Genomic DNA, 142,718 nt, shown 5'->3' with positions numbered 1-142,718 from the left:
TCATTGCTTATACAACAATCCATTCTAGTTTGCAATCATTACACCAAATATTATTCCTCTTTAGCTACAAATCCTGCCTTCCCATGTCACATCGCCATGACATCCAGAAACGAAACCGGCTGGACCGCTACCGAATTAGAAATACCCTCAAGCGTTTCTTAAAGAAGCTTGGCAACTGCTCCGTAGATGAGTGCAGCCTGAAACTCAAGTACCTGATTGAGCTGTCTGGCATTGAGCCTTCTGTTGGAACGGAAACCTTCCAAGTGAATCATTCTTCCTCCCATCCAAAGTCAGACTTCTCTCTTGTGCGGGTCACAGGGGAAACAGGAATCCAAACCGCTGGAAGTATCAATAACAGCCAGGTAAGATGACTGAAGAAGATCGAGTTTAGTTTGTAGTTGGTTAACTGCTATCATTTTCCTGCTTTAATATCTCTACTACGCTACTAAACAGATCAAAATGCTATTTGGTTGATAGGTTTTGTCAAGAGTTGAGTGGCAGACCTTCTGTGATTTTCAAGAAATCATTGACATCAGTATACAGCGGGTATGCCATGAGCAGGTTCCCCAAGACAGCAGGATGGTGACTATAACACGAAAGGATGACAGCTGCTTGGTAAAAAAAACAACATATTTTACACTTAAACCATTGCAATATATATATGTGTGTATATATATATGTATATATATATATATATATATATATATATATATATATATATATATATATATATATATATATATATATATATAAACACCCAGCACGCCCCTGCGGGCGGTTTATCCTTCAAGCTCGGGTCCTCTACCAGAGGCCTGGGAGCTTGAGGGTCCTGCGCAGTATCTTAGCTGTTCCCAGGACTGCGCTCTTCTGGACAGAGATCTCCGATGTTATTCCCGGGATCTGCTGGAGCCACTCGCCTAGCTTGGGAGTCACCGCACCTAGTGCTCCGATTACCACGGGGACCACCATTACCTTCACCCTCCACATCCTTCTTCCTGATATTGCTGTCATTCGGAACCGCTACATCGATCACTACGGCCGTCTTCTTCTGTTTGTCTACCACCACTATGTCCGGTTGGTTAGCCACCACCATTTTGTCCGTCTGTATCTGGAAGTCCCACAGGATCTTAGCTCGGTCATTCTCCACCACCCTTGGGGGCATCTCCCATTTTGACCTCGGAACTTCCAGGTTATACTCGGCACAGATGTTCCTGTACACTATGCCGGCCACTTGGTTATGGCGTTCCATGTATGCCTTGCCTGCTAGCATCTTGCACCCTGCTGTTATGTGCTGGATTGTCTCTGGGGCATCTTTACACAGCCTGCACCTGGGGTCTTGCCTGGTGTGATAGACCCCAGCCTCTATGGATCCTGTACTCAGAGCTTGTTCTTGTGCTGCCATGATTAGTGCCTCTGTGCTGTCTTTCAGTCCAGCTTTGTCCAGCCACTGGTAGGATTTCTGGATATCAGCCACCTCCTCTATCTGCCGGTGGTACATACCGTGCAGGGGCCTGTCCTTCCATGATGGTTCCTCGTCTCCCTCCTCTTTCTTGGGTTTCTGCTGCCTGAGGTATTCACTGAGCACTCGGTCAGTTGGGGCCATCTTCCCAATGTATTCTTGGATGTTCCTTGTCTCATCCTGGACTGTGGTGCTGACACTCACCAGTCCCCGGCCCCCTTCCTTCCGCTTAGCGTACAGCCTCAAGGTGCTGGACTTGGGGTGAAACCCTCCATGCATGGTAAGGATCTTTCTTGTCTTTATGTCAGTGGCTTCTATCTCCTCCTTTGGCCAGCCTATTACCCCAGCAGGGTACCTGATCACGGGCAGGGCGTACGTGTTGATGGCCCGGATCTTGTTCTTACCATTCAGCTGACTCCTCAGGACTTGCCTGACCCTCTGCAGGTACTTGGTGGTTGCAGCCTTTCTAGCGGCCTCTTCATGGTTCCCATTTGCCTGTGGGATCCCCAGGTACTTGTAACTGTCCTCTATGTCTGCAATGTTGCCTTCTGGTAGTTCAATCCCCTCAGTTCTGACTACCTTCACTGTCTTTAATATATATATATATATATATATATATATATATATATATATATATATTTTTTTTTTTTTTAACTGTTTGGATGTAAATATGAACAATTTAAAAGCTATTCGCATCAAATTAGTGTCCTCGGGCAACTGTATCCCTTCTACTTTTGTATTGCTTCTCCAAAGCTCCCTGTTCTGGCTACGTGGATGACATTTGGCTTGCTGGGGTGGAAAAGTTGCAAATTTGTACCATCTGGCCAAAACTGGTCATGGCATAACACCAAACCTTTAATCGTAGATGGACCGATGTTGGTGATGTTTGTATGTTGAATAGAATTCTACCCAGACCATCTCTGGACCAGAAGTGAGAAATATTCATCAGATAATGTCATTTGTGGCGGGTGAAGTTAATGTGTTGGAGTCTTACAATTATCCCCATTCTTTCTGTGATGTGAGGAAAGCTGTTATATCCATAGGAAGTCAGTTAACGAGTTAGGACAAGTGGTGGACCCAAAAGTATGAGACATCAAGTTTCCATCACCACTGAAAAATGCTTTTTCCCCTCCTCATTCTTTTTTCAAGAAGGCTTTCAAATTTTGCTTAGTTGAAATTAATTAATACAGAGATAGTAGAGAGCAGTTTGTCTTTCTAGAAAGTCTAACAATGGTGTCCATTTCAGGAGTAACTTGACTGAGCATCATTGTAACACCCCAGACATTGGTTCAACTTTTAGTTTGGAAGTATTTTTGTACCATGACTAAGCAAACACTTGATGGTTATTCAGTGTTGTAATGCTTGCTGACGCTGTCAAACAATGGTCCTTTAACTTAAAGCTAAAACTAGAGAAGAGGACAAGAACACAGAGGGCCAAATGCAGCAAGCAGGGTGTGCAGTGAGTAATAAATGTCTGCCTACAAATGGTTCATAGCCAGAGGCCCAACTCCCGTGACTACTGATGGTCCTTAGGATAAATGTTGGCTAGGTTTGATCCATAATGTGATGTGGGAAGTCCATGGTAAGACTCCACGGTACACGTGGCATCGGTCAGAACGGGAGTTTGAAAACCTAACTTAGTCCCCTAAGTGGTCCAGTAATGCAACAGGAGACTAACAGGAGACTAACTTTTTTTGTGTGTGACTACTTTCATTACAGGAAGTCAAGTTCCAGAGTCTCAAAGAGGCACTTTCGTTTGTGTCACTTGTTGATGGTTACTTCAGACTGACCACGGACTCAAGCCACTTCTTCTGCCAAGACATTGCTCCGCCAAGTATTCTAGAGGGAATCAAAAACCATTGTCATGGCCCAATAACGTGCGTCAATTTAATCATTACTTAATCAGACGCCAGCTTTTACACACACACCCACCCACACACACACACACACACACACACACACACACACACACACACACACACACACAGATAGATAGATAGATAGATAGATAGATAGATAGATAGATAGATAGATAGATAGATAGATAGATAGATAGATAGATAGATAGATATATTCTGATTTGTTTTTATGCTGTTTGAGCAGATCAGAGTTTGCAGTCAACAAATTGAAAAAGTCAGGATACAAAGGTGGTACCTTCCTTCTGCGGCAGAGTCCGAAGAACTATGACAACTTTTTCCTCACTGTTTGTGTTCAGGTACAGATATAGACAAAAACCTTTGTTTAAATGTTTTTTGTCACCCACTTCATGTTAAAGAAGCATCTGCTCAATCCGATGTGCAAGAGTGTTTCCCATGGCTTACATTTTGACTCAAGTGTTTGGATTCTTGCTTCTGATCAAAAATCACCCTCTTATTTTTGCAGACTCCACTTGGACTTGATTATAAAGACTGTCTCATTAATAAAAATGAGCACTACAGCCTCTTTGGTGTCCAGAAATCATTTTCCAGCTTGAGAGAGCTTACCAGCCACTATCAACACAATAAGCTCCTGCTGGCTGAAGTACCTGTCAAGTTAACCTGCTGCTGTCCACCCCGACCCAAAGGTATGTTTCTTCAAGCTACAGATGACATTATCTGCCTTGATCGCCAAAAATACAAGGGCAAACACACAGAGAGATGTGACCCTGATACTTCATTTTGGCCATCTACTTCCTGAAATTCAGCACCATGACTAGACAAGAGGCTAAATTAATAAGCTAGCTTATCTAGTTAGCTAGGCGCAGTGAGTAAACACTGTGACAACTGGGATGCTTGTTTTCACTAGTGAAAAAGAAACATAAAAAGTACTTGCCAAAATAAGTTCAGAGCCAACTACCAAGAGTATCCTATAGTGCAACTTCTTTCACAGAGGAGCTGCCACCTGCTGGCCATTAGAAACAGTGCAGATTAATGGCACTGTAAGACTTTGCTGTTAAGAGCAGCAGGTTATGTCCATATTTTTTGACGGGTCTGTTACAGGAAAATCAAAGTGTGATTACATATTTGCATCAACTGCATGCCAATTTTTGCAATAGAGTACATACTGTTCTGATTTTTTTTTAAATATGAAATTGTCATATTACAGTTGTCTCATAATCTAAGTTTTATTGTTTCAATTAATCTGTGCAAGCTATCAATTGTAGCAGTAGAAACAAATGAACATCCACATGGTTACAATGTGTAACTGTCACATTCAGTATTCTGAACTACATCAAGGATATAGAAAAAAACATTACTAGGACACATGTACTGTCAAATCTACAGTTGCTCGACAATTTTCTGTGCACTCATCATCATTCAATTCTTGTTTGAGGTAATATATGTCTGAAAGATTGAAGATTTTATAAGAAATATTATGTTTTCTGCTGTTTTTAAAGAGCTCACAAATTTGATCATCATACGCAACTGCAGCTCTGTAGAAGCTCCAGGCTCTCCAACAACCGAAAGGAACAAATTCAGTCACATCCAGTTTCATATGATCAAATATGAGGACCTGAGCTGTGTAAGTTGATCTGTATGTTGTGCCAATCAGGCCAGTTGGTACTTCTGATGACTGTCAGTACAAAACTTCTTCTACTTGTTTTCTTCTTTTTCCATCTACTCCTTTTTTAGTGAAAGCAGAGCAGGAGCATTAATGAAAAATATACCTTTATCCTAACATAACAGGCATTTCTTGCTTGCTAGCTTTGGACGAGAAGTGGTGCATACCTATAGTGGTGAACTCATTTTTTAAACAGTAAACGGCAATTATTTATAAACTATCTGTATCATTAAATTTCTATTGAAAAATTAATGTTAACTCAGAGGTAGGCAACAGCAGCCCACTTCCCCCAGCTGCTATCCTTCATTTTGGATTTATTTTCCTGCATTGTTCTATTGGGGTAGCTCTTCAGCCCCATGTAGAGAGAGGGATTCTGGGAATCCAAACAATGCTATAGCTATGATGTCAACCACATCTCCAGTGGTTCCTCCTGCACCTTTCACAAACAACAGACTAGATGGATATGGAATAGTTGTTGGTTATTTTTCTTTGAATTGTAATTTTTAATTGTTTATTACCTTAACTTATTCCTTTCTGACATGAACAGTAGCACCCTGTATTACAGCTTCCGTGTGTTTATGATATTTCATAACTGCAACAAGATTTGCAAAGATTTGCACAGCACCTATGTACCCTGTGAAACTGTCCTGAATTTCAGATATCTATCTATAGAGAGAGAAAGCATGTGATAGGGTGCCAAAAGAGTAATTGTGATAGTGCACAAGGAAGTCAGAAATATGTAAGGATGGTGTATTAGGACTGTGAGACATTGGTGAAGTGTGCAGTTGGGGTGATAGATGGGTTCATGGTGAGGGTGAGATTATATAAGGGATCGGCTCAGACCCCCGTATTGTTTGCTATGGTGATATACAGCTTAACAGATGAGATCAGGCAGGAGTCTCTATAAATTATGATGTTTGCAGATGATATTGTGATCTGTAGTGAGAGTGGGGAGAGGTGGAAAAGAGTCTGGAGACATTGGGGTGTGCAATGGAGAGAAGAGGAATGAAAGTCCATAGAAGTAAGACAGAATACATGTGTGTGAATGAGAACAGGGCAGGTGTAACAGCGAAGCTCTGAGGAGCAGAGGTAGTGACGCTAGAAGAGTTTCAATACAGACAGTGGCACGGACATAAGACAGGACGTGGAGCTAAAGGTGCTTGAGTGTAAGATTTCTGCTTGGAGTGACCAAGATGGATAAGATTAGAAACTGGTATTTTAGAAGGACAACTTAGGTTTAGATGGTTTGGGCATCAGAGGAGAGATCGTTGCTATATTGGACAAATTATGTTGAAAATGGAGCTGCCAGGCAGGTGGAAAAGAGGAAGACCTCAGAGGAGGCTCATGGATGTAGTGAAGGAGGACATGAAGAGGGTTGGCGTGACAGAAGAGGATGCTGAGGATAGGGTGAAATAAAAGCAGATGATCTGCTGTAATGACCCTTAAGTAGCTGAATGAAGAACAAGAGCTGGCACCCTTTATCGTGATTTCTGGAAGACTGATTCAGAGTTGTGCTTTTTAACAACAGTATAATCATTAGCTGAATTTCATACGAAAATAGTTACACTATATGGGACAGTCCCAATATTCTGTCAGCTGACACAGTCACATCAAGGGGTTCTCAACAGGAACAGTCCTACACGAGTCTTCTTCAGCAGAGATTTGTTGCAAATCTATTATTCTAAGGAGACACAACTCGAGTATTGTGATTAAAATGTTTATTCTTTATCTCAACAATATGCAACGTATCTATTCACACTTTCTTGGTTTGAGCCGAGACCTGAAAGTGTAAATGTCTGCCCCTGCTTCTTCTACAACTGCTCATACCTCCATTACAGCTACAGTTGTGTCTTTTTAAATGAATAACGCTGTGGCACTAACAAATACTGCTAATGCTGCTACTGTGACGCTATAGCCACGGTAATCTAAAAAGAATCGCTGAGCTATAATGTTGTTTATGATGGATACTTTCCCAATCAGGACGAAAGCCTCGGTCAGGGCTCTTTCACTCGAATCTTTAAAGGCAAAAAAATCGACATTCATGACGGGGAGAAACGTGTGACCGAAGTTCTGCTGAAAGAGCTCGATGCGACTCACAAGAACTGCTGGGAGGTGACTTTATACATACCTAAGTATTTTTTTTTAAATGTATTTGTTTCTTATGACTAACACATGCTTTTTGACCATTTCAGTCATTCTTTGAAGCTGCCAGCCTGATGAGTCAGATTGCACACAGACACCTACTCCTTGTATACGGTGTTAGTGTTCACGGAGCAAAGAGTGAGTTAAAACTAAGTTCCATGATCGCATTGACTGTTTTTGTTGTTTTGTGTTTTGTTGTTTGCTAGTAAGCCCAGTAAAGCTGAATGTTGTGTTGCTGAATGTTGTACAATCAGTGTTTCGACTGACACAAGTAGTTGTAATTTCAAAGCTGACAGTTATTTGGTTAACTTTGTCTCATATCATGTGGCCCTAGCTCAGGCGCTGCTCTGCGAGTGAGCGCTCTGTGTTTTGGTTTGAAGTACAGCTGTTGAAACAAACCTTGTTGTGCCTTTCAGACATCATGGTGCAGGAGTATGTCAAGTACGGGGCCCTTGACCTTTACTTGAAAAGGGGGAGATCTGTATCAGTGAGCTGGAAACTTGACGTAGCCAAACAGCTCGCATCAGCCCTCAACTTCCTGGTAAGGAAGATTTACCGATGTGGAAATGAGAAGAAGGCAGCCTAGAGCAGGCCTGACTGTAGATTGCGTGATGTGCAAATAAATGTTCTTTAAAATGTCATGTTTTACCAGGTATTTTAAAATACATAACTGCTGTGAACAGTAGAATTAATGCAAAGGATGAAGTGTTTCCTAATAACACTAAACAAGCAAACAGGTATTTTTCTGTCTTGCTTACTTTGAAATGTAGTTGCTAAAATCACATGTAACCCTCGTACAGGAAGAGAAGAACATTGTTCATGGAAATATCTGTGCCAAAAATCTGCTGCTGGCCAGAGAAGGTGACCCCTCTCAGGGGAGCTCTCCTTTCATTAAGCTGAGTGATCCGGGCATCAGTATGGCCATGGTGGGCAAAGATGGTAAAGCCTTTTTTTTTTAATTTAAATTGACTCATTATTTACTGTAATGTATGTATCAGCATTTCTTTATGCAATGGTAACCAATTTTAGCTTTATTCGTTTTATTTTATACCCATTAACATGCCTTACAAAATAAAGGATACTTTTAGCTGCTTCCTTATAGCCAAACAAACAAATAGATGAAGAAACTTAATTAATAGAGTTGTCGTTTCTCCAGTCATTCTGGACAGGATCCCCTGGGTGGCCCCCGAGGTGTTGAGCGCTCCAGAAAAACTGACCCTCGAGTGTGATAAATGGAGCTTTGGCGCCACAGTGTGGGAAATCTTTAACAATGGAAACTCCCTGCTACGAGGCTGGAACCTAGATCAGGTAGATTATCGTATTCCCTGATCTGCAGTTTGTGGTTTTGGAAGGCTTTAAACACTCTAAACTTTTTAGCTGTCTGGGTCAGTGTTACATGATCCCTCAAAGCTCATTGCTGTTATGCAACAATTGCAGAAAATGCCTAAACTAGAGGACTCTGTGTGTGAGTTGTAGCTCTGGTTTTGGTTCATAAAGTTCAGCATGCAGAAAAACTGATGCAGTTCAGAATATTATATTAACTTTTCAAGTTGATGTAAATAAAATGCAACACTGTGAAAAGACTACTGAGAATACTGTGTAGATTAAATGAAAATTGCACTTCCTTTTCTGTGAATTTTCAGTCGTTAGAAAAATTGTTGTACAAACATTAAATGGTGCTATGTGGTGCTAAATGTGTTGTGTTTGTTTTTGTTTTTATTTGCAGAAGAAGCAGTTTTATGAGAGTTTCCAGCAGCTGCCTCCCTCTCAGTGGACAGAGCTAGCAGATCTGATCAGTCAGTGTATGGACTACCAGGCAGACTTCAGACCTTCATGTCGCAGTATTATCCGTCAACTCAACAGTCTCATCACTTCAGGTAAAGATGCGTACCATACTGTTCTGGTAATCAGCTGACACATGCATGTTAAAACTGTCCTTTAAAACATAAATTAATTAGATAAATAAAATTAATTCAGTTAATACCACAATACTTTGACTAACTTTTTGTATCAGATATAATCCTTAGAAAAGAAGACATAGATAACAAATTATGGTGTTTTATGAAATGTAAATAAAACAGAATCCATGATTTGCAAATCTTATAAACCCGTATGTTATTCAGAATAGAACATAGAAAACATAACTGATGTTTAAAGTGAGACATTGTATTACTTCATGAAAGATATGAGCTGATTTAGAGTTTGATGGCAGCCAAAAATCTCAAACAATTTGGAATGCAAGTGACAAAAGTCAGCGCTAATAAAGAACAGCATCCTAAAGAGGTAACATTTCTCTGAAGTGAAGACGGGTGGAGGTTCACCAGTTCTGCAAAAAAATACCTCTACAAATTATGGGTCAATTTCAGAATAATGTTCCTCAATATAGAATTGCAAAGACTTTGAATATGTCATCACATGATGCCATCAAAAGTTTCAGAGAATCTGGAGAAATCTCTGTGTGCAAGTGACAAGGCCTAAAATGAATATTGGATGCCAATGATCACGCGGCACTGCATAAGAACAGGCATGATTCTTTCATTGAAATAACTGCACGGGCTCAGGGACATCTCCAGAAATCGCTGTCTGTAAAACACAATTAACTCTGTCATGCAACTTTATAAAAAACAAAGTTATACGTGAACATGACCCCGGATCATCATCTTCCCTGGATCAGAGATCATTTAAAACAGACTTTGAAATTCTTTTCGCAAAAGTGACCCGAAATAGGCACTCTGGTGGAGTTACTTTGTGTGTGTGTGTTTATAAGTAGTTTTAAACCTTGTGATCCACAAAACAGCATAAGAGTAAAAGAGTAAAAGAAGAACTGACTGCGTTACAGCACCCGCTGCTTGTTGAGAGTAAAAGCGATACGCGCTTTCACGTCTTTTTTTAGCGACTTTTCTTTAGAAAAAAAGTCGCTAAGGGGTCTGAAAACTCGCTAAATATAGCGACAAAGTTGCTAAGTTGGCAACACTGCTTGGCACTTGTGCAGGTGAAGCCAAAGGGAAGATATGCTTCACCATATTTTCTAGTCTTTGGCTTAGAATGAAGTTGGTTTGGAAACATATTCAGCGATGCTTCATCTCCTGCCCTGTGTGGGCGCCCCGTCAAAAACCTGTCCATTATGCTAGCAGTGTCCAAGTGTTTTTTGTTTTGTTTTTTTCCTTTTCATAACCCCCCCCCCCCCCCCCCCCCCCCCCCCAGGGGACGGGCCCCACACTTTGGGAAGCTCTGAGATAACACAATATAAGTATGTGCATTTCAAAAAATGCTCTAATATACAGTAGTACAGTGAACCTTTTAAATGTAAATTATAGAATAGCAAAGAGAAATCTTTGTTTGTCCTTGTGTTTGTGTGTCTGTGTGATTCGTCCAGGGGTAGCTGTTAAACAGACTACTGTTGCTACCAATAGCTGTTTTCCAAATGGATGATGTTTTAGGTATTACGCTGAGATTCACTGAAGTGAAAATACTGCTGACTGCTAACGTTGCCTTGTTTTTTGCCAGACTATGTGATACTTCATGCTACCGAACCTGTCACACAGAGCCCCGTGTGCAGATCTTACAGCCACCCTCAGCACGACCAGACATTGTTTGAGGAGAGATACTTGCGCTACATCTCCCCTCTGGGAAAAGTAAGTGTGAGGTGACATATAATGGACAGAAGCTTTAAACTAAATAAATGTGTCAAGCTGATGTTATGCTACACAAGCAGGACCTACTATTTGTGCTCATTCTTTATCCGTCTCTTTCATGCATCTACTTTAACTTCAGTTTTTACCTGTGACTTAACACATTTGCAGGGGAACTTTGGCAGCGTGGAGCTTTGCCGTTATGACCCGCTGGGTGATAACACTGGTGAGCTGGTGGCTGTGAAGAAGCTGCAGTCCAACAAGCAGTCAAACCTGGAGGACTTCCAAAAGGAGGTCAACACCCTCCATGTCTTACACTGCGACTACATCGTCAAATACAAGGGAGTCTGCTACAGCATGGGTAAAAAAAAAACCTAAACAATAATAAAATGATCTGCCCCCTGCTTAGACTGTAAAACTCTTAGCTCTCCCTTTCCTGTTTTATAAATGAACTCATTAAGGATTGCTGTGCCACTTCAAAAACATGTTTAAGGTGACTTGTATGACTTTTTTGTAAAAGGTGTAAATGTAAGTGAACCAAGCAAAAGAGCTCGTTGCACTTACTCATTTCCTCTTAAAGCATGAAACTCACACATGTCTCTGTGTTTCAGTGACAAAGATTTGAAAGGACATTATCTGATGAACAACGTTATGGCTTGTCTGTTCACAGGTCGCCTCAGCATGAGTCTAGTGATGGAGTACCTGCCCTATGGCAGCCTTATTGGCTACTTAGAGAAGAACAAACACAACATCAACACCAGGCGGATGTTACTATTTGCTTCTCAAATTTGTAAGGTGCGTGAGCTTGCAAAATGTTAAAAATATGACCTCTGCTATATGGACAGGAATTAATTGTTTGCCCACACAATCATAAATGAGTATCGACTGCACATTCTATGACTTGAAAGTCTTTTGCTTTAACGTGTGCTTGACCTGCTGCTTTTGATAAAGATGATGAACATGTCTTCCCAAGCAAGTGTAAACCAGCAGGATTTAAAGCTGCCTGTGACGCAGCAGGATTACAGATCTGATTGGGCAGGATCTGAAAATTGACGTGACATATGTGAAGCCATTCCTGAACCAGTGCTCACGTTTTCCCTAAGGACCCCAAAGCGCTTTACACATCCAGTCATTCACCCATTCACACACTGGTGATGGCAAGCTACATTGTAGCCACAGCCACCCTGGGGTGCACTGACAGAGGCGAGGCTGCCGGACACTGGCGCCACCGGGCCCTCTGACCACCACCAGTAGGCAACGGGTGAAGTGTCTTGCCCAAGGACACAAACTGTCCAAGCCGTGTGTGTGTGTGTGTGTGTGTGTGTGTGTGTGTGTGTGTCTAATGCAGAATGTTTCTCTCTGCTGTGCGGACCGGTTCAGTTTTGGCAGTTTATTCTTATCTGCTGTGTAACGATGACGCACATTTTAGAGTTGTATTAGAAGGTGACAAGAAGAATTAATAGCTAAAAATATTTACCTTCTAATACCATATAGCTTATTATATTTCCCCCACAGACACACACAAATACATAGACTTTCCACAGTTCTACGTGTTGCAAATCTTTAAAAAAAAAAACTTAAAACACAGAGGGAGATTGACAGAGCTAAAAATAAAAGTGTCTTTCGTTTGTTTCTAATTCTGTCAGGGGATGGAGTACCTGCAGAGCCTGCGTTATGTGCACCGAGACCTTGCAGCCCGAAATATCCTTGTAGCCAGTGAGACGCTGGTAAAAATCGCTGATTTTGGGCTGACCAAGGTCATTCCACATAATAAGGACTACTACCGTGTCACCCAACCAGGAGAGAGCCCCATCTTCTGGTAGATTTCCACTAGTTTCACCAATAAAAATCTAATAACTGCTTTTCAATGAATCAGCTACTTTCTTGTGTCGATGGTGTGGTTACTAGCTGTTAATACTTCCTAATATGACTAAATGAAAGACACGAATAAAACCAAACATGAGACAGTGCTTATTTTTAAAAGAAATGCTTCTCAGAAAAGAATATGTAATGTTGAAAAGTGAAGCATAAGCTATGAGATAGATTTCCTCTGCTTGAAGATCACAGTTGCCCCATTACTCGGGATTATTCTGTGCTCTAATGGTCATGCATTTACTGCAGGTATGCCCCAGAGTCCATCACTGAGTCCAGATTCTCCCAAAAATCAGATGTCTGGAGTTTCGGGGTTGTTCTTCATGAAATCTTCTCTTACTGTGATATAAGTTTCAATCCGAAAAGAGTAAGAAAATGTACAATTGTTACAAATGTGTCTGGAAAATGCTTCAGCTTAAATATGGATTCCCATGGCTTACTGTTTTGTTTCAGCTTTATATGCAGGAGATTGGGCACAACGTGCTGGGTACATCCATTTCAGTGCATCTGGCAAATCTACTGAAGGGTAACTGGAGGTTACCACCACCTTTAAACTGCCCGCCCAAGGTACGTTTGCTCTGTGCGGTCGAAACTGTAGTTTTTTCGGAATACTTTTTGATCTTTGCTATTGTGAGTAAATCAGACCTTTGGACAAACGACTTTCTTATCTGTCTTACATAAGATAAGATAAGATAACTCTTTATTGTCATTGCACAGTCATACATAGTACAGTAGTACAATGAAATTGGAAAAACTGTCCTACGTCGGCACTACATATAACACAACACGACACGATATGACACATCACAACGTAACAAACAACACAACACAGTATATTAACTTAGTATAAAAAAGAAGAATAAGTGTATGTGTATTGCACACTGTTATTATTGCACATTAATTATTATTGCACCTTGTTATAAATATAAATATTATTGTTATCGTTTTAAACATTGTTACCTCCCCCTAAAAAGTCCAGGGAGGTATCCAGTCAGGTCAGCTATTTACATTGATCAGGGCTATTGCCCTGTTGTAAAAGCTGTCCTTGAGTCTATTTGTTCGGGACCTCAGCAGCCTGAACACCCGGTGTCCTGGGTGTGTGCATCAGCAATAAAGTAATTTCCCTTCTATCCTTTTATTACACAATGTTTATCCTTGCTCATATTACTTTCATTGTAATGCCAGGTGTACCTTATGATGAGGCAGTGCTGGGCACATGACTTTGATGAGCGTCCATTTTTCTCCAACCTTGGAAACGAAATTGAAACTATGATCCAGGATGAAAGAGAGAACTCTAAAGGCTGACGAGGATACAAGATACTTACTCTTTGTTCAAAAGGAAATCAAGTTTAAATGAGTACATGTTCACAAGTTCTCAGGAGTGAACATCCAATTATGGGAGTATGCGCAGGCTGACTTATTTATGATAGATCTCTGGGTACACTGGTTCTGATAAGCTCTGCTTAGGCTCTTTCAAGTTGATATCACAGCAAAGCCTAGGTTATTATATTTTTATATTTTTTATATTGTATATTTTTCCAGTTTTCACTCTGAACTTTTTGCAGAGATTTAATGGTTGCTAGAGATTGCTAGTTTTTTGTTTGTTTTTTTTGGGGGGGGGTTGTAAGTGTTCCGTAGCTCAGAACGTTCACAACGTTTTAAAAGTAGATGAAAAATATATGTTACCTGGATGTAACTTTAGTTCTCTGTGTTCATGCGTTGATCGCACTTACGAAAGATGCAGCAAAGCATAAATAAAGCTCTTTTCCTAAATCAAAATGTGTTTTTTGAGATGAGCGGGAGAAAGACAAGCTGGACAAGCTTATATAAAGCTAATAATAATAATAATAATAAGTTTATGTGGTAAAAAAATATATATATATATGTATGTATGTATTAGAGATGGACCGTGTTTGTAGCCTCGCTACCAATCCAGCATTTCATCTCCGAGGAAGTGATCCCAGAGAGAAGTAAAGCAAGTGTGTAACTTCATCTCTGAATGTTTATAAAGCATTCCAGCGTTAAGCTTAACAACGGATATATGGAGCGACTGCCTCTCTCTCTCCCTCTGCTCATAGCTGGACTGGCCATCGGCCCACCGGGCAATGGTGATTTTTCGTTTTTATGGGCCGATGATTTTTTATTTTTTTCTGTTAACGGTATAAATAATGAAAGGTGGTGGATTGGTCAGATGCTGGCCAGTGTGTAAAAATAACTCAGTTGTTTGGGGGTGGCTATCACAGAGCTTCCACAGATTCAGTAACATTAGCAAGTGGTGGAGGACAGCAGGTGGATGAGGGAAAGGGGAGGCAGGAGGAGAGATGTCAGTAGTACAATCATCCAGCGACGAGAGGATCTGTGTTCCAGCCTCAAATAGTGCTCCCGGTGATGACAGGTGATTGTTGTCAGGTGTGTGTGTGGGCCAAGGGCGGGAGCCCACAGTGAGCTCCGCCCAGGCAGAGAGGGAGAGAACAGAAACAGCAAATGTAGCCTTGTGGGGCCGACCGGGCAGGCACGGAGACCATGACAGCGCCAGAAAGAGGAAACCAGCGGATGTCGTGTTAAACAACAGCTGCAAGTTTAAGCTTTATCAGCTGTTGTTAGAGTTTATTTAATATTAATTTCAAGTATCAGCTGATGTTTGCTGGAGCCACAGCTGTAAAGCTGCTGGTCATGATATCGGTTTGTATATCTGGTGAGAGGGAAACATGAAGATGAAACCAGGAGATGTCCTTACTGAATCATCAGAGCTGAACAGGTGATGGAGAAACAGGTTTACCTTTTAGGTGACTTGAATGAGTTAAAAGGAAGTTATGAACTGTTTCTGAGAGACAAATAACACCAGGATCCTTTTTTACGCTGACATCTGGTAACTGTGCAGGGGCGGGTCTAGCAAAGTTTTGCCAGGGGGCCAGGTAGGGCATTAACAGGGAGAGGTGGCCACAAAGAAATACGTTCTTATTCTCGTTTAAAATGTCTAGCTTTTAATAAATAATTATCTGAATCTTACACCCAAAGTTTTAATCTGATGTAAAATGTATAGAAGTCCATTACTGTATATAGTAACTATTAAGTCTAATATACCCTAGTAAGCTGTAGTACTTTTTCCTTTGGGAAGATACCATCTGTGCAGTCTGCAATTCTGTTGAAGAAAGATGTTGAATCTATTTAATTACTCTTGAAAAATAATTGATTTCTGTGCATTTGTTTTCACACTGCATCAAATTAAAGTTGATTATTTTGATTAAGCATCATGAGGTGGGGGTGGTTCCCTATTTTTATTTTTTTTTGCTGGGAGTTTTAGAAGCCTATTAGTTAGGTTGCTTACTCTTTAAAATACCAGAATAGGAAGGATGGAGTAGGTTTAAGTTTTTTAGATTGATCAGTTTTGCTGAACTATTAAATATTTTGGGTGCAGTGTATTTTTTGCATACAGGTATAACAGAATAGCTTTAATGTTTGTTTGTTTGTTTTTTAACTTGAGTATGAACTTATACAAAAAGCAGCAAGATATTAAAAAAACAGTTATATTGATTAAAAAACTCACTATATCGGATTCATATCGGTATCGGCCGATATCCAAATTTATGATATCGGTATTGGACATAAAAAAGTGGTATCGTGCCATCTTTAATATGTATTAAGTATTATTTCAGAATAATTTGCACTTTTTGCTTTTGCCAGTGACTGAAGGAGAATGTAAGGCTGAAAAGCAGCTTGTTTAAGTTTTAGCTGTGTCTGAACGGGTTTGAAATATTACAGAAACTTAAGCTTAAAAATGTGCAGATTTTTTAATGCAATATTGTATTTTCTTCAGTGTACACTGTAATACACTGTGTTTTGCATTCCTGACTTGTATGAAATTCTTAAAGCTTATAGTCCAGTTACACACAGTGGTAGAAATAAAGTAAGTATATTTACATATAAGTATATTAATATAATTCAGAATTTCAAGACATGCTTGTTTTTTTTCAGTATTTTGATTTTATCTTAATTTCACCCCAATACATTTATGACTGACTGATACAATGATTAACCCAATACATTCAAACCAGTTTGACATGGGTCGACTTACACAGATGTCAGCTGTTAGACATTATTCTTAAAAGTGACTCTCTCTTACAAAACTTGTATTATTATATTCGTATTAGAAATAAACCACAACAAAGACTAGAGAGAAGTACCAAAAAGTACATACAAATTTGTTTTTCACAGTGTTCTCTCTATCTCTCATTACCTTTGACTCCATAGTTTTATCTTACCAAGCCTTTGACAGAATAATAGTGGGTAATAATTCTTCTGTGCTGTTACTCAACCATAATTGTGATAAAACTGCTTTTACTTATGTGTGAATGGGTAGTGTAAAGCGCTTTGGGGTCCTTCGGGACTAAGTAAAGCGCTATACAAATACAGGCCATTTACTTGCATCGAAATGCTACTTAAAATGTCTTTGAAGTTTTCACTTAAGCAAAGCACTACAGTTTTTCTGAGATGCTATAACAAACACAGTATTGACAAAAGTCAAAGAAAATATGAATCTTCAGCGATTGCTACTATCGCCACATTTTAGATTAGGATCGTGTATTTTATGCCACATAAAATACATCCTAGCCGGGAGAAATCTGTGTACTAGTAAAAAGTCTTTGTAATAACAGGGGTCATAAAGATCCACTTTATTTGATGGGATGTGCAATCCAGCAGTCTTGAAGCCCATGTGGGACACAGGACCAAGTCCTGCTTTGGCCAGACATATCCCCATGTAAACGTCATCAATGGGAAGAAGGTTAATGGATTTTGACATTTTGTATATGACCAAAGCTGTATAGTGAGACAGGAGGTAGCCTGCACCCCCACAGTAAGGAGGGTATGAGTCGGACTCATGCACCTGAACAGGAATATAGTACTTGCTGTTATTCCCTCTAATAGGCCCTTTTCCCTGGATAAGATGGCCAGTAAAGAGGTGCTGGCTTCCGTCATTGTCCTTGAGGCTTTGCAGATACTCGACCATGTTGTCTGTGTTGGCAAAGACGTCGTCATCACCATTCAACAGGAAGTGGGCATTGGGACAGTTCCTTTCCATCCATTCAAGAAAGAGTATCTGCTTCAATGTAAGGTTGTAAAATGTGTCACTGAAATCCCATTGGAGGATGTCGTTGTGCTCCTGTTGCTCCAGCTCCAGGAGTTTGTTCAGCCTTTCCTTCTCAAACCCGCTCTCTGTCGTTCCTGAGATGAAGATCCGTCGAATCCACACACCGTTGTGTAACCTCTCTTCACCCCACGTTTTGCGCAGCACCTCTCTGCGTTCATAGTTCCCCGGAGAGCTTTTAATGACCAGAAGAAGAAAGACTTCTCCAGATTTATCAGCTCCTCCACATTTGTCCGGAATGTCCAGTAGCATGGGGAAGTGGCGACAGTGGCGATAGTAGAGGAAATCTTTGATATGCTGAGGAAGTGTTTGGAATCCTGGGATGTTGGCGGTAGATGTGTTTTGTTGACATTTTGGCCACGAGGACATATGAGAGTTTTTCATGGGTGTCTTCTTTTGAACGCCTTTGCTTCTGGTAGTCACAGGTACAAAGTCAAACCCACGGTGGAAAAATCCAACCCTCCAAAGAAGGAAAATCAATAAAAAAAGAACTCCAGCTATCGGGAGATTTTTTGACTTTCTTATTCTCATCCTTTAAACTCTGCAAACCAAAACAAGGAAGAACTCTAACAACAATAACAGCAAAAAAGGTACGCATCAAAACCATTAGGACAAGTAATTACTAAGGCACAGCCGAGGAACAAATCAGTTACTGACTCACCGACCTCATTTCAGTTTTCTCTAACTGTCAGGTTGATGAAAATAGATTCATCTTTTGCTATAATATCAACAGGTGACACATATATTTATATTTTTAAAATAATAACCACATTAACTCATACAAACCTTAATGCAGTGAGATGTGGTGAAATGTGATAATTGTCTGATTAGCTTCATCAAAATCCAGATTTAATCCAAGTTTCAATTTCCCAGGACAGGCATAGTATGTTGATCACTTGAGAATCCAAAATTCACAGTTTAGTTTTGCAGTTTCTGTATAGTTTAAATGTAAGCTAGTCACTTCCTAAAAAAGATTTTATTCTGTCTGCTGCCACACCTTAAACCTCATAGCTGCAAGAACGGATGTTTGTTCTTGCGCTCAAAGATATGAGGGTTGCACCGAGCCGACTAGGCGGTGCTTGCATTAACGTAGACAGGATGATAAAGAAATATATCTGCTCTGACGTTTTCAAATATTTTAATGGGATAGACTGTGCACTCCCACATTTAATAATATATGTATTTAAAAAGGGCTAGATTTACAGGTTTTAAGGTTCTGATAAACAGACAGAAAAGCACACTCTCCATGCTATTCACTCTTTCTCTTCACCATGGCCTCAGTACTCTTCTCTCTAGTTTTTATTTTTCTTACCCAGGCCTCTTAATTCTCTCCACCCTCCGCACTTACAAACTGCACTTGGGTAAATGTGATTAGCTGACAACACACCAAAACAACCCTGTTTCACCTAATGACTGTTTGGGACTGACCTCATTTTTATTTAATTTTTGTACTAGACTGTTTTGTTGACGATTTTCAAGCTTAGCTGATTGTTTGATTTCTAAAAGATGAAAATCATAAAACGATTCCAATGCTACCTTCTGATGGCCTTCGAGTGTACTACTACTAAAAGATTAAATATTAATATTAAACTTGAAAGTTTACATATAAAGTACTTGGCTTTTAAAAAAAAACCCTAAACCTATAATGCCCTTTGTATCATATTTGATTCATGAGATTCTGAGACCTCTATCTCATTAACATGATCAATACTTGCCATAATTTTTTTTTGTCTAAAATGAACATTGTTGTTAACAAAAAGTTGCCAAAAATGACCAGTGTATCATATGCAATACAAAAAATATATAATAAATATAATAATAAAAATATATCAAACACAACACAATATAGCAAAAGAATTGTTATGGATTTTGTCATCAGGGTTAATAAACATCTCAGTTCCAAAAAATCTTAGTTTTTTGATATGCTGGGTCTTAGAGGGTTAATGACTGTTTGGGACTGCACTGATTTTTATTTATTTTTTTGTACTAATCTTCTGCTTGTTTTGCTGATGGTTTTCAAGTTTAGCTGATTGTTTGATTTGTAAAAGATGGAAATATTGAAATACTGAAATTAAACTTGAAAGTTTATGTATAAAGTATTTGGCTGTTTTTAAATAAGGAGAGCTCAAACAAGCTGAACCAGCACAGGCAGGTGCCCACTTAGATGCAGGAAAAAGCCACATTAAACTGAACTGTCAGTGCTGTAATTGTTAATAAAAATAAAAGTTGAGACATTTTGTATAAAAAAATTTGTATTTATTTGTTTGTTTTTTCATTCACATACTGTCCAAAGTGCTGTGGTTGTCACGGTTCTGGGCCAGTTTGACCCAGTATTTTGAGTTGTTTTGTTTTGGTGTGTTTTTGCATTATGGATTGTTTTCTTATTCTCTTGTAGTGTTTGTGGTGGTGATGATGATGATTATTATTAGAGTTTCATGTTTCTGTTTATCCGTGTTTAAGGATTTGTTGTTTCATGTTTTATTGTGAAGGTCTGTGTCTCATGTGAGTGTGTTCAGTTCTACTGCTCCCCTGTCTCGTTAGTCCCATTTCTCCCAGCTGTGTCTCCCTCCTGTTGTCCATTCCCTGATTACCACCCTGTCTATATTAGCCCTGTGTTTTCCTGTGCTCAGTGTTGCGTCGTACCCTCAGATCCTGCCTGTGTGTTCCTGTTTGGTTTCTGTTTTTGTTTCATGCCAGCAATAAAAGCTGTGGTTTTCAGTTACATTTTGTCTCGGAGTCCTGCATTTGGATCCACATTTCCACCTGCCCGCACACAGAGCCCTGGCAGTTAGTGATGGGCAGATGAAGCTTCATGAAGCACTGAAGCTTTTCATCCAATTGGTTCATCCCAGCGCAAAGCTTCTTGAAGCTTCATTTGCTCTAGTAGGACACCTACTGGACGTAAAAATATTAGTTGGCATGAATTTGAAGAGTGTGGCCTTTTGCACACAGCCTGTAAATGTCAACAACAAAAGGAGTGTGTAAAACATCTATATTGTAGTGATGGCAGTATACTGTGTATATTTATACTGGCAGTATGGAAAATGATTATTTGGAAATGCTTAAAATGGAAATGATCATTTACTGTGAGGTGAGGTGTGGTTGGGGTGTGGACAGTGGTTGTGCTTTTGTAACGTTGAGGTATGGACAGCAGTCCTGCCTGTTCACATTTTATTCTGTAAAAACTAAATTTTCACTGCTTTTATGACCTTTTTAGTGGGGAGAACATAGCTAGGATTTAATGATTTAACAAATCTTTTGAATCCTTTGTCCTCCACAATGCTAAATGGCTGTGAGTCCTCAATCACCATGCTGACCAGGTCTTCATCTATTTGAGATTGTTCTCCTGAGGAAAGACAATAAAGACAAAGGACAAATATAAATATCACACACGTAACTTATAACAGTTGTATAATATTGTTATATCATTTAGTAACATTACTGCATGCTATATTATCATTGCATTTGATGGCTCACCTGGTCTTGCTCCACAATCGGTGTTCCCTTATTCTCATGCAAAGCTCTGTAGTGCCTAAGCATGGATGAGGTGTTGTTGTTATATCCCAGCTCCCTGGCACATAGCAAACACTTCACCTTGTACAAAAGTCAAGACAGCTTAACATAAATTGTATTGCACCATCAGTATTATGAAAACACATCTTCTGTAGAAATTTACATACCTTGTTGGGAGGAATAAGATCAAAATGTTCCCACACAGGGGAGGACATCCTCCTCTTCTTAGCTGGCCCCATTCTCTCCTGACTTTCTCTCCTCACTCTCATAAACCTCCAAACTGTCTCCAAACTCTCACAAACCGCAACTCTCCATCAAACACCCACATTTTTGAATGAAGTCTGAGGGGTTTATATCGCTGTCATATCTCGCGAAAAAGTTGGAATCACTTCATGAACCAGTCATGTGGTACAGCCGGGCAGCGAGGCTTCGGACGTCATCATTTTCAGCTCCTCCCATAAATGAAGCAAGCCTCGATACGCGCATCGCGGAAACGCCCCCTCCATTACTCGACACAAGCTTCGAAGCCTCGATACAGAACGTCCCATCACTACTGACAGTGGTTTTTGGTTCAGATTAAAATGACTTTCAGAGCTTGTTTTGTTGCCATGTTTGTGTTTCCTTTATACCAATCTTCTTGCTCAACACTCTGAAATGGTTGAGTTGTAAAAATCGTGTGTGAAATTAGGACGCCAAACAAGACTGAATAGCAGAATAGCAGATTTCCTTACTTTTTGCGTTACGTTTATATGGACTGTTTTTCCACTGTAATAAAAAAATGTTTCTAATGTTTTCACATTTGTGTCATTTAAAGCTGTTTGTGGAGCCAGTATGCAGGACTCAGAGGCAGAACTGAACTCAAAAGCAGCTTTATTGCTTAAAGGAAAACTACAGACTAGGAGACAAGGAGGAAACTGGGAACGGAAGTAATAATCAACTTAATAATCAACTAGGAGACTGAAACACGAGGCAGACATTCAACATGATGGAGTTTGCGACAAATGACAAGAGGAGACAGAGAGCTAAAATATACCCTGGGTAATCAGGGAGATGGAAAACACACAAGTGAACTAAATCCACCAATGAACCGAGGAAGGCAAAGCATAGCATAACACACAGGGGATAAGGGACTATCAAATTAAAAGAAGGAAACAAAAGCAGGGAGGGAGACCCAGACACAGGGAACAGATAAAGAAATTAATGAACTGAGAAGCTCTAGGAAAGAGAATATAATTTCTTAAATCCAAGAAAAATAGAACACACTGAAAATACTGGTTCAGAGGCCGAGGACCATGACAGTTTGATTAATCCATTTCCACATTTTAGTTATTTCATGAGCATTAGAGGAGAATATATAGATCAAGATCCAGTATGGCAGAATAGGTGTAACATTGCTTGTGCAATCATAAGATAAAGAAACTACATTGTTTCTTTAATTTAAGGTTTTAAATATGATAATAAAACTCAGTACAACACAACTGGTTCCAACCAGATTCTCCTCCTCAAATGAACAACAGTGTAAGACATATTACACAAAGACTTCTGGAGCAGTGTCCTTTGGAGAGACGAGGCCAAAGTGGAAATGTTTGGACATAATGGACAACACCACTTTGGACAAAACCAGCACATCAACACAAACACCTCTTACCACCTGTCAGCACAGGGGTGGGGAGGTGATGATTAGGGCTTGCTTTCCAGCCACAGGACCTGGGCACCTTGCAGACACTGAGGTGAACATGAACTCCTTTATACCAAGGTATTTTAGAGTCAAATGTGAGGCCCTCTGTCTGATAACAAGAGCTTGATTGAAATTGTGTTGTGCAACATCACAGTGATCCTAAGCAAATCAATAACCACATGTCTGAAAAACAAAAATCAAGGCATTGCAATGATTCAGTCAAAGTCTAGCTGAACCATTGCAACACCATGCACTTCAAGTCGACTGAATTGTTGTGGCGGGAACTTAACAAATGCTGCAAATCTCAAGCTTTTGTAAAATCATATTATCTTGCAAAGAATAAAGAGGCCCTTTTATCTTTATTCTTTAAAGGTAAACGAGGAAGAAGATAATAGAAGGAAATAGAAAATGCAATCTAATTTTACTAGAGACCTCATTTATCCAATCACAAATATTTTCATGATGCACTTTATTCTATGCGTGGGTGACTTATCTGACTTTTACACGAGGCACTTAGTTATACACTGAACCAACAACCAGTCTACTAATCTACAGTTGCACAATATATACTATGTACTCAGGAGGATTGTGTTTCAGGAAGTAGACTGGTGTTATACTGATCAGACCAGCGTTTCCTGACTACATATCATTGTCTCAAAGAGCAAGATAATGAACTCCAACGTGCAAGTATAGTTGTACAAAGGAGTATGTGTGACGGGGCGTGGTCAGCTGCCAGGCCCCCCTCATGGGTTTAGTACCGATGATGAGTGAGGCTTCCTCCTGACATACAAACACTCCAATTCAAGGAGTTCAAATGGTTTATGTTCCAGTTGCCTTTTAATGTTTTGATTATGTTTTGATTATTGTACAGTGTGTCCTGGGCCCTGTTTCAGGAAGCCGGTTTAGAAAACTCAGAGTTAAAAATGATACGCAGGGTTGAGTAACCCCGAACTGTCCAACTCGGAATATTCGGTTTCAGAAAGGCTGATAACAATTAGTTCAATCAACGCGGAGTTGCTTTAACCCCAAGTGAAGCGCGCGGACGAGGATACATAAAGCCCTGATAAGCGGAGCACAGATTAAGCGAGTCACCATGGAGACGGAGGGAAAGAAGGCGCGGTCAATGTATTTCACAGCGCTTGAGGCCGAAATTCTGATGGCAGCATATGCCGATAACATGCAGATTTCTCAGAAAAAAAGTAACACAGCCTAAGCTGCAAAAGAAAGGGAGCATGCATGGCAAAACATAGCCGACAGAGTCAATACGTGAGTGTTAATATAAACATTGATCTAGGGATTTCCACCCATTTAACACGTTATTTTATCATATGTTATTTTATTTGTTATTTTATACATTTTATTTTGTGATGTGATGTGAGCGCAGGTGCAACCCAACAGGCCCCAAACGTGCCTGGCAGCAAGTAAGAATGAAATATAAAAATATAGTCCAAACAGGTAAGGTGTAATTGTATTATGAGCCATAGTACTTGGTCTGTTTGTCCCATGTAAATCAATTGCAGTTAGAGGCTACATTAATTTTCTTTCTGTAAGCACTTATTGAAATTATCTGAGCACATTACAAGTACATATTTGCTTACTCTGTATGCTCAAATGTGGCCCGTTATAGCCAACAGAAAAAAAGCGGAGGCCCGAAAAACAGGTGGGGGTCCTCCACCACCACCACTCACAGAGGCTGAGCAGTTGGCCCTCAGCCAAAACAGTGGGCGCCCTGTGGCCGAAGGCATCTCTGCGGGGACATCCTCTGAGTCAATAACCCCGCAAGACACAAGTGCCTACATAAGGGGTAAATTCAAAATAATACATGATGTGCATACATCCTTTCTTCACAGTCACCTTTGCAGTGCTACTCATTCATCTGATAAACTCTTTGCCATAATTAATTATTTTGTAGTGAAGTTATTTTCCTACTGATTTTGCCTTCCCTCAGTCTTGGTTGTCTTTGAGAGCATAATGACAATGAAGTGTAAGGTGATTGGTATGTTTGTTAATTGCCATTTGGTCCCTTGTAAGTTATAAGTGACCTGTATAAACCTCATATTCTATGAGTTGATGGTGGTGGTGTACTGCATCTGGTGCAGCCTCCTGTTGAGCCAGACCAACATGCAGTTGTGAGTAATACTCCACAGATTATATGAGTTTACAGTAGAACAGCAATGTTGTTTATTTCTTTACTACAGGAAAATAATGAAGAAACATTGACAGCTGTTACAGAGGAGGAAGCAACAGAGACACTTTATGAGGTTTACATCTTTTAATACTTTGTGTACAGGAAACACAGGCGACCAATAAAGCCAGTTGAACAAAAAATCTGTTTATTCTTCTTTCAACATGTTGAGGTGATGGGTCAAAGGAAATGATTGTGACATATGGTGTCTCTGACTGCGCTTCCATCTTGTATGTCCGTGGGAGGGTCAGGATGTTCATGGTTTGGATCACTGCTGATGTTTGGTTCAGAAGGACAGTGTTCTCCTCTAATTGTGGCAATGTTGTGAAGAATCACACATGCCACAATAATGTCACATGCCCTTTCTGGGGTGACCCTGAGTCTTTGCAGGCACTGTAACCGGGCCTTAAGCATTCCGATAGTCATTTCAATTCTGGCTCTTGTCCTGCAATTAGCCAGATTATATCGCTGCTGTGGGCCCGGTTCAGGGTCAGGGTAAGGGGTAAGCAAATAGGGTAAACATGGATACCCCCTATCACCAAGCAAGTAGCCAGTGAACTCTCCTAAGACAGAAGGGTACACTTCAGTTCAAATGTCCCTGAAGCAATTGGTCTTTATATATTTTAAAGTATTCTCAACTCACCATGTCCAAATTTTGTGCTCAGTGTACATTGACGGAATATTTGTGAGTCATGGACAGAGCCTGGCCGCTTGGCTTCCACATTTGTGATAATGTTGGCAGCATCACATATGATCTTCACAGTGCAGAGAACACAAATTAGCATCCATTACTATAATGAAATAATTTGTTAGTTTGAAATGCTACAGGGAACTATGTACCTGCACATTAATGCTGTGGAAAGACTTCCTGTTCACATAGTCTCCTTCATTTACTGAAGGAGCAATGATTGGAATGTGAGTGCCATCTGTACAGCCAATCACGCCTGGGAACCGTGAAAATAAATGTAAAATTTAAGTAGTAGTCCAAGTAGCACCACATCATAAATTAAGTTTTGGTCATCCTGATACCTGCAATTTTGTGGCATCCCTCTTTGATAAATCTTGTGGGTCTATGACCGGGGAACACAAACGAGTACAGGAGACGTTTCAGTGCAACTGTAACATTCCTGACTGCCCGACAGACGGTAGCCTTGGAAACGTGCTCAGCGTCACCAATATTATACAGAAAGCTCCCGTTTGCAAAAAACCGAAGTGCAATACAAATAATATGTACAGAACTGAGAGGATGTCCACGATGTGTCACATGCGTAATATATGGCCTGAGGATGTTATTCAAATAACTTATAGATTGTGCTGAGAAACGGTAACGTTCACACAGAAAATCATCAGGAAATGATAAAATGTAGTGATGGCCCGCTTGAAGCTGACGCTCCGGAGCGTGTGTCGAAAAAAACAACACACTGGTTCAGAAGCACTGTGTCGAGGCTTGCTTCGTTTGGCAAAAGTCACGTGACCAGTGACGTCCGAAGCTTCATTACGCACGTAACTGCTTCGGTACCTGATTCAAACAGATATAAGGAAGTGAATCATCCACGGGATTCGTGGAGTGTGTTGATGGTGACAGATAGCGACGAGGTGATCATTCCACTGACAGATATGGAGCCAGCGAGGAAGAGAGGACGTTCTGGCGTGTGGGAATATTTTGAGTTGATTTTGCTCAATTCATTTTATCTGCCGAAGTGAAAAACTTGAAATGTCCAAAATCATGTTTTCATAATGTAAATATCATTACAGCATATGACTTTAGGAACACTTCCATGTGAATTAAAGCTGATGAAGACTACAAAAATGTATTTGACACTATACGTACATTACATTGCTACACAGTTTAGAAAATCATTTTGTTTATTGTTTTTAGGTGATAGTCTGCAGGACCCAGGAATACCTGCATATCTACCAGCTTGCAGTGTAGTTCCTGCACTCCACAGCCTCTTCTGTTCCATGCAAGTGGATTTTCTCCAGGGCAGGAGAAACTATTTCTAAGAAAAGAAACAGACTCAGCCAGCGCACAGTAACACTAATCCTCTTGTTAACTGTAAATAACAAAAGGGCTACCTTACATTGATCATGTTTTTACTTTGCAAGTTCTTGATTAGGGGTGGGTTTTGATTATCGCCTTTCTGATTACAATCCATGCTAAATTGAATAAAGTGATATTGATTCATTAAAATCCCGTGTCGATTTGTAAATTAACGTTATTATGCCTGAAACGCCAGCATCTCAGGTTAAACCTCACAACATGTCGTCAAACACCATGCAGCTAAAACAGTAACTGGGAGCAGGTTTACGGATTCTGCATACAAACGTGAACACAGAGCGCGGACCCGACGCGTCAGAGTCAGATTTTGATGTGTCGTCGGGTCCGCGCTGTGTTTGCCTCTTTTTTTTCGCTGGCTTCTGCAGCTGCAGGTTTCATAACTCTCTGTTTACATCTCTAATTAAGTCTCACATGTGTCAGCTTTCTTTTAATAGATACGAAATTATGGATATATACTGTTAAATGATCAGACTTGTAATATTTCTGACTGAGGCAAAACTTTCCAGATTCCAATCAAATTGAATCGGATCCTGTATCGAATCAAAATGATTCTACAAATCAGTGACGATGCAGCCGTACTCAGCTTCCTAAGCATTTTCCCTTTCCAGTTCACAATCAATCCCACCCCTAGGTCAAAAATATGTATAGGACAATTGGCCTAATCTAATATTTTGTATGAACCTGTCCAGCTGTCCAGTGATTCAACGACAAGTAGATGGAGGCAGGACTTCACAGCAGGGGCATACTCCATAATGTGCTGTGCATTATCATATGTATATTATATATATTGCTCACTTATTGTATTTACCAACATCAAGGAGTTATGAGCAAAGAAAGGCCACACCATAGTGCATGTTTAAATAGGGAAAGTTTATTGATCAAAATGTATTACGCAAATACGCATTACATTTTTTTCAGCCCCCCAATCGAGAAAACAAAACCAATTACATGTTCAAAGCAACGGAACGGTGGCCCAATATCAGAGAGAACTCCACTCTTGAGTGAGCAGTGATAATTGAGCAGTCCGTTTTATTTTGCAGATTCAAGCTGCTCTTCAAAATTTTCACCACCAGATGTCACCGGAGAGGACTGTGTTGAAAAGCTTCGAGTAATGAACCGTTTTTCAATACAAGCTTCAGTGCTTCGGAAAGCTTCATTTGGCCATCACTAATAAAATGTCCAAACGCGCTCTGATCACTCTCTCCCGGCGGAGAGCTCTGCGGAGAATTTGGGCTTCACGATCTACTGGCTCTTCAAGGAAGGGGCACGCCATGTCCGACACTTCCTACTGTCAGGTTTCCGACAAAGGGGCGGAGACAGTCAGGGTTAGTTGTAGTAAACCTGCTAGGGGGCAGGTTAGCTTCACGGAGTGTGTCGTCATAGTGACTCACTGAGGCTTCATCTGAACTCGCTTTGTGAAACCGAAAACCCAGAGTTTTCGTTAACTCAGGGTATACTTACTCAGTTTTTCCACTAAACCGGCTTCCTGAAACAGGGCCCTGCACTCGAAGCCACAGATAACCTGGAATCAAATGAATTTTCAAAATGCTACCTCTCCATTTTCTCAGAGCAAACAAATTTATCTGATACAGTGACTTCAACACTGACTAATAAAGGAGCCACCCCAAAAGATGTCCTGGAGGTGGAGTCACCTAGCAAACCCTCATCAACACTGTGGCAAGTGAAGCTCTCGCTGTTGCACAGACAGCTGATGCATGTTTTACTTCTATGCATGAAACAGTTGGGAAATGCTGCTCATGTTCTTACTTTCTGCAGGAAGAAGTTCGAATGCACACATTCAGATCATAGCAGAACTGATAAAATACAAGTCTGAAAAGATGCTGATGGGACACAGCGTGTGACTGGAGTGCTGTGTGACAAATTGTGGTTTCTTCGTACCTCGCAAGTCAAATGTTAGATCTCGGAAGTGACGGAAGTTAAAAAATAATTTTAAAAAAGGGTTTGTTTTGCTTCTTAGCAAGTATGACTATTTGGGCATTCAAAAATGGCTGATGTGGTGCATTTTTGCCTTTGGAACATGCTAAAGAGTTCTTGTTAATGATACACACTTTAACACTTTTTCCAGACAATTGACTTTTATACAACTTGCTATTTTCTGGTACATGAGATTTGGAGGGGAAGCAAACAGGCAGGCAGTTACCCAACAAGGAAGTCCTTGTCCATGCTGTCATTTCCATAGAGTGTTTGAATCAGATTAGCAATACCAGCTATCCTCTTCAGTCTACCCGAGAAAATGCAAGTAACTATTTGAACAGTTATTAAAGTAACCTATTTGCCATTAAAGACATCCTTAAATACCAAACACTGATTGGGCAATGCAAAGCAGGTGCTGAGTTAAAGACCGAAAAAAGGGCACAGTAACCGCCGGCCCACCTCTTCCCCTGAGAGGGAAAAAAAACAAGCCTTGTAGGCGTTGCTTTCAGTTAGCGTTGCTTTGTCTGTTATGTTGGCTTTCATCCTCCCTTAATTTAATTCTTAACATCTTTTAAAAAACCTAACGAATTTAAAACGGACCCAAACAGTCTCCTCACATTCCTCCACCTGGTGTTAAGTAAGGTTAGAATTATATAACAATTTTTTTTACAGACATGAACAAAATCCAAGGCAGCTTATAAATATTTATCCCAATGTTTATTACAAAATAATCCTCCAAAATGTCTTGCGCAGGTACACCCAAACAAAAAAGGTCCAAGGACATTATGCGTACATCTTATTTAAAACGATTGTGTACTGCCAGTGTATGCAGTTCACAGTTACCATTTAAAGCTGTTTAACCATACAACATATAGCCCCTTACTTAGCAGCATTAAACCCAAACAGATTTGAACATTTGTGCATATATTCGATTCAGCATACTGAATCTGCAACAACAGATATTGATTCTTAATGAAACAGTGATCCTGCATTGGATTGCCTACTGGCAACTACTTGTAACGGCTTTTACCGACACCCAGTTGTTATGTTCTGCAACACTGATGTAAGGCACAAATCCCTTTGTGTAACAGAAATATTGAGGCTGAAACAAACAAAATAAAGAAGGCTTAACAGAACAAAGAGGATTAAGAATATAAAATATATATATATATATTACACCTTTTATTCTTAAGAAACCCTGAGAAATTATTTTGGATGATATCTGCGGCAACACAAGCGTCAGATCTAGAGCTGGGCATTGTTCAGAAGTTTACAGGTACAATTAAACTGCAGTGTAAAATTTACCAAATGTAGAACTTAAAATATCAAACCAACTCAAACATGAGTTCAATCGTTCTTTTTAGGTGATGAATTGCATTGTTATTTGTCCTGTTTTATTTAATGTATGTATTTATTTTTGGAGAAGTCTCAGTATATTTTAAGCACTTTGTAACTTTGTGCAGAAAAACAATACATAAATAAAATGTTTTCATATCATTGCTGTATTTTATTGTAAATAAATACCCAGCTCTTATAACCAATTTAACCCGCAAAATGTACTTTCCTCCATACAATCGTAGCATGAAAAGACCCATACAGATGAACCATAGTACTCTGCAATGCTTTACATTTGAATTGGTTGATTATATGTCATCTGTTCATGATTTTCACACTGGCTGGCACGCGACATACAGAAAAACTCCAACAGAAAGTATGAATTAAATATTACAATCAGCTCTTAAAATTCACATTTGATTTACAGGCAGCTAACATTAACTTGGTAACTCTCCTTACACCTGGCTCATTTTCTACGTGATGGAAATTCAGTAAATTATGCAATATAGAGCCAACTTTTCAATTCTTGGCCATTTTTCATGTCCTTAATCTCAGGACAAGGTAGCTAACACACGGCTGCACTCTAGCTGGCAGCTTTTGTCTACTAAAACATGGCCTTTATTAGTCTGTATCAGCTGTAGCTATGCTGAACTTTATGTGATACTAAAATATAGAAAATCAGACCCAATGACCTTAAATGTGGACTCATTTTCCAATGAGAATTCTCAAAATGAGGCGTAACTTTACACTTGATGGCTACTTAAAATTCACATTCATTCTTTCTGTGCAGTAAGTGGGCATTTCAAGCAAAAGAAAAATCTAGCAATCCAACCAGTATAGTACCTATTAAGTAATATTAGACAATCTGGTAAAGAAAGGTACAAGATTTGGTGAGACAAAGACAAAATATAATGCATTGTATTGTAACGCAACAGCCAGTCCTGCCTGTTCAAATGTTGTCAACTCATTTAAGGTATGTGCCAGTCCCTTCTGTCCAGCAAAAGTTTTTTCTCTTTACAGTATGTGAAACAAACACTTACATGTTCATTTGAGCTGGAAGCAGGAGGAACCGGAACATCACTAAGCTCTATTATTGCCTAGAAGTTAAAGTTTGGTGCTACAAATGTTTTTGGCTGGAGAGACCACATCTTAGATTTGGATCATGTACTCTGTGCCACATTAGATACATCTGAGCTGGAAGGAATCTGTGCACAAGTAAAACCTCTTTATAAAAGCAAGGATGGTATTGGTCTAAACTGTGGGATGGAACGTGTTGTCCTGCTGTCTTGACGCCCATGTGAGAAGTGGGGCCAAGTCCTGCCTTGGCCAGACACATCCCCATGTAAACATCATCAATGGGAAGAATGGTAATAGACTGGGACATATTGTAAATGACTGAAGCTGTATAGCCAGAGAGGAGGAAGCCCCCGCCACCACAATAAGGAGGGTATGAGTTTGACTCCTGCACCTGAACAGGAATATAGTACTTGCTGTTTGGTGATCTAATAGGGCCAACATTTTGGATCAGATGGCCAGTAAAGAGGTGCTGGCTTCCATCATTGTCCTTGAGGCTTTGCAGATACTCGACCATGTTGTCTGTGTTGGCAAAGACGTCGTCATCACCATTCAACAGGAAGTGAGCATTGGGACAGTTCCTTTCCATCCATTCAAGGAAGAGTATCTGTTTCAATGTAAGGTTGTAAAATGTGTCACTGAAATCCCATTGGAGGATGTCGTTGTGCTCCTGTTGCTCCAGCTCCAGGAGTTTGTTCAGCCTTTCCTTCTCAAACCCGCTCTCTGTCGTTCCTGAGATGAAGATCCGTCGAATCCACACACCGTTGTGTAACCTCTCTTCACCCCACGTTTTGCGCAGCACCTCTCTGCGTTCATAGTTCCCCGGAGAGCTTTTAATGACCAGAAGAAGAAAGACTTCTCCAGATTTATCAGCTCCTCCACATTTGTCCGGAATGTCCAGTAGCATGGGGAAGTGGCGACAGTGGCGATAGTAGAGGAAATCCTTGATAGAATTAGGCAAAGAGTTGAACTCAGTGATGTTGGCAGCAGATGTTTTTTGTTGACATTTTGGCCATGAGAATACATATGTGCTGTTTTTGGTGTTTTGCGTCAGTCGGCTGTGGTCCTCTCTAACATCTACGTGGAAACTTATAGTTTTATGGTCAACAAAATCTTTGCAAAGGTGAAGGAGCAAAAGCCCGAGTGCTACCACCATCAATACATTTCTTGCCCTGATGGTTTTCATCTTCAAAACTCTGTAGCGACAAGACAAAAGACAGAGATTAATTAAGATCAGAATGAAACTAGACTAACTTATTGAGGAAGTTATTGATTAGAAGCAAGTACAAGCATGCAGTGAACACAAAGATGTGAGCCAAAGCCTTATAGATTTACGTACTACTTGTGCAGTGCATAAGACCCTCGCATTCTTCTTGAAAGTTCCTTTAGGGTGATGTGGTTAAACCCGCAACTGTAGCATACATTGCACTGACAAGGGCATAACTTGCAGGGAACTTGCAATTTGTTTTGTCAGAGTATTGCTGAACATAAACCTATGTTCCCTTTATTAGCTAACAATACAGTGGTTTTTAAAACACTTGTTGACTTGTTTGTATGTTACAATTGCTCTCTATATCTGTGGCATAGGCATAAGGTGAAATTATTTTTCAGAATATGATCCTTTGCTCTGAATGTGGTTTTAAGAGTAAACTTGTGATTTCCTGAAACATGAGGACAGAGTGCACTTTAACTCTAGAATGATCACGTACCAGTGTTAGCTCAGTGATCGTTACAATGGGCCTTATTATAATGTTGCCTTTGTCTTGTCTTGTAATGTGATACTGTATCAGTAAGGGTTGTGTCACTTTGGTGTGGTCGTGTTTGCAGGCTGAGATCTACACTGAGGTTTCACCTGTTAAAATCAATCCTCAAACAGCTTAAAATGCAGCAATGGGTGTTATATTCCTTCCAACAGAGCTAATGCTGGTGCCTTAATGGTAGACCGTGTGGTGCACATGGGTTGACCATTCAAAGCATTCATCTTCCTGTTTTAAATTAAACAGAACGTGTTGTGTTGAAAATATTTGTGCATGCACACAAAATGCGACACGCATGTAACAGCATATGTTTTTCACACATCCTTTTTACAGTACAGTTGATGTTTGTTTTGCAAAAGACTGAAGCATCATTTTAATTATCAAATTCTTTGCTGTAGCCCTGACACCTCATGGGCTGTGGCTTAACACTTATGCAAAACTAACATTTTGGTTTTAATTTGAAATGAAGGCAACACCCTCCCACGAAAAAACATACAAAAACACTTGGGCAACAGGAATGCAAACTCACCTGCACCACGACATGACTCTCAGAGTGACAAGCCAGCAGGAGTGAGGAGACCGAGCTTCAGAGCAGACATGAAGCAGCTGGACATGTGCCTGAAAAATCCACACACAGGATGCTGTCACACAAAATAAAAATAAATCAAATGTTGTTTTGTGTCCTCAGAATGGATGGAATATGTTACATAGGCGGTTTCTGACATTGAGTAATAAAACCACACAGTCATTCTGAAAGAAGCATTAAGGGGGGGAAAAGAAAGAAAGAAAAGGAAGTTCCCGGTCCACACAGGCTTTTGTGTGTTTTTTAAATGCAAATCTGACAGCAATAAAACTCAAAATGTGCAGTGTAACAGTGTTCAGCAATCCTTAAGCATGTTAGTGCGGTAGGACAGCTGCGGCAGATTGCTTTATGTTGTTATTAACCTCCTAGGACCTGGTGTCCACATATGTGGACATCACATTTTGGGTTATTTAGACCAAAATACTCAATTTTGCTCAACATGGGCCTGATTTCTACTTACAAGGACATTATATTGCTACTGTTCTATCAAAATTTTAAACAAATATCCTCATATGTGGCTCTTATTTTTCTTTTAAAAAAAATCTGGTAATTCTTTGTTTTTACATTAATTGGGCCTCAACATGCCCAAATATCAAGGAGAAATTAAAAATGCATGTCGTGGAAGAGTTCGGGTCTTAGGAGGTTAAAGCAGAATTTTCAGTGTTGACCATTTTAACTGTTACTAGTTTTCTTCCTCTTTGTCATGTTTCGGCTGTGTGGCAGGCAGGAGAGGACCCAAACGCAAACTCACAGAGACAAAAGGTAAACTCAAAAAACACAGCTTTATTGCTGGCGTGAAGTGGGACACGAAAAACAATACAAAATAAACTAAACTGGGAAAACTAAAGCACAAAGAGCCACAGGGAAAAATCACACAGCTATGATGGAGACTACGACACTGACAAAGAGAAACACAGGGCTTAAATACACATTTGTGACAGCCACGACATCAAAAACAATTAAAAAGATGAATAACATATAGGCCTATTTTAAAATTATTTTTGCTGTGTGTGAAAGTGTTATTTACTAGGATCGCTGAATATTTCTATGCTTATTTCAATTTCCTGTTACAATACAAAGGACAATTGTTAACCAGTTACATACTGTGCAGACTCACGAATACAGAAGGCTAGTTTTGTAAAAAGCAAAATGATAAACAGCAGTCAAATTAGTCTTCTGGACAAGGTAGAGAATGATTGCACAGGTTTTAAGTACACTTGTCTGGTTAAGACTTTCACTTTTAATGTGGTTTTTACTTTGTGGTGTTTCTACTTTCAGACAATGAGAGCTCCTTTCAGTCTTGAACATGTCCAGGTACAACAGTCATTTGAAGAGATTTAGAAGATATGCCTATTTACTTTTTAATCTGCAAGTCCGATGGTTATTATATATATTTCTTATTAAATCCTTTCATAGTGTATTGTCATCAAAGCATCAGTAGCCACAGGCTGTAATCTTTTTGCCAAATATTATATTTTATTTTTGTTGTTTGGTCTTTGTTGTCTGTGTTCTCCAGTTTGTTTTAAGATGGTGCCATTTAGTATTTAGTTAATATCTGCCAGCTCCATCACACAGAAGGCGTATTAAACAAATGTAATTTTTATAAACCATCGGGAGATTAAAAGAAGCATTGGTGAACATTTAAGTCCATTTTTTGATTTTTGATTTTTTTTTTACATAGTGTCATATTGTTGAATGGACAATAGTCGAGCTTTAAGCGACGATTATTAGTTTGTAAAAGGAATTTTTAAATTCCTTTGGCTTCCACAAACCAGACAGAGTTTGTGGAAGCCAAAGTAAGCAGAGTAAGCAAAGTAACACGTCGCGCATGGCTGAAGCATCAGAAGACATTTATCTTTAGCTTTCGTCGAGTTCTCATATAGCGAGTCATGCCTAAACTATTGTAAACTAATCTAGGGGACAGTTAAGATTCATAAAATAAGAGATTTTAAAAAGCGACACTCCAAAAAAGATTTTTTTTAAACAGCATTTGTCGTCTATGCGTAATTTCTCAGGAAACTGTGTTATTATAGCCAGTAATATATCCCAATTACGCCGAGTACAAACTAAACATGTGATGCTCCCTATGCCAGATCCCGTTACTTTACGGAAACTTTATTCGAGGACGCGCACGGGCACAGAGACAGCACTTCGCGAAGCTGCTGTGTACAGTACTTACAAGTTTAAGAAGATCGCCCCTCTCCTGTGTCTGTAGTGAAGTCAGACTAATAGTGAATCCAGAATCCGGTGGCTGAAAAGCTCAGGTCCCTGCACTGCAGGGCGTTGTTCTGTCCGCCCCGTGCGTCATCTCCTCATCTATTGCCTGTCGGTAACGATCTGCGATCATCCCGCTATGACTATTTTCTTTCACAATTTCAATTACTTTGACTGTTGATTAATAACAAATATCTATAGAAATAATATTACTTGTGATTATTATAGGATATATGATATTATAATACTTTAAATGAAGTATAAGTATTACAATATCATTAAGACGCTGCTTAAATAAAATGTACTATGATTACCTAATAATAAAACCTTAAAAGTAAAGGTTATTCCCTATTAGGTTAGCTGTAGCTGTAGGAGGTGGAGCACGTCATCAACTAATCAGAAGGTTGGTGGTTTAATTCCTGGCTGCTCTGGTCTGCATGTTAAAGTATCCTTGGATAAGATACTGAATCCACTGGATTTTGAATGCGTGTGGATGTTTGATAGAAAGTACTTAGAAAAAGTGCTTGGGTGATTGAGGTATTCACCATTTATACATCCACTAGTAGCATTTTACACAACGCAGTCTAAGGAAATCCTTTAGCAGAATTTATGAAAGATCACATTATCCAGTTAAAGATTTGAGCTTCCTTTTCAACCAAATGGTCGGGCATTGCACAGCTACAAGCATTTCACCCCCCCCCCCCCCCCCCCCCCCCATGTCATACTGTGTATGGCTGTGTGTGTGTGTGACAAATAAAATTTGAATTTGATTTGAATTTGAATTTGAAATGGGACACTTAATATAGTTAAAACTCTACTTGCAGGGTTAGTCGTATCTGTAGAGACAGTACTTCGCTGTAGGACACAGCTAAATATCACCACAGTAAAACAAGAAGACCTTAACTCATGTGGATGGTAAAATGCTTTTAAGGGCTTGGCCTTGAGATTTAAATATTTCCCTGCACTTTGTCTTCAAAAGCTTTTTAATCCCTTTCGGATTTATCGTGAAAATATTTCTTCATCTTTCTGTTTTGGTTTTTTCTGTCTATACAACACTTTTCAGGCATGCTTCTGTGTAAACCAAAATAAAAGGAAGTTCTTTCTGAAAGCCTGTTCTTCCTCGTTGGAGTGCTGCCATGACCATTATTACTCTTCCAGTGACCTTCGTTGTTTAAGCGCTCATGGTCTTAAATTTCCTCTATTTTGCACACAGTTTTTTGACCGGGGCTAGAAGGACTCCAAACGCTTTCAAGGACCTTTTGTACATTTTAAAACTCATTTTCCACGCTGCCAAGCATCAACAATGATAAGTCAAACATCTTCAAGAGTTGAATACTAAAAGTGTTCGCACTCCCTGCTGATTCCTGACAGAAAACACCTGATCCCAAGTTCCCCTTCAAGTTTATGTTTAATCCCAGAGGCTGTCCTACTTTGCTATCCCCACACGTTGAATGATTTTTAATTGAATAATTTTGCAATTTTGAATTGATCGAGCATGTTTGCCTCGCGTGTTCAACCTTTAGCACTTGGGTGAAAAAATTACAAATATTTCAGTTCATATTTACACTGAAATGTACATGTTTACGTGAAGCTTAACAACTAAACATAGAACGTGAACCTCAAGGTTTAGTTGCCATCGGCCTTGGGATTTTTTTTTTAGTCAAGGGTTAAAAGTGCTGAGTTAAGCATAGCATAAAAATACTGCTGTAGTATATGGAAATATAAATGCGGTTATAGTTTCTGCTGTCATGACACTAAAGCAATTTGGAGAAATGAAAGAGAAAGACAGGGAAGGGGAAGAATCTAAAGCTTAATCTTACCAGACTAACTGCATTTCACTGTGAAATATGGATTAAAAAGTCACCAGTGCTAGGACTGAATGTATTATGCTCTGTGTGAGTTTGCAATACCTGATGTAATATGCTGTGTAATCTCTTTTAAAGACTGAAACCATGCACAGCTCAGTTGACTACGAATCTGGAAAAATATGTGGCTGTAAGGTGATATGCAGCTTTTTAGTCACCAGATGTCAACTCGGGTGAATACCTGCTGGAGAATTCGGACCTGTATAGTAAACAGCGCACTCCACCAAATGAAGTGATATCTTATGGAATAGTGGGGTCTACCCCTACAGCAGACTATCAAAGTCATTTAAATATAATGGGCAAGTATCAACTTTAAATCTCCCCAATTACATACAGACCAATTGTCTGTATCATCAACTCGGTCCCCTATAACATGTCAAAGTTTCTGGCTTCAATCCTCAATCCGTTAGCAGGCAGCTCTAAACACCATATCCAGAACACCTTGGATTTTTTTGAGAAGGTGTTGTGTTCTGTAAACACACATGGATCAGTGTAATCAGTCTGACTCTCATCATCCATTGGAGCATAAACTGGGTGTCATCAGGACACTACAACACAGAGCAAATTACATCCCCACAGACCGAGTGGCCAGGAAAGCAGAAGAACATCACATCAAGAAGGCCCTGAGTAGGCCCAGCTGAACATTTGTCAAAGCCTTCCCAGCTTTGGCAAAAAGAAAGCTCCAAGGTATCCAGGAGAGAAGGACAACTGCTGCCTAAGCACTTTAGTGATCCCTTGTGTGTCAGGAGTACGGGAACAGCTAGGACGCATTTGAAACTGATCTCACAGCCCATTGCTGTTATATCTTTTACTATTTTACTTGCTATGATTGAGCATGCATCAAGACTTTAAAAAAATGGAATTTCCACAGGACACACAAGGCAAAATAAAAGTGACATATAGAAATGTTTACAGTAAACACTGTTAAGAACTGGGAGCACCAGTCTAATGACAGGAACTGTTGTGAAGTCCTCCCCCCAGACATTAAATGTGAAAATGACCTTTTATTTTCCTGGTACAGAGCTCAGATAAGGCCATATAAACATTTTCTTTTATCAGGCATCAAGCAGTGACATGAGTGTAAAGAAACTGCACAGAAAATGCAACTCTCTTTCAATAAACATCTATTTTAAGGACAGTTTTTAAAAATTGTTGGTAATTTATTACTTAACCTTTGAGGCTAACATACTGCAACATAATAGATGCAAGTTTTGTTGTATTCATTTGTTTTTATTAATCCCAAGTCATTTGGGAACAGAGAGAATACATTTTCCTCTTGGCACATGTCAAAACCTGCTCACATTTTATCCAGAAACGTTTGATTTGACCTTCACCAAAACATCGTGTCAAGGTCGTTATTCCTTAGTACAATTTTGCTTTAGCGGGAAATCTACAGTATAACCTATATGGTAACCAGAAACCCCTTTTAGCCCTGTTTGGTATGTCGCAGTCGCATGTGACACATACTTAAAAAAGAAGGTGTCATTGGCAGGCATTCATTATTTATAACTCACTGGTGTCAGGTGGAAGATAAGCATCACGATGGATTCACCTGAGGTTAAAATACCTGGGTTGGACATCCAGGCTCCTTTTCAATCGCATGAATTACTTACATACAAGATACATACAAAATGAAAAAGAAACAGTGGTGCATGTGGTAGTTGTGAAACTACCAGGCCTGAAATTGCATCAGTACAAAGAAACTTTCCACTTCCTCTTCCTGCCCTCGTTCACATGTGCTAGGTTTAATTTTTTTGCACCACATTTTAACTTTTGAAGGCAGCTTGAGGCTGCAGCACGTTCACAGTACACAGTGGTCATGTATGAGATCCACTTAGCATGGGGATTGGGCTGTGGTGTCATCTTCTTCAAAGGGATGGAACCATGCATCCATTTTACGCTTGAGTCTCTTCTTAAGCTGAAAGCGGCGCTGGACTGAGGTAGAATTGTAAGCTTGGGTCTTTAGTTTGCTGTAGTAATCAGAGAACTTGTTAAACAGGAAAGAAATCGGCATGCCGTTGAGGATTATCCCAAAAGTAATGCATCCAAAGGCCACGATGCGGCCCAGGATAGTTACAGGAACCACATCCCCGTAGCCCACAGTGGAGATACTGACCTGAGAGAGAAAAGGGGAAACAAAATCCTATGTTCAGTTTCCAGGAATGTTTCCTTTAATCAGAGTTATTTTTGATTCTAAGAATGAATTAAAAGTTTACACTAACAAGTAGTACAGCTGGCCTTGAAAATGTCTGCTGAATCGACACTTACTTGTTTAATTTCACTTCAAAAGCAACACAAAGACATTATCTGAAGTCTGCAGTGCAAGTATAAACATTAAAATGTGTAACTTTATTGGACAGTTCTGTACAATCAGGCTGCTGCTTCCATCAAAACCTACACCCTAGCCTCTTTGTGGCTCTAGCAGGTGTCAAAATACTTAAGAAAAAGCACAGACAGCAGACCACTTCCGTTGACCAGTGTTAGGATTGCCATCTTCTAATTCTTTATGAGAAAACAGTTTGGGCAGGGTTTGCCTTTCATGAAATGACATTTAAGAAATTTATGCAAATAGACTAAAAAAATGCTGAGAAGAATTTAGTTTTTTAAGCCAAACATAAGTACAGATCACTGCATGTTACATTTGTGAAAATCAATTAATTTCTGTGTTTGACTAATAAGTAGTGGAATAATAACCTTTGATCTAGAGAGTATTTACATTTCTAGACAGGTGAAAGTCACACTTGTAGGTGTTAGAACGTTCAACTTATTGCTCAGGGGAAGAGTAGGTAGGTGAAAAAAGACTGCAAAAGGAAATAAGCGGCTGGTTTGGGTTAGGTGCTGTAGTACACATTTCTTTGACACTTAGAGCCCCCGAGAGCAGCCAGTTGGCTTTTCTACCTTTAAAACCTACCTTTAAAACCCGCCTACCAGTCAAATGGCTTTTAGCTAGGCTTTAGCTTCAGCCAAGTGGAAGCTAAATTGGCTAGTCATTCATATGTAAATTAGGTTGTTACCTGAGAATTCTGGAGGGGAGTGGGTGTGTGAGAATGATTGCTAATTTCTAACTGCCAACTGCCTCCTTGTTTGTCCGGGGGAGCTGCTAAAAGCTGTGAATTTCCTTTTGTGTTCGTCTTGATGCATTCTCAATCATCCAGGGAAATAAATCTCCAAAAGTCACCAACTTGGAGTGTTTCAGTTTGCCATCTTAGGGAGAAATCAACAGACATGGGTGTATGTCCTTTGTTGCTGAGATTTATTGATAAAAACAGTACAAAAAACCAACCATTTGTACACATATTTACAAATAATAATAAAAAGTGAGTAAGTACATTTCAACATTTTCAGCAATCACTCACAATCCTGGCACTGCCATGGTATCTCTGCATTTACCACATGTGTATCTGTAGCAGTGAACACATCGCACAGTGGCATGATTGTTCTTGCATTTGTGTTTGACCTGACACATGGCTCTCTTTCCAGGGCTAGGTGTGGAGGGTTGTGTCCAAAGCAACTGTTCTTTTCTTGCCTTCTTCCCAGCTACATGAGAGTGAGCCAACTCTCTTGCAAGCTCCACCAGGAAGTCCACCCGTCTTTCCTTCGTCCCGGTGCATGCTTGATACAGCACATGTGCATTCAGTGCTGCCATGTCAATCATGTTATAAAACACGGCAACTGGCCAGCGCCGTGTTCCTCTGCGGACAGTGTACTCCCGAACCATCTGGTCCATCACATCCACGCCACACTTTGTTTTGTTGTAAAGGGAGACAGTGTTTGGCTTCCTTTTGGTAGTGTTATCAGTCTGAACCACGCTGTGCATGCTGCTAAGAATATAGACTGTCTTCTTCCGTTTGGCCGCATACGCCGTCAGCGTGGCAGCAGAGGTTGAAAACACCTAAGAAATAAGATAAATTGTTATTTCCATAGCCCTTTTACACACAATGAAACACATAAACATAGAACCACAAAAGACCTGCAACATACCTGAGTGGTGAATTCATTGCGATCTGTCTGTCTAGTGGATTGAGGAATTTCCCTGCGAATCTTGTTGACTGTGCCGAGGATGGTGGTTTTCCGTCTAAGAAGTTTTTGCGCAAGTGAAAGCGATGTGAAAAAATTGTCCGTGGTAACATTTCTGCCCTTGTCTAGGAATGGTTCCATCAGCCTCATTACTACATTTTCAGAAAGTCTCTCCCCACTGGGACGATTGGGGTCCTTGCCAAGGTATGGGAAGACATTGCAAATGTACTTGGATTTTAGGTCGCAAGCCACCCAAAACTTGATCCCAAACTTGTCAGGTTTACTTGCAATATACTGCAGGAAACAACACCGAGTCTTTGATGGGAAAAGCTGTTCATCAACGGTGATATGTAGACCAGGGTTGTAGCACGTGATGCAGTTGGTGACAAATGATCCCCACACACTGGAAATGCAGACTACAGATACCATGGCAGTGCCAGGATTGTGAGTGATTGCTGAAAATGTTGAAATGTACTCACTCACTTTTTATTATTATTTGTAAATATGTGTACAACTGGTTGGTTTTTTGTACTGTTTTTATCAATAAATCTCAGCAACAAAGGACATACACCCATGTCTGTTGATTTCTCCCTAAGATGGCAAACTGAAACACTCCAAGTTGGTGACTTTTGGAGATTTATTTCCCTGGATGATTGAGAATGCATCAAGACGAACACAAAAGGAAGTTCACAGCTTTTAGCAGCTCCCCCACCCCCTCATTCACACACCCCCACTCCCCTCCAGAATTCCCAGATAACAACCTAATTTACATATGAATGACTAGCCAATTTAGCTTCCACTTGGCTGAAGCTAAAGCCTAGCTAAAAGCCATTTGGCTGGAAGGCGGGTTTTTAAAGGTAGAAAGGTAGAAGCCTGGCCGGCTGGTGTTGAACTTTCCTTTTATTAGTGCGCATAATAGGCAGATGTTTGCTTAGAAAGAAAAAGTCAAAGGCAGACGTGGAGATGTGGAGTTTATAGCTACAGACAGTGATACTTACTGCTGCCCACCACCAGGCGTACGGGATACTGCTGATGGGAGAGCCTTCGGTTTCCCTTTCTGCTGAATGCAGAAGAGCAGAGAATGTGAAGATTCCCAAGGCGATAAAGAGAAAAATGCAATAGGCCTCCTGGTAGCACCTCCGCAGAGTAAATGCAAAGGCCCTCATGCCGGTCGAGTGGCGGGCTAGCTTCAAAATCCGAAAGATCCGCAGCAACTTGACAATTTTGAGGACGTGGCTGAGCTTACTGACCCGGGCCATGGCCCTGAGGTCTTCTTGTGCACTCACATCCTCGGAGTCAGTAAAGGCTTCAAAGATGATCTGGACAAAATAAGGCATGACTGAAACCATGTCCACAAAGTTAAGTCCGCTCTTCAAAAATAATACAATGTCAGGAGTGGTGATGAGACGAATCAAATACTCAAAGGTGAAGAACACAATGGTGACGATCTCTCCCCACTCCATGTAGGTTTTGTCATCGATTCTGTACGACTGTAGTTCTTCCACAGTGTTGAGACACATTGAAGCGATGGACAAGAGCACGAAAAGGTTAGAGAGCAGAGTGAAAGTCTTCGCAAGAGTTGACGAGTACGGATTCTCCACAATGTTCCACATAGTCATCCGAACGTCCCCAAACATCATGTCCTTGAAATAATCATCATTGTACTTTACCTCGACCTCAGCCATTAGTTCTCTTTCCACCTCCAGGTTCTCCTTCAACTCATCTACCTTCTCCTGAAACCCCATCCAACAGCAGAGCTGTGTGTCCTTCAGGCTCAGGCCCCAGTATGCAATTTCTTCCTCAAAGCTGATGGGACACATTTCCACTATGATCCAAAGCACTCCGGTTGCATAGAAATGGCAGATGTGGTGAAAGAAGGCAGGATCCCGGTCAAAGAAGAACTCGTTGCTGCACACAGAGTAGTCATCACAGAGGGTGAGGAGTTTTGCCTGGTCCCGGCAGAGAGCTAAGGAACCTATTCGAGTGTTAGGATATCTAACTGCACACATTCTTGGAATGTAAAACACTTTCCCTCCTACATTTAAGTTCATGTTTTGCTGGGGTTTGGGTGTCTTCTCACCTTTAGGGCAGTCATCTTTAATCCCAGGATAGTCCAGATTCTTCAGTGAGCTCCACGCTTTGGCTGTTTTTTCCTGAGAAAATGGGAATGTTTTATTACCCTTTGTGCACTTTGAGAGAGAGCTGACACTATAGCAGGAGCTCTGCAAACATGTTTGCAGCTGAGCGTTCTCTGAGCAAGCCATATCAGCTGTGGTCCAAGACAGGAAATGCAACAGAACAGAAAGAGGAAAACAACCATTAAAAGAAAGACTCTGAGAAAGGGATGTAATCAACACATGGTAAATCCACGAATATCTGATCCTGCAGCCACTTCTGACATCCCAGGGAAAACGGGGTTTTCCTGTTTGATGGCTCAGCTGTGGCTGATATGGTGACTCCTGGAAGTTAGGGGACAGAAGGAATTTCCTCTGTTTGTTACAGCAAAGACAACACATTGGACTTTACGACCAGAAGATCAGGACAAGCAGCAGGGATTTTATCCATTTAATCTCATTGGGACCTTTCCAGGTGCCTTTAAGTAGTTGTATATTTAGGTGGGAGGGGCATGGAGGGCAGGATTAGTAAACAAAGTTGCTTTAAGGATTTTGAACCTACGCAGGTACGGGGAAAACAAGCAAACCTCACGCAGTAAGGCCTCAGCCAACCAGGAAGTGTAAAACCAGAACCTCCTTGACGTGTAGACAACAATACTAAACACTGCACCACTGTGCCACCCTCAGTGGTCATTTTTTTTTAAATTAATATTGAAATCACAGCATCTAAATTTTATACACATAAAATACAGGATAAAATTAAATGGAATGAATACTACAGAATGTACATAAGGTGCAGTTGCAGTCTGGCAGTGTGAGCAGTGTGACAGTTCAACTGTTTAAGAGGGAGATGGTGAGGGGAAAGAAACTGTTCCTATGTCGGGTGGTCCTGGTCTGCAGGCTTCTGTACTGTCTGCCAGAGGGCAGCAGGTAGAGAAAGTCTGTGTCCAGGGTGTGAGGGGTCTGTGATGATTTTCCCCGTTTCCTGGTTCTTGAGAGGTACAGATCCTGGATGGAGGGCAGGGGGGCGGCGATGATCCTTTCTGCTGCCCGTACAGTCCGCTACAGTCTGCTCCTGTCCTGTTTAGTGGCTGCTCCATACCAGACTGTGATGGAGCACAAGACAGACTCAATGACTGCAGTGTAGAACTGGATAAGCAGCTCCTGTGGAAGACTGTACTTCCCCAGTTGTATCAGGAAGTACATCCTCTGCTGGGTGTTTTTGAGGATGGAGGAGATGTTGGTCTCCCACTTCAGGTCCTGGGAGATGGTGGTACCCAAGAACTTGAAGATCGCCACAATTGACACCGGGCTGTCTGATATGGTTAGGGGGAGCAGTGTTGAAGGATGTCTCCTGAAGTCCACTGTCATCTCTACAGTCTTCAGCACAGATGGCAGAAATGTGGAGTTTTACATAAATAACTTAGAGTTAACCTGACATCAAAACTTCAGTATCTTTGTCTTGAACCCAACAAGGTTTATCAGCCTTAATAAAATGCAGTCCAATTCTTCAATTTCTGCAAAACAAGTAAGTAAAGTTGTATTTATATAGCACCCTTCAAGACAAAAATCACAAAGTGCTTCACAGAAGCTAAAACAAAAATAAAAATCAACCAAAAGCAAGTTTAAAAAGATGAGTTTTTGTAACTAATTAGGTTAATCAAAAACACATCAGTAACACGACTGGGTATAAAAGGAGCATCTTAGAGATGTAGAGTTTATCAGAAACAAATATCAGCAGAGGCTCACCAATCTGCAAAAAAGAACAACAACAAATCAGAGAGCAATTTCAGATTAAGAGAGACTTTGAATATCTCTTTTACAGTGCATACGTACTGTTGTCAATAAGTCCAGAGAATCTGGAGAAATCTCTGTCCACAAGGGACAAGGCTAATACTTGTGATCTTTGGGCCCTCAGGTGGCATTGCATTAAATGAGAGAGATTACTGTCTGTGAACACAGTTCATAGTGCCATTCAGATACAGGTTAAAACTCTATAATGCAAAGAAGAAGCTATCAGTTCTATTTGTATGGTGCCAAATCACAACTACGGTTGACTCAGGGTGCTTTATATTGTAAAGCAAAGACCCTACAAAAATACAGAGAAAACCCAACAATTCAATGAACCCCTGTGAGGAGCCACTTGGTGAGAGTGGAAAGGAAAAACACCCTTTTAACAGGAAGAAACCTCCAGCAGAACCACACTCAGACAGAGTCAACCAACCATTGTCATATACGTGTGCACTTACAGTTAAACTGCACATCAGTCCACTGAAGCAGAAAAAAATCTTCCCACACAAAATGAGCACAATGCAGCACGGTTATCAGGATAAACTGTGGGTGGTTACATTCTCTGCATGCTACACTGATGAGGTTTGAACTAGTTCACTGACTTAGTAAATTATTTATGAATGTAAGTGGATGTGAAACTTAAAACATGCTTTGACTACACTAGGAATAAGTCTCTTCTACATTTGTCATGAGACAGCTGTGTTGCTACCAACACACACTCGTTGGTTAGATAAAAAAGGGTGTGTAAATCCTGTATATGTGTAAGACAGATTGTGTAAAATGTAATCCATTGGTGAATAGTTCACTTGGCTATCTGAAAAAACCCACCCAACCACACACAAAAAAAAAACCAGCTGGGTGTTGCCCTAGATTGATGGCTTATGTGCTGTGTTGTGTTGAGGTGGCTATAAAAATGAGATTACACAAACTGCTGAGGACCTGAAATCCTACATCAGAGCTGCAGGAACTGCTGTCCTCACTTCACAGACACTTAAAGAATAGTTTTAAAATACTGACTTCTAATAAATCCCTCATATTAAAGAGACACTACCAAGCTATTCTGTTTTGCCTCTGCACTCTCTACCACTCACTGTGACACAGAGTAATCTCTCAGCTTAATTAACTAAGCGTGATCTTCTCCTTCTCCTGCTAACCTACTTATCTCACTTCAGTGAACTGATCACAAGATGAAATCTGCAAGGGACAGAGGGGGATTGGGCAGCTTTATCGGAATACTACAAACATAACACAAACTGGAAACATGGAGTTGGTAGTGGTGCAGTGAGTGATGATGTTTCTAAACGTACTGACAGGTGTGTTTGATGTGCTGGCCAACCAGAAGCTTGAAACATACAATTTCACTAAGGTAACAATGTTTCATAAGCAACATCACTTCACAATACTTTCTGCAAGACCTCGAATGGCGTGAGCCTCTTCAGCTGGATGAAGATAAAATAGAAACAGTTCCATCAAAGGTTTTTTTTATTTAGGCAAGGCAAGGCAAGGCAAGTTTATTTGTATAGCACAATTCAACAACAAGGTGATTCAAAGTGCTTTACAGAGACATTAGAAACAAGAACAAATAAAAAGCATGATTTAAAATTGAATAAAACAAGCAAATAAACTAACTAACTAATTAACAAACAAACAAACAACAGTATATAAAATCAAAACAGATAAAATCAGAACAGTAGATAAAATCAGTAGTTAAATGTAAGTTTTGAAATTTAAGCTTAAAGTGTGGATTTGGTGCTTTATTCAAATGCAGCTGAGAACAGGTGAGTCTTCAACCTGGATTTAAATAAACTGAGTGTTTCAGCTGATCTGAGGCTTTCTGGGAGTTTGTTCCAGATATAAGGAGCATAAAAGCTGAATGCAGCTTCTCCGTGTCTGGTTCTGACTCTGGGAACTGATAAAAGACCGGATCCAGATGACCTGAGGGATCTGGATGGTTCATACTGGGTCAGGAGGTCATTGATGTATTTTGGTCCTAAACCATTCAGAGCTTTATAGGCCAGCATCAGAACTTTAAAGTCTATCCTCTGACGGACAGGCAGCCAGTGTAAGGACCTCAGAGCTGGACTGATGTGGTCCACTTTTTTGGTCTTAGTGAGGACTCGAGCAGCAGAGTTCTGAATGAGCTGTAGTTGTCTGACTGATTTTTTAGGTAGACCTGTAAAGATGCTGTTACAGTAATCAAGCCTAGTAAAGATGAATGCATGGACTAGTTTTTCCAGGTCCTGTTGAGACATCAGATCTTTTATCCTTGATATATTCTTGAGGTGATAGTAAGCTGACTTTGTTATTGTCTTAATGTGTTTTTCTAAGTTTAGGTCTGCATCCATCACTACACCCAAATTTCTCGCCTGGTTTGTGGTTTTTAGATGTATGGATTGAAGTTCTCTGGTGACCTGTAATCGTTTTTCTTTAGCTCCAAAGACTATTACCTCAGTTTTGTTTTTGTTTAGCTGGAGAAAATTGTGGCACAACCAGTCATTGATTTCCTCAATGCATTTACCAAGAGCCTGTACAGGGCCTCGGTCTCCTGGTGACATTGTGATATATATTTGTGTGTCATCTGCATAGCTGTGATAGTTTATTTTGTTGTTGTTTATAATCTGTGCCAGTGGGAGCATGTAGATGTTAAACAGAAGGGGTCCCAAGATGGAACCTTGGGGAACTCCACATGTGATACTTGTCTGCTCAGATGTGAAGTTACCTATTGATACAAAGTATTTCCTGTTTTCTACGTATGTTTTGAACCAGTTTAGTACAGTTCCTGAAAGACCTGTCCAGTTCTCCAGTCGTTTGAGTAATATGTTGTGGTCAACTGTATCAAATGCTGCACTGAGATCCAGTAAAACTAGGACTGACATTTTTCCACTGTCTGTATTCAGACATATGTCATTAAACACTTTGGTCAGAGCGGTTTCAGTGCTGTGGTTCTGTCTAAAACCTGACTGGAAGGCATCGTAGCAATTATTCTGTTTTAAGAAGTAACTGAGCTGTTGGGAAACTGCTTTTTCAATGATCTTACTTAAAAACGGGAGATTTGAGATCGGCCTGTAGTTGTTCATTTGTGTCTTGTCAAGATTGTCCTTTTTCAGTATAGGTTTGATTACAGCAGTTTTTAGTGATTCTGGAAACACACCTGATAATAAAGAAAAGTTGACGATCTGTAACAGGTCTGACTCTAAAGTCTTTGAGACCTTTTTGAAAAAACTTGTTGGCAGGACATCTAAACAGCAGGAGGAGGAGTTCAGTTGACCTAAGATGTCCTCCAGGTCTTTGCTGTTAATAGGTTTAAACTGTTTCATGGTGTTTAAACAGTTTTTTGGTGGACACAGTACATATCCTGGATCTGCTGTTGATGTACCAATTGCTTGTCTAATTTTTTGGATTTTTTCAGTGAAGAATTTGGCAAAGTCATTGCAGGCCATGGTCGAATGAAGTTCAGCTGCCACTGACACAGGGGGGTTTGTTAGCCTGTCAACTGTAGAAAATAAGACCCGAGCATTATGGCTGTTTTTAGTGATGATGTCAGAGAAGTAGGACCTCCTTGCATTCCTCAGTTGTAAATTATAATTGTGAAGTTTCTCTTTATAAATGTCATAATGAACCTGGAGGTTTGTTTTTCTCCATCTGCGCTCAGCTTTCCTACACTCTCTTTTTTCATTTTTCACCAGTGTGGAGTTTCTCCATGGAGACTTTTTCCTTCCAGAGATAACCTTCACCTTAATGGGAGCAATAGTGTCCATTACATTTAACATGTTAGCATTGAAGCTATTGACGAGCTCATTGACTGACCCTCTGGGCAGGTCAGGTGTTAATGGGAAGACCTGGTTAAAAATTGCACTACTGTGTTCAGTTATACACCGTTTTGTGATCACTGTTGTTGATATATTTGTGTGGGCTGAGATTTTACTTTCAAAGAAAACACAGTAATGATCAGACACGCCCACATCAGACACAGTAACCTTTGAAATGCTCAGGCCTTTGGAGATCAGTAGGTCAAGAGTGTGTCCTCTATTATGTGTGGCCTCTGTTACATGCTGAGTCAGCCCAAAGTTGCCCAGAGTGTTACTCAGGTCTTTAGTCCCTTTGTCCTGAGGGTTGTCCACATGAATGTTAAAATCCCCAGCAATAATTACACAGTCAAAATCAACACAGATCACAGACAGCAGTTCACTGAGGTCATTAAAAAAGTCTGTGCAGTATTTGGGAGGCCTGTAAACATTAAGAAACACAACTTTGGATGGGGCCTTCAGCTGTAAAGCCACATATTCAAAAGACTGAAAACTTCCAGGAGATAGCTGCTTACATTGAAATGATTCATTAAATAAGACAGCAACCCCTCCTCCTCTCCTGCTCGCCCTGACCTCACTGATAAAACTGTAGTTAGGAGGGGTCGTCTCGATGAGAACAGCTCCACTGTTACTTTGGTCCAACCAAGTTTCAGTTAAAAACATAAAATCAAGGCTGTGCTCAGTGATTAAATCATTAATTAAAAATGTTTTCCCAGCTAGAGATCTAATGTTTAATAAAGCCAACTTAAGTGTTTTAGAGGTATTACTTGTCCCCTCGTGTTTGGGAGCAGTCTGTGGCACACAAGGTATGTTTACTATGTTTAAAGATCTTTTAGAGTGCAGCTCTCTGTGTTTTGACCAGGCCACATGTCTCCTGTCACCTAAAAGTACAGAAATTTTAAAACCTTCTAGTAAACAGGGTCCCAGCTTCTCCTGGGAAAAGTCATCACTGCCATAATCCTCACAGCCCGGACCCTTCACATATCACATATCAGACTGCGGAGACAGGGCATGAAGAGGAACTAAGGGGGGCGAGGCTGGGCAATGTGACTTCGATTGCTCTGTTGAGGGTGGGGCTCGATGGCGAACCTTTGGCCGCTCTGGTGGGGGGTTTATGGGGGACAAAAAGGGATTGGGACGGGGGGTAGATCTGAGCCCAGCATTGACCCGCTCCATCATCTCCTCAGTGAATTTCAGGTGTGGGGAGGAGGGAGAAAGGGAGGGGGAGGAGGGTGATGGCCTGTCAGGGGTTTGGGGGACTGGGGAAGGTCGTGGTCCCTTGTCCTGGTCGTTGGTGTTGTTGAGAGAGTTGGAGGCAAATAGGGACCCCTCTTCTTGCTTTAGATGTCTCTCCTTTCCGAGGCTCTTCCTCAGATGCCATGGATGTCTCTCCTTTCTGAGGCTCTTCCCGGGTGGGGGCAAATGGAGCTCCTCCTCAAGGTTTCTGCTGGGCTTTGTCTGTTCTTGGAGTACTGTTTGTTCCTCTTTATGAGATAACTCCTCGTTTATCTCAGCCTTGGCACCAAGCACAGATGGATGACGTATGGAATAAAACAAGTTGGAGGTGAACAGTTTCACCCCTGACTTGTTAAAATTAAATCCATTTGCTTTGAACAGATGCCTGCGTTCCCAAAAAATATTAAAGTTGTCGATAAAATGCACTGAGTGGTCAGCACATGCTGATATAAGCCATTTATTCAGTGTAAACAACCTGCTGAATCTCTCGTCTCCTCCTCTGACCGGCGGTACAGGTCCACTGATGAATACAGCTGCATTCAGAGAGTTTACAGTATTTAATAATCCAGTAAAGTCCCGTTTCAGAACCTCCGACTGTTGTTTGGACACATCGTTTGACCCTGTATGCAGAACAATGTTTGTCACAGTTGGATATTCATCTGCAATTTGAAGAATTCTCTCCTTCAGGTTGTTGACCATATCGTTAGGAAAGCAGAGGACTTTAGTGTTCTTACCGCACATCCTTTGTACATCCTTTACGGCAGAGTCACCCACAATCAGAGTTTCAGGCCTAGCCTTTAGCTTTCCCTGTGGCCTTTCACTTTTCAACAGATTTTCAGACCTTATTTCGCTGCTTTTAGATGGATGGTTGTCCGATATAGATCCAGGGTCCTTTGATAGTGGAGCAAATCTGTTCTGCAGTTTCACATTCAGTTGTTTTGGAGGTTTGTTGTTAACCTTCCTATTCACAGTTGTCCAGTCCTGTTTCCTCCCGTATACAGGGGTAGAAGAGCTTCTCTGTCTCGTAGGAAGTGAAGGCCAGTCGGTTTCAGAGATTTCAGCTCGCTGTGCCCTGCCTGTGATACGTCCTCCCCCTTCCAGGAGACATGATTTATGTCTTGGTTTTGCACCAAGACAGTCTAAGGGGGGATTATCACTTGAGGATTTATAATAATGCACAGTCTACTTTCTTGGTCATGTTATCTGTGCTCCTTAGCTGTGTACTAGCTTGCTCATCGCCATTGTTTTGAATCAAAGGCAAGGTTGTTTCATTTCCACACAGTCCATTTACCTCCACGTTTACTTCTAAGCGATGAATTTTTGTCTCCAGTACTGCAATCTTCTGCAGGAGGCTGTGGTAGTCATCTGTGGAGAGGGAAGGCATCTTGTTGCTAGTTAGCCTAGCGGTTAGCACCTTTCCAGGCTATTGAGGCTGCTCGGTGCCCAGACGCTGTAATCAGACTTCAGCTGTGTCTAGGCCACAGACACACGGAGCGCTGAGGATAAGGTAACCATAAAATGTTGCTGTTTCTGTTAAGAACACTCTAGTCCTAATGATCTACAAGTGTCCAGAAGTTATCGCAGGTAAGCTCACACGGAAAAAAGGGAAAAAATCAGCATAAAAATCAATAAAAATCAATATAAGAAGCAAAGCATTCAAGAGCAAAGAGATGAAGTGTCCACACTCACAAAGGGGAGGAGCAAAAAAGGATAGACTTTAAAGTTCTGATGCTGGCCTATAAAGCTCTGAATGGTTTAGGACCAAAATACATCAATGACCTCCTGACCCAGTATGAACCATCCAGATCCCTCAGGTCATCTGGATCCGGTCTTTTATCAGTTCCCAGAGTCAGAACCAGACACGGAGAAGCTTAAGATTTCAGAATAACTCACGCTCAGTTCATTTTACACTGGTTCCTGTCAGTCTCTGTCCCCCATCTCAAGATATTACTGCTAGGTCTCTCACATGCGCCCGAATAAAGAGATCATATCGTATCTGTTTTAGCTTCTCTCCACTGGTTTCCAGTGAGGTTTAAAATTGATTTCAAGGTCCTCCTGTTTGTATACCACTACAGGATGTATGTCTACAGAATGTGGTCCTGTAGACCTAAAACTAAAGATGACTCACTCACATTTTTGCTCATCCTAGCCTCGGTGCCTTTTTCTGTTTAGCACCTACTAACATGTGCTTTACTTATTTCTTATCTATTCCCTTGCTTTGTTTTTCTCTATTCATTCTAATTTTTGTACAGCATTTCTTTTTTTTTTAATAGATATTCTTTATAAATAAAATTTAAGTCGAGTCATGTTTTACAGTCTTGATACATGCTGGAATTACTGAAAGAGCATCTCAACCTCTGACCTCATTAAAATCGAGAAAGCTGGAGGCAAAAATCAGTTTTTTTCAAGTGTGTAATAAGAAACTACAACGAGATTTTATGAATGATTGTGACGTGTTGATTCCATCTCTAATTTATACATAATGTCTGTGACATCACGAGCCTCATTTTGCTAAAATGCAAATTGTTGTAATGTTACGGACATTAGACACCAACAGTTATTATATTTTCAGTTACTGCCAGTTAATAAGGCAGAACATGCTGCATGCTGCATGAGTGAACGGTAAGAGCGACATTTAAGACAGCAGCCATTTCCACTTATGTTTGGCATGCTAAAGATGAGCTGCCGAAGTTCAGACTGAGCGTCAGAACTGGGAAGATGCTGATCTGCTGTGGTTTTCCCACAAAATCAGCTCTAGGGTTTACAGAGGATGGTCCAAATAAAGAGAAAACATCCATTGAGCGGCAGTTCTCTGAGAATGTTTGCTAATGCCAGAGGTAATAATATAATCAGACTGCTTCAAGCTGCTGGGATGGAAATAGTCACACAGGATGCCACTCCTATGAGTCAATAACAGGAAATTGATGCTATTGTACCACAGAGGCTTTATCTAGTTTCTATTTCTGCTGCAAAATAATAATAATAATGATGGATTAGATTTATATAGCGCTTTTCAAGGCACCCAAAGCGCTTTACAATGCCACTATTCATTCACTCTTGCATTCAGTGCTAGGACCAATTCTGTTTACATTATACATGCTTCCCTTAGGCAGCATCATTAGAAGACATAGCATACATTTTCACTGCTATGCCGATGACACCCAGCTCTATCTGTCCATGAAGCCAGATAACACACACCAATTAGTTAAACTGCAGGAATGTCTTAAAGACATAAAGACCTGGATGGCCGCTAACTTTCTGCTTCTTAATTCAGATAAAACTGAGGTTATTGTACTCGGCCCTGAAAATCTTAGAAATATGGTATCTAACCAGATTCTTACTCTGGATGGCATTACCTTGGCCTCCAGTAACACTGTGAGGAACCTTGGAGTCATTTTTGACCAGGACATGTCCTTCAACGCACATATTAAACAAATATGTAAGACTGCTTTCTTCCATTTGCGCAACATCTCTAAAATTAGAAATATCCTGTCTCAGAGTGACGCTGAAAAACTAGTTCATGCATTTATTACTTCCAGGCTGGACGACTGTAATTCATTATTATCAGGATGTCCAAAAAACTCACTGAAAAGCCTTCAGCTGATCCAAAATGCTGCAGCAAGAGTCCTGACAGGGACTAGAAAGAGAGAGCATATTTCTCCTGTTTTGGCTTCCCTTCATTGGCTTCCTGTTAAATCCAGAATTGAATTCAAAATCCTGCTCCTCACATACAAGGTCTTAAATAATCAGGCCCCATCTTATCTTAATGACCTTGTAGTACCATATCACCCAATTAGAGCACTTCGCTCTTGCTCTGCAGGCCTACTTGTTGTTCCTAGAGTATTTAAAAGTAGAATGGGAGGCAGAGCCTTCAGTTTTCAGGCCCCTCTTCTGTGGAACCAGCTTCCAGTTTGGATTCGGGAGACAGACACTATCTCTACTTTTAAGATTAGGCTTAAAACTTTCCTTTTTGCTAAAGCATATAGTTAGGGCTGGACCAGGTGATCCTGAATCCTCCCTTAGTTATGCTGCAATAGACGTAGGCTGCCGGGGGATTCCCATGATGCATTGAGTTTTTCCTTTCCAGTCACCTTTCTCACTCACTATGTATTAATAGACCTCTCTGCATTGAATCATATCTGTTATTAACCTCTGTCTCTCTTCCACAGCATGTCTTTTATCCTGTCTTCCTTCTCTCACCCCAACCGGTCGCAGGAGATGGCCCCGCCCCTCCCTGAGCCTGGTTCTGCCGGAGGTTTCTTCCTGTTAAAAGGGAGTTTTTCCTTCCCACTGTCGCCAAAGTGCTTGGTCATAGGGGGTCATATGATTGTTGGGTTTTTCTCTGTATCTATGAAGCGCCTTGAGGCGACTTTTGTTGTGATTTGGCGCTATATAAATAAAATTGAATTGAATTGAATTCACACACTGGTGGAGGCAAGCTACGGCAGTTGGTAGAGTCACTTTGGTGTGAACAAAACAAAAGCATAGATCCATCCTGCTCTGTATCACCAGTTTAGGCTGGTGGTTTTGGTGTAATGGTGTGAGGCAGACCTTCCTGGCACACATTGGACACCTTAGTCCCAACTGAGCATCATTTACAACACCAAAGCCTACCCGAGTATTGTTGCTTCTTATGTTGTAGCTTCTTGGGATGTGCACAAACTGTGTGATGCTGTTGTATCAACATGGATCAAAATCTGAGGAAAGTTTCCAGCACCTTGTTGAATCTGTACCATGAAGAATTAAAGCAGTTCTGAAAGCAACAAGTTGTCCAACTCGGTACTAGCTAGGTGTAACTAATGAAGTGGCCAGCGAGTGTATAGTTAAAAGAGGCAAACATAAACGCACAAACACAGTGAACTCAGGTCTGTTTGGAGTTATTACTTAAAACAGATCATTGCAGTGCAGACAGAGGTGCAGGAGGCTCCTGACATATAGTACAACTGGTGGTTTTTCACAATTGGATTAGCTAACATTTTCATATTTTCCATGCAGAGAGCAATGAAGCCAAAATGCAAAAACATCAAATGTAGGAAAACATAAAATTCTTTATTTGACTCATTTACAGCAATTAACAGAATTATGTAAAGTACAGAGACAGCACTAAAGCAGCTACAATACTACTGCAAAATAAATAAACCCACCAAAATAAATACTAACCATACAAGTCAGCAGTTTGTACCAACAGATATTTTTTTTAAGGTCCAACAGAAAAAACAAATCAAGAGACTGAAATCAGATAAGGCATGTCAACCATTCAACAGCATCAACCATAACCGCATCAACACACAAACAAAAACATGAAGAAACCCCCAAACCAGTTATAGGTTTTCTAACAGTTGGTAATAGACTAAGAAAAAAAGCCCTTTATGTATTTATTTAAGGTCACTTTAAACTGAATTGAGATTCCAAATGATGCCATGAGCTGGGTTAGGAATGTTGAAATATTTAACTCAGCCAGCTTCTGAACTGGTAATAAAACGTGTGCTGCACAAAAGTGGCTGCTAGATAGTTGATGTTATATTGTAGAAAATAGGAAAGCGGTCTAACACTGAGGAAAGCTCTCAAAAGTTTATCGAACTAAGACGAAGAAAAAAAAAGGTGACCATTTAAAAACAAAAAACAAACATCCTGGTAGGGATGGATTTTTTAGATCAATATTTAACTTTCAGCTTTAATCCAGTCTGTGAAAACACACAAGTGTGACCTTCTGCACTTTGTACCCTGCAGGATTCACACCAAGTGTGTAAACAGGACCATGCATACATTTGGTGATGCTCTTTAAAATGTGCCAAACTAAATGTCTATTAAATTAACGCATTTTGCTCGCTTGATTCCTGATTGATGTGAGGAAGTAAAACTTGTAGTACTGCTGGAGTTAAGTTTGGTGAATTGAACACGAGGCAAAAAGTATTCAAAACATTCAGTAAAACGATGCAACTAAACTAAAATACAAATATGAACAAATATTAGTGACTAAATAATTTCATCTGTGAAACCTCATCCTACAGTTTGCTCATTCTCTTTGATCAAAAGTGCAAAACATATCAAAGAAACCAGCAAACTGTGTTGTCAATTATCAGAACGATCTCACTGCCAGTGTCCTTCATACACATATTTTCACCTCGTCTTCAGTTCACATGGAAATGTGAAGACCTTAACAGTTAACCTGATGAACATTTCTTAGACATACTTAAAGAAAAAGAAACTGGATGTGCTTGTTCACCATTAAGTAAATAAACTATGACTTTAACAAAAACAAAGTGAGTTGCGAGAGCTATGTGAAAAATATCCTGAAAAGTGAAGGACTTTCCTCCTCTTCAAATGCAGATATTTATCCCAGATCACAGATTTAAACTTCCAGGGGAGTTGGAACTCTCAGCCGGGCCTGCTTGCAGCCTTGATGTCCTGTCAGCTCTGAGGTCTTTGCCAGGGGTTAAAACACCACCAGGTTCACCGGGAGAAACCCAGTCAGCTGATCACTTGTGTCAAACCTTCACTCACCGTCCAAGTCCCGCTTAAGCAAAGTTTCCTGGCAGCAAAGAAAACACGACTTAGTCAACCTGCTGCATGGGATAAGCCTCTAACTTGTGAGTCAAACTGTGTTTCTATATATTATAGGATAAATTCCACATAAACAAACAAAAGAAACTCATTGATGGGACAGCCTGTTTGTTTATATTGTGATTGTGTCAGTTTAAAGTCTAGACAGGAGGAAGAAACTGTAGCTTAACGGATGTATTCTGTAAGCCTTTCAAACAGCCCACATTTGCAGTTCTTTCTAACTATTTTAAAAGCTGAGATGCAAATTAGAAAATCTGAGGTTGCTGGCTTCAAATCTTAATAGTAAGACATGCGTGTGTGCGTGTTTTTCCTGAGGAGGAAACACCTGTTGATTGCGTCGCTTCAGAAGCACGAGGCTGTTTTTTTTAAACTACCAAAAGAGAAAGTTGCTGCACTTACCACAGCTTAATTCAAGGACAACACACACATGAAACATTTAGGAGCAAGGAGCAATATTTAGAAGCACTAGGTTTTTTGTCATCCGTCCCAATTTTACCCTCAAAGAAATCCACTCTTCTTCACCAGAACTGCTTACAGTGGCTTTTTCTTTTATTTTTTTCTTTTTATTTTTTTATTCTGCAATAAAACCAAAAGTCACATTATGCAACTCTAGGATGTTCATAAGGTCACAATAAACTGTTGTTTATACCAGACGAAGCTAATCTTTAAGGTTCAAAGTGTACTCAAGTGAATGAATGAAATGGATCCATTTGAAAGTGGAATACTGTGTTATTTTCTTTTTTCAAATGTTAAAAATGTCTCACTTCTCAAGATGAAACAGTAAAAAAAAATCTGACAAATAAAGCATAAATATACTAATGGTCATGCACAGGAGTAACCTCTGGAGATGATGGGTTGCAGTAATTTCATAATCATTAGTATTTCTGTATACTAATGATAAAGCAACATACTAAACACAACACCATTGCATTAATCTAGCTAAGTGTAAACAGCAGTAAATACTAAATATTCGATGTTGTTGTGCAACACGCAGGACAGACAGCGCACAATGTGTTTTGAAGTAGCAGCCAAGAAAGGTGTAATTTAAGTCTACGAGCAGTAAACACCCGTGTGCATACCTGTGTGGATCAGCGCGCTTGTATTCAAATGGCTTCCACATGTAATGGTCTGCAAGAGGATGTAGCGAGCCATAGCCCCATCCCCCAGGGCATGAAGCAGGCATGGAGGAGATCCAGGCCCCAGACATCCAGAGGCCTTAGAGTGCGAGAGCCCAAGGAGGACCACTGGAGGGGCATCCGTGCCACCCTCATGGGAAGGGCTGAGGATCCCCAGACAAGGCGTCACCCAGTAGCCACCGAGCAGAAGCTAGAGGGGGCTGCACCGGCGTGCCCGCCGGCTCTGCCGGCAGCCAGCTGTGCCAGAGTGAACCGAGCCGCAGGCCCAGAGGCCGGAGGCCCGAGGGCCCCCCGCACCCCGGAGGAGGCCTGACCGAGCAACAGGCGCCAGGCCCCGCCAGGTAGCCACCGGGAGTGAGCTGGTACATACCTGAGTGCCCAGCCCCGGACACCAAGAACCACCAATGCACCGACCCCTGAGGGCATCAGTCACCGGCAGGGAGTGTGGTGAGGGGAGATAGGCCTTGGAGGGCCTGGGAGTTCCCAGAGAGGTGGAGTCTAAGACCCAACCTGACATATAGACACAGACAAACTGGCACACACAGACACAAACATGCATTCCCACCCTCATGCACACATATACAGTGGCTTGATAAGATTTGACTGACTGTAATGAAATAACTGAAGAAGGATCACCAGGTTTCAATCCACATTAACCCAACCCCTGATCTGTGTATCACTACTGAACGCGGCTCGAGTCAAAGCAGCAAGCAGAGCCCAGCCAAAAACAAACAAATGCATAAATGTATAATGGGGGGGACTCCAATAAATGGGATGATCTTAGCCAGCCTCCTTATAGTGAAAACATTGTTCAGGGCTACTAAAGGCTGAGTCAGGGACCTTATGATAACACATTGTGCTGTTTGACAATCCTGTTTCCTCTAATAAGAGAAGCCTGCACATTAGCCACAATATACTCCCTCACATCTACTAATTCGCTCCTTCGAGCATGCAAAGCAGGCCTCTTTAGACGTTAATGCAAGCCTAAGCTCTACTTCTTTGCTCTCAGACTGCAGGCTTGCTTGTGGTTCTCAGGGCATTTAAAAGTAGCTTTCAGGCCTCCTCTCCTGTGGAACCAGCTCTCTCTTTGATAATCCAGCCCTAACTATGTGCTTTAAGTGACTCTGTTGGAGGTTTCTTCCTGTTAAAAGGGAGTTTTTCCATCCCACTGTCACAAAGTGCTTGCTTATAGGAGGTCATCTGATTTTTGGTCTTCTCTGTAACATTGTAGTCTTGACCTTACAATATAAAGCGCCTTGAGGGGACTGTTGTTGTGATACGGGGCTGTATAGCTAAACTTCAATTGAACTGCTAGATTAGATAGCACCCCTCCGTGAATCGCTACTTTATCGTGGTGGAGGGGTTTGTGTGTCCCAGGGATCCCAGGGGCTATGCTGTCCGGGGGCTTTTGCCCCCTGGTAGGGTCTCCCATGGCAAATTGGTCCTGTGAGGGACCAGACAAAGAGCGATTCAGAAGTACCCTATGAAAAGACCATCGAGGGAACAGTTCACCCTGCCCGGGATAGGGTTACTGGGTCCCCACCCTGGAGCCAGACCCGGGGAGGGTGCTCGAGGGCGAGCGTCTGGTGGCCGGGTGTGCCGAGTGGCAGTTCAGAGTACCCAGCCTTCTTAGAGTCCTTGGGTAGGGTGCTGGAAGGTGCTCCACCTGGAGACTCTGTTGTCCTACTGGGAGACTTCAATGCTCACGTGGGTAACGACAGCGAGACCTAGAGGGGCGTGATTGGGAGGAACGGCCTCCCTGATCTGAACCAGAGCGGTGTTTTGTTATTGGACTTCTGTGCAAATCACAGTTTGGCCATAACAAACACCTTGTTTGAACATAAGAGTGTGCATAAGTGCACGTGGCACCAGGACGCTGTAGGCTGCAGGTCGATGATCGATTTTGTAATCGTATCACCAGAACTGCGACCATATGTTCTGGACACTTGGGTAAAGATCAGGGATGTAAAGCACTGGGGGAAATGCCGGTTTTTGTTTGGCGTTTTCTTTAAGGAATAGTCCAATAAACGCAATGAACAGTTTGTTTTTGTGTGCAGGAAAAAAATGGGAATGACAAAAACATTTGAAAATACGACTTATATGGCTTAACGCACGTGCATGTGGGTCCAGGTTCAGTTTGCAGTTGCATGCTACCTGCCCAATAGCTATGGTTTCCCTTTATTGTTTATTATGTAGTTTCCTTCTTTGGATGTGTTTTTGCAGGATTATTAAATCACTGGGAGCAGTGAAAAAGAAATTTTAAAACATTTTTGCTAGTGAGGGTTGCATCTTATTGTCCTAAAAAAGATAAAACAGAGGGTGTAAGATAGCCATGAAGTGGGAAAACAACATGTAAAGCAGTTAGCTGTATCTCTCACATGTGCACACAAACACAAACTACTGGTTTTACCTTCAAAACTCCTCTCACCTTGACTATACGTGTGTCTGAACCCATTGGTGGCTCTTGAATGACGAGGGGGTCCTGGGATTCCTTCAGGGAGAAGCTCTGCACAGTGAGAGATCTGTAAGGTTGGAATTCTTTCCTCCACCACCATGCAGCCATTCCCAACAGCAGGACACTGAGGAACACTTGGAAACACACACAGGAAATTCATCAGTTTTTTGGAGTTCCAGACATGACATAGAAGCTGAAGTCATGCATGATGTCACTTCTATTACCTCCACTGAGTGGACAAATGGGTGGCTGCATGAATGGAAAAACACTTGTGGAAAAATCCCTTTGGATTAACAACGCTTCATAAAAACTTGAAAACATTTACTTATGTGTGGTAAATGAAATGCTTCTTATTTTGCTTTTCTACTAAATTTGGGCATTTTTATAAAACAGGTCTCGTTCACGCACATTCATATAAGCATTTTTTGCAAAGATATTCATTTGCAAGCTTGACTTCATACATGTAATCAAGCATTATATTATGACCACACAGGTGATGTGAATAACACTGATTATCTCTTTATTATGGCATCTGGTAGAGGTGGGATATTATCAGGGAACAAGTGAACATTTTGTCATGGTGGCCCGGGTCTGCTGTGGTTAGTATCTATCAAAAGTGGTCCAAGCAAGGAACAATGGTAAAACCAGTGACAGGGTCATGGGCGGCCAAGCCCCATCAATGCACGTAGGAAGCAAAGGCTTCCCCGTGTCGTCCAAACCAACAGATGAGCTACCGTAGCTCGAATTGTCAAAAAGGTTCATGCTGGTTCTGATAGAAAGGTGTCAGAATACACAGTGCATTAGTTAGGTGCATATGAGGCTGCAGAGACACAAACCAGTCACGGTACCCATGCTGACCCCTGTCCACCCTTTCATGGAAACCGTATTGCCTAATGGCTGTGGCTGCTTTCAGCAGGATAATGCACCCTGCCACAAAGCAAAAAATAAAAAATAAAAAAATGTTTCAGCAATGGTTTGAGGAGCACAACAAACAATTTGAGGTTTTGATTTGGTCTCCAAATTCCACTGATCTCAATCCAATTGAGCATCTCTCAGATTTGCTGGACAAGTCTGATCCATGGAGGTCATACCTCGCAACTTACAGGATAAATACAACAAAACAAAATGACACGACCAAGACAAAAACTGTGGTATTTTTTAAATATAATAATAAATGCCAAATCACTCTGTAATTGTGTAACTTTATTAGCAGTGTCCTCCTGAAATGCATCAACAGCATCGAGAGTAGCTCTCTGCCCCTTAATGCTCTCTGGTCGCTATGGTAACGGGTAAATATTTATTTCAAAATAAGACACACAACTACAACACGGGAAAAGACCCAGGGAAAGAGAGTTAACAATAACAAAAAACAAAACAAACAACAAACCCTGAAAACCATAAATTTCACACCCGGGCCTCAACTCTCGCGGCCTGGTACCGGCCTGTGGCGCAGGGGTTGGGGACCGTAGAGTCCATTCCTCGATGGGTCAGGGCTGTTTTGGCAGCAAAACGGGGACCAACACAATATTAGGCAGGTGGTCATAATGTTAGGCCTGATCGGTGCATCTCCCTGTGATGACCAATGGAGACCTGTTGCATGTTTATTGGATTACTAATTACTCTGGTAAACTGTAACTAAAAGAAAATCAATGATCCATTCATTTTTGCACTTTATATAGCCTCTGTAGAAACTATCTACACCCTCACTTATCTTAACTGCACTACTGTATAGCTCTGTGTAAATAATCATTCTGTACATTCGATAATCTTTAATCCTACAACTGTTTACAACTTGCATAGTTCCCATTTCTGTATAGCTGTATATCCCAGATTCTGTAAAGTTATTTATTTCATATTCTGTATAGTTTTTCATATTTATATCCTGTTCATATCCTGTACATAGCTTGTACTCACTACAGCCTGTACATACTTATAGTTATAGAATATTCACAACATACTTCATACCGTGTACATTATAACATACCATAATAGACCCATTTCTGTAATATACTCACATATCTATATTATTGCTAATATATATTGTAATATATCTATATCACTAAAGCACTTCTGGATGGATGCAAACTGCATTTCGTTGCCCTGTACCTGTGCATGTGCAATGACAATAAAGTTGAATTCTATTCTATTCTATTCTATTTTATTGACTCTGGTGGAAAAATTTGTGCCGCTACTAATGAAAGACGACCTTTCATGTGCAGTATGGATCTGATTTGTTTAAATGTTTTGAGACTTTGACAGGTTCTTACCAATCAGAGAAAGGATTCCCAAAAATGTAGGATCCGATAAAGCTGTTGCAGGAACTGAACGGGAGATTGCAGGAATTTCCTCTGTTTTGTTTCTTCCTATTTCTGGAGAAACACAGCTGAACTTTGGACCCTGGGTCAGCAAGTCAATGACACACTTGTGATGGCAAACTGCCCTTGGACATCCACAAACAGAGGGTCCTTAGAAGAAATCAGCAACAGTTATCAGTCTGGGACCTACAGTGTGAAGAAGTCCCTTTTTGATTGGGCATACCTTTTGGTTGGAGAACAGGCTGTATGATGAGCACACCACCTGGTGAGGTGACGTTAGACAGAAGTGCTTGGAGGTCTCTGCCGTTGTGTTTGTTTGCTCGGCAAATGGACCGCGTAACTTCGTCACTCCAATATACAAATCCCTGAAACCCAGTGAGGGAAAGCTTTAGCAGCACACAGCAGAAATCGGGCTTTGCATGCAAGAAGAAAGCTCCATATCTCATCATGAAGTGATTTTCTTGTATACAGTATATCCAGGAAGTATTCACACTTCAATTCAGCAAGTGGTGCAGGCCAAATATTCTCTTTCGTTTTAAGCTGCAGCTGCTGCTGCTGCTGAACTCTTTAACTCAGCTGTGATGAAATTATAAAAGGGGAATGATCAAGCACCGGTGAAATGTGCAAGCAGCATGTCTTCTCAGTGATAGCCAATGGCACAAGTAATAGATCTTTTAGTGGAAATTTAGGCACTTTTGTCGCATGCGTGTTGTGTTAGGAGTATTGTGTGTTGGGTTTTAAGGTGAAAAATGAATTGAATGCACTTTGAATAAGCCTACAAAATAACAAAAAGTGGAAGAAGTGAAGCACTGTAAATCCTTTCTGGATGCACTGCATTTAGTTTCCTTGCATATAGCTGCCTTCAGTATTAAAATGCATTTGTTGTTGCCCCCCGGGTCTGACACAGGATGTCAGGCAGCACAGACCATAATGTAATTCTTGTACCTCGAACACAGACAGTCCAAACGCTCGGTCTAGATAGCCGTTAGACTCCACCACCGTTTTACGCTGACGACCGTCTAGATTTACTCTTGAGATTCTTCTCATTCCCTCATCAAACCAGTACAGCAGCTGCCGAGGCATATCTAAGGGAACGTGCAACATGAATACCAGCACTAAGTGACTCAACATAAATATATTCAAATGCTCCGAACTGAAGGTCTGACTTCTGCCTGAAGTACAGAAAAATGAACTCATGTTGTTCCTAATTTAAGGACGAAGATGTTTTTCCTCTCCTCTGATTTCTCTAAATAATGCCAGTTTGACAGCAATTAATTTGAATGTCAGAACGTACCTAGAGAGATGGCTACAGGCTGGCGTATTGAGGAAGTGACCAGAGCTTTTCTGTCGCAGCCGTCCAAACCGGCACTTTCGATCTTTGGGGAGACACCACAATCTGCCCAGAAAAGCAGCCTGAGAAAATAAAAGCACCCATGTTTTGATCTTCTGTAGCTTTGATTTTTAAGACTTATTTTACCTTTTGGTGATGTCTTTTTTTAATTTAGGAGACAAGCTATTTGCCAACAAATAACACTTCAATAAAGACGAAACAAGCAAAAAGAAATATGCAAAACTAAAGGAAGTGGTTGGACCTACTAGCATAAAGCAAGGAAGAGAATGTATTATTTGAATAATTCAATGCCTTCAAGCATGACATGGACACAGTCATGCTTAAACACCATTTAAACTGTATTAATGTAGGGTTTTGTAATGTGCTGCCCTTCCCTGGACAAGTAAAGGTGTAAATGTTTAACCAGCTCCAGCGTGACGTGCTGGCTTTTAGCTTCTTTGCTTTGAAATGCAATCATTGCTATTTAACAACCATGATGCAACAGCCCCTTATCACAGGTGAAGCATTTTTTTTCCTTATCTTGTGCTGTTAACCATTAAAATGAAATGCAAAATCCCAGAGCCTCGTACCCTCGGAGAGGATCCACGGCCACTGCGGAGGGCTTGTCGAGCCCTGCGATGAGCCGACGATGAGCTGAACCATCCAGAAAGGCCACGCTAACCCACCCCATCTCTATACTGGTCCAGTAGAGAAGTTGGTGGATCCAATCCACCACCATGCTGGTTACCGAATCTTGAACTTTCAGCACCAACACAGCTTCCTGTGGCTTTCTATCCAAGGAGATCCTAAAAAAAACAATGCAAGAGTGAAAATAAGAAGCCCAGACAACACATTAAAAAAACAAAAAAAACAAAAAAACCCCACCACAACAACGACAGTGTGTTTATTGAAATTTCAGCTCTAACAAATCCAATCAGACTCCATCCATGCCACTGGCGCCATCCCACAACAGGCTAATTCATCAGAACTCGGCCTAAACATTATTTTAGCCACATTAGCAACAGTAATGTTAGTGTTAGCACGTCTCAGACTGATGCATCACCACAGTCACCCCCACCACAGAACAATCCATGACCAACATTTCCTTCCCCTCCACTATCAGGCTGATGTTTCCAGTTCTGTCTCAGTGAAATATTTTAGCAGTTACTCAAAACACTTTTTTTTTATTATTATCTTATATCGTATATCTTATATCGTGGCTCAAGAGTTGGACGTTCGCCTTGTAATCGGAAGGTTGCCGGTTCGAGCCCCGGCTTGGACACTTCACCCGTTGCCTACTGGTGGTGGTCAGAGGGCCCGGTGGCGCCAGTGTCTGGCAGCCTCGCCTCTGTCAGTGCGCCCCAGGGTGGCTGTGGCTACAATGTAGCTTGCCATCACCAGTGTGTGAATGTGTGCGTGAATGGGTGGATGACTGGATATGTAAAGCGCTTTGGGGTCCTTAGGGACTAGTAAAGCGCTATAGAAATACAGGCCATTTACCATTCTATATACACACATTTTATTTTTTTCAAGTCAAATTTTTTATTTTACTTTTTAATCCACTACTAGAGGCCAGTACTTGTGCACTTTAACAGCCTTAGCTGTACTTTCTATATAGGAGCAACTGGCATAATTTAGCATTCAAAGATTCTGTGTTGTGATTTTGGAGTTACATAATGAGAAAAGAGAAAAAAAAAAAAAAAACAAGAACAAAAAATATAGACAAACACAAACAAATATTCACAATATGGAAACGGCACACACACATAAAAAAGGGAATACTATTAAAAAGTGGTATTGTAAAGTGCAGTGGCCTTGTGCATGTCTTCAGGTGTGTGTGCAGGGGGTGTTAGATTTCAGAGCTGTAGGAAAGAAACTGTCCCTATACCTCCTGGGAGACAGAGGGGCAGTTTATTAGCCAGGGGGGTGGAGACCGTGTAATAAGTTCCCTTTCAGTCGATTCACTCGGTACAACACATGTATGGGATATCATGCCCTCGCGTGTCCTGGCTGAAGAGACCTTTATTCACGCCTTTAAGGCAGATGACGTGTGATGACACACGCACAGCCCCGCCTGCACTTATAGCCGCTGTCATCACAGTTGTGGAATACGGGAAATATTTTACTGCTACTCATACTTATCATTATTACCATTGGATTAATTCACTTTGCATTAAGACATAATCAAATTAATCATCATTTCATTAAAGCATTTGTTGAAGCTGTTGGCATTACATTGACATTTTTATTACAGGTGCAGCTATAACCATTTTATACACATTGCATTTTGTGCTTATTAAAGAGTTGAAGCTCAGTCAATTAATTAAAGGTTGTAAGCTTTGTTTGGCGCGATGTCCAGACAATCTATTGTGTAAGTGACTTGGAGCTATAGAAGGTTAAAACTGCATACATGCCTACAAAACACATATATTACATATAATCTAGAAACAGGCTTGAGTGAAGGCCTGAATGTATTCAGCTTCTTGTTGCTTTTGAGTTTGCCTAGTAACAAGTGACAGAAGATGGGCCAAAGAAGAGGACAAGTCCCAGTGTACATCTTCCCACGCGTGTGTTCAATAAACTCATCTGTTTGATTGCATCCTTCTGGGCCTCTGGTATTTTGTTTTGGTTCTCAACATCGCGAATCTCACCTCGCTGAGAACACCTCTGCTGAGTTGGGCTAGCTAGCTGCTGCTAGTTAGCTCCGTTGTCTGCTGACTTGAACTTAGCTTAACTGCCCCTGTTGGTGTTAGCCTCCATTGCGCAGTTGGTGCGTGGGCTGCCCGCAGAGCACTAATTTCGAGTTTTAACTGTGCAGCGTTTTGCTTTGCTTTTTAAAATGGACTCCAAACTGAAGCTAGCAAAGCAGAAATCTTCCGTTCTCCCGTCCTCTCTTTGCATGATAGCGACCAGCACGATGCCTGCACTGTCTGCCTGGGGATCGTTCACGCTAGGAGAGTGTTGACGGAGCCCGAAGCCTGTGCGTTTTGCCGCCACCTCTGGCGCTCGACCCTGGAAAGATGGGTGATGTTTGTGGAAAAAGTGCTGGGACGCTCAGCTGTCGCACAGCATGGCCCAATGTGCCGCCACCGCTGCGCCAGTCAGCCACGATGACACCTTTCTTTTCTCCCTGTTTCGCCGTGCTGCTGAGAAGCTGCAGGTGGACTGGTCCTCTCCTCCGCCAGCTCAAAAGCCGTCGTGGTTCGCTAGTTTTTTCCTCCTACCAGAGCCCGCATCGGCCAAAAAGGCGCCTCCCATGTTCCCAGACCTTGTCTGCGAGCTAACGGCATCATGGGACAAACCTCTGTCTAGCCGCATCACTGTGCCCGGCTATGGAAAGTACATGGAGTTGGACGGCGCCGAGGAAGCTGGCTTAGTTAACGCAGTCTCTGGCTGCTTATCTGGCCCCATCCCATAACAATGGTGTTGGCGGCCCCGCAACTCTGCCATCCAAACACTGCAGATTCTCAGCTTCGCAGCTGGAGAAGATTTATCAGGCTCAGGCCGGCACTGCTTGCGCAATGAGCTCCGTCACCATGCTCCAGACGTACCAGGCTATGTGCCTGGTGGAGCTCGAATCGCTGGTTCCTGATGACAGCCCGCTGGTACCTCTTCCTAACGAGGTCAGAGTTGCCACAGATTACATCCTCTGTGTGTCCCGCTGTGCAGCGCTCTCCCTGGGCAGAGGAATGGCTTTGACAGTAGTGGCGCAGAGTGGCTGTGGCTGACCCTCTCAGATGTCCCAGATAGAGACAGGGCTGTATATTTGGACGCACCAGTGTCTGCGGCTGGGTTTTTTGGACATTCACTTGAAGCCATTCAGGTTAGATTCGATCTGAGGAAGAAGCAGACAGAAGCTCTGCGCGCCATCATCCCCAGACGTCAGGCGAAGCCCAAGCCCGCAGCTAGCTCTCACAGGCCTGCCGCTCCTCTGCCAACTGGCAAAAGACCAGCGCCCACTGCTACAGTGGGTGTGCCGCTAGCAAAAGCACATCCTACAGCCCAAGCTCCACACCAGTCGGCCTGGAGCAAAGGCCCACCCGACGCCCAGGAGAAAGAAGCCTCAGCCCTCCTAGCTGTGGTTCTGAGGGGAACAGGGGGCCAGCAGCAGGGAGACGCTGCTTTTACCCCTCTGTTGCCGCCCAAGAGGTGCCGCTTAAGTTCTGTTTAGGTTGTCAGCTCCAGAATGCGCTGCCTAACACTGTCTCCCAAGCACAAAACCCGTGCACACAAAATGCCTCAGGTTGTAACTCCCTGTTCAGGTGTGTTAAATGTTCAGGTGACCACATCACGTGTTACCGCTGTTTTTCATTGTTGTGCCCCAGGAAAGGTGCCTCCAAAAAAAACAAACTGTTTTTTAAATATCTTGCTGCATTTTGTATAAGTTCATACTCAAGTTTAAAACAACAACTACACTAAAGCTATTCTGTTATACCTGTATGCAAAAAAAAAAATATTTCATAGTTCAGCAATACTGATCAATCTAATAAACTTAAACCTACACCATCCTCCCTATTCTGGTATTTTAAAGAGTACCTAGCATAAATATTAAGCAACCTAACTAATAGGGTTCCAACTCCCAGCAACAACAAAAATAAATAAATAAAAAATAGGAAACCACCCCTCACGCGCCACCTCATGATGCTTAATCGACGTAATCAACCTTAATTTGATGCAGTGTGGAAAAAAAATGCACAGAAATCAATTATTTTTCAAGAAATATTAAATAGATTCAACATCTTTCTTCAACAAAATTGCAGACTGCACAGATGGTACCTTCACAAAGGAAAAAGTACTATAGCTTACTAGGGTATATTAGACTTAATAGTTACTATATACAGTAATTGACTTCTATTCATTTTACATCAAATTAAAACTTTGGGTGTCAGATAATTATTTATTAAAAGCTAGACATTTTAAATGAGAATAAGAAAGAAAAGTATGTCTTTGTGCCCCCTTTTCCCTGTTCATGCCCTATCGGCCCCCCTGGCTAAACTTTGCTAGAGCCGCCCCTGCACAGTTACCAGCTGTCAGCTACATAGAAAAGGATCCTGGTGTTGAAAGTAATATTAAATAAATTCTAACAACAGCTGATCAAGCTTAAACGTGCTGCTGTTGTTCAGCCGCTGGTTTCCTCTTTCTGGTGCAAAGTGGGCCAAAAGCAAACTAGAGACATGACTCGCGACAGAAAAGCCGATCAGCTGATTGATCGTTAAGCAGTTTCATGATTGAAGTAGCAGCAAGAAGAGGCAGTCGCTCCATATATCGTTTGTTAAGCTTAACGCAGGAATGCTTTACAAACATTCAGAGATGGACTTACACACTTGCTTTACTTCTCTCGGGGATAACTTTGTCGGAGATGAAATGCCGGGTTGCTAGCGAAGCTCCAAATGCTATCCAGACCACCGACAGGTCCTGCATGCCACAGCCGCTCTATCACGTGATGCATACTGCTCCGACGTGCTAACGTTCTGAGGTGAGTTACGGCGTGTTGCAAGTTTTGTGAGGTGCTTTCGTGATATTTAATGGATCGGATTACATTTTTTATTTTTCTCCGATATCCGATCCAGTAATTTAGGTCAGTATCGGACTGATACCGATACGTAATATCGGATCGGTCCATCTCTAGACATAACTATTCATTACTCCACTAAAAAAAAAAAAAAAAAAAAAAAAAAAAAAAAAAAAAAAACTATGGTAAACGATATATGTCATTGTATCAAGTTTTTTAAACTAGCTAGCACACAAGCTATACAACATCACTGCATAGGTTGCACCGTAAGGTGAAAACATACGTATACTCTTTGTTTGATCTCTACAGTCAATAACTTCAACAGGAACAACAGGCTACAATCGTGGGAACTGTGACTAACCTTTGCGAAATACAGTATCACTTCTGTTATGTTATGCTGATGATACACAGATCTACTTTGAACTAGCTGATGATTTCACTCTGTCTCTGCACTGCTTTCAAGAGTGCATGTGTGAGGTCAAATCATGGCTTTGTTTCCCTTTGTTTTCATGTGTGGCTAAGGCTACGTCCACACGTACATGGGTATTTTTTTGTATTATCGTTTAAAAAAATAATCCCATCCACACGTAAATGCAGAAATGAAGGAAATGTATTATATCAGTCACACATGGGCAACCATTTATTTTTTAAGAAGCATCCGAGCACTAATCGCTTTATAGGAGAAAGCAATCTGCAAGATAAAGTCTTCACTTATACAACAGTAGTTTCTCAAAACTTAACACTAAGTACATGACATAGGTGATATGTGATTTTCTCTCCATAACTTGAAGAGCTTGTTTGAGATGTGGAATTTGACTCTCTTGTTTGCCTGTGATCAGTCATTTAAATGAATCAGCATAAAGTAAAACTTCCCTTATAGCCGTATCAGCAGACTCATGTCACTCTTTGATGCTTCTCAGAATCACTTTTATTCTGAAATGCTTTGCATAATGAAGGCTGTTGAACTAGAAACATTTCCCCATAAATTGCATTTCCTTATATCAACAACACCGACACACTTGTATGCGGATTATTATCACTGTGTGCCATGAGAGAGAGAAGATATTTGATACTGACACAACTAAATTACCTATTACCCAAATAATCTGGTCAGGTGAAGGTTATTAGCTTTCTGTTGCCAAAGCTGTCTAAGAAACACTCTTTGAGAATCAGAACATATATTGTTTGGTTTGAATCTGGAGTTCAGTGACGGCGGTAGTCACACTGATATAGTGGCGCCGCAGCATGTGGCTGTTTTCACCGTCCCATAGCGTTTTTGTGTTTGGGTCACGTTTCAGACCATGATGCTGTACCGTTTCTATTTATACTGCAAGCATTGGTGGACAAGTAAGAGTGTGTGAGCACAGAGTTTATTTTAACACCTAACCAAAATGAGCTATGGGCCACTGCTGACACTGTCATCTCGCTTGAGGGCCATTTTGGTGTTCAGGTAATGCAAAAAACGAAACAAGAAAACACACAGAAATATGTCCTAAAATGCAGGGTGGGGGGGGGGGGGGGGTGTTTGTTTTTTTTACAGACACATGGCAGCACTTCTGCTATCATTTTGTTTGTATTTAACAAAATAAAACTGCAGACATAATTGTACACGTTAGTTTTTGACTCTCTCACTGAACTAACACAGCCAATTACTCAGCGTGTTTGTGCTCTCTGCTCACATTAAATCATTTTTGGCTTTTTAAAGAACTTATTTTAACATTGTGCTCAACAATAAACAAATCATCCCTAACAAAAAAAAAAAAAAAAAAAAAAAAAATTACTTCAAGGGCCAAATTGCATTATACTTCTTCACGTCGGTATACAGGCCGCAAGTAGGGATGACATGGCCCGCAAGTTGTCCCCGGGCCACGAGTTTGAAACAACTACCTGACACATTACTGTAGTCCAGTGAATGTGTGTTTATGAAAAGAGACCAGTCAGGTTTGCATACAGATAGGAATATTAAAATCCAGTCTCTCTGCTCTGCAGCTAATCAGTTTTGGTCCACAGACAGGAAACAATTTCCAGATTATCAAAGTACCCTTTTTTATCTGATCAGATCATATTTTGTATATCTTTAATAATAAGGAAGTTGCTAATAATACTTACGAAACTAAAACTGATACTCTGAAAATGGGTATGGGCTATCTCACTTATCCTGCTGCCACACAGATCCACATCAGCGTTAGGGGAAAAAATTTATTAATAAATAATAAATAAAAAAAATAAAAAAAACAGGTAAACATCCATGTGTATATATTTTTTGGACCTCAGATTTTCTTGCAACTGTCACATGTGACTTTGGAAAGCAGGTCATATTGAAACGTGCTGGTTACCTGTAAATGGAGCCTCTTCCTTGTTGGGCCCAGTACAGTGTGCGATTAGAAATCATGACAGCCAGGGGACCCGGCACATGCGGTGCCAGTTCCATGTACTCAGACCTGCTGATGTTTTTCAGCTGGATCCCTTTGGAACTGGTGAAGACCAGCTGAGCTTCATCTCCTGAAAAGACACACATTATTTACTGTGTACAGCAACCACTTATAAACAGTAGAAATTATTCTGTATTCATCTCCATTTTCATTGTGCTGCTGTAACAAGTGAATTTCCCCTGTCTATGTCTACTTATCTTCAATTTACTCATTCATTTAAACCAGATGTGCCATCACTATTTATTTTTTAATGACTTTTCTAAATGTCCTTGAAGACGTGTGGAAAAAGTGACAATGTCAGCGGGCCTGCTTTAAACTCTTTGACCTTGTTTTTTTTTCCAGTGGCAGCGAATTAAGTTTCAGGGTCATTTTACAATAGTTTGCACAACAGGAACATTGTAACCTATATAGTGTGACTGAGTCAATATTTGTTAAGGTGTAACCTTTGTGAACGTGACATAAAAGTTTGATTGTACTTACAGATAGTGTTGATAAACGAGAAATACTGGCAACAGCCAACGCTACCCCTCACCCCTCCAGTAAACACGCCTGTGGTATCTATTTGAAAATCCTAGCTGACTTCCTTCTTTTGGACCACAGCACTAACAAGTCTTTGTGCAAAAGATGAATTCAGTCATCCACTTGGGGTTTGCCTATTAGTGGGATCTGAGCCAGACTTCATAAAAAAAAAACCCCCAAAACCAAACACCTTATCTCAGATAAAAAGGAACAAATATAAAAACAAATAGACTTTTTACAGACTAACTCAGTGAATGTGTCTGTGGCTATTCCACACTATTCTCAGCCTACAGTCAAATCGTGTTGGAAAACCATCTTCAGCTGCTCAAAACATCATAAATCGCAAATACTTGCTGCTGGCATTCTTTAACTTGGTATCAAACACTGGAAACTCTGCTCTGACATGATCTGCTCTACGTGTTAGTGTGAAACCAAACGGAAGACGTGACCACTAAGTAGAGATTCGAAGCCAGTTGATAGCCTGCGGTCATCTTTGTGAGCCCTTCTGTGAAAACAGCACTGAAACAGGGCAGAAGAGTTTTCATTTTTACGAATTGCAACTGCGACAACTTTCTATGGTATGATAGTAAATTTAAGGTGGAAGGGGGAACAAAATGTCTAATAAAAACTGTTTAAAAATCTAGCAGCTCCACTGATGGCACACATCTGAAATTGTTGTGAGATAATTTGTTGTTCACCTTCAGCTTTGCACTCTCCAGTTGTTGCATTCGTCCTGTAGCCCTCCTGGCACTCACAGGTAAGGCTGCCGTTATTGTGAACACACAGCTGATCACATGTGTCCCTCTCTAGGCACACATCCACCTCTAAAGAATCAAAGAGATAATTTACTAGAGTAAATAGTCATAGCTTGCATTGTATTATAATATGTATGTAAGACGAATGGTACAACCCTGACTTATGAATACATAATAAATAAATCTTCGGGCGGGGTTGTTTTTGCAGCTGCTCCATCAGGCTGCCACTCACCCTCACACTGGCTGTCCCTGACCAGCTTCATGTTGTCGGGGCAGCGGCAAAAGAAACCCATCGGCTGATCCACGCAATGATGAGAACAGCCGCCATTATTGACCAGACACTCGTCCTGATCTGCAACAAGAAGAAAACAGACACACACACACACACACACACACACACAAAAAAGAGCACATCAGCAGTGGTTTCACACCAAAAACCACCCTTTTATCTAGATATGACTAATAATAGTCGGGTAATGCCAGCATGATTAAACTTGCTTAAAATCAGCACAATGTTTAGCACATTCATTTTGCTTTAGTGTCTTCATATGCCAACATTCGCTTACTATTTCTAAACATATCTGAAGCTAACCGAGCAATTTGAAGGAGTCATTAATGAAAATGAGACGCTCGACATTTTATCTCGGCAGCTGAACTTGAGAAAAAGTAAAACATGAGTCTGCAACGAGAACATGATAATCCAAACGGGTGTGTCAACCACAGGGGTGGATATCACTCGAGCTGCACTGTGGTTAAAACGTAAAGTAACCACACCAAAACACAATGACCCACTGAGCCTCTACCCAGCTGTTCATGCAGATGATGAGCGACAATTATGAAAAACATTCAGAAGCCAGAACTCTCAAACTTCCTCGTTGCTGTAGTCGTTGCTGTAACAGATCCTGTGTGAATCATTACCCAGCGCCACTGGTGTGTAAAGAGTAATGTAAAGAGTAACATGAGCAGGTATAAAAAAGAACATCTTGGAGAGGCAGGGTTTCTCAGAAATAAAGATGGGCAGAGGTTCAACCAGTCTGCAAAACTGTGGACTTTGAATAATGTTCCTCAATGTCCAGCTACAAAGACTCATAACATATCATCAAAAGACTCTCTGGAGAAATTTCTGTGCGCAAGGTACAAGGTACAAGGCTGGAAATCAACACCGGATGGCTGTGATCTTTGTGCATTTAAAAAAAAAAAAAAAAAAAAAAAAAAAAAAAAGAACAAAAACACACACACACACACACACACACACACACACACACACACACACACACACACACACACACACACACACACACAATGTTCCATGATACTTCAAAGGAAATTACTACATGAGCTCAGGAACACTTACAGAAGTCACCGTCTGTGAACATAGCTCACAGTATGATAGACTAAATCTCTATCACACTGATCAAATACAAAAGAAATTTCATCTCCCTGCACATCACTCCTTCAGATACCATCAGGTTCAGGACTTCATAAACAAAACAAAACAAAACAAAAAACATACAGAAAAAAAGTACTTTTTAAGACATATCATGTTTTTATAATGTGCTGAATTGATCTATGTTGAACGTGACCAACATTCATTGACATTTCACAGGATATATGGACCCTGTGTCTCTCCTGTTGGAACAGCTGAGTCAGGATAATATCACTGATGCCAGCTTGAACAAACGTTATCATATCCTTGCATAGGTTGCAAGGAAAAACATTTTTATGTCTCAGATAAATGACGAAAACCCCACAGAGACATCTTGGCACAGAATTCTTATTCTTTTCAATCATCTTTGGGGCCTGTACTCCACTACTGGGCACATCTGTCACTACTGGTTTGCTCTTTGTTTTAAGCCTCATCTTAGTATCCAGAGTGTTCCCCGGCTTCTACCCCATGACAGCTGGGATAGCTTCCAGCACATTTTCTCAGTTCCGACATTTTAATGTTGGAAACATCCCAACTTTTGTGGAATTTTTTTGTACACTTAAGGAGGTGCAATAATTCATCAGCACGCCATATTTTATCCCATCACAGAAGCTGAGAAATTTTAGCACCTTGTTATTATATTTGATAACAAACTGAAAGCGCAATTCTGCTGATTAACTCAGCTTTCCCACACACGCATTAGTAAGACGCTTGCGTTGTGTTTAGTCTCCTAACTGTACAGGTGACCAACAACTCAGACACTGATGAAGGTGCAGCAATTTTTATCAACTCTAGTCTGAACAGAGCCTTCAGCTAAAATGTTTGGCTGTTCTAACTTCAGTACACCAACTCTGCAATACAGAGTAGTACAGTGCTGCCCTCTGCTGGATGACGCTGTGACACGTCACCGTTTTGTGACTCAAAACTGTGAGACCTGTCTATCTGTTTGAAAGTTCGGAAATTCTGAAAACCCCTCAGGGAGTAGAGAGATCGTCTGTGTGACAATTTTTCTTTCCGTGACACCAACATTTCAAACATTACACCCACTTTCTGGACATCTGTGTAAAAGCTCTTCCCAGCTACCATCATTCTACCCACCTTCAACTTCAGGCATCAAACGTCACCAGTTACAAGAACATTATCTTGTATTACAGTAGTGTTAACATGCACATTATTAAAAATGAATCAGACGTGATTGCTGCAGGCCTGCACAAATTGGATTAGCCTGTATTCTTTTTGGCTTGTAGAACTCGAGTATCACCATACAATATTTATTCTACTTCCCATTATCATCAGTGTGCAGCAGCATCCAATATGGCTTCATTCTGGGTGGCAGCTGGAACACTAGAGGTCAAACGCATTGGTTAACTTTTAAAACTACAAACTTTATACACTTACCAGCTATATTGTTAGCTAATGCAAATATCTAATCAGCCAATCACATGGCTGATTAGATATTTCAGTGCATCTATGCACAAGGACATGAACCTGCTATGAAAGACAGAAAATATCCAGAGAGCAGCAGTTCTTTAGGAGAAAATGCCTTGCTGATTGGAGACGAATAATTAGACTGCTTCAAGCTGCTGGGAAGGTTGTTAAGGTGTGTACTGGTTAACCTGTCATTCAAGCATTCTCGTGGGATGACACATCCAGGTGCCAGCAGCACCTGGATGTGGAATTGGTCTTAAGAGGTTTGATTTCTGCTGCAAAATTCAGTGGAAATGTGAAACATGAAAGAATGGTAAATGGCCTGTATTTGTATAGTGCTTTACTGCATCAGCCTTGCATCAACAGTTTAGGCTGGTGGTTTTGGTGTAATGGTGTAGACATTATTTTCTTGGTCCACTTTGGGCCTACCTCATGGTCATGATCAGCTATTACAGTATTGTTGCTGACCATGTTCAATCCTTTATGACCACAGTGCATTACCCAGGAAGATATTGTGCCACGTCACAAAGCTCACATCCTCTCAAACAAGTTTCCCCTCAATATGCCCCCAGCAGTCACCAGAATTCAATCCAATAGAGCAACTTTTTACTTTAATATCACATCATGGATACGCTGCAATTATGTGACGCTATCAAGTCAATATGGACCAAAATCTGATCTGCAAAAAATTAGGGTTGTTCTGAAGGCAAAACTGGGTCTAGGTGTTCCTAACAAAAAGGTAGATAGAATCGCATTTTTCTATTCTGCGCTATGCCTTAAAAAAAAAAAAAAAAAAAAACAAGTTCAACAGAGCCACTATAGCTTTGCTACTGACAACTTCAACATTTTATCCAAGGAAGTGGAGCTGCACATCACATCACTCACCGCAGTTTTCCTCGTCGCTGCCGTCAGAGCAGTCTTTTGAGTGGTCACACCTCCAGGCGTGACGGATGCAGTGGCCGTTCTTGCACGGAAACTCTGACGCAGCACATCTCGGTGACGCCTGCGGGAGGGTTTGAGCTAAACCACACAACTCCTCGGTCTCATCACGTCCATCTCTGCAATCAGTCTGCCTGTCGCAGACCCTGTTTCTGGGCAGGCAGGCATCAGACGGCCCACAGGAAAAGAAACCAGCAGTGCAGTTCATGCAGGAAGCCTCGTCGCTCCCATCGGCACAGTCATCCACACCATTGCATAAGAAATCCATTGATATGCACCTTCTGCTCTGGCAGGCAAATTCACCTTTGGTGCACCACACATGGCCTGTGAAGAGTCACAGCTAAAAGTTAAAACTAAAATTCAAGCATGCATGTCTATTGTGCGTGTGTAATTTATCTGAAACAGACAAGAAAACAAGAGCGTGATCCGACATAGTAAATGTGTCTAATGCTCCTAGTTATACTGGATTAACCTGGACTGGATTAGTCTCTTTAAAGTCTCCTGGCCTAACTGATGAACCCTGCATTTCTTAGTAGGACAGTGAGAATAAATTACTCACTTTTTTAGTTTTCCTGGCCAGCAGTCAAACCAAAACCTTTCAGGTTGGACTCACACATCCCCAAGCTCTAAACAAATATTCCAACCTGCTGGCTTCATTCACGTCAGCAAAGTTTATGTTTAACCTAAAATCACACCTAATCCTTTCAGAAGTACTCCCTCCTGCAGGGTTCTGTTTGGCAAACCCGCAGGCTGATGTACGTGATGAACACTAAATCTCTCTGGAATTCGATATCAAAGACTCTCATGACTTCAGCAGGATTAGAAAAACAGAATCTCAAATGGCATATTCCCACACAGCAAGAGAACAGAAGATAATCTGTTCTGCAAAAGAAGTCCAAAAGGTGCAACAGTATACAATATGCCATAAATCTTGAGTAGGACAATTATTAACAGTGCAGATTTAGATTTATTAACATTATTAAAGTATCAGTCATGCATGGAACATAACATCTCAACTATGCTGCCTTATTAAAATTAAAATAAATAAATGGATAAAATGTTCAATTTTATTTTAAAAAAAATCATATTTAGAAAAAAAGTAAATTCTGCATAAGTTGCTGAGAAAGTTGTCCTAATGTTGTAATAGGCCAAACAGATTACACCATCTGTGTTGCTAAACACAAAGCAATGAGCATGTGTGTGATGAAGCGCATGTGTGCACTCACTGCAGTGGAGTTCGTCCGATCGGTCCTCACAGTCTGCATGTCCATCACACACCTTCAGGGTGGAGATGCATGCGCCATCGCTGCACGTGAATTCTCGCTGCTGGTGACAAGCGGGCACAAAGTGACCTGCAGCGCCTGGAAACGAGGCACATTGAGTGTTTTACTGCTGTGGGAAAGAGCTGATAAATTAATGAATTATTAAAAATAAGAAAGGACTTGTTCATTACATTGCTGACAAAAGAGGTATTTTAATAATATCCAAGAGTACTATATTTAATTTTTAAAAACCCATTCATTAACCTGCTAAAATCAACCGGCAACACGCACATTTTCCAAAAAGTTTCCCCCCCAAAAAATCACATTAAATCAATCACAATGTGACAGGCTCTCGTACCAGGTTTGTTTCATGCAAATACATCATAATGATTCATTCTGCCCTAACAGACTGTGACTGTTCAAACATCGCATAATATAATTTTGTTTTTAGTGTTTTATGTTGACAGACTCGCGCACGCAACAACCCGAACATAAAACGCCTCGGCTTCTGAAGCACTGTTTGTCTATGGTTTAGTAACAGTAAAAGCATAAACACGTCATGAGTAACAGACCAAGAACAACCCCGCTCGCGCTGCAAGCACGCTTCATTCAAAGTAACAGGCGCTCTGCACGCGCCCCGAAAACGACATGCCGGTTCATTTCACACACACGCAGAAGCAGCTTTTTCTTTCCACAACATACCCCAAATATAGAAGGAGAGACCCACGACCAGAAGAAATACAGCTCCAAGGTGTCCCATGTTCAACGTCCTCCACAGAAACGAGGCAGATGGCGCGCAAATATGACGCAAGAGCCGAGCCTGTCAACCTGTCAGGTCTCCGAGTTGGTACTCCGCCGTTCATACTTCGTTTCCTCGTCTAGTTGTGTTATTTTTATGCTCGTGAACTGGCTCGTGTTGAGTAGAAACTGCTGTATGTTTTGTACTTGTTTATCTTTATATCGTCGCAGGTTTTAACATGGAAATGCCTCAAACGGTCCACTTTGCTTTTCCAAGCTTCTCTGCCTTTTTCTGTATATTCAACATGTTTGATTATATTGATAAACAAACTTTAATAGAATTTGTGAAAAGGTTGGTTATATAGAAAATAAAGAAATTACATATATGACTCTGATTAATGTGTCTACATTATAATCAGTCCACGTCTTTGTGGACATTTACAGTATCTTCATGCAGCTGTGATATTTGTTGAGATCTCTCCTCGACGTTCACGTGAAATAACACCTTATAAAGTGCTTCCAGCTGAAATGATGACAAAATCCGTGCTGCTTGTTATGTGAAAAATCTGAAAGATGTGGCTGAATTGGACACAGTGAAAATCTTCTGAATTCTCAGTGTTTCCCTGTGTGTTCACGCAGTCTGCGCGCACACAAAAGACTTAGTGTTAGTTATCTATTTATTTATTTATTTGTTTTTTGCACTGCATTAGATAAGGTCAAAGTAGGGGTTTCAAAAATGACAATGTTCTCATTTGTGTTATTTGTGTGTTATAATCTTTATGAAAAAGTAAAAACAAAATGTAAAAATAAAAATTGGCATATGGATTTGTGAATGCAATAACTCAAGAACGAGGCAACGTATAATTTTCAAATCAATACCATGGTTGCATTTACTGAAACTCTCTGTAAGGTTTAAATCTTAGGGACCTTGACTTCAAGGCTAGAGCTCAACTTTTCTAAAAACAAAAAAACCCAACCAATTATTTAATCAAATCAATTTATTTCCAATTTGTATCAAATTAGGTCTGATTAAAGGACTGATGTGATGGTAAGTTGTCCGCTGCTCCGCTTTGAATATTGTTAAGAACTTGACACAGAGATTACTTAATGGATTTTAAGCAAAATGGTGCCTAAATTCAATGGCATATTTTGGCAGCTGTTTTTTTTTTTTTTTTGGATTTTCACAAGAATTGCTAGTTCTCCTAGAGTTTTGGCCACCCCAACAATCAAGTGATTCCCTATGAGCAAGCAATTAGCGACTCTGGGAAGGAAAAATTCCCTTCTAAGAGGAAGAAACTTCGAAAGAACCAGGCTCAGAAAGAGACAGCATTCTGCCGCGACTGGTAGGGACGGGCCTGTGCCTTTTACCCATTTCCAGGTAATGGATTGCCGAAATGTGATTTCCAATATTTAGACTATTGCAAATGGCTCGCCTGTGTACGAGTTTTCATTTTGAGGGACATTGAGCGGTCACTTGGAGAGGATGAGCAGAGCTTCAGCTGGATGTTTAGCTCATCGCTTCCCCCACTTACTCTCACATCTGTTCAGTACACGGTTGACCAAAACAATGAGCAGAAAGAGATAAACATAATATTTTATTCACATCTTCTATTGTACAAGATACAACCAACACTTGCTGTAGTCAGGGCAGGATGGAGACATAATGTTGACCCTGCAGAGTCTTGTCTTGCTGCTCAGAGGTAGGGCTGGTCTGTGGAGATTGGTGGCTCTTTATATACAGTGCCGGGAGTCACTGGAAGCTTTGAGGTCTCAGCAACTTGACTAAAAAAAAAAAAAAAAAAGGAACAACAACAGAGAAAGAAGGGGGAAAAAAAGACCACAATATTTCAGCTAAAAACTACAAATAGCAAACTTCCATTGTCAGTCACAAGAAGATGTTTTGACAGGTGACATCAAATAGATGGATTACACTATTATTATTATGTATATGGCGCAAAAAACAAACACCTGAACTTGAAATACATGAAAATGCAGTGATCATTAACAAACCTGCCAGCAGTAAGAGCTTTCTGTGAGGACATCACGAGTGTGGGAGGGGCTGATTCTCTCCGTCCATCTCTGCTGTAGTAGTAGTTGTTGGCATACCTGTGGCTCGGGCCTACTGGCAGTTTGGGTGGTGGTTGTGTCCTGTTGGGATGAAGAAAGAAAAATCTATTTTAACAGACTTTAACAATGTTGGTGACTTCCACATTTGCAGGCAAAATGGAAAATAGGTGCAGTTTAGTGAAACGTGCAAAGATACCTGGAAATATAGAATTTAAAACAAAAACAGAGTTTTTGCTTTAAAGTCAATATTTTGTATGACCACCTTTATTCCTCCACACATCAAGAAACTCTTAGTCAAACTTTCTTGTCATTTCTTTATGTAGTCCTCAGGAATAGTTCTCCAGGCTTCTTGAAGCTCTGGAGAACTCTTCTTTGGATGTCGGCTGGCTTTTGTTCTGTTCTCTGTCAACATGATTCCACGCCATCTAAATAATATTGTGGTTCGGGCTTCAGGGAGGCCAATCCAAGCCTGATAGTGTTACATTGTGTGTTTTTCTAACCAGATTTGTTAATACTACATTGGTAGTGTGTTTGGGATCATTGTGAAGCTGTTGCCAGTCAGACACTGGCAGTGATGATGCTTTTTGTGCAATCATAACTCTAGCATTTTTGAGAAAATCTCAAAATACAGCCCCAAACCAGCACAAAGCTTTGATTTTTCTTTTACAGATGGCTGTAGACATTCACTGTGGTACTTCTCTCGTCCATATACATTGACAGCGATTTATACAACAAATTTGAATTCTTCGTTAGTTTTAAGTGGTTTAACAAACAAAATACAAACAAAAACAAAAAGCAAGTCTGGCAACCCACAGAGTCATTGCATCTCTCTGTTAACGGGGTTTTAGTCGTTGTTTCTAATATGTGAACACTTTCATTCGTGAGCGGTACGAGGGTAGCGCCTGTGGTCTTACCTCTTTGCAATCTCCTCATATCGCAGCTGCAGTTTGGCTTGCAGGTCATGCTGAAAAGGAAAAGGAAAGTCAATTTTCGACGAGTGCAAATCCCACACTGGTGAACTTCACCTCCTTCATAGTGTTTAGCTACCCCACAACGCTACTGCTAGCTAACGTCAGTAAGGGTTAGCTGGCTGTTAAACGTTTCCTTTGATAAAGTTTATTGCGACAAATCGTCCGGAGGGCTATTACATCATATTTAGAGCAGAAAACTACTCCGTTTTAAAGTGTGACGAATGTTGTTGCTTACCCCTGATAAAAAATTTCGCAGCCTCTGAATGAATTTAGTAGCAGTAGCCATGTTAGCTGTTGTGAAGGACACGGGTCTTCTTCGTTCCTTTTCCCAGGGTTCTCAACACATTGCTGACACCTGCCGACCAGCAGGGGAAACTGCAGCGTAAAAACGTGCATTTTAGAGACTTTTGTTGTTTTACAATTTATTTATGTACTCCGAGGGCCAAATTAACTTAGATAAAGTGGATGAACACAGACACTCTGTACAACTAATCTTTATCTTCTTTAGTAAAGGCCTGGCAGAGCAGCTCATAATTTTTTTTAAAAATTACAGTATTTTGTCCAATTACTTTTGAGCCTTTAAAAAAACAGGACGTGTGTATAAAAATGACTAATTCATTTTTATACACACAATTTTCAAATCCCTGTATTTAAAAGATGATAATCTGCATATTGATTACATCTTGATTTACAGTCCACTGTGATGGTGTACAAATCCCCAACTACAAACATTGGTGTCTTTGTTCAACAAATTATGGCCCTAACTATTGCTATGCCAGTATGGACAGTAGTAAATTTTGACCGAATTCAAGTATTACCTGCTTGAAACTGCAGAACTCCTACGGATTTTAAAGTAAAACATTTTTGTTACTAGGTTAACCTCTGGACCCTTTATCCTACAAGTGATTGGTCTATCTTGGACAGACATGCATACATTTTTATTGGTATGCATACAATACACAGCTTGATCTATTATCAGTAGGTAAAGTTGTAAAACTTATGAAAAAATTCAAAGTCCAGAATTTATGGCCTCCTTCAGATTTTCCAAAGTGATCTGTGAGCTGGATCAGAGTCCAATTCTAGACCCTGGCCCTTACGTTTGAGACACCTGCCTTAAAGGGAAGCCTTAATAACCTTCACAGTGTAATTTTGCTTCATCACATTTGTCTATTGATGAAGTATTTATATAGTGATATAGTGGAATGGTTGCTTGTAGAATTACAACACCTATACTGATGAAAAGGATTTGAATGGTCTGATCTGGTACATCAATGTAACAATAAGGCAGATAACTGTACGCAACACTCAGAGAAGAATCAAAGGGAAATACAAAGTTTATTTGTTGCACAAGAAAACACAGTAGAGGGCGACATCGCCGGTATACCATGCAGTCAAGTATTACAGCTGTGTGCTTGTCTCATGCAGCATGCACTGGACAGAAGAGTCCACAGGAGAACAAATGCACTTGTACGACACTTTGACCTGCCAAACTTGTTCTTTAAGAGTACGCTCAACAGAGGCTGAAAAATCCCTGTGGTGGACTTCAGCAAAGCATTTTTTTTTAAACACATACAAGGTTATTAAAAAGCAACCAAAACATTATCCCTCATCATGTTTACATATTTAAATTGGCTTTTCCTGTATGCAAAAAGAAACCTCTAATGTAAATATATATTTTATTACTCATCTTTAACACTTTTACTTTTGGTGTAAAGCATTTTTCTCATGCACATAAGAACAAATATGCATGTTTCCATCCATCCCTTTTCCCCCACCTCCAATTAATTAATATTTAAAGCTTCTTTTTGAAGTCTGAACAACAAGTCCCAATGATCTCGTTCTGCAGGTACATGCAAATATCGAAAATGCTTCTGAGCTTGGTGCCAAACTACTCATTAAGAACAGTGTCTTTAAAACTAAACATAAAAAACAAACGGATATGCAGCTTCTATGAATGTCGTTTCCTTTGCGAGTATCAAAGAGGATAGTTTCATCGTGTACAGCCACAGAATATAAAATGTTTGTACAGTACACAGCATGTTTGTTCATTGTAAACAATTCTGTCAGACTGCAAAAATAACTGAGTGGTCCGTCTGTTTGCGTCACTAACACAACAACATCATCCCGTAAGGTTTTCATCACAAGATTTAAGGTTTTTTTTTTCCCTTCTATGGTTTTTAAGGAAGAAGAGGGGTTGAAGTAACACAACAGCTGTTTAGAAAGAGAAGACTCAGAGTAAAGTTAGTACAAAAGCCAGGAACAGCCACTTACAAAGAGGACGACAACTCTCCAAACGTCATGTCTGTTGTGGAGAAAATGTGATGTGCAGCCAGTCTGTGCAGCTGTCAAATACTGCCTGAATTTAAAAGACAGAATTCCCAAAAACTCCCTCTTGCCAGAAATTGTCTTCGTGCATATTATGTCCTTCAGTACACTTGGAATTATACACACTCTTGTTACCAAAATATACATCAAAATTTGCACAATACAAAGACAAAAAACCAAAAACACTTGTTCAAAGAAGCCCTGATTTCACTGTAAATATGTTTATCTCAGTTTACCTTTCACATTTGGTTACAAAAAACTTATGTCTAAATGTCATTAGTGCACTTTTCCCCTTTGGATGTAAACAGCACTGCACAGCACATGAAGTAGGACCAGGGCGTTTACGGATGGTCTCTTTCACATGCACATGTGGGAAAAAATAATGATTAAAATGGAAAAACGCTACAGCTTCTGGAAAAGGTGAAAACAACAACAACCCCATAACGCACTTGTACGTACTTGTGCTTGCAAAAGTCCAACACGTGTCAGAGTAAGTAAGGAAACCTGGCCAAAAAACGAAAGTCAAATAAAATGAGTGTTTTAAACGCTCCCTTCCATGTTCTGAAGTAAAACGGCGTGCTGTGAGATGAACGCACCCGATCAAAGAGTTCGACTGATAAACTCACAGCACACAGAAAGGTGGACGTGGATCATCCGGAGCTTCAGGCTCGGCGTCTTTTTCCACAATAGCAGTGGAAACGAACAAACAAAAACCCCAAACAAATCTTCCTAGTGACTGAAAATTACAAGTAACATTTCTGCCTTCAATGATATGGCTTAGAGGACATTGCACAAGATGCCATGGCACATAAAAACCCTTCGGCTCCGTATCTTCATAAGAGAAGACAAAGGTGGGTAGTGTCTCACCGCGTTTGCAACATTATTCTCAGCAAGAATAAAAAAAAAAAACAATGCCGTTCCCGTGAATTCACACTGTGAGGAACATGACCAACACAACAAGCTGTGCAAGATTAAAGTACATGAAGGGATAAAGCCATCAAGGAAACATGGACCAAACATCTTCAGAGCCTCTTCTTTGATACGACCGTTTTATTAACAGTTGTTTTTCTCCCCTGCATTCTAGTTTGAGCGTAGTAGCTTCAGTTTTACTCCTTCTAAAGGATGCATCAATACAAATCCATGCAGTACTGTAGCCATCAGCTGCAGAGATAGATCCAATGACGTGTCAGTCATGTTGCTCACAGTGTGAACCAGAGATCGTTTTAGGTTCAGGAAGACCTACAGCAGTACTACAAACACACACAGACACTGAAGAAGAAAAAAAAGCGACCTTGACTCCTCGTACCTTTTGGTCCAACAGTTTTACGCAGCATTAACACTTCTACTCTGTACCAGAATTTATTTAAAAAATAGACAACTTTTGTTTGTTTTTTTTAGAAAACAATCCATTCAGAAGACATAAAACCACATTTTATGGATACAAAAATGTTGAGCCTTGGCTGGTCAACCCATGAGAACTTCTTTCTTTTCCCCTGTTACAAACGCATCATGAAATGTAATAAATAAGACCAGAAAGGTCAGCGATGCCTGAAGGCAACTGTTTTTTTTACAAAACAAAATTCAAGTAAAAGTTTCTCCCGCTCTTTCAGCCCGACAACTTTGAGAATGACTTAACATCTTCGTCACCCTTGAAAGACAAGAGCAGGTTTTAGGAGTACAACGGCGAGCTGTCACTTTCTCAGGTGCCCTTTTTGTGTTTGCTCTCTGCACTCTGGTGTCTTCTCTGGTGCAATTTTAGGACCCGTGGAAGTGGTTTCTGCTCCCTGCCTGCAGCTCATGTTGGTGAGAAGACATCCTGTTTGTTCCCGCGGAGATGCTGTGACGTCCACCTCCACCTCGGGCTTCTCACCAGAGTCCTCTCCATCTGAACACGGCTCCCACTCGTCTTGCTCCTCGCTCTCCGTAGAGCCCTGCACAGCTATCTGCGGCACAAGCGTGAACCTCCTCACCACGGGGACGTCCATCTCGATGTCCTGACTGCTTTGGGGTCGTGTCACAGTCCAGGCCGCTCTGTGCTGCGTTTGAGCCCCTGGAGGTGTGCTGCTCCCCGCTGCATTACTGCTGCTTTTCTCCTCTGGCTCGTCGAAGCTCACTTCCTGCACTGCCTCCTGCTTCTTAAAGGAGTCTCTCCGCTCTGACAGGTTCAGCTTCCGCATCACAACCAGCTGCTCTGATCGTTCAATCCTTTGGCTGCTAATGTACGGCCCAAGTCTGCTGTGGTCAACCCCAATGTAAGCGATGCCACAGGCTGCGTCCATCTCTGAGTCGCCCAGCAGGTCAGCCTCACCGTAAAACGGCACTTCCAGCGTGTGCCTGCGGGGGGCTTTTGACTTCTTGTCAGCGTGATATACTCCAGACAGTTTCTCCGCTGACTGCACCCTCTTAAGCAACGGTGAACGAGGCGGCTCTGCACTGCGTGGCCGGACGACATGCCTAACGATGGTGGGGGGAGACAGGGTTTTTCCGTGGTACGTGTGAAGGTTTTTGGCGAAGCCTGGCAGAGGAGAGGGCGAGCGCTGTGGGGAAAGCGGCTGATTAGAGGATGAGGAGCTGCTGCAGGCCAGAGGCGAGGGGGGGATGTTGCTGGTGGATTTGCGGCGGCCCACTTTGCTGTAGCGTTGCGGGCTGAGTTTAGAGCCCAGGCCGAGCGTGATGGGCCGGCTGTGTGTGGCGGGAGAGCTTGGAGAGCTGGAGCAAGGCGACGTACTCTGTGGTGAGTTATTCTCTGGAAAGTAGAGGCAGGACTGTTGAAATACTCACACTACAAGCTGCAGTTTGCAGCAGGGCAAACAACACTTTTAAATTTCAATTCTATTTCAGTTCAGTTTTATTTATGTAGCACCAAATCACAATAACAGTCACCTCAAGGTGTTTAATATTTTAAGGTAAAGACCCCACAAAAATACAGAGAAACCTCAACAATCAGACGACTGCCTTTCACAAAGCACTTTGGCAACAGTGGGAAGGAAAAAACCCCTTTTAACAGGAAGGATCCTTTAGGCTGAGGGAGGGGCGGCCATCTGGGTATTATAAGACCTTCAGTGTACCTGCAGAATCTCAAATGACTACATTTCCTTAATTACCGTGGCCCTGATGGTCAGGTGCGGGGCTCCGGCAGGGTGTGGAGGGCCCCGGGGAGAGGCTGTGGGTCGGGGAGCCTGGAAGACTCTCACTGGAGGAAACAGAGTGATGAAGACCTGAGGAGAAGCTGCGACTGCAGTGCATCACTGTGCTCTGCTTGGACAGCTTCTTAAAGATGGTCCGTCGCCTAGAAGGGACGATATATAATTCACTGTTGTAGCTTACACTTGAAGGAGAAAGAGCCTCCCAGAGTAAACAGATGATGAGTAACACAGCAGAGCTGCAAAGACAGAGAGAGAGAAAAAAAAGAAACCCAGAACCCAGTCAGATGCTCACCTGTCATAATTATCTCTCCTCTTGCTCTTCTTGCTGCGGCGAGCCATCTTCCCTTTGTGTTTGGTCTTTCGTGCAGGACCGACTTTAATAGAAGTGTTCTCGAGCGCTATGGTCTGAAGGGCCACCTTGTTGCCGCTCTGCACGTTTCGTGAGAATGAAAGAATTTTTACAGACCTTTCAACACAGAAGCAACTTAAAAAGCAAAGTTCAAGTGCCACGCAGCTCCGAGCTGTACCTTCAGCAGCAGTTCGATCATCTCTGTGTGGACCAGGCCTTGGACAGACTCTCCGTTCACGTGGGTGATGAGGTCTCCAGTGCAGAGGCCTGCCTGGTGAGCCGGGCTGCCCTCCTCCACACTCTGTTGCGATGGTGAAGTGAGTGAGTTTCAAACTGAGCATTACATAACAACCTTTTTATATCACTACCTTCTAGTTTTGGATCACCAAAGCAAAGCAAAATATTTGGAACACGCTACAGTTTACAAACACAGGTTTCAGATCTTTGATCTGTTTTAAGGCTTGTGGTTAAAACCTACCGACACCATGTGATGCACGGTGTAGACGTCGCTGTCGCCCATGTACACACGGATGGCCTGCAGGGTGAAGCCGAACTTCTTCCCTGAGGTGTGGATGATGATTGGTGGCCTCAGGCTGCCGGGGCTGAATGACAGATCCCGGTTTGGGGACGAGTCGCGGGATGAGGGGTTGGAAGACAGTGAGCGTGGGGAGATGGGACCGGGGTGGAGGCCACTGGGTGAATCGTCTGAAACAAACACACAGTTTAGAGATAAATAGACTCATAATCTCACATTTTATGACTCAAATTAGAAGGCCAGTTTTAATTCCACAATTAGAAACAAAAACTGCTGTCTATGGATTACATGTTTAGACTATATTTGCAGAGGTTCTCTGTCAAAGCGGAGCAATAAAAAACAAACTGATTCTGCTGGATTTAAAGTAGTTATGATAACCTTCTGCACCTGTAGTGATGATGAGAGACAGGGCTGAGACAGAGGCAGACTTGGGAACCTTTCCTCCGCAGGGAACCCTCTGCCTGTCTGGCGTCTCCAGCTGGTTACCGAAGCGCCGAGGGCCTGCCGTGTCCTTAGGGGATGACTGCTTCCCGCCGGTACTGTTGCTGCGAATCCTGATCCGCCGAAGATTTGACACCACCACCTCTGCTGTGGACAGAAGGTGTTAAGTGTGAATGTTTCTGGCAGAAGCACCTGGACGTGTTATGAAGAGATGTGTTAAAATAAAAAAAAGTGGATTTACCTTCATCATCAGTGGAGAGGGCAAACCGGGGCATCGTCTCCAGGCTGTGAGTGCTGCTCATTACCAGAGGACTGGTGCTTCTGTCAGACTGGGAGGAACTGGAGGAGGCCCGGGGGCGAAGACTAAAAACAGTAAAAGCACACAAAAAAATGTTGAACTCATAGATCAGCTGATTGAGGATCTGTTTTCATGCAGACCCACAAACTCAGCCACCTGTTTATTATATTATGAATACTATGAAACGTGCAAAAATACGAAAAAGAAACAAGAATAAAGAGGAATAGCAGGTGTCCACATCTTCTGTTTACCTGGCCATGCGTCCAGACTGCCTGTGCTCAGCACTGCCATCTGCTGGGCTTGGCGAGGCTCCGAGCCCTGCCGCATCCCCGTGGTCCTCTTTGTCCTCGCTGTGGCTGCGGTCGGAGGAGAAACTCAGGTTGGACGGTGTTGCCAGGTGTTCTGTGCTGCTGTAAACCTTGATGACAAACAGGTGAAAAGGTGTCAGTTAAGATCTGACTTTTCAAATTTTTTGGCACTCTTACAGCAGATTCTTACTGCAGCAGTCTTTACCTTGCTGAAGCGATGAGACCAGGAAGCAAACTGTCGGATTTCCAAGGAAGACTCTTCGTCGTTAGTTTCGTCGTCTTCGTCAGAGGCCAAATGATGATAGCGATCCAAACGAGCTGAATATGGCAAAAAGGGAAGATGCTCTCATTTAAGAGAAAGTCAAACTTCATGGTATAATCCCGAGAAAAACTCATCACTCTGCAGTTTTATCTTAGCTCGCCCGTATTATATTCCAGCTAAATTTAACCTGCATCCCATCTCCAACACCCACAATTATGGACAACGTTTTGCTCTCACTACCATGTGAAGTCAAGATTACACAGAAAAATAAACCACAAAGAGACTCAGCAGGAACTCACTGTCAAAGTAGCTGGTATCATCCTCGGCCTCCAGCTGAGGGATGAACTCGGCTTTCTGTCGGAGGAGTCCGTTCCAGTCCAGCCCCAAGAAGAAGGGGTGCTGCTTCACCTCTGAGGCTCCACCTAAAAACATTCAGTTAAACACTGGATTAGGATCAGGGTGAAACTCCTCTTGCAAACATGTTTACTTCATTCTTAGTTTCACTTTTTTAAAATTATTAAAATGTAATGTCCCCCTTGCTATAAACCTTGTTTTTCTGATTTAGCTGTACAGACCTGTATAAAAGATCCCTGCTGTAATTTATCAGCATTACCTGTTCCCAGCCGGTCCAAAGGGTTCTGCCTCAGCAGGCGGGTGATCAAATCCTGTGCATCAACAGGTAAGGCATCCTCTCCTTCAGGCCAAATGATTTCATCTGACAATCAGAGAAGATAATAAATAAAAGTACAAAATTAAATATTAATTAAAACCAAATTTACAGTCTTACAAAGACATTAAACAGCAAGTCAGAATGTTTGTGTTTGCCAAAGCATAAGCTTGCCCAGGACTGATGTGGTTAAGATTCTGAGAGTGAAGCAAAGTTGTAGACTTCTGTGCCTACGTCACTGCTTGTGTTTTCAATTCAAATAAAAGGAAAAAGAAACTAGTTTAACATAAAGATTTGATCTCAGTGGCTATTCTATGCTGTGATTCTATTTTTTAAACCTGATGCTCGATTTTTAAGTAGAGAATTCATTCATTTCAAGACGTACCACTGACAACTTGTCCAAAAAGCTCTTCGGGAGTGTCTCCAAAAAACGGGACGCAGCCGACCAGAAATTCATAAAGGATGATCCCCATCGCCCACCAGTCCACTGGCTTCCCATAGCCCTGTCTGAGGATCACCTCTGGGGCAATGTACTCTGGAGTCCCACACACCTGAGGAAGTAAACCAGCAAACATCAGTTTGGATCAAGTGCCTCTACAATCACTGCTGTCCAAAAGTGACAGGTGATTCATCTCTTACACCTGAAGTTGTCTCACCTGCTTGTCAACAAACTCTCTTGTGTCTTTCTCTATGTGACCTTCATACAGGTTGGTCGTCATGTTCATCAGGCCGATTTTAGAGAGACCAAAGTCAGTCAGCTTGATGTGGCCCATAGATGTAATCAACAAACTGTTGGGGGAAAGAAGACGTCAGTGTAAGCGGCGCATTTTACAATTTGTCAAGAAAATGAGGATAAGGGCTGAATTACAGAAAAATCAAGACTCTACATGTGCCCGCTCACAGACCCAACTATGTCAACGGATCCTAATGAAAGCAAGAAAAGCAAGACGGAAGAGCTGAGTGAAGGTGATGTTGGAGATGTCCTTACTTGTCAGGTTTAAGATCCCGATGCACGATGCCGTAGTTGTGAAGGTACTCCAGAGCCAGGACCGTCTCAGCAAAATACATCCTGGACATTTCCACAGGCAGTGGGCCCATGTTTTTCAGCAGGTTGGCACAATCTCCACCTTAAAAGAACAGAACACCTTAAAAAACAACTAAAATCCCAGTAACAGCAGTGATCCTAACACACCAACTGTCCGAGGCAGTAATGCACAGACTCTTATTCTCAGACTCTCTGCATTGGCACTCACTGAAACCGGGTCTTGTTTAAGCTAAGCTAAAATGTTAGAGACATAAAACTGTAACAGCCCCCGCAGCCTCTCCCTTCTTTACCTTCTACATACTCCATGACCATGCAGAGGTGACGTCGTGTCTCAAACGAGCAGAACATGGAGACAACAAAGGGGTTCTCAGCAAAAGTTAGGATGTCCCGCTCCACAAACGCCTGCTGGATCTGGTTCCTCAGCACCAGGTTCTGACGGTTTATCTTTTTCATGGCAAAGCGCTGACGGGTCTCCTTGTGGCGAACCAGATACACCGCCCTGCCAAAAACCAAACAAACCTCATTAGCTCAATTACCTGGAAACGGGTAAAAGGCACAGTCACAGTGGCTCACAAAAACGTGCACAAAAAAGGTTGAAATTGAGGCAAACTGCATCAGAATAACAACAATAAAAACTACTTCCAACTAAATGTATTTTCCGCTTCCTGACTCCATTTAATCTTTCATCTTAGCTTTGCAACACTTTGCAAATAAACAAAGTGTCGCAAACAAACAAACATCATTTCTAAGATGAAGCAGTGAAATGCAGTTAAACAGACTTGTGCTCTTACCCATAAGCTCCGTTACTTATGAGTTTGATGGTCTCAAAATCACTCTCAAGAGGTTTCCTTCGAGTTGGAGTCAGCGTCTGTGGGCTCTTATTCTGTGGCTGTTTACGCCCATGTGAAAAATTAAATAAGCAGACAGAAGCAATGCTGTGATTAATGCTGATTGCAGATTAAAAGCCAACTACTACTCCAAATACTAATTACACCTGCAATCTACTTAACCAAAATAACATTGATTTTAAATATTTTTGGCATCCTTTCACAATAAAAAGAGTCACCGTTTCCTGATCCGCTTTAAACACATTCAGCACAGCACGGTGGGCAGATCTGAAGAAGCGTGTGCACTTTTCATCTTTGGTAAATGGACTGATTCTACTTTACCTGAGCACTCAACATTAAATCATCTCCTCTCCCAGTATAAACACACTAAAATATAAATAATGGCTCCTAATAAATGTACAGCAGGGAACAGCGGCAGTGTGAACTCTTCCCTGCCACACACTGTCCAATACTGTACATTTATTAAGATCCATTATTTGAATTTTAGCATATTTCAATACTTGGTTTTTGTATTTATTCTAGTTATTTATACTGTTTTAGCTATTGTTTAATAGCACGCTGCATATACTGAGACCTAAGATGCTGTGTTTAATTTCTAACATGTCAAATGGTTGAATAAAGCTCAGCCTGAGTCTGTAATATTATTTGAACTTATTGAATTAGTCAGTTCACCTCCACAGAAGCATCTGTTTCCACTGACACTGACGCTGAGGGCGAGGGACTGGCATCATACTGTTCAAGCTGTACCATGTCTAGAAATAAAAGAAGAAGAGGCTTTAATTTGGGTTTCCAACATTTCTGCACCGATCACTTAAAAATGCAGTCTGCTCTTCATCTAAGTCAGGACTGTGTATTTGTTGCAGTATCATAAAGCATAATAATAATAATCACCTACTCGGGGCAGCATGTTACTTAACCCATGTCTGAAACAGGCTTTAAAAAAAACATCACATATGAGCCACATCACAGGCTTCGCTCGATAACTGATTAAATTTACCTTCTAACGGGTCGCGTGTGAGGCCCAGCTGGCTGATGATGTACCGCGGGATGTCGGTCTTGATTCCCTGGCCGACTTTGGCGTGGCCTTCTGCCGCTTCGAGTAGGTGGTAAAACTCTTCTGGATCAAACTCCTGTCACCAGCATCCAACAGCAGTGTAATTAATGCAGAGTGTCAGGAAACTGAAAGGCATCCAAGATGCCATTTGATTTACTACTAAAAATCCTAAACAAAGCTATGCGCAGAGCTGTCGGGGTAAGGTTGCCGACTCAGATCAGATTTGTGTTAATAAATGGCTGATTGTTGGAGATGACAAACTTGGTATTCGATTGACAAATTTAGGTAGCTTACCAGACATTCGAGGAGCCGAGCCGGTCGAGAGATTATGATGAGGATCTTTCTGACTAGCTGGGTGATGACGGTTACCTCTTCACTTTCAGAGCGCTCGTAGGCCTGGAAAACACAAGGAGCCATCAGGAGACTCAACTCAACAGATTTCCAGTTTCAGAGAGGGACTGCAGACGGTTTGGGTCTGAGCGGCAAAAACATGGCTTACATTTACGATAAAGTTTGACCAGTTATTTGTGTGAACATGAGGCGACTGTGATTAAAATGGCTTTAATTTAAAAATGTTAAAATCGCTGAACGAGCGTCTACATTTTAGTCACAACTTGATCTCTGTGCTTTTAATCCACCGTGGAGGTGCACAAAAGCAAAAACTGTGTCACTGTCATTTAATATTGAGAAACTGCATGTGCCAAAAGGATCATCAGGGATTATACAGTGGGGCAAAAAAGTATTTAGTCAGCCACCGATTGTGCAAGTTCCCCCACCTAAAATGATGACAGAGGTCAGTAATTTGCACCAGAGGTACACTTCAACTGTGAGAGACAGAATGTGAAAAAAAGATCCATGAATCCACATGGTAGGATTTGTAAAGAATTTATTCGTAAATCAGGGTGGAAAATAAGTATTTGGTCAATAACAAAAATACAACCCAATACTTTGTAACATAACCTTTGTTGGCAATAACAGAGGTCAAACATTTACTATAGGTCTTTACCAGGTTTGCACACACAGTAGCTGGTATTTTGGCCCATTCCTCCATGCAGATCTTCTCGAGAGCAGTGATGTTTTGGGCTGTCGCCGAGCAACACGGACTTTCAACTCCCGCCACAGATTTTCTATGGGGTTGAGGTCTGGAGACTGGCTAGGCCACTCCAGGACTTTCAAATGCTTCTTACGGAGCCACTCCTTTGTTGCCCGGGCGGTGTGTTTTGGATCATTGTCATGTTGGAAGACCCAGCCTTGTTTCATCTTCAAAGTTCTCACTGATGGAAGGAGGTTTTGGCTCAAAATCTCACGATACATGGCCCCATTCATTCTGTCCTTAACACGGATCAGTCATCCTGTCCCCTTGGCAGAAAAACAGCCCCATAGCATGATGTTTCCACCCCCATGCTTCACAGTAGGTATGGTGTTCTTGGGATGCAACTCAGTATTCTTCTTCCTCCAAACACGACGAGTTGAGTTTATACCAAAAAGTTCTACTTTGGTTTCATCTGACCACATGACATTCTCCCAATCCTCTGCTGTATCATCCATGTGCTCTCTGGCAAACTTCAGACGGGCCTGGACATGCACTGGCTTCAGCAGCGGAACACGTCTGGCACTGCGGGATTTGATTCCCTGCCGTTGTAGTGTGTTACTGATGGTGACCTTTGTTACTTTGGTCCCAGCTCTCTGCAGGTCATTCACCAGGTCCCCCCGTGTGGTTCTGGGATCTTTGCTCACCGTTCTCATGATCATTTTGACCCCACGGGATGAGATCTTGCGTGGAGCCCCAGATCGAGGGAGATTATCAGTGGTCTTGTATGTCTTCCATTTTCTGATGATTGCTCCCACAGTTGATTTTTTCACACCAAGCTGCTTGCCTATTGTAGGTTCACTCTTCCCAGTCTGGTGCAGGTCTACAATACTTTTCCTGGTGTCCTTCGAAAGCTCTTTGGTCTTGGCCATGGCGGAGTTTGGAGTCTGACTGTTTGAGGCTGTGGACAGGTGTCTTTTATACAGATGATGAGTTCAAACAGGTGCCATTCATACAGGTAACGAGTGGGGGACAGAAAAGCTTCTTACAGAAGACGTTACAGGTCTGTGAGAGCCAGAGATTTTCCTTGTTTGAGGTGACCAAATACTTATTTTCCACCCTAATTTACGAATAAATTCTTTACAAATCCTACCATGTGGATTCATGGATTTTTTTTTCACATTCTGTCTCTCACAGTTGAAGTGTACCTCTGGTGCAAATTACTGACCTCTGTCATCATTTTAAGTGGGGGAACTTGCACAATCGGTGGCTGACTAAATACTTTTTTGCCCCACTGTATGTCTAAGGGAACCCTAACTGATCCAACAGGCAAGTACAGTTTATCACTATTAGCACCATTTCATCCACCCCTGAAAAAAAAGCTATAAAAAAAAGAGAAATACAAGAGCACTGCTTTATGGGGAAACAGTGAAATAAAAATAAATATAAAATTCTAAGGAAGTGGATAGGGCTTTAACAAAAACATGAAAACAGGTGCCGCCTGATAGAATTACATCAGAAATGACGCCACTTCAAACGAAGAGCAATTATCAGAATAATCCGCGGTGGGTGGGCGGAGTCTTCGTGAGCCATTTTCAGTTTCTTCTATAATAACAGAGAAACACCCTGTTCTGGTGACGATACAGCAGCACAGCACACTGTGTATTTGTGATCCAGTCATATGAGAGCTAATTGAAGCTTCCTGCACAACAAGACTATTACTAATCTCAGCCACCTGTCAAATATGAGGATACAGACTCAAGAAAGTGGCCCTAAAGGAAATGTTGCTACTACACCCGTCTACCAGCATTTCTGAAACATGAGATACTCTTTCACAATCTGCCAAGCTTCCTGTGGCTGTGATCGTCATTTCTGTCTACACTTAGGTTTGTGTGGATTATATTTTAACCTTCTGGTAGTGAGTGTAGTAATGTGTAAGTTAAGAAAGACAGCAGTTACTCAAACCTTACGGTCACAGGCTTTCTCCTGCCTGCTCTAAACTCTTGTTAAAGCTTTTCTGTTGTACGTAACTGTGATACAGGCCATGTCTGTGCCTGAAATCACTGCCTAGTGCTATCCATATTTACAGTGAGTACTGCTATACCGTACAAAGTGCAGTATCCCCACAGTTCCTCGTGATCAACACTGACGAACAAAAGAACAGATCGATGAGAAGACAAAGAAAAGTGGATTTTAAGACAAATGTACACAAAAATATTTAGCCAATAAACAGACATTATTTTTGCTACTTAACAGCTGAGCTGAAAGGGGAGGCTCTGACACAGAATCAGAGGATCAACAGTTAGCCCAGAACAGGCCTAAATGGGGGTAAATGGTAAAAGTTTTACGTATTTCCCGGAATGAAGAGGAATATCTTCATCAGATAATTAATGATGCTATCAAAAAGTGTTTTTGTTACTGTGCCCTATGACCTCCTTCTATGCCGGACAGAAATCCTACTGTCTAGCACCTGGTCAGCCCTCTCAGGATTCTTTAACTGTTGTCAGAATCAGATGTAAATGTGCTGAAGGTGCTTTCAGCTACTGTGGTCCTGTTCTTTGGAACAAGCTGCCTGCTGACCTGAGATCAATTACAACTGTGTACAAATTCAAAAACAGACTTAAAACCTTTTCATTCACCCAGCCTTACAGGTGTTGTTGCTTTGTTGTTGTTTGTTGTTTTTATTTTGTTTTCACTGCCTTAAGGTATCATTTTTATGTTTTTGTCTTCTTCTTGAATTTACATGTAATCAAATGTAATCAATAAAATTGCTACTACTACAACACGTTTTTTTGGCAAACTGGAAAGCTCTCCGGGTGGTTCAAAAAGGTCGTCCAGGAAATCGCTTCCTTACTGCAGGAACTTCAAACACCCGCTGTCTCAGAAAAGCCCCCAAAATTTTGCATGACTCATCACACCCAAATTATAATTAGTGTAAAGTGCTCTCATCAGGCAAGATAATAAAATCAAGGACAAATAGACTAGAAAAACATTTTGTACCCCACAGCCAATAAAGCATTAAATGCAGTTTAAGCATAGTTTGTAATTGTTATGATGGGACCAGAGCACAATCACAAACCCAAAGAAGTCCAGATATGGGAAATAGAGAGCAGTGAATGATTATTAATAATTGTTACTAAAATAGGCTATAGTCTTTATGTTTATATCCTTGCTCTCATTCCCCTTTATTGTATCTGTAACATGCAACTTCTGCCGGTGCTGTGCTACTGGAAACTGAATTTCCCGGAGGAACACACCCGAGGGATTAATAAAGTTTCATCTAATCTCTAACCTCTAATCTAGTCCAGAGCACTGTTCAGGTGTTTCTTTCACAAAGCTACTTTTTGTGCATTGCTTCCTGTAATGTACAAGATTTTTATAACAAATTAATAAAAAATGTGTCACTTTTCAGGCAACACCGCAGCCGTGTATCCACGTGGAGGGCTGGAGCCTGCGCAGCTGTCACAGGGTGAGACGCGGGACACCCCTTGGACATGTCCCCAGCCTGTCACAGGGCCCCCTGCATATACTGCATGACAAAGACCCAGAGAAAACTTTCTGGAAAAAACTGTTGCCCTTTTTAACAAAGTGGCCTTGGCACACAAATCAAGTCGTGCGTGTGTGTGCGTAAATATATGACATTTGCTCCACTGTGCGGGAACAGACTTATCAGTTCAGCTGGAAGTACAGAGAGTTAGCCGTGCCTGCTGTCTGAAAGCACGCAGAGAAACACGGGAAGAGGTTGCTATAGAAACTAACACAACATGCATAAGACCTGTGACAAAAGTGCCTCTCAGCATCACTGAAAATTTCCACTAAGAGATCTATTGTGTGTGCCGTTGGCTATCACTGGAGAGGCATGCCTGATTGCACATTTCACCGGGGCTCGATCAATCCTCTTTCAAAACGTCATCACACCCGAATTAAAGAGTTCAGCATCAGTTCATCAGCTGCTGCTTAAAACCAGAGAGAGCATTTGGCCTGCACCGCTTCTCTCATCAGTCCTGCAAAACCTCCAGTGTAACTGGAAAGCATTCACAGGTCTTTACTTGTTCCACATTTTGTCATGTGACAGCTTTGTTCCAAAATGGATTCAGTTAATTAATGACAAAATACTGGTGGTGGCCAGTTACCCCTCAGCTTCCTAGAAGATACACCTCAGCAGTGTGGATGCCTTTCAGATGCACCCTATGTCAGATTGAGGGATTCTCACCTCGTGTAGCAGCTTGTCTAGCTTCTCCTGCAGCTCAACAAAGTAACGAGAGGTAACCAGGCCGTTCTGGGACTTATCCAGACAGTCTCTGACCAGCTCCACCAACTGGTGCTGGATGAAGCCCAACACCCCGTCAGCCAGCCGGAGGGAGCTGTCTGGAGAGTAATGTGTGACAATCTCCAACAAGCGCTCCTCCATCTGGGCTGTGGCCTGCAGGGAGCACACAAACACAGAGTTAGAACAATTAAACGAGCACTGATAATCATTTTTTAACCCCTCTCTACAGCAAATTAAAAAGAATTTCTCCAAATGTTGAAAAGTGGGCTTTAAAAGCTTGTTTAAAAGCATTTCTCCTTATTGAAACAAAACCAAAACCCAAAAAGGCTTCAGGACGCTCCACACAACAACAGGAGAAATGCAAAGTGTGTTTCTGGTTTGAATATGTCTTCGTTGAGAATGCAAAGTTACAGATATCCTGTACGTACCTTTGGAAAACGTTCTCTGTAAACATGGTTCATCATGACTATCTCATTATCGAAGGAAACACTTGATCGGCCCGGGCTACGAAAAAGCAAAACACAACAAATTAGTACATTGCAACTGATCAACACAGAGACATTTATTATTATTACTACTACACAGTTCATTGCATTTCTCTTCTAAGCTATTAAATGGCGATGAAGAGTGGTTATGTCATCGAGGCCATCGCAGTTCCCTCGAAATGGCCAGCAGTCAGTTTAGTTCAATCCAATCAACACACACACGTCGGCTCTTAACTAATAGCCTGAGTGTGACTGAACGAGGGTTTTGAGGTCAGCATCAACGATACTTTTGATGTCAGCCTGCGAGACAACATTCAGGTTTGGTGGCTCTTAAGCTGCTTAAGCTCCAATCAAGGTGGATTTCACTGTCAGGTTTTGATGTTTCACTTTAAGATGCTTCCGTACCGGCAGCAGCAGAGGTTTCTTCTAGCCAAAACTGTGTGAATCATCGACATCAAATAATTAGTCACTCGCTGCAGCACCACTCCAGCATTGAGGCCAAAGGGAAGGTGTATTTTTACAGAGAAATCTTGCTTGATGAAGCTTCAAACAGAACAGATGGAGGGAAAACCTATCACTTGCAAACAGACTCCCAGAGTCTTTTTTTTCTTCTTCTTGTCATAAAAGACGCCTCTGTTTTACTGGATGGCTTCTGCCCAACACACACTGCTGCAAAGCTCGCTGCAGTTCGCCGCATCAGACACCCACCACCCTCGACTACAGTTCAGCAGCTATGAGACGATGATCCCCGAGGCGCTCTGTTAGCTAGCACGCCCACGCGCGGCACACCATGGTGCCAGAACACAGAGCACTCAGGCACTGCACAAACAGCACGGAGCAGAGCCAACAGACAAAAGTTGTCAAAAACGCACCGCTTTGCAGTCAGATCTCCACCTGCCTGCCGGCCAACGGGCATGTGCGATCAATCGGAGGCAGCTGAGGTGCCAAAACTGGCGCTTGAAGGCGTCTTCAAATCTGACAGTCTATAAATGATACAACAGCGCTCGTGTTCTGTAGTCGCTGTCCAAAGTTAATCTGAAATGTAGGTAGTTAATCCTTTCGGACGGATTACTGCATTTAATCTGTGTGAAACATTACATGTTTTTAATTTGATGGTAGAACAAGAAACAATCTGAACAAAACAGACAGGAGGCTGTGAGAGGTTCTCCCATCTCCGTGTGGATCCTTCCGTCGGTGTCAGAAGGTCGTCTTAAAATAGTGATCCTGTCATTACTTTACACTTTATGTTTTCAGTAACTGAATAAATAACTAAAAATGGCTACCCTAAACAAAGTTTAATTGCACGTTTTTTTAGTTTGTTCAGTTCTGTGTCAATTATCCACCTGAGGCTCCGAGACCGCGGTCGTACCACCGGCGAGGGCCGTCCGTCCTCGTCTGTTATGCTGTCTGTGCTGCGGAAGTGCTTGAAGATGAAGTGAGGCTCGTCTTGTGTCGGCTGGTAGGGAAGCTGGTGGAGACGCTCCTGGGACGAGGAGGAGGACTGCGCACACAGAAAGAAATTAATCAAATGTCTTGAAGGATGTTCAATCATCAAGGTAAACAAACCCCAGAAAGTTGATTCTGTTCATCTACATGTTGCGGTTTCAGTGGGAGAAACGTTTTATCACTCAGCCAAGTGACTTGCAGCTGACTGCAGGTTTCCCCAACCTTATAAACACTACATAGTGACCGAAACTGGCACCATTGACTAACAATGGGTCGTGAGGTCAGTTTCATCATCATTAATATGCAAATTGTCATGAGCTGAAGTTTCTCCCGCTGAAAACTCTGCGTTCAGATGAAAAGAATCAAGTTTCTTGGAATCCATCAAATAAGAAAAATACATCTATTTTCACATTTAATACTGAGCTTCTTTTGAGGCTGATTTAACCAAAACAACGAGCAGTATCTCTTCAGCCCTTCTGAGCTACTTGTTTTGACATTTGAATAAATGTTAAAGTATCCAAATCTTTACTTCCGACCCATCATCTTGTGCAGTGCTTCTAAAGAGTGGGAAAATATTTAAATGAACTCAAAAATGACTTAAGACTGAAAATCCCTGAGAAAGGATCTTCACCTCAACACTACAAAAGCCCAACAGCTTCCCAAACTGGCAAAGATTTGCTGCTGTGTTCACGATTTTACTAATCGTGAACACAGCAGCAAATCTAAGCTAAGCCAGCTTTACATGTTGCAATACGCAGCATCGGCCCTGTAACCACTGCGGGCTGCTTTCGCAAAAGAAGAAAAACAACTAATGTTGCAATTTGCCGGTCTGCTTTTCAAGTGGCATCACTCAACAAGGTAGGCTGCTAAGACTGAAGATCACAAACGGGTTCAGGCAAGTCGGGCAAAGCAAAGGACAACAGCAAACTGAAATTGGTTCTGCATTGTGAGCCTGACTTAAAGGATCATCGAAGGGGAAAAAATAAAATTAAAGCTAAGCTCGTCTTACTAGGCAAGCACAGGCCTACGCATGTGCTGCGTTCTGGCTTCACTCGGGTTTCAAACCCTGCTCTCCCATGAGAAGGTGCTCTTTTCCTTTGCAGTACTGTGATTTTCTGCTTGGACAATCTTTATTCTTCGTATTTTACTGGCTCTACAACAGACTGACGACCTGTCCGAGGTGTACCCTGCCTCTTGCACTATGATAGCTAAAATAGGCTCCAGACCACCTGCAACCCTGAACTGGATACTGATGGATGGATGGATGGATGCACTACTTCAGTGAGAGTAACTGAATCTGGAAAGATCTGTGATATGCTATGAAACATAAGAGTCTAGTTTCTTTTCAGACCAGCTGAAAAACAACACACTGAAAGGTTATAATTGTTTAAAAGACATAACGAATGAACTCAGTGATGTAAAATAATTCCACATAGCATCTTTCAGATCAGAATATTCCACTTATGCATTCTGATAAAATAGATCAGACACCTGTGAAGATTTGCCCTAAATCCAAATTCTCAATGTATATGAATTTAGGTGACCAAAAAACCAAAAGCCTACAGAAGCATTATTATTATTATTTGCAGTCATCTTCCATGTCTACCGAGGCAGAGAGTAACATCTTTTCAAGCAAAATAGGGGACGGTGTCTGTTGCCGGCAATCTGTTTCATTTTGCGGTCCATGTGTCGTGAACAGAACGGGGCCAGAGGGACAGCATCTGCGAAGTCTCTTTCTAAAGCCTCAGTATAAAGAGGGCAGCGGGGGCCACTGAAGAGCCCTTTTGTCCCCACTGACCTCTGGGGCTATGCCTGGGTCGGCCCAATAAACCTCCTTATTAGAGCTTCACACAGCAGACTTTCAAAGACTTGGCAGACTGCCGCCATTACGAACTGTTCATCTGACTGCCGTCTGGTGACATCATCCAGTAAATACAATTATGGCTTTATTCTGCAATAAGACAATTCGCAGTCTTTTAAAAACATCTGGTTGAATCACTGTGACATCCTGTTGCTCAAAAATGCTGTTTAAAGCTACCAAACACTAATGTCTCAGTGTACTGTTAATGTGATGTTATGATGTTTTGTGTTTTTAATAAAGGCTGTCAAAAAAAATAAAAAGTTCCTGAAATTATTTAAATTTCCTTCCCCTCCTCTCCTCATTAATATGCATCCACGCAGACTGTGTGTGTGTGTTACTTCTTACACCGAGTTCCACAGACTTGGAGAATGACTCACTGAAGCAGACGATGGAGGAAAACAATTAGCGGTTTGTCATCATCAGTCTTGGCATTCACTGTCCCTTATTGCATAAACCAATGTGCTATTTGGGCTGAGTGAGGTGTTAGAATCGCCTGGCTGCCATGTTGTGACCGGGGGACGATGGCGCCATTTTTCCGGGTGTCTTACCGAGACGGTGGAGCTCGGCGGATTGGTTCCATAGCCAGACGAAGGGAGGGACGCCAGGGACCATCGTCGGCCCTCGGCTCTGAGGGAAGCAGACATGCACGTTACATAAGCCTCAGCGGCATAGGCATTAGTTAGCATTTCATAGCATTTCATATGTGAAACCTGTTACATAACAGACAACGGAGGTGTCCTGTGACTACATGAGCATGAAATTTATGTCTTTTCCCCCCCACATATATATATCTAAAAATATAAATGCCCATTTCTCCCTCCCTCCCTCACTTTCTCTCATCACTTGATTTCAATAATCAAGCAATAAGAATTTATGAAGGACAAATATTTTTTGTGTAAAACACACGACAGAAAAGTTTAGACATAAAGACAGGGTGCAAGAATTGGAGAAGCAGCTACCTGTCCGCGCGAGCCAAGTGGCTGCGATCACGACAGCAACGGAAAGAAGGACAAGAAAAAAAAGAAAACAAGAAAGAGAAAAGCAGAGAAGTGAGTTTCAGTGAGTTTTAAGAGTCTTGCACAAATGAACCTGTGACCTCTGGCATTCGGCTGAGGGATTAGTACTGACAATGTTGCCTTCCTTGCCACTTTTCATTTGTCCAGATACAAAGAGTGGAGAGCAAACTAAATTAATTTGAGGATGTGTGTTACATAACAGGAAGAGCCCTTCACTTCAAAGCTGGAAAGAACGAACCTGCAGATTGGACTGTACAGCTGCAAAAAAGGGTGGCGGTGGGAGTATGTTTATGTTATTTGGCATTTGCACGCAGAGAAATGATGCAAGGACTGCACTAAACTTTCACACAGATTGTATGGAGAATCAAGTGCAGCTGCATAGGCTGAGTGGCAAACTTCAAGAGCAGGGCTTTTCCTGCTTAGGCAGAGAGTTTTAGCCTGAGCCAAAGGAAAATCACCAGCATCAACACGCTTTAGTTTATCAAATCACACAAAAATACTGCAAAGGCGTCTGTCGTATAACGTAGCAGAAACTCGTTGCCTTTTTCCCCCCTTAAGAAAAAAAGCATACAACCCTGACAAATAGTGTTAAATAGATCGGGACAGATTTAGTAAATTAATAAAAAGCTTTGACTGCCACAAAAACAACAACAGCAGACGGATTATACTCATGAATCTCTTCTTCCACTAAAGGGTCTCATTAAATGGTGACAACAGGACAACCAGAGCTTCACGCAGTAACAAAAAGAGTTCTCTTCATGGCTGTGAGTCTATTTTATTGCAGCACAGTGACGGTTAGGAATAGATATATGACACAGGATGAGATAATAAGAAAAGTATCGCACAACAATTTATTATCGGCATGAATTTAGAGTCAAGTCTAAGTTCAGCTTATCAAGATAAGTCGAGGGCCATTCCTGTGTATATGAAATTTTTTTTTTTTTAAAAGACATTAACTGACCTTTAATTTGACTGGCTTTTTATACAACAGGAGGAAATCTAAATATTTAATGAATAAATATTTACCTAGTGCCTGTTATTTTGTTGGCAAGCTATGATGTGTTCTCAGAGCAGTCCACAGCACCTGAACCTGCTTATAAGTTTTTAATGACTGTTCTCGGGTGTCTTTAAGGTACTGCCTCACTTGTCGGCTACGCACGCCTGGAGCGAGACAAGCATGTTGCCATGGGAACCGGGCTGAATGATGCGTGAGTAAGGGGGGGTACCCTCCATCTGACTTCACTCATCCTGCCGAGGAGTCTGCAGCGTTAAGGATGGTGGGGAGCGCTCCCGGCTGAGTCAGCCTCAGTCACCTTTCTGCTGTTTTCCTCTCGCTGCTTTTATGAAGACCGTGATCCTGTGTTAGCTTTTTTTTTAGTCATTTTTTTAAGTGTGTACTTTTCTGATTTGGATTCACAGTAATAAATCACAAAGACGTAAGGCTAAACAATGGCCCAGGTGATTCAGAGATCAAAAAACGACTACCTAACTCAATTCAGTTTTATTTATATAGTACCAATTCAAATCAACAGCTGCCTCAGAGGACATATCGTCAGGGGAGACAATGTAAAGACCCTCAAATATTAGTAAGAAACCCCAACAACTACACGACCCCCTACGTGTAGTGGGAAAGAAAAGCTTTCTTTTAACAAGAAGAAAACTTTGACAGGTGGTTTCTTCTTCTTAAAAGGGGAAAACCAGACTAAAGTTGACTTGACTGATGTGCTAGCACCATTAACTTCGACCACTGTTGACCCTTGACATCATCCTCTACCAGCACAATCCCAACAACCTTCACTGTAAGAGTTGCCAGTTCCAGGAACTTCAAAAATACATCATAAAGCGATTGATTTTAATTATATCTTTAAAAATACTCACTTGTTGTTGTGCTGATTTTACTTTGTATACAAGTGTAATATGATGGATTTTATGGTTCAAACTTTTAATCGAATGACACATGACCTTTTTACTTTTAAGTTTCATTGCAGTATTTCTGCCACATTCAACATGTGGCTTTCTCTTAACAGCAGTGATGCTGATTAATGTCCATCATCCAACAGAATACAAGCATGATTAAAAACGGCAATAAAGCAAACACTAAACTCCAGGGGAACAATTTTTAAGAAGCATTGCCGACATACCTTCGGGCAAATGGAAAGTTGAGGAAGGCACTGGTCGACACATTTCGTGGACTGTCTAAAGGACTGCTGGCGGCTGAAAGACATAAAAACATAAATGAAAGTTAGCACTGTAATAACATATGAGAAAATGGAACGGAAAACAGATAACATCATGTTTATGCAGTAACCTATCATCAGTGCAAAACTAGCACGAATGGTCCAACATATCATTTTGATATTACTTTTTCAAATGTTGCTTCCAGTCTACTAAGGCTCTCGATTCATGGAGAAGCCTCATCCTGCTTGGCTTTGTTTGAGTCTGCAGATTTGGGTACACTAGAGACCATAGTGTGTTTACATGCGAGTGTTGAGTGCCCAATTAGAGTGCGACTGCACTCCATTATTAGCTCATCCTTAGCGTGATTGAGTTCAAAAGGAAGCACAGCTACATACTGCTGTTATGAGGATACGAACGTTATTTTTTCCTGCTGCTTCATTGCATTCAGGGGCTTTAGAGCATCTGCTGCTGATTTCGAAAGCAGGAGGGCAAAATCAAGCATTTCAGTATCTCCTGTCCCTTAACTATGTTACAAGTTCATGAAAATTGCTATTTTATGGCCTTCAAACTGAGTTATCTTTGGTATTTTTCATAAATTCATCTAAAGAAATTAGAACATATTGTGTTTCTTACAAGGCAGCTCGTAACAAAGTGTTAAAGATACAACTTAAAACTAGTTCTTCACTAAGTTCTCTGTTATTTGTAGACTCAACAGTGATTCTTCTTTTTTTCTTTTTTTTAGAAGACAAGACGAGAATTCAACCCTGGCAAACAGCAGCCCCCATCTGTCTATCTGTGATGTTAGGCTGAAAATAATTAAGGTGGGAAGCAATACAGATGCCAGCTGGGTGAACAAATGCTGTTCTGCAGCACTTGATGTAGAAAATTAACGGTTGTAGTCAGTATTTTTCAGACTTGTAGACTAGTCGACTAGTCTGAAATACAAACAAATAAGTGGTCGGCAGTCTTTCACGACAGAACTTAGAAAACACGCCGATATGGAACATATCGAAGAAAAACACGAGGTCATTTTAAATTTGAGCAGCAACACATCACCAAAAGTTTGGAGGGGGCCATATTTACCACTTTTGGTTGCTTTTCATTTGTGTAGGAAAGCTTAGGGACCTTTAGGGAGTTGTGTTTGTTATTTTTGGCAATGCTCACTGCTGAAGCAAATAAATGGTTGCTTAGCACTTTAAAAGATACTACTGTTTGTGTTCTTTCTTGGGTGGTGCGTGAGTGGGGCCAATTTCTTGTTGCGTTCAATACACGCCTAGACTAAGAACGTAACAGTAGCATCTGCTCTTCTTTTAACAACAGTGTGAAACCGTCTGGGAACTGAGAACACCAGCTGTTGGACTTTTGGGAGAGCAATGTTGTCCAGTTCTTGTCTGATACAGGATTATGTTTGCTCAACAGTCTTGACTCTTGTTCAGTGTATTTTTCATCTCATGATGCACAAAATATTTTCCAGTGATGAAAGGTCTGGACTGCAGGCCGGTCAGTTCAGCACCCAGCTCTTGTACTATGAAAAGCAAGTGGTTGTAGGAGAAAGATGTACTCTGGATGAAAGCAAACGTTGATTTAAAACTTGTTAATACTTTTTAAGACTGATGGTGCCTTTCCATGGATTTCTAAAATAATTTCAAATTATGATTTATCTGATCACAAAACAGCTTTCCACTTTGGCCCAAACCATTTTAAATGAGCTTTGTCCCAAAGAAGACAGTGTTGTTTCTCAATCGTGTTCACATATGGCTTTGCCCATGTAGTGATTTCCATGACAGAATCATGCCTGTTTTTAAAGCAGTGCTGGCTCAGGGCCAGAAAATCGCAGGAATCTAATATTGATTTTTTTACCTTACACACAGAAATTTCTCCAGATTCTTTGACTCTTTTGACAATATTATGTACTGTAGATGATGATATATTTGAAAGTCTATGTAATTTTAGGTTGAGGAACATTATTAAGAAATTCTTTCACAATTTCTAGATGCGTTTTTTGCCAAATGATGAACCTCTGCCCATCTTTGTTTCAGGGAAACTTTAAGATGCTCTTTTTATACCCAATCGTGTTACTTGCCAATTACCCTAATTAGTTACAAAATGTTCCTCCAGCTGCTTCATATTAGTACCACTCACTTTTCCAGCCTTATGTTGCTGCTGTCCCAGCTCTTTTAAAATACGTCACTGCCATCAAATTCAAAATAAGCTCTGATTTTTTGCCACGAAACAGTAAAATGTCTCACTCTAAAAATCTGATATTTTCTATGTTCTAATGTGTTTTTGAGAAATGCAGATCATTGCATTATGAATTTATATACATTTTACGCAGCACTTTTTTGGGATTGGGGTCGTACAACTCTGAAAATCCTTCTTCTCAACGCTGGTAAGGTGAGATGGAAACAAGCAAAGCAAACGCTTCTATAGCAACAGTTCATTCTTTCATCGGTTTGACTGGCCGGTGCAGTGCCGAGATTTTGGAAAACACTGAAACAGGTCTTACCAGTTTGGAGTGAAAGTGGAGAGAGCGGCCGGGAAAGCGTAGGCGACGGCGTCCCGACACCGAGGCTCTTCCTGTTGCTGCTGCGACAGCTGGAGCACAAACAGCAAAAAGAGAAACCTCAACAGCCTGTCACAGTCAAAACATATCACTTATCTGCATCTGCCATCACAATTTATATACAAGTGTTTCTGTAGTAGTTTGAATACTAAGTGACTGCTGTATTCTGCAGATGAAAATAACCTAACATTGGCCTCAGTAGGGTAATCTGTGCCCTGCAGGTGTAGCAGCATGCTGACAAATTAGTTGCAGTGTTACGTTCATGATCAGTGAATAACAAAGCTTTATTTCTTCTCATTATGTCCTCAACAAGGTCCCTTTAAAACCTGCAACATTCTCACTTTTAAAATAATGACAGCAGCTCCACACCTTAACACAGAGCACTGTATGAAACACACTGATAATACCAGCAGCTCTTTTAACTGACGGGAAGAACGATATGGCAATGCCAGAAAATAATAACCTGTTGGTTTCCTTCAAAGTGAGCGTAATCGCTGCTGCCCTGACTTCTTCCACCTATAATTACAGGTCTGAGTCATCTGAGTCTTCCAGTGTTTCGGATTGGCTTTAAGTATGTGTGTTGAGCAGCAGCTTGTCGACACAAAAGGCTCATGACAGTGTAACTCTGAGGAGATTAAGCAGACACTTGACCTCTATCGTAGCAGACCGTTATCCTCCAAGCTGTGACGGTTGAAAAAACACAGAGTAACACCAAAACATGTCTGTTTTGTGTGCACACTGGAAGGAGAAATGGGGGTAAATGGTGCTGTGGAGATAGGACATGGATGTAGAGTGTGCAATCCTCATATAACTACGTATTATTAAACAAAACAAACATAGCGATATTCCTGAAAAACACGTCAAAATTTGTTGTCGGTGTTTACCATCTTTAGGATGTCCTTACATTATTAATTTCATTTCAGTATTTTTTTTACTGTTTCTTGCAATCGCCTGTTTGTTTTAAAGGCAGGAATTTCCATCGTTAATTAGCAAAAAAGACCTTTTTCAGACATTGCTGCAAATCTACTGCAGGGTGCCAGCCTATCACAGGGCTAACTCACTGCGACATTCACGCTCACCATCACACCCACGCCTAATTTAGGATCATCAGCTGACCTAACATGCGTGGCTTGTGACTGTGGTGGGAAGCCAGAGTAAAACCATGTCGACATGGGACCAACATGCTAAGACCTGCACTTTAGGTCATCTGAAGATCATTAATTTTCTGGACCCATATACCTTCAGCCTGAGGCTTAATTTTTTACTGGTTTAAACACAACCAATAAACAACACTGTGTTTGGCGATTCTTGACCAAATGGGTCTGAAAATGATCTACTGTACTGTCTTTTGCGCAAGATTAGAAGGGTGTTTAGCATTCTGTTTAGTCATATGTTGCATCTGTTCATTTTATTAGTATTTCTCAAGATTATATGAGAGAAAGAAACTAAAGAAAGTAGATCCCTTTTTAAACAATAAGTTTCCAATATTTAAATGCTAATACTAGTAGCAATGCTGTCAGACAAGTAAATAATAAACAGAATACCAATATATCACCACAATTCACAGGTTACTGCACAGAAAATAACAAATGTGACCTTGATCTATACCACAGTTTGATAGAAGACCCGTTTGATGATCAATTGTGACCAATGCTGTAGGAGAACTAGCAAGTCTTGAAAATTGTAGACGGACGATTGACGCCTTGCAATGAAATTAGCTCCACAGTTCTTCAGCTGAATGACCTATTATCATTTTTTTCTTTCAGCTGCTCCCTTCAGAGGTCACCACAGCGGATCATCTGCCTCCCTCTCACCCTCTTCTGTCGCATCAACCCTCTGCATGTCCTCCATCCCTACATCCATGAGCCTCCTCTGAGGTCTTCCTTTTTTCCTTCTTCCTGGCAACTCCATCTCCAACATCCTTAGTCAAATAATTCCACTAGCCCTCCTCTGCAGATGTCCAAAACCGTCTCAACCTTGCCTCTCTGTCTGTCAACCTGAACTGTCCCTCTGATACCGATCTTCTCCATCTTTAGCTCTGCTTGTCTTCCTGTCAGTGCCACCATCTTCAAACAGTCCTCAAATTCAAATTCATACTCCAATGGATGCATTACAGAGCATCTTTGTGACCTCTACACTTCTCCATCAGCACCCTCAGAGCAAACGTGCTCTTTTTCAGCATGAAGCCATAGTGCTGCTTCTCTTCTTATCTACCTTTAATGACTCTTTCACCATATCTTGATAGTATGGCTGATAGTGTTACTACAGTCCTGCACATCATTCTAGAAAATTGGTATCAATACACTTCTTCTCAGTTACCCAGGCATCCTCTTGCTCTCCAAGATTGTAATTACCAGCCTGGTTAAAAATGCCACTGCCCTCTCTCCTGGAAATCTGCATACCTCTACAGGTATGCCAGCTGGTCATGCTTACATAACCACCTTTTCACTCTTAATCTTCCTTCACTGCTGCCCTCACTTCTCCTCACTAATCTTCTTCACTTCCTTATTCACTTGCTTTCCTCGATCTGTCCTCAATCTCTCAGTTCCTTCATTCATTAGGCCCTCTAAGTACTCCTAACTTCTCTGCACACTCCATTCACTCGTTATTACATTTCCATTCCGGTCCTTTAATCACCCTAACCTGCTGCACATCCTTTCAAGCTCAATAGCTCGTGTTAACCTAATACTATTGATGAGCTAATTCTTTCTTTACTTTATTATTTTTTTTCCTCTTTCCTTTCTTAACACTTACCAAAAATACAGCATTCATAGCCCAATACAGATGAGCGTTAAGAACCACAGCTTGCGTTTTTTATGTGTTTTGTTTTTTTTCTCTGCCCACTGGAATTTAACTCAACCAGTGAGATTATTTCCGCCTTCAGAGCACCTCTGCCTTGAGACGCGTTTACGTAACTACAACTGTAATCTGCAGGCAAATGCATGACACACCAGCATGACAGATCAAGAGAGAAAACTCATGAGAGCCACAATCCAAAAAGGATGCCCTTCTGTCACCGGACTCAAGCCTGAAGGGGGGGGTGTGCACGCTGACCGCAGCCGCGGGCCCAGCTTGGTCAACAGATGTCCACCACTGTGTGTGTGTTTGAGAAGGAAAAAGGAGGGAATGCTAAATAATCCCCTAAAAGGAGGAAATTCGACATTTCAAAGTTGCTGGTCCAAGCACTCCGTTCCAAATTTATGATGCAGATAAAATGAAGCAAATACCTTCTGATGTTTTAGAGTCCACAAGATGAATTGAGAAAAATCACCTGATTAAATAACTTCTGGATGCACTGATAAAAAAAATCTCAATATCTAAGATGTCCAGCTGCACATTTAAAGTATTTGATAGCCAGAGGGGCTTTTTCAGACTGTGCCCGGCACGTTCTGGAGAGCATATCAATCACTGGATGACACTAATCACTAGTGATCCTGTGTGACATCCTGCACAAGGAAGTTAACAGGTGCAGACCTTATCTCCAGTCAGCCAACAGTAAACACAATACATTACACCTAAATATGACTTCCAGGCAGTCATTATAACCCTAATCCCAAATCCAACGTGCAGCACACCAATCTAAACAGGGATCCGCACATATAATTTTATTATTTAGTCTATCCACACAGCTTTATGTGCCAGCTGCAAAGTGCATCCACTGACAAACACATGCAGACCTGCTGTCATGCTACATCCAATTTCAACAAAGGAAACTGCACACCGCGCCTATTATTTTAAGCTCCTGCCTCTGAGAATATTGGCTTTATAGCAAATATTATCTGCAAACAGCTTCAGATACGATGTTTTCTTCATAACCACAAAAACAAAAGAGTAACAGAGAGCAAACACTGGATTAACGTTCAAGCGATCGGGTTGCTGCTCTGAAGCAGCAGCTAGCTCGTGTTGTTAAACGTAAACGGAGACGTTTGAGTGAGTTAGGATAGACTAATGTAATCCTATGTGGTAGCTTTTAAAGACTAAATAGCTATGTGGGCTAGTTTCAACCTCCGGTATGTCAACTTCTGATAAGTACCTCTTCGAGCGCTTCAGTAGCGACACCGAAACAAAAGGGGACTTGCTCTGGCTCGGCACCGCAGACCAGTGAATCGGATCCGACATGCTGGAGGATTTTCTTGCATAACCCCTCGTTTAAAGTTTATGCTGGTTTCAAAAAACACAAGCTCGACTTGATGTGAAATCCGCTCCCCCTCCAGCTGCTGCTGCTAATACTGCTTCTCTCCCCACCATCGTCTCTGCTTCTTCTTCGTCTTCTTCTTTTCGGCGGTTCCGTTTGTATTCAAGCCGGAGTCAAACCGCCTCGTGCCGTCCCAACATCTCCGGAGCAGCCGTTACATCCTCCGGTCTGACGGAAAGCGCTACACCCGGGACATCACGTCCTTCGCGGCTTGTCGGTTAAGCGATACCGCTGAAAACAGCCTCTCAGCCCGCGGTACTTTGTCCACACCGTGTCCGCTCGCTGCGTGTCTCTGCGCGTGAGGAAGCTGGAGACAAGTGCTGCGTTCAAGCGCCGCTCGTTACGTTCGCTACGCACTGCCGCAAAAGTCTGCTCAAGTTTTAGGGCTTTTTAACTGACTTGTGTTTTTGTCGCTTCTCTTATGTTAGCTAATTCTTACAAAACAGTTTAAAATGGACAGTGGCAATCCCCTAAAAGCCTGACAAACAGTTCTGAGTCCAGTTATATTCTCATATGCAATGGTTTAAAAATGTATGTATATTGTATTCATATAAATTTTTGTGTGCAGCACTCGATTTAACAGCTCTTTTCCATATCTCCACTCTGTTCTCATCCATAAAGTGCTTTAAAACCTGAACATTATGACTAACAGCTGGATCTTCTAGTTTCAGTGCAGCTAGCCAAACAAGGAAGAGCCAATTGCTGCTAAACATACAGTTAAAGTGGACAGTATAGCCTTGATTACTTAACATGAAACTCATTGTTGGAGCCAAAGACCACACAACACACTGATTTTTAGTTTTAGTGTCTTTATTTCCCCCTGAGTTATTGGTTCTGTTAATAATTAGCTAACATAAATAAATGTAAATCTATCAGCACAAGGTGGCGTTAATTATGTTCTAAAAGGTTCAACTTTAAGCACTTAAATCCAGCTACACAAATAGTTGTTTTGGTATTTGCACAACTGATTGCTATTTCTGCCCAATAAATGTGACTGGGTATCAAAAACTGTGAGTGCACGTGGTGTAGTGTTTGATTTTAGTTTAATAGATAATCCTCAATGAGCCCCACATTCAAATATGCAACCATACTGTACCTCCTGATGAATAATACTTCATTTATGTGCGCTGTGGGTATATATATTTGTATTTGTGTGTACTGTAGTTAGGCTGTTGTGGGGCAGGTATATTGTCATCAGTGTCAACAGAGCTGTCTTTCAGTTTCAGTGCTTTCACGTGTATTGGACAATAGACAACTAGAATAGAAGCAGCTTTGCCTAAACTTGGGATCTGTTAATGTCCTAATTATTCTGATTCCGTACCAATAATAACACTTCACTTTAGCCAGGACATGCACAAAAAGATAACATAAAAGATAACATTGATGGCAATATTTTAGTGTGCACTGGATCTGGCTAAGTAATTTCCCAGAGTGGAAGCAAAGGTATTAATTTCAGTTATAGTCAGAAACCCAGCCCCGATTTGTTGGTCCCAGTGCTGACTACAAATGAGACTTGCTGGCCTGTAAGGGGGTTTCTGTCTATCTGTCTTTGCTAAAGATGCAAAAGTAATATTATTTGTAAGACTGAAAGTGTGAGTCATGTAAAGATACCAAATAAATACAACATTCCTGTAGCAGATTAATAAAATAAAGCTTTCAGTCATGCTGTTTTCTGTATGATTAATGACCCTGGGATTTTGAAACAGAGGTGGGGGAGAAGTGTTGGTTTGCCATAACTGCAGCTAAAGACTCTAACAGACGGTGCTGCAGCTCAGATTACAAAAGCAGAGCAAAGAAAAAAAACTGACACCACTGAAGACTGGGAGTACAAATCCAAACCACGCTGACTCCTACCACGCAAACGTGCTAGAAACCTGCTAAAAGCTGTTTTTTTCTACTTTCTATCTTGACTATTTATAACCTACATTAGCCTGAGACAGCCACTCTTTTCATATAGGCTTCAGATAGGTCAAAACGTAGCTTGAATTCTTTTAGTATGTATGATTATACCTCTCTGTGTGGAAGGGTTATAATCATATAACTGCAAAATTAACATAATATTGAAAAAATAGTCGCGTAAACCTGTGTGTAAACGAGACAGGACAATATGCAGATATCAACAATCCCCCTTTTAAAATCATTTAATCATAATAATTAGCAATGAACTGGAAAATGAATCTAATTTTTTTTGTTCTCCTGTTTAAAATAGTTTATTTTTTCTGTATTTCTTTAATAACCTGGTGTACTGCCATGTAAACAATAACAACAGTGCAAGATCATTGTTACGTTTTTAAGTTTCCATAGAAAATCTTGTCCAAATAGACCAAGAATAATTAAAACGTGTAATATAGAGAGAGAGCAGCCTTTATATGTTTTATGATTAGTTGTGCTGCAAACCTGCAAACTATCCTTTTATGATGTAATACGAGTAAACTTTTACAGATGCTGCTTGCATTCATACCTTAGGGATAATTTCCTACAAAACGTGAAAGCAGCATAAGATGTTGCTGGGGTATACCATTAGGAGCCTGGTAGAGGGAAGTTCCAGATAAACTTATTGAATAGTGGTACATTCCACTGCACAAACTACATCCAGTACTTGTGCACTTACTCTTGGCTTAGTACGCACGCGTACACACACACATACACACACACACACACACACACACACACACACACACAGATAGATAGATAGATAGATAGATAGATAGATAGATAGATAGATAGATAGATAGATAGATAGATAGATAGATAGATCTGCAACTTTTTGTTTCTCTAGTTATACTGCAGCACATCTATTTAAAGTCATCATTAGAAGTTTGCATGTACAACAGTTATTTCCCGACTGTTTTTGTAGTTAGTTATTTTTTACCTGACCTTAAAACTTCATTATGTATAAGATTAGAAGTGTCAAGTTAGAGTCTCAGACCAACCAGGCCTAAAAATAAAACCTTCTTACACCTCTGCACATAATAATAACGTTACTCTTTAAAACGTAATCTCGTCATCTCTATGACCCAAAAACTAACTGAAATCTTTCTTTTATTTTAAGCTAACTGTAACCAAGCACCTTACCTTGACAAAAAGAGGCATGTCTGTGTCTGAACCTATCTGATAACAAAGATAGAATATTGCATATTTTCAGGCTTGGTCATTTCTGCACTTTCCATCACAGCAGCTTTAAGTGGAATTTTATAGATATTTTCAGTGAAATGACTTTGTTACCACTGACATACCATTCATGACTGTTAGTGTCTCTATGCACATTATTTCCCACACAGTCAGGCCATTTTTCATTAAAGGCTTTAACATAAAGTCATGTGAAAAACAGAGTTTTTACAGGATTCTGAGCAGTCGTGTCTAAGCATACCTTCATGTGCTGTGATAGGAATTAAAAGGGTAAGGACAACCGATCATCAGCAAATGTAAACATCACCTCTATAAAAGCAGACATTTGTCAGTTTGCCGGTCTGGAGCATTTAAGTGTGTATGGACAAAGTGCCACATTCTTCCAGGAGTGGGCGTCCAGGCAAATTCACCTCAGGGTAAGACAGTGAAATGCTCGGAAGAAGCTGCTTTCACTTGCTCCCTTACTCACAAGGGGTCACCACAGCAAACAGAATGTCTATAGGGTCATTTTCGAAAAACTCACAGCCGATCAGGTTACAGTAAGTATTTACAAGTGAAAACATTCAAGATATCTGCAAGTCTACCCAGCAAATTCACCCCAAGGTCAGACTATGCAATGCAAACTGCAAAAAACTCAAAAGCTACAACTCAAACTCTACAGGCCTTAGTTAGTGTGTTAGACGTTAAAGTCAATAACAGTGCAATTAGCAAAACACAAAACAAGTATAACTTGTTTGTGATGGTTGCCAGGAGAAAGCCTTTTCTCTATCAAAAGAACATGGCAGTACAGCTTAGGGTTTACAAAGGCATCATGTTTGGCAAAAATCAAACACAGCACATCAGCACAAACACCTCACATCAATTATCAAGCATGGTGGAGGAGGAGTGATGATGTGGGCTTGTTTTGAAGCCACAAGGCCTGGGCACATTGCAGTCATCGTATACCAAAGTATTCTAGAATCAAATGTGAGGCCATGTGGATGAGAGCTATGGCCAGAAATGGATAATTCAATGGGGCGAGCCAAGCACAGCAACAAATCTATAACAGAATGGCTGAAAAAGAAAAGAATCGAGGCGTTAACGATTTGGTTATATGCTGGCTATTTATGCACAGACCTTAAGAGAGCTACGCTAAAACGCCTGCAAACTTCAGTGAGCTGAAGCCACGCTGTAAAGAAAGGTAGACCAAAATTCCTCCACGATGATGTGAGAGACTGATGAAATCATGATTGCTTCAAGTTATTGCTGCTAAAGCTAATGAATAATTTTCACATGAAAAACTCTCTCTTTCACGTGACTCTACCAGATAGCTGGAATTTTTCGGTCCTGTTTCCAAACCTTTGGCACTTTATGTTATTTAATCTAATTTGAACTGGTTTCCAGTCAAATTTTAAATAAACTTCCATCTACCCTGACACAAAGAAACTCTGACGTGATTTACTTTTTTTGAGTCATCAAACAGGTTTTATTGGATATACAGCTCATACCAGGTGGCTACTTAGGGTGTGGCAGCTTAACATAATTTGTTCTTGTCTGTAGTTTAGGTTTAGGATTTGGCTATGCTGCCAAAAGATTAGAATGGGTAATACTGAAAATGAATCCTACGCCAGGCAAAAGGCATGTTGTCTTCTCACATTTTTTTCCTTCAAGCCAAACTGCAGCACAATCACAGTATCTGATCCAAGGGTTGATGTTGGGAAATAAGAAATTTGCATACAAATACAGAATCTGATGCAAGAGAATGAGCATGTGCCTGGGTGGTGAAACAAATGCAAAACGGTGTTAAAAACACGAAGCCAGCAAATATGGAGCCGGTCATGCTGTGGAATCAGACTATGTCCATGTGCAAATGAATGCATGTTTTTTTGCATCCCTAGAAAAACTGTGCTCATTTTTCAGGAGAGCAAATGAGATTCATTACTGCTCAGTGTGTGGTGTGACAGCCTAGCGGTGCTCACACATCCAGAAACATGCTGGATGCAGCCGCCTCTGTTTGCAGTGTTGCCTTCCTCCACAGCACCCAGCACCGTTGCCAAGCAACCCACTAAGACTTAGAGACAACTAATAAACGACACATCTTCACTGGTGAAACAGAAGCACCTTCACATGCCAAAAAACAACAACAAGACAACAAAGAGCACACGACTCAAATGATATTTCTGACTTTTTCTGATCTCGTTTTTTTTCTCAAATAGGAAAAGCAACAGAAAAAAACACACCCAGATTGTGTTATTGTCATGTATATAAATGAGCAAATTATGATTTTTTTATGTCATATCGATCCAGTCAGGAATGATTTGGTGCATTTTTATGCACTATTCTGAAATAATAGTGCATAAAAGGATCAAAAGCAACCAAATAATAAGAGCTGTATTATTCTGAAATAAATGAAATTTAATTACACTTGCTGGCCCATGTTAACAGTAACATTAACATTACCTGTTCAGCAAATTGTCAGGGTTTTTTTGTTTCTTTGTTTTTTAATTTAATTTAAAAATGGATAGGTTTAGTCCTTAGGAAGAGTTTACGTGTGACCTGGCTCTCTTACCTCCAGGGATGAAGGGTTTGTAGGGGGCTGCAGGGGCTGCATGGGCTGCATGGGCTCAGGAGGGTGGGGCTCTGGCATGTGGGTGACAAACTGTAAGAGCAAGACATGGTCACGTGCATTAGTGAGCTGGCTCAGCAACTTGGCCCGTCAGGTGTCTGTCATCATCAGTCAGTGCTGGAGCTTTGGCGCAAGGTTAGAGGCCGATGCCCGCCTCTCTCCAGCTGACATCACCACTGGGGCTGCCAAAGCCGATGCCCATCTGATAGCGCTGTTTATTTACAGGCTCGCTGGGTGCATCCCTGGATGCATCTGATTAGCCGGCTACTGATCTCGTGTGAGCTCTTACACAACAGGAAGTCAGCAGCTGCTTGTCAACACACCAGACAGGAAATTTCAGCATCCAACACACATTTATTGAACATGTAGCGCAATCTTTAACAGTGTTAGGAGATGCCTAAGATCAGATAAATCGAGGTTTGACTTCCTGAAATCAAAAACAACAATGCACTTGTAGTTCTTGCACACCCAAACCTGCACAGCACTGTCTCTAATGAATCTCAGCTACTACTTCACATCTTAATGCACGGTCGAGATAAGCAGGCCGAGCTTGCTCCAAAATCTGCATCTGTCTAACACTGACATAATGCGTGAAGTAATTCTCTCTCAGATTTAAGCTCTGCCTTCGGGGTTCCACAAAGCTGCTATTGTCTCAGTTCTGCAGAAGCTTCTCAGTGCTAAACACGGCCCTGGCTACCACAGCACTAATGAACATGTTGTCATAGTAATGCAGGGCGGACGGTAGGAAAAACAACTCCTCGCACAAAGACTGATCATTCTGTAGTGCCTCCTCATAATTAAGCAACATATGCGAGTCGTTCCACTGCATTTCATTTTGGCACGTCTTCTCCTTAAGACCCTTTAAAGAAAAGCCCCGAGTGGTGTTTGAGTGAATAATCTGTCAATTCCATACTGCATTTCAATTTTATCTCCAATCTTGTCCAGAGTGGAAAACAAAGCGGAAAATCTCAGACTGACTCATTTCAGATTTTCCTAAATGTTCAGGGAGGCTCTGATATTCAGACCGGCGGTAGCTACAAATCATCAGATAACATCCATTGGCTGTCCTTAAAAACTACAATCCAATTACAACTGTGCTCAGACCTAATGGCTTCTTATTATTCCACGTTATTCATATTTTACCTCATAAGATCCAAAGTGTCACTACGACTACAAATCTGGCTAAATACTCGAAGAGCACAATTCACCATAACAAAATCTATCTGAATGCCAGGAAAGTGTTACTTTTCACATTTGCACTTCCAGTAGTGGTTTGATTCAGCGAGTGCCATCATTAAGACCCTGAGACCCTCCCTGCTTGCGAAGCGTGAAACCTCCTCTGTATCTCAGAAGCTAAGGAGTGCCTAAAAATGAAATGAAACCAACGCATGCTCAGCCGAGATGGTCCACAGAGGAGGCAGATGGATGCATGGATCAGAGGATGATGAGGATGCGAGAAGGGAGCTCCTACGCCTTATGGATCAGCATCCCAGTGGGCAGCAGCAGCAGCAGGAACCCCCACCCCTCCCGCTCCCTAACCCCCTCCCTTTTCTCAATGCAAAAAAAAGGCTATATTCACTCAGAAGGAAGGGTGGGTGGACATAAGACTGCAGTCATGGGCTTTGATAGAGACAAAAATTACAGGTTAGCCAGCGTCTGTCCTGCTAAATAAAACACTGTCAGTGTGTGTTGTTCCTGTGGAAAGGCCACGATGTGATTCATGCAGGATTTGTGGACTGAGCTTTAAAAAAAGAGACAATAGAGAAGGAAAAAAACAGAAAGTCATATGAAATTAAACATTTGGTGAGATTAAAGGATTGGGAACCTGGATGAAGTCATTTCACGGACAAAATATGTCAACGCCATCACAAGTTTAGTGTTGTTTTCACTAGTTTGGCTTTACAAATTTAACCAGTCGTAAATTGAGCAAACACGGATCCAGTTCAAGGTTGGACAGCTTGATTTCTCCACTTCAGCTCAGTTTAAAGATTAACGCGCAGGGTGGGGGATCTGCCAATTTTAAGCCTGTGTCTTCCTGAGAGCACTGATGATGTTTCTAAAGACATAAAGGCTGCTGGTGAGACACCTGTTGACTCCTGAAGTCTCCAAAGCGCATCGTCTTCAAAATATGAGAATAAACCGAAGCCGTTACCAAGACAATGAGAATGCTATCACCCAGAGAGAGATTATTTTTACATCTTTCGTGCTCAGGTGGCTGTTTAACTTCACTGCGCAGCAGATAGCTGAAGGTTTGAATTAAAGCCACGGCGCATCTAAAACTCTGTTGACACCACGAGCGCGTTGTACACGAGCGCGTGAACGCTCCTATTTCTCACCTACTGCAACTTCAAATTCAGCAGCCACACAGGACAGCTAGTGATTTCACATCTGCAGCACAGCACGAAAACATTTTGTTTGTTTGTTTGAAAAAAGCAGAACTTACTCCAGAGTCAGAGAGGGGATCTTCAGTTTATCTCGTCTCGACTTCATTCTTCCTGAGCACCGAGCTGGGGCTTCACTTACCACAGCGCAGCAGCGCTCGGTCTCGCAGCCGGCTTCCAGCCACTCATCGCCGCCGTGGGGGACTAAAAATAACCCCTTTAACCAAGTATCGTTTCCCGGCGGCTTCAGCGGATTCCGGGTTGATTCTCCTTAGCAACAGATACAATAAAAGAACTTAAAAAAAGACAGTTACTGCCAGTTTTGCGCTTTTTGTTTGTTTGTTCCCCCCGTGCGTCTTTCAAGAGCACCGGAGAGCGAGCGACTGCCACAAAGCCGAGGGAACGATGGGTCACCGCTTACCTCCATGTGACTGGTGGGAAGGGAGGGAAGGGAGGAAAGCGAGGGGGAAGGGGGGTGGCCAAATCAATTTGGGTGGGTGACAGCCATGTCAGAGTCGAGGTTGGGTGAGGACGAGAAATTCATGTCGAGAAGGAGGTTTTATTCACAAACCCGATGAGTCTGAATGCGCCCCGAGGTTTGGTCATTTCGTGTATCTTTGTATTTATTTAGGTGCGTTACGCGTTTTTTCACATTTCTATGCATCATATGGCATTAAAAAAACAACCTAATACAAGCGTTTCTTTTTTTTTTTACTGTCAACTCTGGAACCACGAACACTGGCAGGCTGCTGGTTGTGATGGAACTGGGGAATACCTCTGCCGGAGACCGTAACAGCTGCCGCACACCAAGATGCGCGCTTCTATTCGTGGAAGCGCCGTGCACGCGCATGCGGGGACTGTCTTGCTGTTACGAGCCTTTATGTTGTACGGATGTGTGGCAGCTGTGGCCACACCGGTCACTGAGGTGGACACGCAAAGCCCACACCTAGTTGCTACTATGCACAGATCTGATGCCCCTGCTGCCGGTTATAACAGATTTTGAGTGCACATAGACTTAAAAAAAAAAAAATCACACTTAATAATAAGCCAGTTATGGATGGTGGCCCCTAGAGACAAAGCACGTGCAAAATCCAAAACACGTGCAAACGCCAAAACACATGCAAACTACAAAACACATGCAAACTACAAATCACAACGGAAGTGCTCCAGGACGCTAGGGGCAGTGTTGAGCTGTGTTTGTTACCTAGTAACTACACAAGCCAGGAAGTACCAATGACCGGATTTGGGGTCTGCAGCCATAAAGGCCGCACAGTGTTGCCAACTTAGCGACTTTGTCGCTAGTTTTCAGACCCCTTTCAGACCCCTTAAAAAAGACGCGAAAGCGCGTATCGCTTTTACTCTCAACAAGCAGCGGGTGCTGTAACGCAGTCAGTTCTTCTTTTACTCTTATGCTGTTTTGTGGATCACAAGGTTTAAAACTACTTATAAACACACACACAAAGTAACTCCACCAGAGTGCCTATTTTGGGTCACTTTTGCCGGTCCAAGCCCGGATAAAAGAGCAGGGTTGGAATTGTGACATTAAAAAAAACAATAATTGCTAAAAGAAATGTAATTTGTAGTTCTAAATAAACTCTAAATGCATTTAGGACGTTTTTTACTCACTTTATGTCTCTTCCACGATGCTATTTCTCTCTCCAACAACATAGGTTACAATTAGATTAGCATGACCAATTATGCAAATTAGGTGATGACGTCATTTAGCGACTTCTAGCGACTTTTAGGACAACCAATAGCGATTTTCCTTACTGAGGAGTTGGCAACACCGAGGCCGCATTTTAAGGTTACGATTACGTCACAGCGACATGACAAAGGCTGTCCCAATTCAAAGGCTGCTCGAAATGCGGCCAAATGTTTTTATAATGAAGAACATTTTAAAAAATTACTGTTGGCCAAATGTCGGGAAAGTTATGTGACATTAGCAATGTTTGTACTAACTTGGTTTTAAAGCCTTTACTTCAAAATATACGCCGTTCAATAGTTGACCTTAATCTTACAGAGAATGTGATGATTTTATGGATAAATAAAGTCAGTCATATATCCACAAACACAACAAGCTGAAAGTCAGTGATGCTGCTCGGTTTGCAGTCCTGAACATCACGGCACAAGCAGGATTCACTGCACTGTTAATGTTAGCTATGTTATATTTCTGCCTCTGTTCGGTGGTGTCGAGCCAAACGGACTTTAACGTGTGTTTGAACGAGCTGACGGTTCACTCGTTAAGCTGAAAGAAAGATGCTTTAATCACAGGAGTCACACATGTGTCCACTGTACCAGCTGGGAACTCTTCTTGCACTCGTAATAACACAAACGCTAAATCCTCCTGTTTGTAGCAGTGTATACACCTGAGACTGTCACCTGTCTGTCTGTCCTGCACTTCCTCTCTGTTTCTTTCTCTCTGATTGTGGAATAAAAGTATGAACATGTATTTATAAGTTACACTTGTGTTTGAATTAGAGCTGGGCGATAGAACGATAACGATATGTATCACGATATAACTTTTACTCGATAGAGAAATTAAGCTATCGCGATAGACCTCGTCGCTCTTGTCCTCTTAAAAAAAAAAAAAAAAAAAAAAGATCAGCCAATCCAAATTAAGTAGCGCAGAGCCGAACCAATCACAGCCGCAGCGTCACGTCGCGTGACTTGTTACGTACAGCACAAGTGCCAAGCCGCACGTGTGTTTGTTTGGGAAGCAGCCAGCGCATAATGGAGGAAATGAGTGTGCCGACTAGAAAAATCAACCGAGCGTGACCGAAGAGAAAACAGATGATGGTTCCAATGCCGGAGAGATTGTCGAACGGAAGAGCCATAGAAGTTCCGTAGTGTGAAGGTATTTCGGCTATTTCAAGTCTGACAAAAAACAGAGTAGCGTGCACTGTAAATTGTGCCGAAAGCAAGTCTGGAAATACAATGAACTGGTGCATGCGTCACACTGTGCGCCACGTTATTGTTTCGGTGAAATGAATTTCTACAATACTGTTAATTCTACTCTCTGCAGTGTTTAAATGCTTACACACAGTTACTGTCCCTCCACACATACGACTCGGTTCTGCTTCTATGCTCCAGCTTTGTTTACTTTTTCCCACCGAGGCTTCTAGACTTCTGATTGGCCAACATTTCTGCACGGTTAGGAATCTAGCGCCACCTGCTGCTTTGGCATGTTCATAGCAGCGTTTTCCTTCATTTCTGCCTTTATGTGTGGACGGGATTATTTTTTAAAACGAAAACGGAAAATCTCCGTTTTCAAAAATACCCGTGTACGTGTGGACGTAGCCTCAGTCTCTGACTGGAAGCGCTAATTCGTCATTCGGCTTTTGTCAGACTAAAGTAACTGTTAAAACTGTTTGAAAAGCTAAGCTATACAACAAGGAGAGATTGAGAATTTCCTTTTAGTTCTCAGTTTATTTGATATTGACAAAAGTTAGTCAATTTTGTCTGTTCTTCTGTAAAACAAACTAAGATTTATTTTTAGAATTAATATTTTGTTTCTAAGTGGAATTGACAATTTAGTCTGTTTCGTTTGTTCTATTTTGAAACTTAAACGCTTTAGCGGCTGCCTTTTGTGTAGTTTGCAATATTTGCCTTTATTTATCTGAAAAAGTCTCATGTTCCTTAAGTACATCTACCCTGTTGAACTTATTATGGGAAATAAATATTTAAATAAAAACAAGCTGCTGATTATTTCACATTTTACTTGTGAGCAACGGCACATTTAAATCTTACAAATATAGTTATTTGGCTTATATCGTGATAGATATCGTTATCGCCTGAAATGAAAAAAACATATCGTGATATGAAAAAATCTCATATCGCCCAGCTCTAGTTTGAATCCTGCGTGACATCCATGTGTGACACATTTGATTTCCATGTGTGACAACTGCAAGTGTCCAGAGTGAGGACAGACTGAGGGACCCACTGCTGCACATCATCTGTGAGGCTTTGCACCCCTGATGATCCACCAGGACAAACTCAGCAGTGTGTGAGGAAGAGGAGGAGGAAGAGCCAGCAGCAGCTGACAGATGGAGAGAATAGACAGACTGTTCCCTGTTTGTGAAGGACTGCTAGGAAAGTTTAACATAACTAATTGTCTGTCCTGAATCAGTCTTATTAGGTAATGTTCAAATAATTTTATCATTCCAGTGTTTTCAGTGTGGGAGAAAGTACTCAGGGCCTTCAAGTTACACACTATGAAAGGCAGCAACAAGTTTAATGTTCAGAAAAATAAAGTATGTATCAGCAGCAGAATGGACCTAAAAATAAATGTTTGTTTCAGTTCTATGAAGCTTTGAGTATTTTGGATCAGTAGCACTGCTGTGTTTGTTGCATCATATTGCTGTAATTGTTTATATGCTTTATATATTCTGAGGTAAGTTGATCTATAGTGTTACATCATATTCTATAAGGATGTTATGTGTTTGTAGACTTTCTGCCCAGTTTGACCCATTTAGCAGAAGTCAGCCTGTTTAAGGCTCTGATATCTATTCTGTATGACTAAAAGCAGTTATGACATGATTTTCTCACCCAATAAAGGAATATTTCATATATCAGTCTACTCTTCATTTGATCAGAAACAGTTATCACAGCTTGTACATTTTCTTTTTATAAATATATGTAAGCAATGAGCCAAATTTAGTAATGCCAACATACTGAAGGAACAACATTTGTCTCTTATATATGATACACCTATATATGCACTGTCAATATACATGTTGAACCAGCTGCAGACGTCAGAGTAACAACTGACTGACCCCCACATAAAGTTTGTTACAGTAGTCCACAGGGGAAGAAGTGAAAACATGGATCACGGTTTCAAAGTGCTGCCTAGAAAGAAAAGATTTCACTCTTGCCAGTCACCTTAAATGATAAAAACTGGACTGGTCCAACTTAAAACCAAGGGCAGTAACAACAGGTTTAAAATAACCTTCCAAATCAAAAGAAGAGGACTCACAGGGGCCACTGGGTCCAAACACCAACAAATCTGTTTTCTTTTCATTGAAATTTAAAAAGTTTAGAGCCAACCAAGCTTTAATGTCATCTAGGCATGTCAAGAGAGGTTTTATTCAGATGCCATCCTTCTGCTTCAGTGGCAAATAAATTTGGCAGTCATTCCTATATACTTGTCTTTGAGTGAAGATTTAAGGTGATAAGACATGTAAATAACTACCACTTGAATCTGTACTGAAGCTCAGTATTTGACACAGTTCATGTTCACTGCTGTAATAGCTAATAATGATTAATATAATAATAACTATAATATTGGCCATATTATATTTACATTACCAAAGTGATATGACTTTAGTCTCATGAACAACATTAGCTAATTGTTATTTACTAACTAATCTTAAATGACTGTTCAGTACAGAAATGAAGCCCAAAAATATGTTTTACTGTCCTGTGGTCTCAGCCTCAGATACTTATTAAATCACACAAAGCTCTTGTAGAAACAAACAAACAAATGAACAAAATATGTTCTCCTTCATTTCTGTCAAACAAAGTTGTATGACACGTTTCCAGCGGTTAGTATCATGGTTGCTAGGCAACCTGGGAATTGCGATGGAGACTAGACTAGCCCATGTGTTTGCAACAAACTTGCCGTTTATTTTGCAAATCGAGCTCAACACTGCCCCCAACGTCCTGGGGCCCGTTCTTCGTACCTCGCTAAGTAAGTTAGCTGGATTTGATTGTTGACGATTTCGCCTGATCTTGGATCGTTCGGTTCCCCGAAGCTCATCCGGGACTTGCTGTCATAGCAACAGAGCCGTAAGCGTAAACCTGCTCGGGAGCAGGTTTACTTTATGTAAACAGGATTAGATCGCGGCCACGCAGGTATGTCCGCTTCATTTATACGAAAGCAACAGCGATATTCCACCACTGTTTCACCATAAATAAATAACATCAATGTAACTAAAGATAATGCAGCACCTGATCCATTTATTGATTTCACACAGATACATACAGGTCATTTCCTAAAAAAAGGGAAATGTACTATTAACATTCTATCACATGTATGTGATTATTACAGATGTAATTCATATTTCAGAGTAGCAATTGCAAATTACTTTGTGTAATCAAGATGAGAGACCACGGCTATAAAAGCGAAGGTGGATTTGGGAAGCCTGTCGCAGCCATGTCCTGTCCGTATATGCGAGCCACCCATTGCGGAAGGTGCAAGATTGATAAGGAGAGTTTTCAGAATTCAGCGTATATTGTGGGACAGACAGGATCCTTTAGCTCAGCGTGACAGTGTGCTCATTGAGAGATATCGATATTCCCGTGAGGATATTATTTACTTAACCAACTTGTTGACGAGGGGGTGCAGGACCACCACCTGTCTTTTTTTTGCTCTGCCCTTTTCTTGGTTGCTGTTATGAACAAACTAACAGATTATTCCAGGGTCTCTTTCCAAGAGACGAAAAGCAATATAAGTGATAAATATTACCATTCTGTAGAATATTCTTATATTTCACTTTTACCTGTTCCCATGTTCTAGTGGGTCCTGTTGTGGCTCTAATGTGTAAGGGGATATAATATAACATAATATAATATAATGTAATATAATATTGGATAATATAGTGTAATATAATAAATCTACCCTACCGCCTACTGGTGTTGGCCAGAGGGGCCGATGGCGCGATATGGCAGCCTGGCTTCTGTCAGTCTGCCCCAGGGCAGCTGTGGCTACAACTGTAGCTGCCTCCACCAGTGTGTGAATGTGAGAGTGACTGAATAGTGGCATTGTCATGTGCTTTGGGTGCCTTGAAAAGCGCTATATCAATCCACTCCATTATTATTGTTATTATTAAATTACTTACGAGTTTAATTTGTCAGCAACTTTCTGCCAGCCCTCTCTCCTTGCTTTTGCAGCCTTTGCAGTGTTCCCTTGCGTTCTGATTAAACTCTGAAACTCCTGAAATCCCTCACTCAAGAGTCCTTGCTCTGCTGCCGAAAAATACCGAGCCGAGCGCGCTCCGTCGACATTTTCGCCGACCAATCAGAGGGTTGCCGATCAATGTTTCCACTATCGATGCGTAGCCCCTTTTACGACACCCAGTGATGTCACATTACTGCGTCCAGCTGTACTAATCGTCAACAGCAGGTGTGTTCGGGGAACCGGATTAGCGAGCTCACGGTTAGCGCGATGGTTTGGTCTTGGATGTGTCATTTGATCTTGGATGTAGTGAGCGACGTACGAAGAACGGGCCCCTGGAGCACTTCCGTTGTGTTTTGGAGTTTGCATGTGTTTTGGATTTTGTACGTTTTGGATTTTGCATGTGTTTTGGATTTTGTACGTTTTGGAGTTTGCATGTGTTTTGGATTTTGTACGTTTTGGATTTTGCATGTGTTTTGGAGTTTGTACGTGTTTTGGAGTTTGCATGTGTTTTGGATTTTGTACGTTTTGGATTTTGCATGTGTTTTGGAGTTTGTACGTGTTTTGGAGTTTGCATGTGTTTTGGATTTTGTACGTGTTTTGGAGTTTGTACATGCTTTGTCTCTAGGGGCCACCGTAGTTATGTAACCGGACTTAACTTAAAGATATAGTGCCCTTAAAAATCAGACAGCAGTTCAAATCCTAGATGCTCTCAGTTCACTTTTAAACTCTCATTCCAGGAATAATAATGAATCATTATAATTTTAACAGCCTCCAAAGGTGACGCACAGGTGATAAGTGGTAGTTGATGGCAACAAAACCTTTAAAGATCAGGGCCCTATTTCAGGAAGCCGGTTTAGTGCAAACTCTGAGTAAGTATACCCTGAGTTAACGAAAACTCTGGGTTTTCGGTTTCACAAAGCGAGTTTAGATTAATTCCGAGCGAGTTACTATGACGACACACTCCGTGAAGCTAACCTGCCCCCTAGCAGGTTTACTTCAACTAACCCTGACTTTCTCCGCCTCTTTGTCGGAAACCTGACTGTAGGAAGTGTCAGACATGGCGTGCCCCTTCCTTGAAGAGCCAGTAGATGTTGAAGCCCAAATTCTCCGCAGAGCTCTCCGCCGGGAGAGAGTGATTAGAGCGCGTTCGGACATTTTATCATTTCCTGATGATTTCCTGTGTGAACGTTACCATTTTTCAGCACAATCTATAATTTATTTGAATAACATCCTCAGGCCTAATATTGCTCATGTGACACATCGCGGACATCCTCTCAGTTCTGTACATATTATTTGTATTGCACTTCGTTTTTTTGCAAACGGGAGCTTTCTGTATAATATTGGTGACGCTGAGCACGTTTCCAAGGCTACCGTCTGTCGGGCAGTCAGGAATGTTACAGTTGCACTGAAACGTCTCCTGTACTCGTTTGTGGTGTTCCCCGGTCATAGACCCACAAGATTTATCAAAGAGGGATTCCACAAAATTGCAGGTATCAGGATGAACAAAACTTAATCCATGATGTGGTGATACTTGAACTACTACTTAAATTTTACATTTATTCTCACGGTTCCCAGGCGTGATTGGCTGTATAGATGGCACTCACATTCCAATCATTGCTCCTTCAGTAAATGAAGGAGACTATGTGAACAGGAAGTCTTTCCACAGCATTAATGTACAGGTACATAGTTCCCTGTAGCATTTCAAACTAACAAATTATTTCATTATAGTAATGGATGCCAATTTGTGTTCTCTGCACTGTGAAGATCATATGTGATGCTGCCAACATTATCACAAATGTGGAAGCCAACTGCTCAGCCTCTGTGAGTGGTGGTGGTGGAGGACCCCCACCTGTTTTTCGGGCCTCCGCTTTTTTTCTGTTGGCTATAACAGGTCACATTTGAGCATACAGAGTAAGCAAATATGTACTTGTAATGTGCTCAGATAATTTCAATAAGTGCTTACAGAGGGGAAATTAATGTAGCCTCTAACTGCAATTGATTTACATCGGACAAACAGACCAAGCACTATGGCTCATAATACAATTACACCTTACCTGTTTGGACTATATTTTTATATTTCATTTTTACTTGCTGCCAGGCACGTTTGGGGCCTGTTGGGTTGCACCTGCGCTCACATCACATCACAAAATAAAATGTATAAATTAAAAAATAAAATAAAATATAATATAATAACGTGTTAAATGGGTGGAAATCCCTAGATCAATGTTTAAATTAACACTCACGCATTGACTCTGTCGGCTATGTTTTGCCATGCATGCTCCCTTTCTTTTGCAGCTGAGGCTGTGTTACTTTTTTCCGCAAAATTTGCATGTTATCGGCATATGCTGCCATCAGAATTTCGGCCTCAAGCGCTGTAAAATACATTGACCGCGCCTTCTTTCCCTCCGTCTCCATGGTGACTCGCTTAATCTGTGCTCCACTAATCAGGGCTTTATGTATCCTCGTGCGCGCGTTCAACTTGGGGTTAAAGCAACTCCGTGTTGATTGAACTAATTGTTATCAGCCTTTCTGAAACCGAATATTCCGAGTTGGACAGTTCGGGGTTACTCAACCCTGAGTATCGTTTTTCACTCTGAGTTTTCTAAACCGGCTTCCTGAAATAGGGCCCAGGCACAGAGCCTTCGACAGTACAGGAGATCCAAAGGCACTCTTAGGCCTGAAGAGGGCAGCACGATGTGCCAAGCAGCTACTTTAGCACAAGCTTAGAACGTTTGTCGATATTTCAGAAAGCCTCTTGTAAATCTTATTTAATTGTGTAACATATCGTGCCAAATCTAGCTTTTTCTATTAGTGTGTGTGTGTGTTTGTGTGTGTGTGTTTAGGGAGGGCATGCATTACAGGCTGACCAGGAGTCTAAGAATTAACAAAAAAAAAAAAAAAAAAAAAGAACCCTGATTTCGATAAATAGTGGGAATATTCTTCAGGGGTTTCTTCATTTGTTTATTTCATTTTGTTTTCAGGCATTTTCCTTCTGAAACCTTCATAGATCTGCCTCTGAGCCTTTCTTGCCTTTCTTGTTTCCCTGTGAAACAGAAAATTGCAGAAAGGACACAATTATTTATGGATATCAGGAGGTCTGTGTGTGTGCTTTTATTAATTCAAGTCAAAAGATGACAAATTCATGACACATTTATGATTTAAGACATTTGACAACTTGAAAGATTTAGACCCCCCCCCCCCCCCAAAAAAAAAACCCCAAAAAAATATGTGGGAGGAACAAAAACTTGTAGGATAAAAATTTATAACCACAGTGGAAGACAAATAAAAGGACTGAGCAAAGAGTAATGAGATTTTACTGCATCATCTCTCCAGGTCAACAGTTTGCAGTTCTTATTTTTTATGATGGTGCTGTTGTAGAAAGATGAAATAAAACAGGAAAACAAAAATAATTACCGTTACAAGAAATTTAAGTTCTTCTGGCCTGAACTCTAAAACCCCATTAAGTCATTGTATTGAGTGCTTTACAACATCAAGCAGCTTTGTTTACCACCTGGTATCTACTACAGAAACTGTTCCTGACATCCCCATAAATACATCACCTGTCTACCAGAACCTTTTCTGTATTTTACACATTTTCTTCATGTAGAAAAACTGAGACATGCTATATAAGATATATCATGGATTAGATATGTCATTAAAAAGCTTTACATTAACAGAAAGCTTCACTCATCCAGACCCACTTAAGAGCGGGCAGTACACGTCATCTTTTTCCTCGATTTCAGCCAGCAGGAGTTGGCCATGGATTTTAAAAGCTGCCATTACCCTCTCCAGTCTATAGGCACACTTTTTAGTATCACAGATAACAAAAGTCACTAAAAACCCCATTATAACAGACCAAACAAAAACAACAACAACAAAAAAAACCCTCACTTATGGACATCAACCTAACCCACACACTACCCACCAGAGATGGGCAGTAACGCGTTACTGTAATCTGATTAATTTTTTCGAGTAACGAGTAAAGTAAGGGATTACTATTGCAAAAACGGTAATTAGATTACCGTTACTTTCCCGTAGGAATGCTGCGTTACTGTGTTACTAAAACCGTGATTTTTTGCGAGAATGTCTCATGACAGTGACGTAACCGAGTGCGCCGTTAGTGACAACAGCTGTGTGCAGATCAACAGTGGATCACATATCGATTGTGGGAGAGAGTATGAGCGTGCAGCGTTTAAAGCGTGGAAGTACTGACCTTACTTTGAGTTTGATTCCATAAAAAGTGACAAAAACATTAGCGTCCCTCGTGCGTGGGAAGAAAACTTCTTTTTACAGCGAAAAAACCCCCTAAACTTCCAAACAAACACCGAGTGCGCAACGACGTAATGGGAAATTCACAGAGAAACTCACGGATTCTTCAACTGACCGCGGCACACCTGCACCAGGGTAAACCTCCGCCTACCGCAGTCCTGCTTTACAGGTGAAAATAGAGCAACAGGACTGCTAGTCTTTGACTTTATTTATTTTCTGCTGTGTTTTACTTGCATCTATTTGAAAGAGTGAGTGTAAACACAAAAAATATTTTACTTTATGTGCTGGAATGTGTGGAATATAGTTTTAAATGTTAAACTAATTTATTCAACTCAGAGAATGTTGCATATAATTACATTTTTGCTTGATGCATAAAGTTAAAAGATTAAAACTAATAAAACAAGTTAAAAAAAGAGACTTTTCCATCTGATTACATTTTGTATGATGGATTATGTAGAAAAAGTAGAATTGGGCTGAAAGATCTATCGCTTTATTACCTCTTTAGGTTGTAAATCGTGTTTTTAAAAAGTAACTAAGTAACTAAGTAATTAATTACTTTTGAAAATAAGTAATCAGTAAAGTAATGGGATTACTTTTTGGGGTAAGTAATCAGTAATTAGTTACTGATTACTTTTTTCAAGTAACTTGACCAACACTGCTACCCACTGCTTCCTACTTTCCTGGGAGGCCTCCACATGCAGCTGTGTGTGATCAGAGGGACACTGGGGGGTCTCTTGCCTGAGTACTCAGACCCCCCCCCCCACTTCCACTGTTGCCCCTGAGGCTGTCCCCCGAAAGGTCATGAGTTCGCCACGAAGGCGATCAATCATTATCTGCTGGTTCACCAGTTGTTCTGTCTAAACATTTGCACAGAGGTGCACATTTAAAGAACAAATGATAACACAGCAGACATGCATTAAATTCATCTTTTAATTTTTTTCCCGTAAATAAAATATACTGATTTCTGCATCACAGAGCAGCTCTTTATTGCACTGTTCTCCTCCTCAACTGTATGCGTAATCGCTGCTTTTCTTCCTCTAACAACATAAGGTGAGTTTTCCTCTCTTGAGGGAGTTTCTCGAGTTCCTCTTTTACCCGTCTCAGTTCTGCATCTTTCTGCTGCAACAGTTGCTTGTCTATGTGGAGAGCTTCCTAAGCATACAAAAGAGAAACTGGATAGGATAGCCAGCCTATAAAATTGTACAACTTGGCTTTTGTCTATGTAAACAGTTTGATCCAGTTGAGCCATGCTGCGTTTATTCACATCATCTTCTCATAAGCTCTCAGAGGATAAGATGTTCCAGACGAAATGTTGACAACTTGTAACGGAAACAAAGGAATAACCAATGATATACCCATGGCTTTACTTCTTTCTACAGCCTCAAATCTAAACGGGATGCAGTCATTCTTAGTTTACATTAGCTATGTCTGTGGTTTTTAAAAAAAATCCATATTAGACTTCAGTTCTTTAACGGCAATTCCATCAGCAGTTTGAAATGATTTCAGTCTGAATACACTTCTCCTATTCTGAATAGCAGGTGTCACAGAACATGGAGTGTTCAGGTAACAGGACCCCAAAGCAGACTCAGCACACCGCAGCTCAGAACTATGTACACGTTTTTATTGAACTGAAGAATCTTTTAACAACGTTAAGGAAACGGAAAAATAAAGCCCACGCCACGGGGGGAAACGAGGAGCGTGGAGCCCAGGAGCACAGTAATCGGGACCGTGGGGAAACTGCAACAGAAAGGGGAGACAGAGTTAACAGCACGCAGATTGTCAAGAAATGAACAGCTAGACTTCATAAGTAGCCGAGGCTTACAAGTAGAGCAGGACTGTGGAGCTTGGAGGGGAGAGGTGCCCATGAAGGGAATCCTAGGGAGGGAGGCAGTCAGGCAGGATGACAGGCAGGCCACAGGCTTCCACGCCGAATGCTGGTCACACTGGGAGGAGACTTACAGACTGGCGAGGAGAAGCCGTCAGAGCTGGCTGAAGTAGTCCTCCGGTGATTGCCTCAGATGAGACGCAGGTGATTTGGAGGCGGCCCAGCCCGAGGGTGTGGCCACCGCAGCCTCCCACGGCTCCCTGGATGCTGAGCCACAGGCCGTGACAGCAGGTATCTAAGAGGGTACAGTAATATATCATGTATTCTAATTTTTGCCTCATAACTTTTGCACTGTCCACTCCTGCTGTGACAAAACAAATTTCCCACGTGTGGGACTAATAAAGGTTATCTTAGCTTATCTTATATAAATAAAACACCAAGCTCATTTGTTGTTGTTTAATGTGTCAGGCATGTCCACATGTTGGAGACACTAACCATCTTTTACACTTCAAGGCAACCAAATAAAAATCTCAGAGTTTTTTTTGCTTTACTTTTTATCAATTGATTGTAATCAAAGTGTTTGCGATCTCTTAATGGCAACATCCCTTTTAAAATCTTTTATAGTTACCTGGCATTTTTTTAGCTCTTCTCTGAGGTTTAATGGAGCAAAATGGTCTCCCTCCTCCTTTGAACACTCCATACGAGTTGGAGGTGAGTGACTGACAGCTCTGAGTCTCTCCTGCAGCCGCTGCCTGAAAGAAGGACTTGGACGGTTCTGAATGTATCGGGCAGTAGATGCAAACTTGAGGATGCCCAGGGTCTCAGCTACAAAGTGGTGGGAGGGGCTTACACACGCCACCATTAGCGTGTGGGCGCTGCCTCCTAATGAGTCACGAAGGAGTCGAGTGATCTTGGCATTACGGTATGGTACGTGTGCACTGCCGGAGTTGTTACTGTGCCGATTTTGACTTCGGTCTGAAAGTGCACGGATAACGTTGCCCAGTGCAAACAGGCCTGTGTTGATATGAGCAAACTCTTTCAGTTGTGTCCCGGTGTTCTCAGTTTTTCTAGCACATTCCGAGCCTGCCAGGTCAACCAGACAGAGCTTAGAGGAGCAGACAGACTTAAAGGAAGAGTTCTTGCTGTTGTGGCAGGATAACACGACCTGAAGGGTGAGGATGGTATGAGAGCGACTGGAGCGCTCGTTCATTCCTGTGGTGCTGGTGTGCCGCAAAGCATTTCCCATCTTTACAATGCTGAGCAGCTCCTCTGCCAGTGTTGGGAAGGTTACTTTTAAAATGTATTCCATTACAGAATACAGAATACATGCCCCAAAATGTATTCTGTAATGTATTCCGTTACGTTACTCAATGACAGTAACGTATTCGGAATACTTTGGATTACTTAATATATTATCATGCTTTTTACAACAACGTGAATGTACTATTGCTGTGTGATTTATTACTATTACTGAATGTCCGCGACTCTGAACCGTAGTAAAGGGACCTCTGACTAATACCGGTGCGTCGCCCCACAGCCGGAGATTAGGACTTCGGAACTGCCGGCTGTGGTGAGTGGAAAAGACGCTCCGTCTGTTTCACCAGTTCATATGACTGTTTATACCGGGGCTGTGTTCGTTGAGTCAGCTGCTCAGCCGGTAGCTCGGTTAGCTGCCCAGCAGTCGCTAACTCAGTCAGCCGCTCAATCATCACCTCCATTACAGTCACAGTCAGACCCAGTAGACACAGTCCATAGCCCAGTCAATAGCTCAGTTGGCAAGAGATTCATCAGCCTTATTATCAGTTCAGCCAGCCACTCCACCACCTGTTACTACTTCGCTACCTGTAGCTCAGTTGCCACCAGTTCAGCAGCCTGTCCACTCATTTACCCAGCCTGTATCCTCATAGCCTCATTACAAGCAGGGAACACACTCCACACAAACTTTTGCTGGTTCATTTAAGCTGGCCATCTCAGAGACCGTTGCTCCCTCTAGGGCCTCCCCAGAGGCTGGGTGTCAGTCACCAGCCAACTCTGGACCCCTAGAGGTCAAGACGCCAGCACCAGCAGCCTCACCGGAGAACTCACCAGAACAGTCTCGGCTCTCAGCACCCCCTGAGAGTTCAAGTGAGTTCACCCGTCCGCCTCAGTCCTCTGCTGAGTGTATTGGGGAGCACTTTCAGCCCTCTGAGGACTGTATCCCACTGTTGCTGCCTGAGTCTAGCCACTGTGCTGCTCAGTCCCAGCCAGTGTCCACACTGGCAGAGGTCTCCGTACCTGCTGCTTCAGAGACTGGTTCCACTGGAGGGCCTTAGGAGCCCGTCCGGTCTCAAGTCATGTTAGCTGGGGGTTCAGCTGAACCCAGCCACCGTCCCGCCTCGTCGGCTGGAGGGCCTGAGGAGCCCGTCCAGTCTCACGTCATGTTAGCTGGGGGTTCAGGTGAACCCAGCCAGCGTCCTGCCTCGTCGGCTGGAGGGCCTGAGGAGCCCGGCCAGCCTCACGTCATGTTAGCTGGGGGTTCAGGTGAACCCAGCCAGCGTCCTGCCTCGTCGGCTGGAGGGCCTGAGGAGCCCGGCCAGCCTCAAGTGTCATCTGCTGGGGGTTTAGGAGAACCCAGCCAGCCTCAAGTGTCGGCTGCTGGAGGGCCCGTGGAGCCCGTCCAGCCTCAAGCCACGTCTGCTGGAGGGCCCGAGGAGCCCGTCCAGCCTCATGCCACGTCTGCTGGAGGGCCCGAGGAGCCCGTCCAGCCTCATGCCACGTCTGCTGGAGGGTCCGAGGAGCTCACCCAGCACCACGCCTCGTTAGCTGAGGGTCCTGGAGGACCCAGCCAGCACATCTCCACATCACCTCCTGCAGCATCACCGCCGTCAGGTTCCGCAGCCGTCCCGCTGCCGTCAGGTTCCGCAGCCGTCCCGCTGCCGCCAGGTTCCGCAGCCGTCCCGCTGCCGTCATCCACGCCTGGTCCGGCCTCCGCGTCTTCATCATCTTTGCCTGGTCCAGCCTCCGCGCCTTCATTATCTTCGCCTGGTCCAGCCTCCGCGTCTTCATCATCTTCGCCTGGTCCAGCCTCAGCTCCGCCCTCGTCTGGTCCTGCCTCGTCTGGTCCTGCCTCGTCTGGTCCTGTGGTTGCCACGCCGCCGTCGGTGCCAGCTCGACCCGTTCCGCCTCGCCTCTGCCGGCCGTTTTCCGAGCCTCTAAGATGGCATCATGGCCTTTGGGGACGGCCTCCGGAAAGAGTTCGTCACCGCCGCTGGCATCGCGGCCGTCCTCCGGACCTGCTCGGTGGCCGCCGCTACCTTCCAAGAGGTCGGCCTCCAGAACTGTTTGCCCGTTGCCGTGTGCACGGTCTGCCTCCTGAACTGTTTGCCCGTCGTTGCCGTGTGCACGGTCGGTCCCCAGAACTGTTTGCCCGTCGCCGCCGTGTGCATGGTCGGCCCCCTGACTGTGTTATGGACTAGTGAACAGTCGTGTTTTGGTTCTGGACTTTCGTGCTCCTGGTTTTTTGTGTTTCGGGCCCTCCTTCCTGGGCCCCCTCCGCCCGCCCTGGCTTGGTGCTTGTGCTTTTTGTTTGGGGCTGTCAGGAGCCAGCCCTTTGAGGGGGGGTACTGTCACGGGTCTGGGTCCGTTGGACCCAGTATGTGGAGTTTCATGTTTTTGTTATTCCATGTTTGAGGTTATTATGTTTTGGTTTTAGTTTGCATCAGGGATTGTTTTCTTGTTCTCTTGTTGTGTTTATGATGACGATTATGATGTTTATTATTTGAGTTTCATGTTTAAGGATTTGTTCTCGGTTGTATCTCACGTTTAGTTTAGTTCAGGTTCCATGTGTCATTCTGTCTGTCTCTCAGTGTCAGGTCTGCATCTTGGTGTGGTGTTCTCATTTCCTGTTTTATTGTGAAGGTCTGGGTCTCATGTGAGTGTGTTCAGTTTTACCTCTGTCTCGTCTTGTTGATCATTCCCAGCTGTGTCCACCACCTGTGTGTAATTCCCCTGTGTTTCTCTGGGTGTATTTAAGTCATGTCCTCCGTTATTGTAGTTGCTGGTCCGTCTGTGTATTCCACCCTGCCTCATCTGCGTTTCTACCATGTCTCACCCGTGTGTTCTCCCTGCTGTCCGCCGTTAGTCTCTTCTGGTCGTTCTCGTTAAGGTTTGTGCTCTGTAGTTTAGTTGATCCCAGTATAGTTTAGTTCTAGCTCCATTTGCCGCTTGTATTTACTTTCATGTTCAATAAACCACCTTTACACCTTCACGACTGCCTGCATTTGGATCCTCCTTCATTTCCTCCACACGGCTCACCTCACTCGCCGTGACATTTACCCCTGGCCTCTCTTATATATTTATCAGAGAATGACAAAATTCTACCCCAATCTTCTTTAGAAATTGCACAACTCAAATCTCTCTGCCATATAATCCTCAAGTTTTCACATATCTCTTTTTTTGGATTGTTAAACAGTTTGTAGAAAACAGCTGCTCTATGTGCTGTACTGGACAATTCTAAAAACTCCACCATATTTGAGCTTTGAGTAAATTTTCCTTTGGTAATACAATCCCTAATTTGTAAATATTTCCAAAAATTATTTTCTCTTATCAAACCATATTTTTGGGTTATTTCAGCGAATGACATAAACACTCCCCCTGAGTAAAGATCACTTATCCTGTGTATGCCTTTGACAAGCCATACTTCCAGAACACTGTTTTTCGCCCAATCTGTACAGCGGTGTTGTTCCATAGCGAGGTATAAGGTTGTCTTAAATGAGATGCTCCACACATCTTGTGCACCTCTACCCAGACAGCTTTAGAATACCCGAGCACTGGGTTATTATGAAAGTCTTGTCCATTAATTGCTGAGCCCTGTGAGAGAACATCCAAGGGTGTAAAAGGGCTCACTAGTTCCTGTTCGATCTTCATCCAGCTCAGCTCAGAGTCCGAACCTGTCCAGTGCTTGGCCAGTCTTGACATTTCAAAAGCTAAATTAAACAACTTCACATTTGGGAGGGCCATTCCCCCAATGTCTTTAGAGGCCCACATTTTCTTTATATTCACTCTTGGCTTCTTGTTATTCCACAAAAAATCTTTAATTAACTTCTCAAATTGACTAAATATGTGTAAAGGAATTCTTACAGGTAACATCATGGAAACATAATTGAACTGTGGGGCCACCATCATTTTAATCACATTAATTTTACCCCATAGTGTAAGATTCAATTTACCCCATTTATCCAGATTTGTTTTTATCTTTAGGAGGAGAGGTTCCATATTTGAAAGCATAATATCCTCCAGTTTGGGTTTTAATAATATTCCTAAATACTTCATACCTGAAGGTAAGTACTTAAAATTGAATGGAGTAATGTCATCTAGAATGACATGATGCTGATAGTGGCATGCCTTCCGATTTGTACCAGTTTATCTTATAACCTGACAACCTTGAAAATGACTCAACACATGTGAGTAGCGCTGGTAGAAACTGCATGGGATCCGTTAGTACTGCTAAGATGTCATCAGCATATAGAAATAACTTGTGCTCCATACCCCCTGCATGAACACCTCTGACATCCCTGTTAGCTCGAATAGCCAAGGCCAGTGGTTCCAGAAATATTGTGAAAAGCAGCGGGGACAAAGAACACCCTTGCCGGGTCCCGCGAATGAGATGGAAAAACTCTGACACCAATCCATTTGTCAAAACTGCTGCCCTTGGACTTGCATATACAGTTTTGACCCAATTACAAAATCCAGGCCCAAACCCGAACCTTGCAAGGGTTGTCATAAGGAAGCCCCATTCTACCCGATCAAAAGCCTTCTCAGCATCCAGTGAGAAGGCCGCAACCGGGGCTAGACTAGATTTGCTTTTGTGCATGAGATGAAGAAGTCTTCTAATGTTATCACCTGAGGACCTATTCTTAATAAAGCCAACCTGATCACCATTGATGATATCTGGTAATATTTGATCCAGGCAGAAGGCCAAAACCTTCGTCAAAATTTTGCAATCGACGCCCAAAAGGCTTACTGGCCGGTAATTTGATGGGTCCAATAGATCCCTATCCTTTTTAGGAATAAAGGAGATTAGTGCCTCATTAAATGTATTCGGTAAGGAACCTATTTCTAATGCCTCAAGGTCAACTTTATGCAAGACTGGAGCTAAAATATCAATATATTTCTTATAATAGTATAATATAAAAGTAAGGCGCTATATAAATACAGGCCATAATACTCAATCGGGAAGCCATCCAAGCCTGGCGATTTCCCATTTTTCATTGATGAGATCGCAGCTCTGACCTCTTCTTCAGTTATAGGCGCATCCAGCCTTGTTTTCTGTTCCTCAGAAAGAGTAGGTAATTGTAGACCTGAAAAAAATGTCTTCACCTCCCCCTCATTAAGTGCACCAGCAGAGGTATACAAATCTTAATAAAATGATTTGAAAATTGAATTTATTTCTTTTGATGAGGTTACCACTTGGCTGTCTTTCTTAATCATAGATATCGTGGGTGGCTGTAGCTCAGGTGGCAGAGCAGGTCAGCCACTAATCAGAAAGTTGGTGGTTCGATCCCAGGCTGCCTCCTGGCTGCAAGCCAAATATCCTTGGGCAAGATACTAACCCCGTGTTTGCCTACTGGTGGTGGTCAGAGGGCCCGGTGGCGCCAGTGTCCGGCACTGGGGCAGCTGTGGCTACAATGTAGCTTGCCATCGCCAGTGTGTGAATGGGTGAATGATTGAATGTAGTGTGAAGCGCTTTGGGGTCCTTAGGGACTAGAAAAGCGCTATACAAATGCAGGCCATATATTATTTAAATTATCTTGCTGCTTCAGTTGCCTTGCCAATAGTCTACCATTCTTTTCGCCACCTTCATAAAATTTTGTTTTAAGCCTAAATAAGGCATATTCTGCCTTTTTGTTATAAATGTCATTCAGCTGGTATTTTAATTTACATATAGTCTGGTATTTATAATTTGAGTATTGTCTTGCTAAATCCTTCTCCAATTCTCGTATTTCTTTATCTAAGGTTTTTTCCCATTCTAGATCACTTTTCTTAACTTTTGTTGCATATGCAATTATCTTTCCTCTTATATATGCTTTAGACGCTTCCCAAACTGTGGCTACTTTATCTGTGGAACCCATATTGATTTCAAAGAAAATTTTAAGATCCTTTGTTAACTCCTCACTAAAACTTTTGTTCTGCAACAACATCGTGTTAAGCCTCCAGCGACCCCTCTTTGTTCTATCTGTGTTTAAATCAATTTGCAACTCTACCGTGGCATGATCACTAATGGCAATGGCACCAATCTCACAGTCGACAACTGAATCGACCAAAGACTTTGATATTAAAGCGAAATCTATCCTCGAATATGTTTTATGACAATTGGAGTAAAATGTATATTCCCTTGAACTAGGATTAACTAACCTCCAAATGTCTACTAGGCAAAGATCCTCTGTCAGTAAATGAACAGCCTCTCTGTCCCTGGGTGTAGACCTACCCCTGGGTTTCTAGTGATGGGATTTCCGGCTCTTTTTAGAGAACTGGCTCTTTCGGTTCGGCTCACTAAAAAGAGCCGGCTCTTTCGGCTCCGAACCGGCTCTTCAGGTTGTTTTGTTGCTTTAATTAATTTATTATTAACAACAATATAAAATTATGCACAAAAGGAATTACTAATGTAAAAAAAAAAGTGGTTTTATTTATATATGTTTATATATAAATATATGCGGTGGCTCCTAGAGACAAAGCACGTACAAACTCCAAAACACATTTCTAGCATGAACTGAACTTCCAAAACGGAGCTACCTAGATCACTTAAATTACACAATTGAAAGCATGAAAGCATATGTGTATTGTTTGTGTATTTATACACAAGCATTCATATATAGTCAAATAATAATTTAAAAAATGTTCATTTACCTGTTATTACCACACACCAAATCCGGTCGTTGGTACTTGCTGGCTTGTGTAGCTGTAACGCTTCCAGCTCTTCATAAATCACAGACGCTCAGAAAGGTTGGCTTTTCACAGTTTATTCCTGCAGAAGACATAAAACACACTCAACAGGTGTCTTCTGATGGTATCAGCAATTGTAGCTCCCTCACAGTGCAAACGCGCACTGTGTTTACAGACTTACAATTAACTTTTTAATAAAGAAAAGATGGAAAATAATAATTTCTCCCATTTTACAGTCTGTCACACTGAATTTGTATACAAAAAGAAATCTTATGAATAATAAAATACATTTCACAATCGTATAAAACAAAATAACAGGATAACAGAAGTATCACCGACTAAACATTTCCCTCTAGTGGACAAATTAACAATAGCGCATTACATTTTCACTTGCTTGTGCTGTATAGACAAAATGACTGTTAACAAGCTCACGTACCTGCAGAAGACATAAAACACACTCAACAGGTATCTTCTGATGGTATCAGCAATTGTAGCTCCTACAATGTAAAACAACATCACAAAAAGCACAGAAAAACAGTAAATCCAAACACATTTCGTGCTATGCGCAGC

The 142,718-nt window shown here is 41.6% G+C and overlaps 7 protein-coding genes and 1 long non-coding RNA gene across 15 annotated transcripts in view; 1 reads left to right on the top strand and 7 right to left on the bottom strand.

The window, feature by feature from the left end:
• The window catches only part of jak3 (Janus kinase 3 (a protein tyrosine kinase, leukocyte)), a 19,751-nt gene extending 5,199 nt beyond the window's left edge, over window positions 1-14,552 (top strand). The window contains exons 6-24 of the mRNA XM_085433138.1: window positions 65-362; window positions 478-615; window positions 3,179-3,336; window positions 3,563-3,674; window positions 3,842-4,022; window positions 4,836-4,960; window positions 6,980-7,111; window positions 7,192-7,279; window positions 7,558-7,682; window positions 7,942-8,080; window positions 8,298-8,449; window positions 8,868-9,018; window positions 10,649-10,776; window positions 10,945-11,134; window positions 11,444-11,568; window positions 12,420-12,592; window positions 12,895-13,012; window positions 13,099-13,212; window positions 13,831-14,552. Coding sequence (XP_085289264.1) covers window positions 65-362; window positions 478-615; window positions 3,179-3,336; window positions 3,563-3,674; window positions 3,842-4,022; window positions 4,836-4,960; window positions 6,980-7,111; window positions 7,192-7,279; window positions 7,558-7,682; window positions 7,942-8,080; window positions 8,298-8,449; window positions 8,868-9,018; window positions 10,649-10,776; window positions 10,945-11,134; window positions 11,444-11,568; window positions 12,420-12,592; window positions 12,895-13,012; window positions 13,099-13,212; window positions 13,831-13,950 — 2,767 coding nt within the window. The 3' untranslated portion in view covers window positions 13,951-14,552. The remainder of the gene's footprint in view (window positions 1-64; window positions 363-477; window positions 616-3,178; window positions 3,337-3,562; window positions 3,675-3,841; window positions 4,023-4,835; window positions 4,961-6,979; window positions 7,112-7,191; window positions 7,280-7,557; window positions 7,683-7,941; window positions 8,081-8,297; window positions 8,450-8,867; window positions 9,019-10,648; window positions 10,777-10,944; window positions 11,135-11,443; window positions 11,569-12,419; window positions 12,593-12,894; window positions 13,013-13,098; window positions 13,213-13,830) is intronic.
• Window positions 14,553-16,382: 1,830 nt separating this feature from the next.
• On the bottom strand, window positions 16,383-18,815 carry LOC146692887 (N-acetyllactosaminide beta-1,3-N-acetylglucosaminyltransferase 3-like). Its single transcript, XM_085433139.1, has 2 exons — window positions 18,578-18,815; window positions 16,383-18,332 (listed from the first exon to the last, which is right to left on the bottom strand). The coding sequence occupies exon 2, from the start codon at window positions 18,320-18,322 to the stop codon at window positions 17,186-17,188; it is 1,137 nt and encodes a 378-aa protein (XP_085289265.1). The 5' UTR covers window positions 18,323-18,332; window positions 18,578-18,815; the 3' UTR covers window positions 16,383-17,185.
• Window positions 18,816-29,863: 11,048 nt separating this feature from the next.
• LOC146692886 (N-acetyllactosaminide beta-1,3-N-acetylglucosaminyltransferase 3-like) lies at window positions 29,864-36,178 on the bottom strand. Of its 3 annotated transcripts, none has more exons than XM_085433134.1 (3): window positions 36,090-36,178; window positions 33,857-33,968; window positions 29,864-32,766 (listed from the first exon to the last, which is right to left on the bottom strand). In XM_085433134.1, the coding sequence occupies exons 2-3, from the start codon at window positions 33,868-33,870 to the stop codon at window positions 31,614-31,616; spliced, it is 1,167 nt and encodes a 388-aa protein (XP_085289260.1). In that variant the 5' UTR covers window positions 33,871-33,968; window positions 36,090-36,178; the 3' UTR covers window positions 29,864-31,613. The 3 variants fall into 3 exon arrangements, with proteins under 3 accessions (XP_085289260.1, XP_085289262.1, XP_085289261.1); XM_085433136.1 differs by having other exon boundaries at window positions 33,857-33,945; window positions 36,090-36,164; XM_085433135.1 differs by lacking the exon at window positions 36,090-36,178 and adding an exon at window positions 33,423-33,555 and having other exon boundaries at window positions 33,857-33,913.
• A 3,035-nt stretch (window positions 36,179-39,213) lies between these two features.
• Window positions 39,214-44,270, bottom strand: LOC146692885 (potassium voltage-gated channel subfamily V member 2-like). The gene is made up of 2 exons (XM_085431163.1): window positions 43,005-44,270; window positions 39,214-40,105 (listed from the first exon to the last, which is right to left on the bottom strand). Exons 1-2 carry the CDS (start codon window positions 44,268-44,270, stop codon window positions 39,824-39,826), a joined length of 1,548 nt encoding a protein of 515 aa, XP_085287289.1. The 3' UTR covers window positions 39,214-39,823.
• Window positions 44,271-55,981: 11,711 nt separating this feature from the next.
• Window positions 55,982-80,042, bottom strand: LOC146692884 (low-density lipoprotein receptor-related protein 8-like). 2 transcript variants are annotated; one of them, XM_085433131.1, is made up of 13 exons: window positions 79,729-80,042; window positions 78,991-79,125; window positions 77,711-78,088; window positions 74,204-74,323; window positions 73,915-74,040; window positions 72,602-72,767; window positions 65,344-65,559; window positions 64,718-64,836; window positions 64,369-64,508; window positions 63,647-63,788; window positions 63,376-63,573; window positions 61,082-61,242; window positions 55,982-57,485 (listed from the first exon to the last, which is right to left on the bottom strand). In XM_085433131.1, the coding sequence occupies exons 1-13, from the start codon at window positions 79,784-79,786 to the stop codon at window positions 57,450-57,452; spliced, it is 1,995 nt and encodes a 664-aa protein (XP_085289257.1). In that variant the 5' UTR covers window positions 79,787-80,042; the 3' UTR covers window positions 55,982-57,449. The 2 variants fall into 2 exon arrangements, with proteins under 2 accessions (XP_085289257.1, XP_085289258.1); XM_085433132.1 differs by lacking the exons at window positions 55,982-57,485; window positions 61,082-61,242 and adding an exon at window positions 61,255-62,601.
• A 1,304-nt stretch (window positions 80,043-81,346) lies between these two features.
• On the bottom strand, window positions 81,347-83,151 carry ndufa7 (NADH:ubiquinone oxidoreductase subunit A7). The gene is made up of 4 exons (XM_085433130.1): window positions 83,038-83,151; window positions 82,746-82,795; window positions 81,775-81,912; window positions 81,347-81,546 (listed from the first exon to the last, which is right to left on the bottom strand). Exons 1-4 carry the CDS (start codon window positions 83,086-83,088, stop codon window positions 81,459-81,461), a joined length of 327 nt encoding a protein of 108 aa, XP_085289256.1. The 5' UTR covers window positions 83,089-83,151; the 3' UTR covers window positions 81,347-81,458.
• A 967-nt stretch (window positions 83,152-84,118) lies between these two features.
• mast3b (microtubule associated serine/threonine kinase 3b) lies at window positions 84,119-121,629 on the bottom strand. 5 transcript variants are annotated; one of them, XM_085433126.1, is made up of 28 exons: window positions 121,302-121,629; window positions 118,802-118,891; window positions 108,873-108,961; window positions 106,330-106,402; window positions 104,132-104,152; window positions 103,721-103,799; window positions 101,209-101,366; window positions 99,809-99,884; window positions 99,324-99,533; window positions 94,375-94,476; window positions 94,024-94,156; window positions 93,699-93,778; window positions 92,970-93,067; window positions 92,469-92,677; window positions 92,122-92,260; window positions 91,790-91,922; window positions 91,519-91,684; window positions 91,080-91,181; window positions 90,766-90,888; window positions 90,410-90,522; window positions 90,148-90,314; window positions 89,840-89,961; window positions 89,545-89,742; window positions 89,101-89,327; window positions 88,801-88,923; window positions 88,566-88,702; window positions 88,232-88,416; window positions 84,119-87,873 (listed from the first exon to the last, which is right to left on the bottom strand). In XM_085433126.1, exons 1-28 carry the CDS (start codon window positions 121,346-121,348, stop codon window positions 86,819-86,821), a joined length of 4,455 nt encoding a protein of 1,484 aa, XP_085289252.1. In that variant the 5' UTR covers window positions 121,349-121,629; the 3' UTR covers window positions 84,119-86,818. The 5 variants fall into 5 exon arrangements, with proteins under 5 accessions (XP_085289252.1, XP_085289251.1, XP_085289253.1 ...); XM_085433125.1 differs by having other exon boundaries at window positions 89,545-89,745; window positions 121,302-121,628; XM_085433127.1 differs by lacking the exon at window positions 104,132-104,152 and having other exon boundaries at window positions 89,545-89,745; window positions 121,302-121,628.
• Window positions 121,630-134,022: 12,393 nt separating this feature from the next.
• Window positions 134,023-142,278, bottom strand: LOC146692881 (uncharacterized). The gene is made up of 3 exons (XR_014915037.1): window positions 142,113-142,278; window positions 134,226-134,523; window positions 134,023-134,140 (listed from the first exon to the last, which is right to left on the bottom strand). It is a non-coding gene; the product is annotated as an uncharacterized LOC146692881 (long non-coding RNA).
• Window positions 142,279-142,718: the final 440 nt, after the last annotated feature.

The sequence above is a fragment of the Copadichromis virginalis genome, linkage group LG15 (assembly GCF_057382275.1).
Source record: "Copadichromis virginalis isolate Kocher_CV1m ecotype Utaka linkage group LG15, C_Virginalis_male_GT1.1, whole genome shotgun sequence".
Taxonomy (NCBI): domain Eukaryota; kingdom Metazoa; phylum Chordata; class Actinopteri; order Cichliformes; family Cichlidae; genus Copadichromis; species Copadichromis virginalis.
The sequence above is the reverse complement of the archived record's forward strand: the minus strand, read 5'-3'. Positions and strand labels throughout refer to the sequence as shown.

Excerpts from the sequence above, each read along its gene's own strand:
- LOC146692887 (XM_085433139.1), bottom strand. The coding sequence starts at position 18,322 with ATGAGAATAAGAAAGTCAAAAAATCTCCCGATAGCTGGAGTTCTTTTT.
- LOC146692885 (XM_085431163.1), bottom strand. The coding sequence starts at position 44,270 with ATGGCTTGCTCAGAGAACGCTCAGCTGCAAACATGTTTGCAGAGCTCC. Across the intron at positions 40,106-43,004 it reads ACGCCTGGTGGTGGGCAGCA|GTCAGTATCTCCACTGTGGG; the intron begins GTAAGTATCACT and ends TTTCTCTCTCAG.
- LOC146692884 (XM_085433131.1), bottom strand. The coding sequence starts at position 79,786 with ATGGGACACCTTGGAGCTGTATTTCTTCTGGTCGTGGGTCTCTCCTTC. Across the intron at positions 74,041-74,203 it reads CAGGGACAGCCAGTGTGAGG|AGGTGGATGTGTGCCTAGAG; the intron begins GTGAGTGGCAGC and ends TTGATTCTTTAG. Across the intron at positions 72,768-73,914 it reads TGGAGAGTGCAAAGCTGAAG|GAGATGAAGCTCAGCTGGTC; the intron begins GTGAACAACAAA and ends GTGTCTTTTCAG.
- ndufa7 (XM_085433130.1), bottom strand. The coding sequence starts at position 83,088 with ATGGCTACTGCTACTAAATTCATTCAGAGGCTGCGAAATTTTTTATCA. Across the intron at positions 82,796-83,037 it reads TGCGAAATTTTTTATCAGGG|CATGACCTGCAAGCCAAACT; the intron begins GTAAGCAACAAC and ends TTTCCTTTTCAG. Across the intron at positions 81,913-82,745 it reads TATGAGGAGATTGCAAAGAG|GACACAACCACCACCCAAAC; the intron begins GTAAGACCACAG and ends TCATCCCAACAG.
- mast3b (XM_085433125.1), bottom strand. The coding sequence starts at position 121,348 with ATGAAGTCGAGACGAGATAAACTGAAGATCCCCTCTCTGACTCTGGA. Across the intron at positions 92,261-92,468 it reads GGTCATGGAGTATGTAGAAG|GTGGAGATTGTGCCAACCTG; the intron begins GTAAAGAAGGGA and ends TGTTCTTTTAAG. Across the intron at positions 88,703-88,800 it reads TGATCGAACTGCTGCTGAAG|AGCGGCAACAAGGTGGCCCT; the intron begins GTACAGCTCGGA and ends CGAAACGTGCAG.